The sequence below is a fragment of the Vidua chalybeata genome, chromosome 15 (assembly GCF_026979565.1).
Source record: "Vidua chalybeata isolate OUT-0048 chromosome 15, bVidCha1 merged haplotype, whole genome shotgun sequence".
NCBI lineage: Eukaryota > Metazoa > Chordata > Aves > Passeriformes > Viduidae > Vidua > Vidua chalybeata.
In genome coordinates, this window is record NC_071544.1 from 17954467 (window position 1) to 18094448 (window position 139982).

At 55.9% G+C, this 139982-nt stretch overlaps 2 protein-coding genes and 1 long non-coding RNA gene across 3 annotated transcripts; 2 read left to right on the forward strand and 1 right to left on the reverse strand.

The window, feature by feature from the left end:
* Positions 1-20165: 20165 nt before the first annotated feature.
* On the reverse strand, positions 20166-27812 carry YIPF5 (Yip1 domain family member 5). Its single transcript, XM_053956350.1, has 6 exons — positions 27716-27812; positions 27320-27428; positions 25998-26170; positions 24891-25036; positions 22284-22465; positions 20166-21212 (listed from the first exon to the last, which is right to left on the reverse strand). The coding sequence occupies exons 2-6, from the start codon at positions 27418-27420 to the stop codon at positions 21050-21052; spliced, it is 765 nt and encodes a 254-aa protein (XP_053812325.1). The 5' UTR covers positions 27421-27428; positions 27716-27812; the 3' UTR covers positions 20166-21049.
* Positions 27813-28153: 341 nt separating this feature from the next.
* On the forward strand, positions 28154-34113 carry LOC128795528 (uncharacterized). The gene is made up of 4 exons (XR_008433577.1): positions 28154-32837; positions 32930-33040; positions 33365-33459; positions 33845-34113. It is a non-coding gene; the product is annotated as an uncharacterized LOC128795528 (long non-coding RNA).
* Positions 34114-35589: 1476 nt separating this feature from the next.
* Positions 35590-98511, forward strand: KCTD16 (potassium channel tetramerization domain containing 16). Its single transcript, XM_053956349.1, has 2 exons — positions 35590-36823; positions 96918-98511. The coding sequence occupies exons 1-2, from the start codon at positions 35992-35994 to the stop codon at positions 97367-97369; spliced, it is 1284 nt and encodes a 427-aa protein (XP_053812324.1). The 5' UTR covers positions 35590-35991; the 3' UTR covers positions 97370-98511.
* Positions 98512-139982: the final 41471 nt, after the last annotated feature.

Below are 139982 nucleotides of genomic sequence, written 5' to 3' on the forward strand. Positions count from 1 at the left end.
ATCCCAGCTCTGCTCAGCCCATCCTGGCCGTGCCTCTGTCCCTGCAGCAGCAGCAATAAAATGTAAACCCTGCAGATTTACACCTCCTCCCCAATGTCATTCTGTTAATTGGACCTTACGTCACTGCAGCTAAAATAGTTCTGTGACCAGGCACGTGCATTGCTTCAAAAATAATTATAGAAATGACACAGATTTCCCCCCATTACCTTCCTTACACCCCTGGTGGTTTTAACTCCCTGGCAAAACACACCTCAGAAACCTTACTGAGCTGCTTTGGCAATACCTGGAGTCAGATATCAATCAATCAATCAATCAATCAATCAATCCATCAATCAATCCATCAATCAATCCATCAATCTCTTTCCTCGGGTTCCTATTGGTTTTATTGGACAATTTCTGGCCCCTCTGTCCCAGCTCAGTGCCACCACACTGCCTGTCATTGTCCCCCACCACCAGGACCAGCACTGTTCCCTTTTTTCCCAGTGACAACACATTATCAGTGGCAGCAAGCTTGTTTGGGTTGTTTTATGATTGGATTATACAACCCAAAATTAATTTACATACATTATCCTAAGCCAAAAAGGAAAAATGAAGCAGGATGTCCTCTAGCCAGTTAACAAAGATGATTAATTAAGGAGCAATTGAAGAGTAGAGAAACATCTTTCTGCTAAATATTTTATTCCAGCTGAGATTTTAATCAAGATTCTAAAGAACATCTCTCCACAAGTTGCTGAAAAATTTGCATAGGTAAAACCTACTGAAAATAGTTATTTTTACCTGTCACTAATACAAATATTTTCATTCTTAGCCTTTTCTTTTTTGAAAGGACAAGTTGTGATGTTTGTAAAACTGTTGTGCTGTGCTTTGGAAGCCAAGAAGCCAAATCCCCCTCTAAAAACAGCAGAATAAAAAAAAAACCTGGCCTGCTAAAAGCACAAACAATTCCGGAATCATCCTCAAGCACCAAGAAATTCCCAGGTGAGAAATGCTCCCATTCCACCTGTGAGGCCCAGGAAAACCAGCCCTGCCCGAGCCAGGGCACACTGAGTCCTGCAGAGCTCACACAGCCTCCCACGGGTTTTGGGGCTATTTTTGCAGAAAACTTTGAATTCCCCACAGGTTTTAGACATGAACGTGCAGAATTCCTTCCCCAAGGTTGACTCATGAGCTTTTAGAGGTCCAGTGGCAACACTTTAAAATAATGGCCAGGCCATTATTCATCGCCATGACATTTATTTTAATATCATTAATCACAATGAACTCATTTGGTATTAATGCAGGTGTCACAAGGCCTTTTCTAGAATTCCTCAGGCATTCATTAGGCTGGGCTGTAATTTTTATTATTTTTCTAGAAGTTAATTTAACTGTGCCTGAAAGGTGCTGGACTGGCAGAGCCCGGTTGGGTTCTCTGTTTACCCAGGGAAAAAACCACCAATCACTTCCTGAAGCACAGAGGCTTTTGGCTGGGTTCTGGAGGGACGTGGGGCCAAGAACCATTTCCCTGCCTGGTGCCCAGTGCCCTGCAGTGCCCCAGGCCCACGGGCACCTGCTGGAGCCCAGCACAGCTGCTGGCACCCAGGAGCTCCTGAAGCCACCAGTCCCTTGCAAGAGTCTGTATTAATAACCTTGTCTCCCCGGCAGGCCCGTGTTGCCAAGGAGCTGGGAAGTGGTGCCAAATGCTGCATCTCTGCAGGAAGCTGTAAAATCACAGAATCCCAGGATCCCTGAGGCTGGAAAAGCCCTCCCAGCCCATCCAGTCCCAGCTGTGCCCAATCCCCACCCTGTCCCCAGCCCAGAGCACCGAGTGCCACCTCCAGGGATGGGGATCCAAACCTCCCTGGGCAGTTCCAGTGCCTGACATTCCCTGCCATGAAGCAATTCTTCCTGAAAAATGAGCCTCTCTTCCTCTGGGCTGCTCTTTAAGGAACCGAGGCTGGGATGGTGTCTCAGAGCACACCCAGGGCTCCTCAGAGTCTTTCTCTGAACCAGATAAGCAAAGCAGCTGATCCAGACTCTTCATTCCCTAATCCAAACACTGCCCCGTCCATAAATATTTGTGTTTTAAAAAGCTCCTCGCTTTGCCAGGAGCTCACAGGGAGAAGGAAAACACTCTAGACATTAAAACTACAGTCTGGAAATCCTGAGAGAGAAACCTGCTCCGCAGGGAAATCCTGCTTAAAGGAAGAATGTCCCATTTGGAGCTGGAGCCCTGAAGAGGAGGGTACAGCCAGCTAAAGATGGAAAACTCAGAAACACAGCCGGGGTAGAAGAGAGAAATCAGTGTAAAAGCCACAAAAAGAAACCCCCAGTACTGCTGAAATCTCTTCAGCTAAACTTTAATTCAACAGCCACATACCCCTTGGATGACAGCTCCTGTAGGGTGTAACAAGGAAATAATGTGAATTCTGGCTTCCTTTGCTGCTTTATGGCACATTTCAAGGGAGAGTTTATAACCACCCACATCCTTGAAATTCTCGGATTGTCATAATCTTGGAGAAAGTACCCAAAGCTCCCAGCAGTAGCACATTAAAAGACTGTTTTTCAACTTGAAAAGAATTAAATGTGAGGAGAAAGCAGCAGCCTCCCGACTCCTCTGTGGTGAGAATCTCAATTTTGGCAGCACCCAGAACACTGACATGGGAGCAGGAAGGAGTTCAGCACTCGCTGCTGCTCCTGCAGTTGTGCAATTACTGTTGCACAGCCAGGCCCTGCTTTTACAGCAGGCTCTGCGTTATCTGAGGCAGTTTACAATCAGAATATTTTCAGTTTTATATTCCAAGCCTCTGCAGAAAGAACTTTCCAGTAATACCACGGTGACTAAAAAGCCTACATAATCCTGGAATGAGTCACCCCGAGAGCAGCAGATGATAACACAGGAACCCCGAGTGGTTAAACCACAGCCGGGCTCCACCTGCCCAGCCCAGGAGGAGGAGGAGGAGGAGGAGGAGGAGGATGCTCGGCAGCCAGACATCACTGACAGCTATCAGGGAGTGGGACAGCCTCGCCTCAGGGGTTTTCCTGCCCGCAGCAGTGACAGTCCCTGTCACAGGCACCAGTGCCCGCCGTGTGCGGCAGCTGCAGCCCTGAGCCAGCTGCTCCAGCTGTTCCAGCTGTTCCAGCTGTGCCGGTGCTGCGCCTCGAACTGGGAGCAGCTTCCCCTGGAGCAGCAGACAGCCCTGCCGAGCCCACCCAGGCCGGCCCCGCTGCCAGAGCTCTGCTATTGAATGGAAGGTCATTCAATATGGAAATTTGAATGGAATTTGAAATGGTCATTGAATGGAAATTCTGGGATTCCAACTCCCCTGTGCCAGGCAGACCCCTCAAATTTGAATGGAATTTGAAATGGTCATTGAATGGAAATTCTGGGATTCCAACTCCCCTGTGCCAGGCAGACCCCTCAAATTTGAATGGAATTTGAAATGGTTATTTAATGGAAATTCTGGGATTCCAACTGTGCCAGGCAGACCCCTCAAATCACATCCCTCAGGAGCAATCTGCGGGATTCTGTGCTAATTCCCATTATTCAAGCAGAGTGGCACAGCCATAAGTCCTTACTAGTTTTGTACCCTTCTTTGCTGGGGAATAAAGACGCCAGTTTTTGAAATTGCAGCGAGCTGGCAGAAGAAGTTGAGGCAAACCATCAGGACATAATGGACCCGGCCGTGTCATGGCCCAGGCCCGGCAGGAGAGCCAGAGATGCATTAGGCACCTTTGTGTCTGACATTACAGGAGGCTCACTATTCTCCAGGTGCAAGACTCCCAACACTTTTAAAAAGCTTGTCCTTGAAGAGGTAATGGCTGTGTCAGACAATGAAGTTAAAATAAGAAATGTGAAAGTAATAAAACACTCTCCGTGCGGCAGAGCAAGGTCCCAGCCCTTTCACCCCCTGACATGCCAAGATGTCTCTTTCCCCCAGAAGATAAGCTGAGAGAGATGACTATTCTGAAAATTACATTTTAGCTCCAATGAATCACATTTGCCAGCTTGAAGTCACTCACAGTGAAAGCACTATGTGCCCAAGGACTCCTGATTTCTAGAAATAATGCTTGGAGTGGCTGGGGAAGACCCCGGACTGCAGCGGCCGGAGGGATGCAGGGATGCTATCTACATGTGCCTCCAAATTTCCTCCAAAGACCACGGTCATCCCTTTCTTTTTAATCCTCCAGGGTCTTTAGCAAGGGACATTTGTGCTCATTCTTTTCCCAACCCAGCACAGGGTTATAAATACCCAGAGGTTGTGCTGGGGAGAGAGGGAGAGAGCCCAGGCAGAGGAACACAGGCAAATTGTCTTGGTGCTCTCACATCATTTACCTTCCCACTTTCTCTCCATACTTTGTTTTCTCCTTCTGCTGCCTTCTCCGTGTTCTGCTGGCAATGGTAATTATGGTTTTAAATGCAAGATGAAAGGGATGAGCTGGTTGCGGAAAATCACAGTGCTTTATGTACTCACCAAATTGAATGTTTTCCTTTTCCTGGATGTTCACATGAGCTACTAATTTTATTTTCTTTTAGGTATGGAAGTCGGAGCTTCAGAATAATCACTTGGCTTGTTTATTTGCAGAAGATTTTCTGATTTAATTATTTATAAGAATTATGAATTAAGAATGATGAATAAACATGCGTGACAATTAATGGATTCTTTGTTGAATTCTCCTATGGAACCAGATGGTCTGACTGATGCATGTAAACAGATCATTTATTTCATTTGGAATTCTGAATATTGAATAAGAAATTAGATATTTGCAGTTGAAGACCTTACCAAATGTTTAAGCTAATTCAGAACAGAATTGGGGACTGGGTTGTACATGGAAATCAATCCAGGGCCTCACCAGAATGACCAGAGTTTAACACGAGCTCATCACAACTGCTCAGTGTGCATAGGAGGGAAATATTTGCCTATCTGCACATTTTAATCACCTCATTTTCCATCAGAAGGATTTGTTTTGTCATGGGCTGCTGACCTGATGCACAGACGGTGGTGCTGGTGCCTGGCCCTGGATCCCCGGGGGTTGGGATCGGCGGGAGGTGTCCCCACCCTGGGAGCCAGCCGGGCTCTGAGGCCCCTTCAGCCCGAGCCCCGGGCGGCTCCGAGAGGGCCCAGCCGGGCAGGGACACGGGCAGGGACAGGGGCAGGGGCAGGGACACGGGCAGGGACAGGGCAGGGACAGGGCAGGGACAGGGCAGGGGCAGGGGCAGGGGCAGGGGCAGGGACACGGGCAGGGACAGGGACAGGGGCAGGGGCAGGGGCAGAGCAGGGACAGGGGCAGGGACAGGGGCAGGGGCAGGGACAGGGGCAGGGACAGGGACAGGGGCAGGGACACGGGCAGGGGCAGGGACAGGGACAGGGACAGGGACAGGGACAGGGACACGGGCAGGGGCAGGGGCACGGGCAGGGGCAGGGACAGGGGCAGGGGCAGGGGCAGGGACAGGGACAGGGGCAGGGGCAGGGGCAGGGGCACGGGCAGGGGCAGGGGCAGGGACAGGGGCACGGGCAGGGGCAGGGACAGGGGCAGGGCAGGGGCACGGGCAGGGCAGGGACAGGGACAGGGGCACGGGCAGGGGCAGGGGCACGGGCAGGGACAGGGGCAGGGGCAGGGGCAGGGACAGGGACAGGGGCACGGGCAGGGGCAGGGACAGGGACAGGGACAGGGACAGGGGCAGGGGCAGGGGCAGGGGCACGGGCAGGGGCAGGGGCAGGGCAGGGGCACGGGCAGGGCAGGGACAGGGACAGGGGCACGGGCAGGGGCAGGGACAGGAGCTGGGGCAGGGGCAGGGGCACGGGCAGGGGCAGGGCAGGGACAGGGAAGGGGCAGGGGCACGGCCCAGGGCAGCGCCGAGGGGTGCGGGCCCTTGCCAGCTGCTGCTGTGCTCTGCAGGAGAGGAAAGCGCCCGCTGTGAGAGCCCGGGCTGCGGCGTGACAGCCCGCAGACAGCCCCGGCAGATGGCACGGCCGGGGAAACGGCTCCCTGCCCGCCCCGCTATTGATAATTGATCAGTGATCAGCCGGATCCTGCTCCCTGCCCGCCCCGCTATTGATAATTGATCAGTGATCAGCCGGATCCTGCTCCCTGCCCGCCCCACTATTGATAATTGATCAGGGATCACCCGGGTCCTGCTCCCTGTCTGCCCCACTATTGATAATCGATCAGGGATCAGCTGGATCCTGCTCCACCACTGATCAATAACCAGGAATCACCCGGGTCCTGCTCCCTGCCTCCCTCCGAGCACAGACAGGGAGCTGCGCCGTGCCCTGCAGGGCAGCACCTGCGCTCTAATTAATGGGCCTGGCTGATTGCTCAGATTGTTCTCACGGTGACCCTGCAGGGGATGGAGGCTGGGCCGGAGGGAGGCAGCTCCCGTCCTGTAAAGCTGCTGTGGATCCAGGAGCAGAGGGGCTGAGCCCCTCCCCAGCCCCGGACAGACGGACAGACGGACAGACAGACAGCCAGACAGCCAGACAGCCACTGCCCCTCCGGCCCGGACCCAGCCTGCCCCCGGGGACCCAGCACGGCCCAGCAGAGATCTCCTCCCTTTTCCAGCCGGAAGGTGCAAGTGGCACAAGTAGGGTGAAGTCCCCCTGATGAGGGTCTGTCCTCTGCTGTGCAGATCCCAAAATGTTTCTTTTCGGCCAAGCTTTGCTCCTCACCAAACGAGCTTCATTTGCTCTTCAGCCCCAGCCCGCACTCCTGTGACAGGCAATAACGTTTACCGGCTTCTAAGACAATTATCATGTTTAATTAAGGACTGTTGAGCCTTGAGATGCTCGATGGCAAAGTTTATTCTTTATTATCAGAATAATCAGCCCTTAATGAGGAAAAATGCAAATTACTGCCGACAAATGCATACATGCGAGTCCACCAAGCTTTTTTGGATGTGATTATTTTGCAGTCGTGCTGGGTGAAGCCTCCTCCAGCCCTGCAGCTCACCCACAGCTGTCACCACCAGCCCGGACCTGGGGCCAGCGAGGGCTTTGCCCCGCACAGCAGCAGAAATCTGTGCAGAGCCCGAGGCAGGAGCCAGCCCTGGCAGAGCTGCCCTCGGGGCAAACGTGCTGAGGAGCCAGGGCACAGACGCTCTGTTCCACTCTGCACTGCTCTGAAGCACTTTGGTATCGACTACAACTCGATTTTCCTCGGCAATTACTGCAATGAAAAAGCAAGGGTTTAAAAATGAACTCCCCAGCTATAAAAAAAGTAAAAAAAATCCAATAGTTAAAGTGTCATTAGTGATAGAAATCGCAAAGATTTTCACAGCTTTTAACTACGGATGGAAGAATGACATTTTTATCTCTAATTTTGAGGTTTGGGAGGGCCTGAGGTCCAGCTGGGATGATTGGAGTCAGCAGCACCAGTGGAAATCAGCCCCTATTCAAGCACTGAACAGAGGCTTAAAACAGCAGCATTATTGTTTATTTGACAGCTCATCAGCCTTGGTTTTAAAATTCCAGGAAATTCAGGGCACACACCTGGAAGTCCCTGTTCTGAGCCAGGGAAATCTGCCTTTGTAGGACAGCCTGGGCAGGAAGAATCCAGTGCCTGGTACACAAGTGATCCATGCAAATGGATGTCCTGGAGGCGAAATGATGCTCCCTTTTCCCCCTCCCCACATGCAGCACCTCCAGTTCTATCCCACTCTCATTGCAGGAGAAAGCCCAGGCCCAGGTTTCCTGTGGATTTCTTATGGATTTCCTTTAGCTGTACAACCCAAATGGCACACAGCAGTGACCAAGGGCTGCATGTGCCACCCCAGGGTGGCTGTGCCTGTGCAGGGGCTGTCACCCAAGGACCAGCAGGGCAGGAATGCCCTCAGAGCTGTGCCTCGGGGCACCCAGCAGGATCCCAGGATCCCTGAGGCTGGAAAACAGCTCCAGGACCATCATCACACCCAACCTGTGCCCGATGCCCACCTGTCCCCAGCCCAGAGCAGCGAGTGCCACCTCCAGCCCTTCCTGGGACGCTCCAGGGATGGGGATCCAACCCTCCCTGGGCAGTTCCAGGGCCTGAGCACCCTTTCCATGGGGAAATTCCTGCTGCTATCCACCCTGAGCCTGCCCTGGCCCAGCCTGAGGCCGTTCCCTCTCCTCCTGTCCCTGCCGGCCTTGGAGAAGAGGCCAAGACCCACCTGACTACAGCCTCCTCCTCCTCCTCAGGTTCCTTAATGCAGAACTGGAGAAGCTCAGTTGGGGGGGTTACTTTATCTTTGTTTGTTTTTCATTTCTAACTTTTCCTTCTTGCTTTCTGAAGAGCTTCAGTTCCCTGTGCAGCACAAGCCGTGCCAGGCAGCCCTCGGGGCCGGTGCCTGTCACTGCAGAGCCCCCCTGGCTCCTGGTTCCCTGCTGCCAGAGCAGGCTGAGCTGCAGCCACAGCCGCCAGAGAAACCTCAAAGCTGAGGTGGCTCTGAGATTCAGCAGCACCTCAGCTCCATCTGTTCCCTGACAAACCCTCCCGGAGGGGGAACTCGGTGCCCAGCTCTGCCCTTGGTGCTTCTCTCCAAGCTCCCGCTGCCAGGGGGTCCTAACCTGACCTCAGGGGACTTCTGGGCTTCAGATGGGATCTGGGGCCTCCACGGGGGAAGGGAAACCTCAGCCAGGCTGCTGGGCCCGTGTCAGGTGTGGTGTTGCTGTTGTTTTGGGGTTTTTGGAAGCTGAAGGTACCCAGTGAGCAATGCTGGGGGCTGGAGCAAAGCAGTGCCATTACCAGAATTTAAATGATTAGCTGAGCTCAGGAGATGCAGCCACCTCTAAGTGACTATGAATATTCAGGTAAATATGTTTAGCTGAAATATTGAGTCAACAGCAGACACTACATGCACAAAATGTACTCCTGCCTATTTGTCCTTAATTCCAGCACCGTGCTGGCCAGCGCTGCTGGCAGCTGCACTCTCAGGCAGGCTGGCTTTCCCCTGGCATGCCCGGGGCACTGGAGGTACCAGCTCCACACAGCACCTGAACCTCTATCTCCACAGGGACTACCACTCAAAAGGGGGCCTGGAGCCCAAGGAGAGGAAGAAAGAGCTGGAGGCCTGGTTCTCCTTACAGAGGAGGGGATATTGTTATTACAGATTCTCCTCCCAGACCTCTGGTTTGTGCTGCATGGAATCTGTGCTGCTGCTGTGTGGCCCCAGCTCAGCACAGCCCTGGCTCCTTCCCTGCTCTGATCCCCACAGGAAAGCCTCCCGCTCTGTGCAGAGCCTGCCCTGCCCTGGAGCACATCTCAGCACCCCAGCTCTGCCCCGCTGCTCCTCCGAGGGCAGGCACAGCCCTGCTCTGCCTCTCCCCTTGCAGAGGTGACCCTGTTCTCCTCCTGGTGACCCCTGCTAGCCCAGAGCCTGTCCAGGTGCAGCTGCTGCTCCCTGCTTTGGGAGGAAGGGAGGGTGATGCCTTCTGGATTAGGAAGGGATTCCTGCAAAGCTCCCATTTATTGCTGTACCAATTCCTAGCACAGAAATCCGGGGTTAGGAATACCAGCCTGGAGAATTGTCACAGTCCAGACAAATGGTTAAAAACCAAACAGAAAAGGGCAAACCCAACACCTAAGCACATGCAAACGTCCATTAACGTAAAAGCCAGGATTTTATCCAATAGTCAGTAGGGATTCAGCCAACAAAATGGCCAAGGAAAACACGGAGTGGGTAGGAATGGCTGCAGCTTTCCAAGCACTGCTTTCAGTGCAGTGCACGGGCAATGCTGGGCTGACTGGAGCCTGCTCCTTTCCCTCCCACAGCTGTCAATATACATCTCCTCTCCTTTCTTGCACGTCTGACATCTAATTTAATGCCTATAAAGTGTTCTGGATCCGGCATCATCTCTTCCACTGCACAGGGGCAGAGCCACATCAAACACAGTTCGGTCACAGCCCCGAATCCCAGAGAGAATCCCAGAGCTCCTGCGGGGCTCCCACAGAGCCGCCCCTGCCCCTGGCTAAGGGGCACTCAAACGCCCCACAGGCAGCATTTGGAGTGAAAAACTCCAGTTTCACACTTCTCCTTTCAGCTCAACACCGCAAGCCGGGATAATTCCCCGGGGGAACCACGCTGGCCCTGCCTGAGCTGCCCCAGCGAGCAGCGCTGGGAGCACAGCGGGGTTTGGTGGCCACAGCGCCAGCCCCACCCCGAGGGCTCCCTGCAGGACAGGACACGAGAGGGGGGACTCAGAGATGGGGCACAGCACCCCAGCACCCATCCCCAGCCCCGGGAGAGGGCACAGCACCCATCCCCAGCCCCGGGAGAGGGCACAGCACCCATCCCCAGCCCCGGGAGAGGGCACAGCACCCATCCCCATATCCCCATCCCCGGGGGAGGGCACAGCACCCATCCCCAGCCCCGGGAGAGGGCACAGCACCCATCCACATATCCCCATCCCCGGGGGAGGGCACAGCACCCATCCCCAGCCCCGGGAGAGGGCACAGCACCCATCCACATATCCCCATCCCCGGGGGAGGGCACAGCACCCATCCCCAGCCCCGGAGGAGGGCACAGCACCCATCCCCATCCCCGGGGGAGGGCACAGCACCCATCCCCATCCCCAGGAGAGGGCACAGCACCCATCCCCAGCCCCGGAGGAGGGCACAGCCCACCGCCCCAGCCCCTCCCCGCTTCCCAGGGCCTCCTGCCGGCAGCAGCCTCTCTGCCCCGGCTTTGCCATTTTTCATGCTGCTGCAATATAAACAGCCCCGGCTCTGGGTAAATGTTAGCTCTCACTGACAGCCCCTGCACATATAGATTGCATACAGTTTACTCTGCCTGTTTTGGTTAGAAGGTCACAGGAGTGCTCAAATATTTGGAAGAGGCACGAAATTTATAGCAGCTGAGGAACTGGAGCGCAGCAAACACACACACACCTATTTGTGTGTCTGTACACACAGAGAGGGACGGCTCAGCCTGGGCAGGAATTTGCTCCTGCTGGCAGCAGGAGCCAGGCAGGGAACTCCTGCTCCTTGGCAGCTCCTTCCATCTGTGGCACACAGCGGGCCGATGCACATTTCTATTTACATTATCTTTATTTAATTAAACGCTGCTTTTCGTACACACAGCCCATGCAGCTGACACTCACAGCTCTCCCTCTGTAGCGAGGACAGTTTCCTCTCTGCGGCCCCTTCTCCAGATGTTTGTATTTCAGAGGGTGCAGGACTCCCCCAGCTGTGGGGGTGCCCGGGGTCACCCCAGCCCCGGGGTGGGGAGGGGGCAGCAGCGGGGCCGAGCTGGGCTTGGCAGGGGCAGCAGCAGGAACGGCACCGACCCCAGCGCTCCCCTCCCGGGGCGAGGATGGGAGCCTGTCCTGCCCCGGGAATCCCTCCTGGAATTGGCAGTCCTGGCAATGCCAGACCCAGCCCTGAGCCCTCCCTGCCAGCACTGGCAGCGCCGGGGAAGTTGAGCTGTAATTAAGGAAAGGATTGCAGCCGCGGCTTGGGTTTGACACGAAGCTCTGCTCTCTCCAGTGGTTCCAAGAGCAGCTAAAGTTCACTGCTCCCTGCAAGCCAAAGGCTGGCCCTGGGCAGCCCCTGCCGGTGCTGCAGTGGCAGCAGCCCGGGGTGACCAGCAGGGCAGGGCTGGGTGCCGCTGCTGCTGGAATTCAGAGAGCAGGGTCGGTCTCAGCACAGAACGAGCTGGAAAAGCAGAGGAGACAAAGCTCCTGACCTGGGTGACAAAGGGACAGGAGGGCAGCCAGGGCTGCACATCAGAGCAGGTCATCTCCTGGGTGGACACTCCCTATAATGGCAGAGGATGATTAATTGTTACCCTTTGCCTACACGGCCTCCAGCCCGCAGCCAAGCCCTGCCCCAGCACGTGCAGATCAGAGAATCCCAGGCTGGCTTGGGTGGGAAGGGACCTTAAAGCCCATCCAAGTTGTCCCTGCCATGGCAGGGACATCTCCCACTGCCCCAGGCTGCTCCCAGCCCTGTCCAGCCTGGCCTTGGGCACTGCCAGGGATCCAGGGGCAGCCCCAGCTGCTCTGGGCAGCAGAAACCAAGACATGGAACAGCTTCTGCTGCTCCCCTTGGTCCCAGGCTCCAACAGCAGGGTTTGCTCAGGAAGATTTTTAACTTAACCCAAAGATGAAGTTTTTCCCTCAGATGGAGTTTCAGGACTGGAACATCCAGTCTCTGAGCAGGACCCCCCCATGGACTGAGCTTCTCTGTTCTCTCCTGGCTGCTCAGCCCCAGCCTCGCCAGAGCTGCTGCCCAGGGGTTCTGGAAGCATCCCTGCACTGCCTGACCCTTCCAAGGTGAGTTACAGGCACAGCAAAACTCACACAGAAACTTCAGAATTCTCCATGCAGAAAGCATTTTAAACCCCTCATAATTAAAATAAAATGTGGTCATTTTTATGTACATCATCCTTTTTCTCCTTGGTCTATTTTTAGATCTTGAGTTGCCATAACAACATATTTTACCATATAGCACATCCTGAAAGCAGTCTGGGCTTCCTCGTGGCGTGCAGCAGAGCCCTGACCACTTGCACAGCCTGAGGGGAGGGAGCTCCCCCTCCCCATCCCAGGGCACCCCCAGCACCGAGCCCACCCAGAGCAGGGCCAGGAGCCAGACACAGCTCCAGGGTCCCAGCCAGGCGGGGAACACAGCCAGAGAAGCAGCTCCAGCAGCACCAGCAGCTCTGCCCTGCTGCAGTCACTGCTGCACTGCCCCAGGGAGCCCCTCTCCCACACCCCAGCACCCCAGAACTGCTCTTACCTGCACCCAGTGCCCTCCCTGCAGGCAAAGCGACCCTCGGGGCAACTGCCAGAGCCTGATGGCTGCACTGAGGGACAGGAAAGGGTGCGTGGGGCACGGCCAGGGCAGGGGACACCTGGGGGCAGGGGCACATGGGGCACATTGGGCACACCTGGGGGCAGGGGCACATGGGGGCACCTGTGGTGATGGGCAAATCAAGCACATCGGGCACACCTGTGGGCAGGTGCACATTGGGCACACCTGTGGCATGGGCAGTTGGGCACATTGGGCACACCTGTGGGCAGGGGCACATTGGGCACACCTGTGGCATGGGTACATTGGGCACATTGGGCACACCTGTGGCATGGGCATGTTGGGCACATTGGGCACACCTGTGGCATGGGCAGTTGGGCACATTGGGCACACCTGTGGGCAGGGGCACATTGGGCACATTGGGCACACCCGTGGCATGGGCAGTTGGGCACATTGGGCACACCTGTGGGCAGGGGCAAATCCAGCACATTTGGAACAGCTGTGGGGATGGGGGGCACACGTGACTCATCACATCAACCAAATGATTGTTGTAGGTCCCTTCCAGCTGAAATATTCTGTGCCGTGCCACGCCATGCCATGCCACGCCATGCCATGCCATGCCCCCATGTGCCCAGGCACACCTGCAGCCTCCCTGGCCCCTCTGTCCCCGTGCCCAGCCCAGCAGGCTGGCAGGAGCAGGATGCTCTGTGCTGCCCCTGGGCAGAGCTGGGACAGGCACAGGGGTCCCAGCTGGGCAGGGGGGACAGCAGCAGCAGGCAGGCAGGGAGGGGTCTCTGTGCCATCCTGCCCCAACTCCAGGGCTCACCCCCATGCCCCTGGCCCCTTCAGGATGCAAACCTTGCTGTGGGCAGTGGTGCTGCTGTGGCCCCGCTGAGCCAGGCCTGAGGGGTGACTGAAGGGGGGGGTTGGGTGGGGGCTGCTGCTGCCAGCACCCCTGAGGGTCTCCTTGCAGTTAGTCCTGTTCAGGAGCTCTTCACTGCTTCAAAATGTGTTGGATCTGAGATGCTTTTCTTCTGCTCCAGCAGGACTTGGCTCCCAGGAGCCGCCTGTCACCGAGGGCAGGGGGCTGGGGGTGCTGGGCCCAGCTCAGCCCAGTGATTACTGACCGTGGGCTTCAAACATTTCCAAGTGTTTATTCTCTGCTCTACTCCCCTTTCTGCAAGGAGATTGGCAGAATTCTTTTCAAACCAAACGAGCCAGAGGCAGGGGCAGCAGGTGAAGCCCCCTGGCTGTTCCTGCTGCTGGGATCCCTCAGCCCGTGGGGAAGGACGTGCTCAGACCAGCACAGGGCTGGGGCAAGCACGTTCCGTGTTTGAGCAGCTGAAGGGCTTTAATGAAAACCAGGGGGAAAAGTTTTAAGTATAGAAAACACTATTTTCTCCAAAATTATTTGCTCTGCTTGAAAGCTAATGCTCTGTTTAAAGTCTGGTTTTATATGTCTCTTGGACTTGAGTTGTGGCACATTAATTATGGCCTGAGGCAATGAAGAAGTGTTATTTCTTTACAAAGGAGATGGAGAAATTCAGTTAAAAATAGATTATAAGGCAGTGCTGTCAGGCACAGGCATTTTCCTGCTTCGTTGGATTTCTGTTTTCCATCGACCAAGGAGGAATTTGCTTGCAGAATATAAGGAATTTTTTATATTACTCAGCATAATTAAGTGTAGCTGGTTAAATGGCTGTGGAGGTCACTAGAACAGCCAGTAACTTTTCCCTGCTCAGGGTAGTGGCAGTTGGCCAGGACTCATTATCCTCTCCACCCCTTCCTGGCTTTTTTAGCATGGCTGCAGAGGGATTGGAGCTTCTGTGGGAGGACGAGGAGGAGCTGGGGGCACACACGCCCTGTGCCCCCGGGTGGCACCCCGGGTGGCACCGAGCTGGCTGCAGGCTCTGGGATCAGACCCCGGTGACCCTCTGGGGAGCCAGAGTCATCGCTGGGCTGGCTCAGCAGGCACAGAGCCCGGGCACAGAAAATGCCAACCGTTCCTTCCTTTTCTTTACAAATGAATCCCTGCATCAGTTGTGGAGTCGGGGCATGGGTTGGACTTGATGATCTTGAAGGTCTCTTCCAACCCAGTGATTCTGTGGGTTCCATGGATCGGGGGGAACCTCTGGATAATTCACAGATCAAAGGCAGGGTTTCTGTCGTAGGCTCTGACATATCAAATGTCTCAACCACGTCAGCAGGGAGCACCCAAAAGCAGCCCCAGCTCTGGCTGTGTTTGCTGGGCTGTCCCCAGCCCTGCTGAGCGGGGGCTCTGCCTCGGTGCCCTCCCAGCTCCTGTCCCCCCCTGCGGCTCCCTGGCCCTGCTGCGAGCCTGGCAGCAGGGAACGATTCTGCTGAGAATGGACCAGCGAGGGCAAGGCAGGGCTGCGGGAACAGCTCCTGGGCCAGCTCTGGGACCAGCTCCTGGGCCAGCTCTGGGACCGGCTCCAGGATCAGCTCTGGGACCGGCTCCTGGGCCAGCTCTGGGACTGGCTCCTGGGCCAGCTCCGGGACCGGCTCCTGGGCCAGCTCTGGGACCAGCCCCTGGACCAGCTCCGGGACCGGCTCCTGCCCGGCTCCTGGCCCCGCTGCGGCGCTGGCACCGCGGGCAATGCCCGGACAAGGCCCGCAGCCGGGAGCGGTCGCACCCGCAGCATCCCGCAGCATCCCGCAGCATCCCGCAGCATCCCGCGGCATCCCACGGCATCCCGCGGCATCCCACAGCATCCCGCAGCATCCCGCAGCATCCCACAGCATCCCGCGGCATCCCGCGGCATCCCGCAGCATCCCGCAGCATCCCGCAGCATCCCGCAGCATCCCACAGCATCCCGCGGCATCCCGCGGCCCGGGCGCTCCTGGCCCGCTCCGGCCGGGATGCGCCCATCGGAATGCGCCGGTTGCCATCTAGCGGCACCCAGCGCTGGCCTCGCAGCTCTGTCCCCAGCTTTGGTGGCCCTGGCCGGTCCGTGCCCCCGCAGGGCCGCTCGGAGCTGGCCCCGGAGCCGTGACCCCGCCGCTGCCCCGTCCTCAGCCTGGGCTGCGTTTGCTCCTCCCGCCCTTGGAATGTTCGGGAGGGCAGGATCAGCCAAGGAGCGGCTCTGGAAGGGCTCGGCTCACGGCTGGTGCTGCCTGGCCGGCTGCGGCCGCCCCGGGGCCGGGGATGCTCTGCCCGTGCTCTTTGGCCACCAGCTCAGGGAAAGCCGATGGCCCACACCGTCCGCTGTGTGGCCAGCGTGGCCAGCCCTGCGGGCCCGGCGTGGCCAGGCTCTGCTGCCCGCTGGCCGGGCACTGCTGACCCTGCGGCCCCGGGAGGGCTCCGGCTCCTGCCCGTTCCCCCCAGTGCCCGGGCTGTTCCTGCTCCCGGCCCCGCGGCCCCTCCTGCCCCGCAGGGGTTCCCAGGGGACCGGGGTCACCCCAGCTCCCCTTCTCGGGCACAGGGGGTGCCCCAGCTGGCAGGATGGCTTTAAGGTGGGGAAAGAGCCCGTCTGTAAAGCCTGGGGTGAGTTACACATCTATGGACATCTGCCCTACAGATCTGTGCTCTGGAGAATCCCTCTGGAGATGTGCTGAAGCAAAGCCTGGAACCAGTGAGAAGTATCGAGAACCACAGCAAGAAAAAAGCCGTCAGAAATTGCTGGTTCAGAGAATGATGCAGGTAAATTGCTGATAACAGGATTGTTGAGCAGAGGTAAAGACAACCTGCTGTGCTGGGGTGGTTTTCCCAGCAGACCGGGGCCTGGGCCAGGGTCCTGCTCCGTGACCTCCCAGCAAACATTCCCCTTCTCTGTGCCCCAGTCCTCCCTCTGTCATGCAAAAATTATAACAATAATTAACCAACACCTTTGTGAGCTGCTCTGCAGGGAGAGGGGCTGGGCAGGGGCTGGGCAGGGGCTGGGCAGGGGCTGGCAGCGTTCCTGCACCTCCAGCCCATCCCTGCCCGGCTCGTTCCCCACGGAACGGGCACAGCCCGGCCCCAGCTCCCTGCGGGGCTCCATCCAGCGGGGTCTGGAGGGAAAACGGGGCCATGGCAACCAGGCCAACAGAGCTGGGTGGGATCTAAACACGAGCCCGGCGACGGCAGAAGCACTGAGTTGTTTGGGGGATCACACTGCAGGTTTCCATGGAAAAAGCTCCCTTAGAACAGCCTTCCAGACAGATTACTGGGTAAACTGCAGAGGTTTCGAGCTCCAGCCTGATGGGTTTAATGGGTGTTATCTCGCTGCTGCCAGCACTTTATAGGTCCAAAACTCAGCTTTGCTGCCTTTCCTCCAGTGTCCAGAATTGTGCCTGTGTTTGTTTGAAAACAATGAAGGCCCAAGAAAGGGAGTCCGTGGTTATTCCATCACCTGCTCAGCAGCCCGGGGAGCAGACAGGGAATGTGCAGAGGCAGAAGCAGGGAGAGAGCTGAAGGCAAACCCTGCTGTTCCCCCACAGGAGACTGGCTCTGTGGTCTGGGTGACCCCACAGCTCCCTGTGCTCGCTGAGTTCTCCCCCAGGTGCCAGTCCTGGGGCTTTATTTCCTCCTGGCACCCTCTAGACAAACCCCTGAGTCCTGCAGTGGCTCTGAGGAGTGGGGGGGATGCAATCCCATTCCATCCATCAGCTCCATCCCGGCACGGCCACCCCACCCCACCGGGAATGGGGCTCGTTAGTGGAAGCACTGACTGGGTGGGGAACTAATCCCAGCTAGATGTAGGCAGGAGGATCATCTTCAAATTCAAGCTCTACATTCAGGTCTGAAACAACTCTAAGAATAGATTTGAGGCAGAATCAGGCCTTTTAAGCTCAGTTAAAGCTCAGGCAGAACATGAAGATCATCAGCACACAAGTGAAGATCTCTTGATTGCTGCAAATTTATTCTGAATTAACAGTGGTGGGAAGGAGGGAAGAATTAATCCAATGATCAGTGATTGCACTGATCAATCATTTGTAATTATTGTAATTATTATCTTCTCTTTTGTCAATATGCACACTGGAAACTTAATTCTGATGGCATATTCAGCAATGACAGGGAAATCACCAGGGATGAAGAAGTGAAATGAGGAGAGGCCCATGCAATTAAAAACCAACAAAACCCCCACACAGACTTTGATATTTAAAGCAGATAATTAAATAAATGACTGGAAATAAACTACCCCATGGTGTTAGGATTGTCATCTTGACTGTGCAGACATGTGACTGTATCAATGCATTCTGACTGAAGATGCTGAAATCCCCTCGGAATTATTCCCTGTTATCCAAGGAATGAGGCACAGCAAAGGTTCCCCCCTCCCTGGAGGGATCTCGGGCACTGCAGCATCCCCATCAGGGCTGGAAGGGATCCCTTCCCTGCCAGGGACAGAGGGCAGCTGGGTCGGTGCTGTGAGCACGGGGAATGGCCCTGCTGTTGATGCGGGACACCAGCAGGGAGAGCGGGAGGAGGGAAAGGCTTCCCGAGTCCCGCCGCCGCCCGGCAGCAGCTGTGAGCGCAGCGGCGAGATCGCGGCGCTCGGGTGTTCGCAGCGCACCATTGCACGGACCTGGATCCAGCAGGAGTTTCTGCGTGGAGAAGGTGGCTAAACACCGGCAGGGAGCCTTGGATCCCACCCCTGGAGGTGCCCAAGGAATTCCTGGCCGTGGCACTCGGTGCCCTGCGCTGGGGACAGGGCGGGGGTCCGGCACAGCCGGGACTCGATCCGGGAGGGCTTTTCCCCGGCCGTGCCGGGGTCGGTGCCCGGCTCCGGGAGCACATCGGGAGTCCTGCACGCCCACCCAGCGGAGAGGCTGCAAACAGCAGCGCCCGGCTCCGCAGCAGCGCCGCGACAGCGCCGGGCAGCCCGGGGGGGGGACGCGGGGGGCTCGGGACCGGTGCTCCGGCTTTAACCCGTGTCTGGGCAGCAGCCGGGCTGCGGTGCCAAAGCTCGGGCAGTTCTTTAACTCCCCCAGTCCCTAGAGCCAGGAGCAAAGCTCGGTCGCTGCTGCTGGCAGAACCGGGGCCCCGCGGGAGCAGCAGCAGGCGAGCCCTCCCTGGGCTGGGCCAGCATCGCCCACAGGGCACAGTCCCGGCTCAGCGCCGGCTCCTCCAGCACAGAGAGCCCAGTGGAACGTTCCAGAGCTATCCCTGCAGCCAGGCCTCAGGCTATTCCAGACCCACAGGGGCTGGCAGCACATTAAAAGCACGGGGCTGGCACAGGAATTTGCTGGTACAGGAACAGAACAGAAGCAAAGAGAACCGGGGGCAGCAGCTGCCTCGCAGCACAAGAACCTGAAAGACAGAGCCACTGTCACACCATCAACAGCCTGGGGTGACCACGGACAAGCTGGGAAAGGAAACACAGCTCTTGCAGGGCAGGGCATCGTTTTAAGACTGGGGGGTAACAAAAGTGGGTTTGAAAAGGCAACTCCAGCATTTGTCCCAGTGCTTTAAGCTGAGCAGCACAAGGAGAGCCAAAGCAGGATAAAGTGGTGCTGGCACTGCATCTGAACCCAGGTGAGAAGGGTGGGGGAACAGACTGTGGGGGAAGTTCAGACGTGGAAAGGAAAGTCCTACGAACTGAGAAAGGCAAATGTGGGAGTGCAGAACTGCAGCCTCCAATCCTGACATTCTATGGGACGGGGAGATTGAATCATCTGAAATGTAACTGAAATTGAAGCAAGAACTAGGACAAAACTTCATTACGGGAAATCGATGGGATTGATTTTGGAAAGGCAATAAAGAGTCAAGGCAATCACATTAATTACTGAACCAGAAGTTTGGGATCTTTAAGACAACCACTCTGGACATAACACTGGTTTTTATCAAGTCCTCCATGAAGTCAAGTGTTTGACCTCCTGCTCTCATCTGTTCTCTCTGCTCCCCAGAGACCACTTAGAAATTCAGTTGCAAACTGCTAAAGCCTGTGCAGAGGAAACTCCTGGTCAACCCTCACTGCTGGAGTAGAACGTGCAGCGTCCTCCACTGCTGACTTTGTAAGCATTTAAATCCAAATAAATCCCTTTTCCTATGGTTTCTCCAAACTCAGCAGCTCTATTGCCAGGGCTGAGCTGTTCTTCCTGTGCACTGAAGTTTGCTCATGCTGTGGTGAAAGAAAACATTATTTATAGTATTTTAATACCCAGGTGATCACCCTGGAAGGTACCTATGGAATCACTGCAAGGCTTTAAGAACCTCCCCTCTGGAATGTGCAGGATAAGCTGAATTAGCTGCTCTCAAAGTACAGTATTAGTGTTAGAACCTGGCTTGCTCAAGCAGCTGAGGGAGCTCTTCTATGTCCTAAAACTGTGTTTAATTTGGCTCACTGGCAATCAATGCTATTGATCTGCACAGACACAGGACAGGAGCTCCCTCCTGCTCTTCACTCACTGTAGCAAACACCAAATCCACCCAACGAATTCAATTTTAAATGTGATTTTGTTTCAACATGAAAGTTTCTTTTTTAGTAACTGAACATCAAAAATAAAGGTTAGGAAAATCAAACACCTTTTTCAAAATTTAAGGAAAATTTAATCAATATGCCTTAAATTATTTTACAATAACTACAATACTGACAAGCATAACGTTTTCCAAATGGTGTTTTCCTTGGAAGCACTGTGAGAGAGATTCCTCTTCATCCATCCAGCAGAATGTGCATCATGAGGGAAGGAACCTCTGCCCACATCCTTCAGAAACCCCAGTTAACATAAAGCTACAGACACCCCAATGTGGTCATGTTTTAAGTGTGACAGAATCACAGATCCCTTTCACTTTTAAGCATCTGTTTTCTACTTCGTAATTTAAGTATCTCAAATCCTGAAATACTCTCACAGCAAATGAACAAATAATTGAGACTGGAGAGCTTAGGAAGATATTGGTTAAAATACAGGAAATGCTCTAATTACTTTTGTTCATTTGTGCATTTTTGGTGAGAGGGGTCAGGAAACAGGTTCTTCTTTCCTGCAGATTTATCCAGAGTCCCCCAAATCCACGGCAGCTCCTTTAACTGTTTTGGATAAAAATCTACCAATTTGTAACTGCAACCTTTCCCCCTCCCCTACAAAACAAAACAAAACAAAATGAACAAAAATCACAACCCTCAAATAAACAACCAAAAGTTACTTTTCCTAAATATCTAGGAATGGGAAAGAAATCACAGGAACTTGATAAGCATGAACACGTATTAAAGCTCTGGACTCTCCAGGTCATTGAAAACAGTATTCAAGGTCCTAAAAAAGTGAACACGAGACATTTTCCATTGTTCCAGGTGATTCAAACAGGTCTAAGTTTCATGATAGCAACACGAGACAGTTGTTTGCAGCTGTTTGTGGTCCAAGTCCATGTTCCAAGCTGGGATTTTCCTTTTGGCCCCTGGCGTCCCCCAGAGTCTGTTCAGAAGACGGAGATGAGGGCGAAGACTCCGTAGAGCAACGCGCAGGGATAGGCCACGAGCAGCTGCTGGCCCTCCATGGCTAAGGCAGAGATAAAGATCTTGGAAGCGGAAAAGCTGCACCAGCCAATAATTCCAGCCGTGAGAATAATCCCCATCATGCCCCTGGAAAGGCAGGAAGAACAGAATTCCTGAGAGCCCTGTGTGTATCCACCTGCAGGAGTCACACCTGGACTCATCCAACTCATCCTTGTGCAGGTTCTGGCACGAATTTCAGCATTTGGCATTAAGTGAAATATTCCCACTAAAAGCACTGGGAAAGCTCTGGCACAGGTGCCCAGAGCAGCTGTGGCTGCCCCTGGATCCCTGGCAGTGCCCAAGGCCAGGCTGGACACTGGGGCTGGGAGTGACCTGGGACAGTGGGAGGTGTCCCTGCTGTGGCAGGGGTGGCACTGGGTGGGCTTTTCCAACCCAAACCATTCTGGGATTCTAGAATTTTAGAACAATGTCAGTCAGTTATGCCGGTAGAAAGCCCCCTCAAGATTAACTCTATGCATATGAAAATTTCAAAGCAGTGAGTAGAAGAACTGTGCCAAGCTGTTTCTTTTCAGTCCCTAAATTTGCAGAGCCAAAAGGAATCATTCTCATTTTCTTGTATTTGTAAAATCCTAATTTGTGTCTTCAATAATAATTACTTTCAGACTTTACAGGTGAGACCTGTCAGATTCAGAGCTGGCTGAAAACAAGCCTGAGATTGCTCTTGGAGTCCATATATTCAAAAGCTGTTTAATGACTTAGAGGTAAAGCCAGGATTCACCCCCTTTTCCCCAGTAAATACCTGAAGCCATTGACAATTAATTCTTGCCCTAACTGAAGATTCCCGTCATACTGGAATGTATTTGTAAAATCCTAATTTGTGTCTTCAATAATAATTACTTTCAGACTTTACAGGTGAGACCTGTCAGATTCAGAGCTGGCTGAAAACAAGCCTGAGATTGCTCTTGGAATCTACATATTCAAAAGCTGTTTAATGACTTAGAGGAAAAGCCAGGATTCACCCCCTTTTCCCTCAGTAAATACCTGAAGCCACTGATAATTAATTCTTGCCCTAACTGAAGATTCCCGTCATCCTGGAACGACACAGAGCTCCAGCACCGCACGTGGAATCTCCTCTCAGTGACCTCCCTCCCCATCTGAGGAGGAATGCGTGGCCCAGGGGCGAGAGGCAGCACTTACTGCAGCGAGAAGACGATGGCGAAGGAGGAGAGCAGGATCATGGGCAGCAGGCAGTAGCCCAGCACGCTGGCCACGCAGCCGAAGGACACGCCCGTCATGCTCATCAGGTTCAGCAGGCAGAACATGCCCAGGCAGCCGATGGCGCTGATCCCGTACACGTACCCAAACTGGATCTTGCCAGCCTGCAGCGGGCACAGCACGGGGTCAGCATGGGGTCAGTGTGGGACTGGGGGTCAGGATAGGGGTCAGGATGGAACCAGCACGGGATGGGGTCGGGATGGGGTCAGTGTGGCACTGGGGGTCAGGATAGGGGTCAGGATAGGGGTCAGGATGGAACCAGCACGGGATGGGGTCGAGATGGGGGTCAGCATGGGGTCGGTGTGGGACTGGGGGTCAGGATAGGGGTCAGGATGGGGGTCAGGATGGAACCAGCACAGCACGGGGTCAGCATGGGGTCGATGTGGGATTGGGGGTCAGGATAGGGGTCGGGATGGGGGTCAGGATGGAACCAGCACAGCACGGGGTCAGGATAGGGGTCGGGATGGAACCAGCCCAGCACGGGGTCAGCGTGGGGCCGGCGTGGGATTGGGGGTCAGGATAGGGGTTGGGATACTGGTCAGGATGGAACCAGCAGAGCATGGGGTCAGCATGGGGTCAGGATAGAGGTTGAGATGGGGGTCAGGATGGAACCAGCACAGGATTGGGGTCAGGATGGATCCAGCACAGGATTTGGGTCAGGATGGATCCAGCACAGGATTGGGGTCAGGATGGATCCAACACAAGATAGAGTCAGGACTGGGGTCAGGATGGGGTCAGGATGGATCCAGCACAGGATTGGGGTCAGGATGGATCCAACACAAGATAGAGTCAGGACTAGGGTCAGGATGGGGTCAGGATGGATCCAGCACAGGATTGGGGTCAGGATGGATCCAACACAAGATAGAGTCAGGACTAGGGTCAGGATGGGGTCAGGATGGATCCAGCACAGGATTAGGGTCAGGATGGATCCAGCACAGAACTGGGGTCAGGATGGATCCAGCACAGGATTAGGGTCAGGATGGATCCAGCACAGGACTGGGGTCAGGATGGATCCAGCACAGGATGGGGTCAGGATGGATCCAGCACAGGATGGGGTCAGGATGGATCCAGCACAGGGAGCAGATCTATCCACCCTGGAACACAGCAGGGGTGGACACAGGCACTGTCCCCCAGCCCCAGCTCCCCCACTCCCATCCCACAGGGAGTGTTTCCCCCCCCGAGTCCCAGGACACCTCATGCTCCAGGAGCCTGGAATTCCTCCTGACTCTGTGGATCTTAATGAACAGGTTCTGATCTGATTGTTGCTCTCTGATCCCAGCCCAGGAACTGTTTAGGGTTTAATCAAGGATTTCTCATGCTGACTGATTACTTGCAATAATGATCTTTACAGAACTAGGTGTAAAGACAACAAAACTGTAGTTCAGGAAGTTCTTGACAAAGCCAGAGCTGAAGTCCTTTAATTTGTGGTAGAAGGCACAAAGTTATGGCACAAGGAAAACTACAAAAAAATCCCAGGAACAGCTGAGGCTGAGCTGCCAAGCACTGGGTGTGAACTCTGGATTAGCTGAGGGAGATTTTAAAGAGCCAAACCCAAACTTTGCTTGTTCACAAGCACACGGGAAGTACGTGTGGGTTATGTCCATGGATTCAGGCCATCTCCTGGTTTTCCCAGGCTGAGACTGCTGCTTCCCCTCCAGCACCTGCCCAAGGCACCCCTGCAGGGGCTGTGCAGCTTCCAGGCTGTCCCCTCCAACAACTTCCAAACTGGAAGTGCTTGGAGACCCAGCTCTCCTCCTTCCCCAGCAGCACAGGAAACAATCACACCTGCTGCAACCTCTGTGCCAGGCTCAGCCCACTTCCTTTCACCACATTCCACGGATTTTTTTAAAAAGCACACAGGAGAATTAAATTTTTAGGAAAAGAACACTCAAATGTATCTATTATAAACACGTTCATTAATTTGACTGGCCTACTTTCCATAAATAAAAGTTACTTATTAAAATAGGCTTGAAGGCCCCTTGGTAGCAAAGTGTGTTTTAACTGTCAAAGCAATGTGAAATTTTAGGCAGAAATGACAAGCAGTGCCTGAAGCATTTAAAGCTAAAACAGACTAAAACCCCTGAAGCTTTCAATGCCAAGGAACACTGTTTGCTGTCATCTATGAGCCATTAAAGCACAGTTATTCCAATTAAGCTCAGTTAGAAAAAGTGACCAGGCTCCAGCAGTGCCAGGCCTGTTGAGCAACACAAAGTGTGAACCAGGTTTGCTCCAGAGTGGGCTGACACTGAAGTCCCAGCTGGTGTGACAGAGCTCATCCATCCCAGCAGTGTGAGAGCACCTCTGCCATGCACACACACATTTGTGTGCTGTGCAGGGTGAGCAGCTGGACTCTGATCATCCCGGGGGTCCCTTTCCACTCTCAGGACACTCCATGAAAAGGACGAGCTCTCCTGGCCCCACGCCCAGACCTGCAGGTAACCCTGTGGCACGCTGCCCAGCGCAGCCGTGCCCAGCACAGCCGTGCCCAGCAGCCCGTGGCAGTGCCCAGCAGCCCGTGGCAGTGCTCACCAGCAGCAGGGTGGCCCCAAAGGCCAGGCAGAACACCATGGGCCCGGCCAGGTCCGTCTCGTTCATGATGGTGCCGTCGGCCACCTTCAGGGGGTGCAGCACCGTGAGTGTTTTCTGCCAGATGTGGTCGAAATTGATCCCCAATTCTGCAAGTGAACAGAACACGGATTTCACTTCTTCCCTTCCTGGCTGCCCCACTTGCTCCCCTCTTTGTCCTCCCTGCTTCTCCACTTCCCATCTCCCCCAGATCCGTGGCAGGCCCCAGGGAATTGAGCCCTCCCCTCTTTCCTCCTGCTGCCTCCACACATTCCCAGTCTCAGGGCTGGGAAGTGCCCAGGTGGCTTCTGAAGGACCAGGGAACAGCCCAAGCACAGAATTCTGGGTTCACAGAGGTCCTTTCAGCCCAGCTCCCTGATCCTGTTTTATTTATGTAAATAAAGTAATATTTTATTTAATTCCAGCTCTCTGATCCTGTTTTATTTACGTAAATAAAGTAATATTTAATAAAAAAGCCCAGGGGTGGAAGGTATCATGCCTGGGGACAGGTGACAGGTATGACAGATGCCTTTCTCTCCAGCCTGTAACAGTGACGGTTTATTCAGTTGTTTGGAACTGAAAAATAACAGAAATAAGCTGGAAACTGATCCCAGCAAGCCAGACTTAGCTGAATATCCAGCCTGGCACCCTGCACAGGCTGCACTCCACACAGGCATTTCTGCAGTGTTTAGCATTCCTTGTTAGCAATGAAACATTCCCTTCTAACCACAAACCAACTCACAGCACCTGCAGGCACTTATTTTACAAAGTGGGCAGTTACAATTATTACTTGCAACGTGAGGAATATTGAGTGTTTTGCCACGAAGTCAGGTCTCCCAGTTAACTGATTTAACTGCCACAGAGCAGCTGGTGTGAAGCAAGAAAGCACAAATTTCCAACTGCAGAAGTTCACACAAGAACAAGGATTTCACATGCCAAAAGGTTCAAAAAAATGATCAGTGAGAATTTCAAACGCACTGAGCACTGCCAGCAGCAGGGAATCCACACACTGCTACCAACTTACCCCCAAACTAGGAGGAGTTGTGGATTTAGGCCCCAGCAAAGTTATACCTTCTAGCAGCGGAGGCTCATCCTCAAAGTTGCTCCCATAAAAAGACTGTGCTGAGGCTGGAGTGTAGCCCTGTGTGGGCTGGTAGATCTGCCCCGTGTAGGGCTGCTGCTGCTGCATCATGTCAGGGGGCACAAAGCCAACCTGCTGGGGGTACTCGTAGCCTCCATAGGGCCTGCAAAGCACAACCCCACGTTAGGGCACAGCCACAGTTGCTGTTGAAACACCTCCTGCAAGGCAAAGCTTGTTCCAGTCAGTACGTCACAGCAAACCCTTCCTTCTGGCTTAAAAAGTTCCACGGCATGAGCCCACAGGTCCTCCACAAAAAGCCCCAACCACAGCCACCCTCTGCCCTAAGCACACCTCTTCACATATTCTTGCCACTAATCTACCCCAAGTCTAACCACAGAGATTTCCATAAACCTTTCCAAAATCTTTAGCTATGGGAAGAGAAGGAAAATGCAGAGTCCAGCCCCAGCACAGGGGGCACATTTGCTCAGGTCACAGATGGCACTGACCTGCTCTGTCCCTCTCAGGCATCACACGGAGGGAGCAAAGCCCTCAGCCCAAGGCTGGACATGCACAGGGCTGCCAGGATCCCCCTGCCCCAGGAACACCCAGCACACCTCCCTGCTGCAGCCTGGGAGTCACCAGGACACGGCAGGCTCACTTAGGTGACACTAATTTCTAGTTCCCAAGTGAGTGACTGGAGATGGAGCTGCAGAAGAGCAGTATTTCTACTCCCAAGGACATGCAGATCACTCATATCATTAAGACTGTTCATATAACTTGTCATTCAATTTTCTAACACTTGCTCTGAAATCTATCAGGCAGAGAATTGAACATTGAAACTCCTTCAGATCTCCATTTACAGACAGTGAGTTCAGCTCTCAATCAAACAGAACAACCAGGACTCATTTCCAGAAACCAGCAGCTGGCTGATGTGCCAAACCTTTCCTGGAGACACAGACTGTCCCAGAAGTACCCTAAGGAAGCCTAGAGGAGAGCTGGAGAGGGACTTTGAACAATGGCCTGGAGTGCCAGGACACGGGGAATGCCTGCCCACTGCCAGAGGGCAGGGCTGGATGGGATATTGGGAATTGGGAATCGTTCCCTGGGAGGCTGGGCAGGCCCGGGCACAGCTGTGGCTGCCCCTGGATCCCTGGCAGTGCCCCAGGCCGGGCTGGACAGGGCTGGGAGCAGCCTGGGGCAGCGGGAGGTGTCCCTGCCGTGGCAGGGTGGGACGGGCCAGGATGTGGGGCTCCCGCATCCCGCAGGATGTGAGGCCCCGGGACGCCGAGCCCCGGCAGGGCACACGAGTTACTTGCTGTACGGCCGCCCGCTGTAGTCGTAGGGCTGCGCCTGCTCCTCGATGCTGTAACTGCTCTGGAAGAAGTCGGTGTTGAAGCCGTCGAACCCGGACATCGCCCCCTCTGCAAGAGACCAGCGAGGCGGGTTCCGGCCGCTGCCGAACCGGGTCCGCGCGGCTCTGCCCGCGGCTCTGCCCGCTGCCCCTCCCGCCGCTCGGCCCCGCCGCGGGCCCGGGACCTCGCGCTGCGCCGGCCGCCGCTCGGCCGCGTTCCCCGCTCCCTGCGCCGTCTCTGCCCCGCGCTGCCGGCCGCTCCTCCCCGGGTGCCGCTCCCTCCCGGGGTGCCGCTCCCTCCCCGGGGTGCCGCTCCCTCCCCGGGGTGCCGCTCCCTCCCCGGGGTCCCGGCCCCACCTGCGGCCCCGGCCCGGCCCCGCTCCCGCCGCCGCGGCCCCTGCGACGTGTCACGGCCGCGCCTCCACTTCCGGGACACCGCGCGCCGCTCCGCGCAAGCGCGGGACGGGACGGCCCCGGCCCGGCCCTCCCTCAGCCCGGCCTCGGCCCCGGCTCCGCCTCAGCCCGGCCCTCCCTCGGCCCCGGCTCCGGCTCCGGCTCCGCCTCGGCCCGGCCCCGGCCCTCCCTCAGCCCGGCCTCGGCCCCGGCTCCGCCTCGGCCCGGCCCGGCCCGGCCCGGCCCTCCCTCAGCCCGGCCTCGGCCCCGGCTCCGCCTCGGCCCGGCCCTCCCTCAGCCCGGCCTCGGCCCCGGCTCCGCCTCGGCCCGGCCCCGGCCCTCCCTCAGCCCGGCCTCGGCCCCGGCTCCGCCTCGGCCCGGCCCGGCCCTCCCTCAGCCCCGGCCCGGCCCTCCCTCAGCCCCGGCTCCTCCTCGGCCCTCCCTCAGCCTGGCCCTCCCTCAGCCCCTCCTCAACCCCGGCTCTCCCTCACCCGGCCCTCTCTCAGCCCGGCCCTCCCTCAGTCCCGACTCTCCCTCGGCCTTCCCTCAGCCCCGGCTTTCCCTCAGCCCGGCCATCCCTCAGCCCCTCCTCAACCCGGCCATCCCTCAGCCCGGCCATCCCTCAGCCCGGCCATCCCTCAGCCCGGCTTTCCCTCAGCCCCGGCCATCCCTCAGCCCCGGCCCTTTCTCAGCCCCGGCCCTTTCTCAGCCCGGCCATCCCTCAGCCCCGGCCATCCCTCAGCCCGGCCATCCCTCAGCCCCGGCCATCCCTCAGCCCGGCCATCCCTCAGCCCGGCTTTCCCTCAGCCCGGCCATCCCTCAGCCCGGCCATCCCTCAGCCCCGGCCATCCCTCAGCCCGGCCATCCCTCAGCCCCGGCCATCCCTCAGCCCGGCCATCCCTCAGCCCGGCTTTCCCTCAGCCCGCCTTTCCCTCAGCCCCGGCCCTCTCTCAGCCCCGGCCATCCTTCAGCCCCTCCTCAGCCCGGCTTTCCCTCAGCCCGGCCATCCCTCAGCCCCTCCTCAGCCCGGCCCTCTCTCGAGGCCGGGCTCAGCCACACGGGGTCGGTGTGGCTCCGGTGCAGCGGCTTCGCTCCCTTTCATACGTCCACAAGAAACATTTTCCTGTGGCCGCACGAAAGCAGCTTTGCTAGAGCTGTGAATCTTCTTGTTTTATTACAGCCTGCCTGTTGGCTCACCCCTCCCAAATAAGCTGCAGGACCTGGGAATACGGGGGAACTGAGGAAAACTTGACTGGCACTGCGAACACACTCTCATGTGAAGAGGCTCCTTTTGGGGTCACTCACTGTTTATCAATAGGGCTGGGGAAAAGGATTTTAGCAGCCTTTAGAAGCCTGTTAACTAGAATTTGTTTTTATTAACTCTGTCATGTCCCGGAGTGGAGCACAGGGAGGAGCGACCATGCCTTGCTGGCTTGGGTGGGCTTTGAGGTGGCAGTCAGGGAAAAGCCCGGCTGAGGAAGCGCAGCTGGAACTTCTGAATGAGCTGAGTCAGGACGGCTGCTTTATCCTTGTTTTACCCCTCGCCGAGGGGGTGTGTAGTTCAGAACTACACCAGAACCAGTTTCCATCCCGTGCATTATGGAGCTCTGGCAGCCTCCTGGAGCCGAGCGCCAGCCGTGGGGGCACATGAGATTATGCAGGCCATGTTCCTGGTTTAAATATGTGTATGTTTTTCCTTTGGTTTTTTTTTTGTTTTTTTTTTTTTTTTTTAATTCATTTTGGCTCAGGACGCAGTTACAGTCATATTGTTACAAACTTGTGTATGTAATATTCTGCCGGTGAAATGACTGTATTTAAATTGCAGCCCTGCTCCAAGCCTCACCTGCAAAGCAGATCTGATGGTGTGGAGTCCGTGGCACTGCCGAGAGCAGGCTGTGGGAACTGTGCCACTTTGTAGAGCTGAATGGAGTACAGCGGAGAATTGGAGCCACGGAAAACAGAGATCACTAACTGTGCCGTGAGCTGCTCCGTGCAAATTTACTCTTTAGCAGAATTAGTGTTCGGAGGCTGAGAAGATGCCAGCGTTCATGCAAGACCTGCACGGTGTGCGGGCTGCGTCTGACGGCTGCGGCTCAGTGCCCCTCGGCTGAGCTGTGTGGCTCGCTGCAGCTCACTGGGCAGGGAAATGAGACCCGCACCCCAGGCACTGGGCTGGGTAATTGGGCCCTGCTCTTTGGGGGAAACGCTCTTTGCCGAGAAATCTGTTTGGGTTTGCTTAGATGATTAGAATTTCCTGACGCCTTAGGTCGAGCTTTCACTGAGGAGCTCTCCCTGCACCGGGCATCTGAGCACTGCTGCCGGGAGTCACAGGAGGGACTCCCAGCCCTCCGGGGCAGGGGTGCTCTGACACAGCCCGCGGGTTCAAGGGGAGGGCAGGCACTGCGGCTGCACAGCTGCTCCTTCCCGATGCTTTGGCAAGGGCAGCCCATGGGCTGCCTGGAGCTGCAGCCTGGAGGCACCAAACACCAAACACCAGGCGCCGTCCCTTTGCCGAGGCACCAGCTCCGGCTGCACACAGTGCCAGAATCCCACACTGCTTCGGGGTGGAAAGGACCTTAAAACTCATCCCATCCATAGCCCAGATTGCTCCAGGCCCCACCTGGCCTCGAACACCACCTGGACAGGGAATTTGGATTTGCAAGAGACCTTGAAATGGCTCCAATCTGAGAAAAGTACTCATAAAAGTACTCACTTAGTACATGGGTTACACAGTGCTGGTGTCATGATAATACTACCAGAGCTTTGTTTTAGCTGTAATGTTAAAAAAAACCCCCACACTTTAATTACACCAGTGTTAGTAACAGAATAGTTTGAATCAGACTGAGAATAAAAGTATTATTTAAAGAACTCTGGAGGAATGGGAAGATGAGGAAAGGGGGAGGAGGAAGATGTCTGCTGAAATAGGCCTTCTTGTGGCAGAACTTGAGAGGGAGGAAGGAAGCGCCTTGCTGAGGGGAGGCTGAAAACAGCGATTTTTGTTTGATTTTAATCCTTGCTTGCCCATGTGTCCATGAAGTCTCTGCCTGCCTGCACATGCTGGCTCTCTTGCAGGGTCAGGGCTGTTTGTGTGGCAGATTGCTTTGTTGAACAGTGGCCATGGAATTCCAAAGGAGTTGTCAGCACACATATATCAGCCATTCTCCAGAATGTTCCCTGATGTGCAGTGATGGATATGGAGATCGCTGGAACATGATTCCCTCGCACTGTCAGCTTTTGGAAGGCTCAGACCTTGTGCTGTGCGTGTGCTGTGGGTCTGGTGTTCGCCAGCAGGAGCAAAGGGTTTCTGTGCAGGAGCTGTGACCCCTCTCTGTGTGATACACGATGACAAAAAGAGATGTCATGTCTCCATTTGAGCCTTGCTCTCAGCCTGTGCTCACATCCTGAGCAGCTGGGAAAGCTGCTCTTCCCCTTTGCTTGTTTGGGATGAAAATACATTATGCACTTGAGTTATGAATAAAAGATCAAGGGCAAATCTGTGTAATGCTTTGCTCTGTGAATAAACCCGCCTTCATGGCACTCACGCTCTTTGCTGGAAGATCCTTTCTCAGGGACACTCAGCCATTTAGTGTTGCTTTATGCTTTTTCTTCAAAGTGAAAGATTTGTTAGGGCTTCCCATTCGCACGTACCGCTGGATTTGAGCAGATGAGAATTTCACTGTGTGTAATTCACACTGCTGGATCAGGGGATAATCTCTGATTTAGCTCGGTATCACTTGTTCTTGCCTGGCTTGCCTTGCAGGGAGCTCAGTCTCTGGAGCTGGGCGATGGGAAGGATACACCCCTGCTGGAGAGGTGTCTGGGTGAGGGGGCTGGGACTCGCAGGAGTCGGGGATTGGTTCTCCCAGGCTGAGGCTGGATCGGCAGTCCTGTCTGGGAGCACCAGTGAGGACACGATTCTGCCTCTTGGGGAGACCACTGGCCCTCATGATAGGCTCAGTCCAGACATTTCCTTATTCCCCTGCCATGCCACCATGCTCAGAAACTGCCCTCTTCTCGCTGGCTAGATGGAGTTCTGCCCTGGGAAACATTGCCTGGGCTCAGTACTCAGACACAGCCTGCTGAGAAGTACAGAATGTTACAGGGAACAGGGCTCAAGGACTCTTCATCCATCCTTAGGTGGCACCTTGAAGTTGTTCCTGAATCAAAGTGCAAGCCTGGAACTGGAAGTGCTGTTCTTCTTTCTTCCTTTTTTTATTTTAACTATTGTGTGCAAAGATCACACAGAGCGATGAAAGTTCTCATGTGGCTTTTTAGGTGGAATCTTCTGTCCAAAATCCAACTTGGATGTATTTTTTCCTCAGAATTACTACTTCAGTTTCTTCTACTTTCAATTGCTCCTTCTCCAGGCACCTCAAAGCTCTTGTGTTGTTGCTGATAAACAGTTTCCACATTTCTCACTACGTGTGGGCGACTTGATTCGAATTTCCAGCCTGTGTGTTTCCTCTGGAGATAGGAGGTGATACACACACACACACACACACACACACTGCTACTCCAGCCCAGGTAACGCTGCCCTTCCTTTCTAGCACTCATTGCTGCTGCTTTTCAGACACCTATTTCTAACACCCACCAAATTCTATAAAGTCAGTTGTTCCATGATTTCCTGAAATGCCAATTTAGCACTTTGTCATAAGGAATGACCTCAAACCTGTGAATGATGTCACAGCATTCATGGATTGGCTTCCAGCACAGTTATGCTGGGACTTTTGGAACATAGACTTTGAGCTCAGGCTAAATTTTCCCTTGCCTGTGCTGAGGGTTATGAAGGCATCTGTCAGAAGTGAGAACTGCTTCATCCTCCTCCCTTTGATGGATACTGCTTTTCTCTTCCATCAGAACTGTAGTTGCCCCTTGGTGTGGTCCTGACACACATTTTACATTTAGGTCACCATGTATTTAGCCCAGATTTTAAAGTTTCACTCTCTCAGGCTGCATTTTGATGGATTTGGCTTGTATTTAGCTGAGGAGCATTACGTGATGCTTTTACTCCTGAAGTCATCTCATCAAAGGAACTTGTGTTACAGTGAAATGATTGGAACGTCCCCGTGTGAAGAAATAAAAGCAGGTGCTGAATTGCTTTCATTACTATTTGAAAAGTGCAGTTGCATTTCTAAAGCTGTTGTGATTAAAATTCTATGGTTTTTGTTCTTTTCAAAGGCCAATTCTGATGATAATGTTTCAAAAAGACTTCGAGCTTAGAGCTGTCTGTACTGGCTAATCACAGGGAATCCATGCCTGATGCTCATTAGAGCTTGCCAGGAGTCCCAGGTGTGGATACCTCCTGTCCCCGCTCACTGAGCACCTGCACATCCCACTCGCTGTGGTGTCCCGGCCCCCCAGCAGCACCGGGCTCAGCTCCACCCCCAGCCTCGGGCCTTTGGTTGTTGTCACGGGGACATCACAAACGCCTCCGTGCTGGTTTGAGCACCGCCAGCTCTTACTGGGGACAGGGAATGCATTCTTCAAGCCCTGCCAGTATGGCACCTCTGCCTTTATGAAAATGGATTTTAATTATATTAAAATGGCATATGAACTAGCACGGACAACTGAAATATTTGCAAAAGCTGATGCAATTCTCCCTGCTTTTAACAGGGACAGCACTGTCACTCCCTGAGGCATCTGTCATTCCCTCTGGTCATGCAGGTGTTAAATCCTGTCTGCACCGACTGCACCAGGCTCTCAAAAAGGTAATGAAGACATTTAAGTGAACATGATCTCACATCCCACCTTTACATCCTCTGTGCAGGGGTTATGGAGCACTTGACCTGCACTGCCTCAGCTGCTCTGCTGAGGCACAAGGGCAGGACAGAGGGCTCGGGCTTTTCTGAGGCACAACCACCACACCCTGTAGTGGCACCAGATTCTGCTGCTTTGAAAATAAGGATCCTGAAATGAGAGACAGACTCTGTTCAGGAGTGCAGCAGTTGCTTCAGAATGAATGAATGAAGGTGAAAATCAAGGATTTGATTAACTGTTCAGCTCTCAGATTTAATTTGAAAAGTCTGTAGGTACATAAGTAATGATTTTCTGTCTTAGCCTTGAAAATTATTCTTTTTGGCTCTTTTGTTTTAGATTACGGCCATGTTTTCAGAAGACTCTCACTGAAGTATCTGCAGCCTCAGCTGGTGCTAATACACCAAGGCTGTGGATTCAATTCCCATGTGGATTTACTTAAGAGCTGGGCTCCATGATCCTTGACGCTTCCAACTCAGAATATTCTATCAATCTGCGAACTTAAGTGCAGTCAGCAAAATCTACCCCTGCATGATGACTCCATCACACGGAGACTTCACCCTAAAGCTTTTAGTCAACCTTTGAGTAAAAGGCTTTCTTTTCTCTTATGTTATCATTCCGAGAAGAGTATTTTTGCCCAGAAGCGGTGTGAGCTGGCACGGGGCTGTGCTGCCCCGTTCCCGCGGTGCCCGGCAGTGTGGGGTGCTCCGGGGAGCCGCTCCCGCAGCTCCTCCGCTGGGTTTCGGCTGCCGCCGGGATGCCGGCTCCTCTCTCCGTGCCCGCAGCGCCCGGGCCGAGCAGCGGGGACGGACACGAGGTGGCGGTGCCGGCGCGCCCGCGGCTCTCCCCGTTAGAGACCCACAAGTAAAGCGGGTCCTCCGCACCGCCGGAGCCGCCCCCGGTCCCTCCTCCTCCCTCCCGCGCCCCGCGGCGGGTCCCCTCCCTGCCGGCTCCGGGAGATGAGGAGCGGCGGCAGCGGGAGCGGATCCCGGTGCTGCCCGGCAGCCGCGGCCGCGCGCCCCGGCCGTCCCCGCGCTGCCCGCCCGCATCGCCGGCGGGGACCCCGCGGAGCCGGGACAGGCACGTTGCGGGCGGGCAGGGGACGGGCGCCGCCGGCCGAGGGGACGGAGCGGGAGGGACTGCGCCGCAGCTCGGGCGGTGAGCAGCGGGCGGCAGCGCTGCCCGGCCCCGGCGAAGCGGTGACCGGCGCTGCCCGCGGTGCTGCTGCTGTCCGCGGTGCTGCCGCGCTGCCGGGCGCTGTCCGCGTCCTGCCGTGCCCGGCGCTGCCCGGCGCTGCCCGGCGCTGCCCGGTGCCGGCGCGGGACGCGGCCGCCCATCCCGGCCCGACTCCTTTAAGATGATGCAATCGGCATCGCCCTCCGCGCTGCCGGCCCCGCGCCGCTGAGCGGAGCCCGGAGCGCGCAGCGGGGCGGAGCGGAGCGCGGCGCGGGGCGGCCCCGGCGGTGCCGCCGGTCCCGGCGGGCCATGGGGGAGCCGCCGGCCGCGCTGCCGCCGCGGGAGCCGCCGGAGCCCGGCAGTGCCTAGCGCAGGCTGAGGGCTTTCTGCAAGTCATCGGGGCCGGCAGACGCGCCCCCGCTGCCCTCCCGCTCCCCCAGCCCAGGGCATCCACTCGGGGATTATTTTATTTATTTCTTTATTTATTTGTTTGTTTTAATTATTTTCTTCCGCCGTGCTGCATGTACTGGTTTCCTCATCACCCGCCACGGTTAACTTCCCTGTGACTCGGTTTAACACTCGAGACCTCCGCGGATGATGCTAAGAGCACTTCTGTTGCCTTTGCTGTCCCTTGCTGGATTGGATTCACACTACCCGGACCCTGTGTGCCTGTATGTGTGTTCTGAGTGTCTTGACATTTTGGTTTTCTTTGCAAGAGCTATGCATTAATTGTTACCAAGGTAAGAGTCCCCGTTCTTGTTCCCTCATGTGCATGTCTAATTTAGATGTTTCTTTAAAGTTGAAGTATGCCGTTTCTTTTAAACAGTGAAGTCATATGTAGCCCTTCCATTGATGAATACTTGTGAAATAGAAGTGTAGAACTTGCCAAAAAAAAAGAGACCTATTTAACAGATTTAGCTTGGCTCTGCAAACTGCTCTGCTTTTCTCTGTTGCTGCAGATGTGATGCTTGGAAGAGTAATTTGTGCCTTGTTTTGTTTTCCCTTTTCACAGACCTGTGAATGACCATAGACTTGGCTTGACCTTGATTTTGATGGCTTTGCTGGAAGATCTGATGATGTGATTGCATGTCATGAGGTGATTGCTCTCCAGCCTCCAGCCTCCGTGGCTCAGTGTATAAACCACTTCTGCCACATGGACAATTTTCTTTTAAACAATCCTTTTGGCTACTTTTATTTTCTCGCTTCTCATTTCCGCCTTGTTTCTTCTTAATGTTGGGAGCTTTATTCTACCCTCTGATGTGATTGATAGTCCTGCTTCTCCGTGCTGCTGATTTCCAGTTTAAACTACAATGGCTCTGAGTGGCAACTGCAGGACTTACCTTCCTTCTCGGGAGCAGGGGACGGGGCTGCACTCCTTCCCCGAGGTGGTGGAGCTCAACGTGGGCGGCCAGGTTTACTTCACTCGCCACTCCACCTTGGTTGGCACCCCTCACTCCCTGCTCTGGAAAATGTTCACCCCAAAGAGAGACACAGCCAACGATCTGGCCAAGGACTCCAAGGGAAGATTCTTCATCGACAGAGATGGTTTCCTTTTCCGCTATATTCTGGACTATCTCAGGGACAAGCAAGTGGTTCTGCCCGACCACTTCCCAGAGAAGGGAAGGCTCAAGAGGGAGGCTGAGTACTTCCAGCTCCCGGACTTGGTCAAGCTCCTGACTCCCGACGACAACAAGCAAAGCCCCGACGATTATTGCCACAGCGACTACGAAGAGGTGTCCCAGGGCAGTGACACGAGAATATGCCCCCCCTCGTCGCTCCTACCGCCGGACCGCAAGTGGGGATTCATCACCATCGGCTACCGTGGCTCCTGCACCATTGGCAGGGAGAGCCAAGCAGATGCCAAATTCAGGAGGGTCCCAAGGATTTTGGTTTGTGGAAGGATTTCTTTGGTCAAAGAGGTTTTTGGAGAAAGTTTGAATGAAAGCAGAGACCCGGACAGGGCTCCAGAAAGGTACACCTCCAGGTTTTATCTCAAGTTCAAGCACCTGGAGAGGGCTTTTGACATGTTGTCCGAGTGTGGATTCCACATGGTGGCCTGTAACTCCTCAGTGACGGCTTCCTTCGTCAACCAGTACACAGACGACAAGGTCTGGTCCAGCTACACCGAATATGTCTTCTACCGTAAGTACCAGCTGCGCGGGGGGGGGGGGGAGCGCCGAGCTCCGGCTGCTCCCTGCCGCCGACCGAGCGTTCCCGCAGCGCGGGCAGCGCCGGCTCCCGTGCCCGCCCCGGCTCGGGCTGTCTTCAGAGCCGCGGGGACACCTTTCCGTGCGAGCTGCGGAGGTGAAGCGGGGCTGCGCTCGCCGGGCCGGGCCTGGCTAGGTGGCAGCACAGACTGCCGAAAGCGCCGTGCCCGTGCCCGGAGGACGCGGTGCCTCCGGCGCTGTAAATCAGCGCCCGAGTGCCTAGCACGCTTCCCGGGACGTGTGGGACACAAACCGAGGGTGCGAACACTGCGAAATTCATTACAAAAAAACCTTCGACTGGGATTCACTTTGCAAAGGTAATAGAGGCTTGGTAATCATCAGGCACAGGCAGCCGAGCCATCTGTCAGCAGCCCTGACACGCTTCCACGCAGGGAGGGGAAAACACAATTCCATCCCTCTGGCCGCATTTCAGCGGGGCCCTCCTCTCAGAGGCTGCTGCTGTGCTCTGGAATGAGGGCTCGGAGCAGAGAGGGGCAGGGGCTGGGCCTTGTTACACAACACGCCCGTGGAAAAGCGAGTGTCCTCTCCAGGAGGAGTGTGCCCTGCTTCCCGCAGGACCCACGCTGCTCGCTGCTCGGAGCTGGAGTGCTCAAGGGTTCATTAACTTCAGCGCTGGTACCCAGGGACAGGCTGGTTACCAATGGTAACACCGGGGTAATCTGGATCCACGAGTCTGTACCAGAGAATCATTGCACGTCTGCTGTGCCGAAACATTTGAGAGGTTCGTGAGGCTGTTTGCCTCCATTTTCATTTGAGGAGGATGAAGGGTGGAACAATTGCCCTGTCCATCAGTGTAGCCAGCTGCTGCTTTGGCTGGTGGCCTTGGGGCAGAGGGACAGAGGGGCAGAGGGACAGAGGGACAGAGGGACAGAGGGATAGAGAGACAGAGGGAGAATGCAGAGCTGCCACCCTGGGTGTGGTGCTCACAGTGAGCAGGCTCCTGGCATGCGGAGCTGACAGAAGTTTTTGATGGAGGATGCATCAGGAAGGGAACAGTTTGGGTGTAATTCCGTGGATTCGGTGCCATCTACTCTTGTGTGGGGCTCAACAAGCAGCCCTAATCTGCTTATGCAATGAAGCTTAAGTTAGCATCCTGAAAAGCCATCTGGGTTTTTGACATCTGTAGATTTACTTAAAATTAGTTTTCTAGCTGGATTTCTTAGCAAAATAGTTCTAAGGTCATGGATCCGCTTATATTCCAACAGGGATAGATGATTTGTGTTATTAAGAAGCTTCTGCTTGAAATTACAGTGTCTTGTACAAGTTTTAGGAGGAGACTTGATGTAGGTAAAGGAATGGATTAGAAAAATTGTGCTGGCATTTATATTTAAAATAAGGAAAAAATATAAGTTCTTTATAGGCACAATGATGTCTGCTAATTGAAGAGAGGATGAACATAGGCTTTCCCTGAATTAGCAAAACAGACTCCTAATTTTCATATTTCTCAAACTTTTACCTTAAAGGATTGCTCACTGCTCCCACATCACTACAGCCAGGGTAGGGACCAAGAGGAGAGGCACTGTGTAAATTTTGGAGAATGAAAGTCCATAGCAGGTGTCACAAAATCTTCTCTCATCAGTTAAATCCAGTTGAAGTTCCTGGAAAGATTCCTATCCATTTCAGCAGGCTTTGGATTTGGCTCTGATTGGTTTTGTGGGGTTTTGACACCGATACAGTTTCAGAGGTGGATTTTTCAGAGGGTCCTTGCCCAGGTAAAAGCCAAAGCCGTGGCTGTGGTGCCAAATGACCCTTTCTTGTCCCAACCCGAGTGGTTCGGTTCTGCCCGGTGCTGGTGCTGCTGCCATGGAGCTCTGGCTGCGGATCTTCCCTGGCCCCACACTCAGGGCTGGCTGCAGCTGATGCACCTGACAGCAGGCTCCACAACTCACCTGCAGCAAAGGAACTCCCTCTCCAAACCTCCTGAAATAATTCCATTCCCATTGTCCCAAAGCCATTTCATCTGAAACTTTGAGGACCAATAAAACTGGCATCTGGCTTTGCAGTGGAACATGGCATCTCCTCTGCAGCTGCTGAGCCATAATTATTTCTTTAGATGCTGCCAGCTGTGTCTATGCAAGCAGTAATCCATCAAGCTGCTGTGAGCAGGTTAATGGCCCTGAGCCTGGGAGATGTCCAACACTGCTGGGGAGGCAGAGGCAGAGGTGGTCTTTGCAGGGCTGCTCAGGAACTGCAGTGAAAGGCCTGTTGGAGGGAATCTTCCCAGCTGGAAATGGATGATTAGTTCCAAAGAAGGAAGAATACAGGGAGGAATGGTGTTTCAATACACCAAATACATTGTATGCTCCAAATACCATTGGGAGGGTAAATGCCTGTGGCTGGCACGAAGATAAAGAGCATTTTTCATGTGCAAATCCATCTGAAAGGGGCTGAGATGGACCGGTGGGGGTGTGAGCTGAGCAGCTCTCACACGGGTACAGTGTGTGCTGGCAAAGCACTGCACCATCAATATTGCATGGCCCTTCATCCCTGCGGGCCCATCTCGGTGCTCTTAGGGGTGTGTGAGAGAGAGAGAGCTCCCCGTGGGGGAGGCTTCCCCGAAATGAGCCCTGCAGGGCGAGCCTGGCACTGCCAGCCCCGAGCTGAGGCTGAGGAGAGCCTGGCCAGGTGTGGGGACATCAGGGGCACAGCCAGGCTCCAGCCAGCCCCAAATGGGCCGAGGCACGGCAGGGCTTGAGGCAGGCTGGGATGGGCCAGCGGGGCCACCCCTGGGCAGTTCTGTGGCACACAGCTCCTGCAGGGGTGGCACGGGGGTGGGCACGGGGCACTGCCAGGCTCCTGCTCGCAGGAGGGGAGCGGGGTGAGAGCTGAGGGGCTGCTCATGCATTTCCTTTCCCTCTGGTTTCTCCTACAGCAAAGGCATTTCCTTAAATTTTCTACTGGCTATGGCTGGATTTCTGACCAGAACCATTTTGTGGTTTCTCCCCCACTATTGCTTTAACAATCTTAAAGTAAAACTTCACCTCCAAATGCTCTCATTTTTTAAGAGAGTGAACAGCCTCTGCTTGGGTCTTCATTTCACTTGTTTGCAGCCTTTCTAACGTGATGAACTGAAAGTGTGCACTCGAGCACCTGGTGACGGTGGTGCTGGGGACAGGGGCTGTGACAGCAGCCGGGCTGGCTCAGCCCTCCATAGCCTGGCCCCATCCTGGCCAGCACGGGGAGTGACACCCTGCACGTGGCTGCTGGGACTGCCAGGAGGGCAGAACAGCAGGGTGGGAAGGGACAGGGCCTGAGCTTCTGCCAGCAGCGCCGTGGCACAGCGGGATGTGTGTGCCTGCGCCTGCGGGGCAGCTGGGACCTCAGGGGTACGGCCAGGCATGGCACGGCACGGCACGGCATGGCATGGCATTGTGGCAAGCACATTTCCCTCTCTCTCAGGATTTTTTATTGAGGTGCACAGAGAGAAATGAAAGAGAAAACAATTTCTATTTCTGCTCCTTGTTTTTCTCTTGTGGAATGTGTTTGGAGAATTGTTTACCCTGAGTGAGCGCTTGGTTGGACCATGGTGGATTGTTTGGTCCTGACAGCCAGTCGGATCCACCTGTGTCTGGGCTCTGGAGAGCAGGGTCACAAGTTGTGAGTTAGTTAGATATGATAGTTAGAGAAAGTAGCATGCAATATTTAGTATCCTCTTTTATATAGCATATTAATGTATTATAACATAATTATAATAAAGCAATCATTCAGCCTTCTGAAATGGAGTTAGACATCATCATTCTTCCCATTGGGTTCGCTGACATCTACAACATGGCATGGCATGGCATGGCATGGCATGGCATGGCATGGCATGGCATGGCACGGCACGGCATGGCACGGCATAAAACTGCCTGTCGGCCCCATCTCACGTGGCTGTTGCCCCAGCACCCTGGAGCCCTGCCCCTTCTCTCTCTGAGAAGGGCTGACAGTCAGGAGGGTTGGTGTGATTTGGCCCCTTCACAGCTGCACCCAGGGAGCAGCCCAGGTGTGGTTGCAGATGTGCAGAGGAAATGTGAGACGTTGCTGGTGCCGTGGCTCTGAAAGCCAAAAGTGGATGAGTGATGCTCCCGCAGGCCTGTGCTGGCTCCCTCGCTCCCTGGGGATGCTGGGGCCTCACCTTGCTCTGTGCAGGAGCTGGCCAGCTGTGCCTTGCAGCTGCTGGCAGGAGGCTGATGAGCAGAGGTGTTTGTGAGCTAGGCTTCAGAGCATCCTGGGATAAACAGATGAATCCTCTTGGGTGGGGACGTGCAGGAGGAGGAAGAAGAAATGTCAGGCGATATTCCCCGATGCCTGTCCATTGGACACCGTTCCCTGGGATAATCCTGGTGTCTGTTTTACAAGAGGATCCACTTGGGACTGCTGCAGCCAGCTGGGGCCTGTCACTGTGCATGTGTGACTGAGCTGAAGGATCCCATACTGATGTGCCTACCACTGACTCATAAATTCATTGTGTGGCAGAAATTTGCCTCACAAAACGGAGCAGCCTTTGCACAGTGACACCCACAGCTGTGCTGTCAAACGGGCAAGATATGGGAGAGGAACATCACCCAGTTCTCCTTAAACCAATACTGTCACATGATCCAGGAGCTGCTTCTGTCTGATTTCAAATCAGGGAAGATCAAAATGACCCCAAAGTGAGCAAAATGAAGTCTGATCCAATGAATAATGCAAGCTTCTTCCCCGCTGACAGGAGATGTTTCTGTTTCCAGGTAATTATTGTCATCACTGGTGCCTCTGGTTCCTCTTGCCAAAGCAAACCCTCTCACCAGGATGATCATCTGCAGGTGGTGGGGCTGCAGCCAGCCAGGTCTGTCAGTCTCTTCATGGCTGAAGGACCTTGCTCCAAGCCTTTTTGCTCTCCCAGATTGTCAGGGCAGACTGAAAAACCTGCAGAGTTGTTGGTTCGAGTTATGCCGTAGATGAGAAATGCTGTTACTTATTAGAAACCAGTTGTGTCAAATCTGATTGTCAGATTAGGCCACGAATCTGCTGCTCGGTGAGCGAGCAAAGCAAAACTTGGTGAAAGAGTCGGTTGGATTTAGGGCTCAGAGTTGGTTCTAACAATCCACAGAAAGTGGTGTTGAGGAGGCAGCAAGGATGGCTTTGGCTCCTGGCCTGTCCCTGCCCAGCCCTCACTGACCCTTGGGTGTGACCCTCAGGGACTGCCGTGTTTCTGTCCACATCTGTGCCCCTGCTCCAAGCACCTCGTGGGCATGGGAGCGACCCCCTGTCCCAGCAGCTGCACAGCAGCCAGGCAGGCTCGAGCCTTGTCCCTGTGTCCCTCTGTCCCTGTGTCCCTGTGTCCCTGTGTCCCTCTGTCCCTGTGTCCGTGTGTCCCTGTGTCCATGTGTCCCTGTGTCCCTCTGTCCCTGTGCCCCTCTGTCCCTGTGTCCCCTCTGTCTCTCTGTCTCTCTGTCCCTCTGTCCCTGTGTCCCTGTGTCCCTCTGTCCCTCTGTCCCTCTGTCTCTCTGTCCCTCTGTCCCTGTGTCCCTGTGTCCCTCTGTCCCTCTGTCTCTCTGTCCCTGTGTCCCTGTGTCCCTGTGTCCCTCTATCCCTCTGTCCCTCTGTCCCTCTGTCTCTCTGTCTCTCTGTCCCTGTGTCCCTCTGTCCCTGTGTCCCTCTGTCCCTCTGTCCCTCTGTCCCTGTGTCCCTCTGTCTCTCTGTCCCTCTGTCCCTCTGTCTGTCTCTCTGTCCCTGTGTCCCTCTGTCCCTCTGTCCCTGTGTCCCTGTGTCCCTGTGTCCCTGTGTCCCCTCTGTCCCTGTGTCCCTGTGTCCCTGTGTCCCTCTGTCCCTCTGTCCCTGTGTCCCTCTGTCCCTCTGTCCCTCTGTCCCTGTGTCCCTGTGTCCCCGTGTCCCTGTGTCCCTGTGTCCCTCTGTCCCTTTGTCCCTCTGTCCCTGTGTCCCTGTGTCCCTGTGTCCCTCTGTCCCTCTGTCCCTCTGTCCCTGTGTCCCTGTGTCCCCGTGTCCCTGTGTCCCTGTGTCCCTCTGTCCCTTTGTCCCTCTGTCCCTGTGTCCCTCTGTCCCTGTGTCCCTCTGTCCCTCTGTCCCTCTGTCCCTGTGTCCCTGTGTCCCCGTGTCCCTGTGTCCCTGTGTCCCTCTGTCCCTTTGTCCCTCTGTCCCTGTGTCCCTGTGTCCCTGTGTCCCTCTGTCCCTCTGTCCCTGTGTCCCCGTGTCCCCGTGTCCCTGTGTCCCTGTGTCCCTCTGTCCCTCTGTCCCTCTGTCCCTGTGTCCCTGTGTCCCTGTGTCCCTGTGTCCCTGTGTCCCTCTGTCCCTCTGTCCCTGTGTCCCGTGGCTCTGGGGGAAGGAAGGGGCTCTGTGGGTGAGCAGATCAATCAGCACTGCCTGCAGACGTGCTGAGCGGGCTGTGGCCCGCAGTCTGTGCTTTCCCTCTCCTCCCAAGGTGCCAGGAGGGCAGCGTGCCAGGGGCACTGGGAACACTCCCGTGGGGCCGCTGGGGCCAGGGCCTGGCCGTGGGCACGGCCGTGGGCACATCCCGCTGTCCCCAGAGCTGCCACAGGGCCAGCGGGGGGACGGGAGGCACGGCCTCCCCTGGCACCTGCAGTGCTGCTGCTGCTGCTCCGTGATCCAGAGAAAGAGCGTAATGGCTCACGGATTCACCAAGGAGAGCTGGCATTCGGAGGGGGGCGAAAAACAAGAATCAGTGTGTTTGAAAGCGCAGCCTGGAGCTGGCCGTGTGCCTGGAGCAGCACACGAGGCCCCGCAGCCCCAGCTGGGACAGAGCAGGGTGTGCTGTGCCGGGAGCAGCGGCGTGCCAGGCGGGCTGTGGGCACGGGCAATGCCTGCTCTGCTGGCCCGCATGGCAGTCCTGGCCCCGGGCCCGGGCAGGGGCAGAACGGCTCCTGGCAGCCCCCCTGGGCAGCTCCTTCAGCCTGGCCAGGCCTGGCCTTCTCCAGAGCTTGCTGAAATGTAGCTGCGGGTCTCAGGAAAGCAGAATCAGAGAGAGTGAAGGAGCGTAAATGAGAAAACACAACCCGACATTCGCCGCTCAGTAAATACCAGCAACATATTGTGCACACAGACAAACAGTTCCTTGCAGCAGGTTGAGTTTTTTTCTGTCCAGCCATCCTGGATTTGTGTAATTTTGTAACCACAATATTTTCTCAGTTTCTCCCTTTTTTTTTTTTTCGGCTTTTCAAGTTCAAGGCGAACATACAATAAATACAGAGACACGAGGCAAAATCTAAATTACATCTTTGCACACAGAAAGAAGAACCCTTTTTTCTTTGAGCTTCCTTGCTCAAAATTGTATTTTTTATGAAGGAAGAAAATAGACTAAAGTGCTTTAGGCTTGGTGGAATCACTTCAGTTGTCACCGAGGTGCAATGCTGCCTGAGCTGGCCAGAACCAAGAATCCTGTGGCAGTGATTCCCCTGCTGCTTTCAGATGTACTCAAGTAAATTCTGGAATACACTCAAACATTGCTGCCATTATTGGGCCTCCTAATGCTGCTCCCAGTGCTTGAGGAGCAGAGGAGCTGAAGCTGCAGATCTGCTCAGTGGGGAGGGTGGTGTGGGGATGATCTGGGAGGTGCTGAGCACCTGGAATCCCTCTGGGCTCATCTCTGAGGACTCGGGTGTGCTACAGGAGCCCCGTCCTGGCTCAGTGCAGGAGCCTGGCGTGGTCCCGGGCTCAGGGACCTGACTGAGCCTTCCCAGCCTCTCTGGGCTTCCTCCTCCTTTTAGCAGGGCGTGGAGTGACAGGGCTTCCAACCCAAACCATTCCATGGCTCCACGGCTCTGTGCCTTCTGGAACAAATGTCCCTTGGAGTGATTGTCCCTTGGCTTTATCCCTGCTAGCAGGGGCTGAGTAAATGAAATAGCGAATGCCCAGCAGAGCCCTGCCTGGGCTGTCTCCCTCAGTTTTCCCAAAGTGGCTCGCTAAGTCAGCTGTCTAATGGTGTTTGAAGGAGAGAAGAAGTCCGGAGCTGTTCGGATTGCTTTGCATTTCAGTGGCTGGTCCAAGCTGAGTTGAAATGCCCATAAATGTAAATTGGTCAATTGGAGGCTGACCCTGGTGACCCCTCGCTCTCACTCACTAATGTCCTTCCCATCCAGGAGCTGTTCATACATCTCTTGAGTTACAAATTCCCCTGCACTGCCTCTGACTCTCCTAACGACGTGATTAACGATTTCCAGGAGCTCATTGATTAGCTGTGAGGGCAGCTAAAAAATTCCTCTACCAGAAACAAAGTGAGGAGAACTGCGGCCATCCTGCTTTGCAGTCCACCCTGGAAATCCTGCTGTGCCTTCGGAAAGCGAGTACAACACCCCCAGACACTAAATTCCAAGGAGGAGAACGATCCTGAGCTTTGGGGAGGGCTCCTAGAAGAGTCTGGAGGGAGCAGCAGCCTGAGGGGTGCTCCCACTCTGGATCTGAGCAGGGGCTGCAGCTGGGAACAGAGCCAGCACTGCCCTCCTGGCTTCAGGCTTCGGCCAGGCCCTCAAAGTCAAGTTTAGAGAAAAATCCTCTCTGCATATTTTGGAGGAGACTCATTTCAGGGCTTCAGATTGAATTTCCATCAATCTGAATCAGAGTGTATTTTTACAGTGGAATTAAATCAGGCTGAAATAGAACCCAGTGGAACATGCTGATTTTGACTGAATTTTGCACTTCAAATATTTCCAAAGCCAAAAGCTCCAAGCAAAGCTTGAGTAAGGAAAGACCACACCACCAGAGAGCTTGGGAAGGTGTTTGTGCTCCTGCAGAGGGAATGTCACTGGATTTCCCTCAGCTCAGAGCTTTCACTGGTGTGGGCAAGTCCAGCCCTGGTCCCACGAAGGATCTCAGAGGCTGCTCCCGAGGCAGGGAGGTGAACATGGCTTATTGCAAACCTGCCCTCTGATGCTCCTGTAAAAATGTGATTTTTGACCACCACTTACACTAAATCTACCACCAGGACCCGTGATGGGGCTTTCACAGACAGCTGGAACAGAATTTTCTCCCACAGTGCCATTGCCTCAGAGTGTTGTCACGTGGCAGGAGAGTGTAGAAAACACTGAGGTGCCTCATGAAGATCTCAAACCCCCTTGTTCTAACATGCCAAAGTCCATAAAAAGGAATTTGAGGAGTAACTGCTTGTTCTAAAAGTATGTTGGCTTTGGCTTTCTTTGGTTTTCTCTCCTGACCATCGGTCAGTGCAGGGATCTGGGCCTCAAGGGGCTGCCTGGTGCTTTTTCCTTTGGTTTGATGTTGCAGCATAATTGTGGGGAAAATAAATGACCATTTCCCTCCTGTGGAACTGCAGAGGGAATTCTTTTTCTGAATTAATGGTCCAGTGGCGGTCAGTGGTAGCATCATTTTTATGCATAAATAATGCCATTTATTATATTATTGATGCCTCTTCTTGTAGATGTTTTTTTGGAGTCAGAAGAGCAGCTCTGAGGAGCTCGGGTTAATGGCAGGAGCTGTGCTGAGCCCAGCAGAGCTGCAGCAGCTCCCCCAGTGCAGACTGGCCCAGCATTTGTGCAGCTCTGCCCTGGCAGTGTGTGCTCCCACGGGGGCTGGCTAATTGGAAAGGCTGCCGTGGTGAATCTCTCGTCGTGACACAGGGAATATATTTCATGTGCTTTGCTTAAGTGCAGCTGGGCTTCCTTGGGAGGTCACTGTCGGAAAAATGTTGCTGAAAAGTTCCTGGAAGTTGGGTTCCTCCTGCCTCAGGAGTTTGGCCATGACATGCTGTCACAGAGACCCAGAATCCCGGGATCCCTGAGGCTGGGAAAGCCCTCCCAGAGCCCTGAGTCCCAGCTGTGCCTGTTCCCCACCGTGTCCCCAGCCCAGAGCACCGAGTGCCACCTCCAGCCCTTCCTTGGACGCTCCAGGGATGGGGATCCAAACCTCCCTGGGCAGTTCCAGGGCCTGAGCACCCTTTCCATGGGGAAATTCCTGCTGTTGTCCACCCTGAGCCTGCCCTGGCCCAGCCTGAGGCCGTTCCCTCTCCTCCTGTCCCTGTTCCCTGGGAGCAGAGCCCGACCCCCCCGGCTGTCCCCTCCTGGCAGGAGCTGTGCAGAGCCAGGAGGGCCCCCTGAGCCTCCTTTTCTCCAGGCTCAGCCCCTTCCCAGCTCCCTCAGGAACTCTCCAGCCCCTTCCCAGCTCCGTTCCCTGCCCTGACCATGCCCCAGCCCCTCCAGGGCTCTCCAGAGCTGCCCCAGCCCTGGAGGTGCCCCAGCAGTGCCAGCACAGGGACGGGCACTGCCCTGCCCTGCTTCAAGCCCAGTGCTCTGCCTGACCCCTGCTGCCAGCACTGCACACCATGGCTTTGTCCCAGTCCTGCCATCACCTCTTGAGCCACAGCCTCGAGTGAGAGAGGTTTTGTCCCCAGGGCCTGAGGAGTTCCCTTGGGCACCGTTTAACCCAGCCCACGTGCAGCCCATGGGTGGCTTCGCCCTCCCTGGCACAGCCACAATTACCAGGAGGCAAAACCTCTCCTTTCTAGCTGGGAGAAGAGCAGTTTCCAGGTATTGTTGATTTCATTAATTTGTGAGCATTCAGGAGAACAAACCCTCTGCTCTCTCAAGTCAATGCCCTTGCATTACGTGAGGATTAAATCATTCCCTTCCCTCAGAGCAGAGTCTGCAGACAGAAACCTTCTTTGCCTTCCCTTGCGTAGACAAAGAATATTTAAATAAGAATGCTGATAAAAATGCTTTCACTGGTAAAGACTTGATTAAGGAATCTGCTGTTTAGAGTCCTGTAGGTGAAGGCAGAAGTCAAGAGGTGCCTTTTCATGCAGAGGGATTGAAAAGTTCGTTTAAGTTTGGTGTGTGGGAAGAATTTTCACAACTCAGTGACATCTCCAGGGCTGGGGGAACCCCGGTCCCAGATCTAGTGGAGGTCACTGATGGGGAGGACCAAACCCTGCTCTATCTTATTTCCATTTCTAAATCTCCAAAATCCTTGACTTGTGCCTAGGAAGAATCAGTGCTCGCTTTATACGACTTTTCTGGGTTTGAGAAGCCCGGGTAATCCTTGGTGTGCTGAAACGCGAGGGACTGGAGCTGATCCATTTGAAAGTGTCAATAATTGCCTCCCTCCCCTCCAGCAGCAGCCCACGTGTCCCCGGCAGGCTGCAGCGAGGCAGGTGGCACGTTGGCAGCTCGTGTGGGAGGATGACAGATCTGCCCACCTCTCCCTGAGCATCCCTCAGCCTCTCTGGTCCCTGCAGAGAAGCCGGGGGGCGCGGGGCTGCCTGAGGCTGCTCTGCTCCTGTCACGGGATGGTTCCCATCCCCGTCAGTGCCTGCTGCACGCTCTGCCAGGCCCTGCAGAGTCCCTGCAGGAGCACAGCGCCTCGAGTCTGTGGGTCCAGCAAGCACAGCCTGGGGATCAAAGCGAGCCTGGCTGCGGGCAGCAGAGCCCCGGCTCCCACAGCATCCCTGGCTGGCAGCACAGCAGCCTGGGCTCCAGCTGAACGCTGCTTTTCCTGCTTTTGCTCACGGCTGTGGAACAAACACCATCAGGATTCCAGCCTGGAGCAGAGAAGCTTCAGGGAGACCTGGCCGTGCCCTTCCAGCGCCTGCCCACGGCAGGGGTGGCACTGGGTGGGCTTTCAGGTCCCTTCCAGCCCAGCCCATCCTTGGCTCTGTGACTCTGTGAAACTCAAGCGTGTCTAAAAGCATCCACAGATTTCCTTTGCAAGAAGACAATCAACCCACAGCCAGAGAGGGAAGAGCAAACCCTCCCCCAGACCCTTTGGAAGCAGCCTCTGCTGATGGAAATGCAGCAGAAATCCAGCATTCTCCCGAGGAAAGCTAAAAGCTACATGGCAGACAGTAAATAAATAATTGCAGGGAAACATTGCACATAGATTTCTTGGGGAACAGAACTTAATTAAATTTTGTGAACATGCCTACAGAGTTCCATTGATCAGGAAAAAATGGATATGGGCTACGTCTGTAAGATTTACTTGCTTGGTTGTGTTCAGCCTTTCTTCCCTCCCTCAGCTTCATTCACTTTATATCCTGCAGTGGTGAGGGAGCACATTTCTGGTTTTCCTCTGTGAAGAAATTGATTCTGAGCAGCGCAGGACATGATGTATGGTTTGTAACTCTACAATATTGCTAAGCAAAAAAAAAAAAAAAAATCACTGAAGAAGGCCATGCAGATATTATATTAATTTCCATTTTAAAATGGATTTCTTCCCACTAGGACCAATAAAAAATATGCAAAGACTTTCAACAGCCTCTCTAGTGATGATTAATTAAAAGATGGGATAAATCTTACTTGGCTAATTTAGCAAAGTAGGTTTTTTTAGACACTTCACAGGACATTTTTTTGCCATTGAATCCAAACTTGTAACTGATTTCACAATAGCAGCCGCTCTGGCTCTGGCTGGGATCTCAGCATCTGTGTGGCAGGGAGGTGAGTGTGGCTGGTGCCAGGCAGAGGAGCAGAGGGGCTGGGCAGTCACTGCCACCTCCGTGGCCAGCACAGGGCACAGGGGGTGCCAGGGGCCTGGACCTGCACCATGGCAAGGGCCGAGCTCTGCTGGAAGGGCTGATCCCCCTTTGGAGGGGCTGATCCCTGTCTGGAAGGGCTGATCCCACTCTGGAAGGGCTGATCCCCCTTTGGAGGGGCTGATCCCTGTCTGGAAGGGCTGATCCCCCTTTGGAGGGGCTGATCCCACTCTGGAAGGGCTGATCCCTCCTCTGGAAGGGCTGATCCCCCTTTGGAGGGGCTGATCCCTGTCTGGAAGGGCTGATCCCCCTTTGGAGGGGCTGATCCCACTCTGGAAGGGCTGATCCCCCTTTGGAGGGGCTGATCCCACTCTGGAAGGGCTGATCCCTCCTCTGGAAGGGCTGATCCCACTCTGGAAGGGCTGATCCCCCTTTGGAGGGGCTGATCCCACTCTGGAAGGGCTGATCCCACTCTGGAAGGGCTGATCCCCCTTTGGAGGAGCTGATCCCACTCTGGAAGGGCTAATCCCTGTCTGGAAGGGCTGATCCCACTCTGGAAGGGCTGATCCCCCTTTGGAGGAGCTGATCCCACTCTGGAAGGGCTGATCCCTGTCTGGAAGGGCTGATCACCCTTTGGAAGGGCTGATCCCTCCTCTGGAAGGGCTGATCCCCCTCTGGAAGGGCTGATTCCTGTCTGGAAGGGCTGATTCCTGTCTGGAAGGGCTGATCCCACTCTGGAAGGGCTGATCCCCCTTTGGAGGGGCTGATCCCTGTCTGGAAGGGCTGATCCCCCTTTGGAGGGGCTGATCCCACTCTGGAAGGGCTGATCCCCCTTTGGAGGGGCTGATCCCACTCTGGAAGGGCTGATCCCTCCTCTGGAAGGGCTGATCCCACTCTGGAAGGGCTGATCCCCCTTTGGAGGGGCTGATCCCACTCTGGAAGGGCTGATCCCACTCTGGAAGGGCTGATCCCCCTTTGGAGGAGCTGATCCCACTCTGGAAGGGCTAATCCCTGTCTGGAAGGGCTGATCCCACTCTGGAAGGGCTGATCCCCCTTTGGAGGAGCTGATCCCACTCTGGAAGGGCTGATCCCTGTCTGGAAGGGCTGATCACCCTTTGGAAGGGCTGATCCCCCTCTGGAAGGGCTGATCCCTCCTCTGGAAGGGCTGATCCCACTCTGGAAGGGCTGATTCCTGTCTGGAAGGGCTGATCCCTCCTCTGGAAGGGCTGATCCCCCTTTGGAGGGGCTGATCCCTCCTCTGGAAGGGCTGATCCCTGTCTGGAAGGGCTGATCCCCCTTTGGAGGGGCTGATCCCTCCTCTGGAAGGGCTGATCCCTGTCTGGAAGGGCTGATCCCACTCTGGAAGGGCTGATCCCACTCTGGAAGGGCTGATCCCTCCTCTGGAAGGGCTGATCCCCCTCTGGAAGGGCTGATTCCTGTCTGGAAGGGCTGATCCCCCTCTGGAAGGGCTGACCCCCTTTGGAGGGGCTGATCCCACTCTGGAAGGGCTGATTCCTGTCTGGAAGGGCTGCACATGCTGTTGACTCTGCAGGATGGCAAATGGATGCTGCTGTGGAGAATAAAATACATTCCATGAGCACCCAGAGGATTTTTTTCTGTTCATATTTTACTGTTCAGATGTCCTGCCCAAATTTCCATCGGGGCTGTGGGGGCTCCCAGGGTGCTGCTGGCGGCCTGGGGCTGCTTCCCCCAGCCCGGGGAGGAGAAGCCCCTGGTTTGCTTTGCCTGAGCTGGCTCCAGGCTCCCCTCCCAGCAGAGCCCAGCCCCAGCAGGAGGGTTGGTGGCTGAGGGGGTGCTGTCCTTGCTGCAGGATTGGGAGCTGGCATATTGGTGAGGCATTAAAATTCCAATGGAACAGATGGTGTCAGGATTTTAACTTATGCTTATGAGATGCAGATGGTCTAAGGAGTGAACTTGTTCACCAGTTATTTTTATTTTGAACAGGTTAAGAACAAATTACTCTCTGACTATTGTTGTTACTGCTCTGCTTGTCATTTCTTCTTTCCCTGAGTGTGTTTGTGTCTGTGCACATGTACAAGTCACAGCATCTCTTTTCCATGGAATGACAGACTGAAATAGCCCAATTTCTGCCCGAAACTCCTCTCTCTATATTTTATTTACTGTTCCCATGTGCTCAGCCTAAGCTCCTCTGGAAGAACTGTGCCCAGGACAGCTCGGTCCTGCCCTGGCTCATGAGGGCTGGCACTGGCTCCCAGCCCTTCCCTGACTCCACACCCGAGGCAGGGCTGGCACACCTGGGGCTGAGGATGGCAGGGCAGGCTTCTGCCCTCGGCTGCACTGGAATAACCCCAGGCTGAGCCCACTTTGACACCAGTAAGGATGTGTTTATCTAACACTGCCATGAAACACGAGGCTGTATTTTTGTCATAATTTATAAGCTTGTTTCATTTTTTATAGAAAGAAAAGACATGTAGTGCTACAAATTATTCATGCCCACCTGAATATTTCACACCCACCACGCAGCACTAATTTTCATGTGAAGGCCCCAGTGCTTGGCACAAAGCCCCTGTGGACATTTTCCAGCCTGGTGCCCCTGTCCCGTGCCACATGGCCAGGGAGGGACCCAGGAGCTCCCTTGCAGCCACGTGCCCCCTGTGCCAGCCTGGGTTGTGCTTGGGCTCCGTCTCTGCTGGGGCTGCAGTCGGTGGCACCTCCTGGGAGGGTGAGGAGTGCCATGGCACAGGGAGCTGCTCCTGCAGGTTTGCTGTGTGCAGCTGGGCACGGCGAGCTGCTGCCAGCTGGTGTTGGTGTTTAATTTAGAGCCCAATCCAGAGAGCAGGAGAGTCCCAGAGCTCCCCGCGGTTGAAACAAGCTGGAGGTGTTTGAGATCTGTAGGCTGGGGAAGACAACATTTCCCAGGGCTTGAAGCACTGAGGAAGTGTCTGCCCAGCATTGCTCAGGTGTGACAGTGATCAAGTGCCTGGGCCAGCAACAATACATCTTCTCTGTTGCCAGTGCCTGGTGCATTTCCCGTGTCCACCCTGGAGCACGGCTGCAGGGAAGGCTCCCACGAAGCCCCACAAACATATGGACAGGGCAGAGGCAGCAGTGCAGGTGTGGGCTAATCAGGATCACTTATTCCTCCCTCGTGCCTGCTGCCATTACTCATCCTCTCTCCCGCATGCAAATGTGCAATCACAGATCTCCCTGCTAAAGCCCACGGAGCTCTGGGGGCTCTGTTGCCACCCTTCAAATGCAGCAGCTCTGGGAATGCAGCCCTGAGGGGACAGAGGGGACCCTGATCCCCCCTGGCTCACGGCCCTGCCTTGCCATTTTTACAGGTGGAGATGGGCAGGCCTTTGGAGGGTGCTGGCTGAGAGCTGCAGGGAGGCTCAGGGGTGCCTGCCCACACCTCCAGAGGCTGTGAGATGCCTTGTCCCCGCAGGGCTGGCACGTCCCCTCTTGCTGGGCCAGGCAAGCTGATGGGCTGGGCTTTTGGGATGCCCTGGAGCACACAAATCACCTATTTCTGATAAGGAGCATTTTCCATAATTATCCCGGGTAAGATGACATTGACCGAGAAGGCCGTGCCATAGCCAGAGGTGCTGGAGCTAATTCGGGTTCCCTCGGAGCAGCCGGGCAGGGCAGGGCTGAGGGGCAGGGCTGAGGGGCAGGGCTGAGGGGCAGGGGCTGCCCTGCTCTGGGCAGCTCTGCTGCGCTCAGGCTCAAGCCCACTTAAAAGGCTTTTGCTTTATTTTCCAGTTTTTTTCTTGTTTTTTTCTTTTTTTTATCTTTTTTTTTTTTTGCCTGTGTCCCCAGGGCTGCTGGGGCCTCACACACTGGGCTTGTGTGGGGATGGAGGGGGACAAGGGAAAGATGTCCCAAACTCAGCAGCTGGGTTCATAGAGTCACTGAATGGTTTGGGTTGGAAGGGATCTTAAAGCTTAAAGGCCATGGGCAGGGGCATCTTCCCCTATCCCAGGTGGCTCGAGAGAGCTCTGCAATATTGACTTCTTGCACTTCACACCGTGTTTGAAACCTTGTCTTCAAACCCTGAGCCCCTCTGGGCTGCGGGATGGGAGGGGTCTCCCTGTGCCCCCAGCGCCGATGCCCCATGCCCGGTGGTGTGCCCACTGCCCCGGGCCCTGCAGGGAGCAGGGAGCAGCCTCCCCCTGCTCCTTTTCCTGCAGGGAGCTGCAGCCTCCCCCTGCTCCTTTTCCTGCAGGGTGCAGGGTGCAGCCTCCCCCTGCTCCTTTTCCTGCAGGGTGCAGCCTCCCCCTGCTCCTTTTCCTGCAGGGAGCTGCAGCCTCCCCCTGCTCCTTTTCCTGCAGGGTGCAGGGAGCAGCCTCACCCTGCTCCTTTTCCTGCAGGGTGCTGCAGCCTCCCCCTGCTCCTTTTCCTGCAGGGTGCAGGTTGCAGCCTCCCCCTGCTCCTTTTCCTGCAGGGTGCTGCAGCCTCCCCCTGCTCCTTTTCCTGCAGGGAGCTGCAGCCTCCCCCTGCTCCTTTTCCTGCAGGGAGCAGGGAGCAGCCTCCCCCTGCTCCTTTTCCTGCAGGGTGCAGGGAGCAGCCTCACCCTGCTCCTTTTCCTGCAGGGTGCATGCAGCCTCCCCCTGCTCCTTTTCCTGCAGGGTGCAGGGAGCAGCCTCACCCTGCTCCTTTTCCTGCAGGGAGTGCGGGGGATCCTCCCTGACACAGCCCGTGGGGCTGGGCTGCTCCAGCCCCCCGACCTGGCACAGTCCCTGGGCACACACTGCCCTCCTGCCCGCGCCCTGCCAGCCGTGCCCTGCCGTTCTTGTCCCACCCAGCTCTCCCCACACACCTCTGCATCTCCATCTCCGTGCCTTGGAGTCCAGCCAGGCCTCAAATCAGCGTCCCTACGTCTGCCAAGAAAGCAGAACTGAATCCCAGGTGTCCTCTGTGCTGCTTGGTGACGTGGACCATCACTCTGGGGCCAGGGAGAATCTCCTCTACCCAAATTCCCTGCACCTGACCCTGCCAGGTTTCTCCACTGCAAGGAATACTCATCAGTATGTTTTGGTGAGTCAAGTAAATGGAATAATAAGTGGAATATCAGAGATGCTGGGAAGTGTTTGCTCAGCTGGAGTGACAGCCTCAGTCCCATACTATTTTTTGTTTGCAGTTGCAGCTCTTACAGACCATGGCTATAGGACAGATTAAATATTGTTTGAAAAAGTGATCAGAGATTTTGTTTGCAACTGTGCTGTAGCTCTTCTCCAAATATTGGAAGGATTTTAAATTGGTTTGTATTGATAATGGCACTGCAATGCCTTTCCTTGCTTGTACAGATCATCAGTGGTTTAATGTGCTTATTCCCAAGGGATGCAGTGACTGAAAAGAAGAGATTAAGATAAACCTTAAAGAATGTTTTCTGGGGGAAAATTGTATTTCCTTTGAGCAGGCTTTGTGTAAGGCCTTGGCTTGTATTTGTTAGTGCTGCTGTGAGCAGTGGGCACGGCCAGCACCTGGTGATCCACCTGCCACACTGAGCCCAGTGCAGAGAGAAGGTCCAGGCCAGGGGAATGCCAAGAGCCTTTCCTGAAAGGGGGCTCCCCCCGTGCCCTGTCCCTGGGGCTGGGCTGGTGGGGTGAGCCCCACACTCCTGTGTCCCTGCGCTCCAGCAGGGCCCTGGGGCTGCAGCTCCAACCCAAAGCTTCCCCTCCCAGCTGGGAATGCAAAGGGGAGGCCTGGGCTGGGTGTGCTGCAGTGCCTTGGGCTGTGCCCTGCCCTGCCCTGGGCTCTGTGTGCTGTGCCCTGCCCTGTGCCCTGCCCTGGGCTGTGCCCTGCCCTGAGCTCTGTGTGCCCTGCCCTGCTCTGCCCTGGGCTGGGTGTGCTGCAGTGCCTTGGGCTGGGTGTGCCCTGCTCTGGGCTGGGTGTGCTGTGCCCTGCCCTGTGCCATGCCCTGGGCTGTGTGTGCCCTGCTCTGCCCTGGGCTGGGTGTGCTGCAGTGCCCTGGGCTGGGTGTGCCCTGCCCTGGGCTGTGCCCTGCCCTGGGCTGGGTGTGCTGCAGTGCCTGGGCTCTGTGTGCCCTGCCCTGCCCTGGGCTGGGTGTGCCTTGCCCTGCTCTGCCCTGGGCTGTGCCATGCCCTGGGCTGGGTGTGCCTTGCCCTGCTCTGCCCTGGGCTGTGCCATGCCCTGGTCTATGTGTGCCGTGCCCTTCCCTGGGCTGTGTGCTGCAGTGCTCTCGGTGGCTGGGCTGGCACAGCCAGCTCTGTCCTGCTCCCTGCCAGCCAGCACAGGGACACAGCCACTCCAGACCCATCCACCTGATAAATCCAGAACGACACCGTTTGCCAGAAGCTGTTTGGATGTACAAGGAGTCACGTCTTTACTGAGCTGCTCTGAACACGTCCACCTGGATACAAAGCCTCACACAAGGCAGGCTCCTTCTGCAGGACAGGGACGTGTCCCATATGTCCCCAGAGGAGCCGAGTCCACGTGACGAGCCCTCGCTCGGCCCTTGGAGCTGATGAGGTCCTGAGGAAAAATGGATGAACCTGTGTGTGGCTGCAGGGCCAGGGCTGCTGAGCCCATCATCCACCAGCGGGGCTAAAATCACTTCAGTGAGACCTTTGTTGGGTTTTCAGCCTCCGTGGCTGAAGTCTGGGCTGCTGTGCGTTGCACATCCTGCCAACAATGTGCCACATGACACAGTGACACCTGTGTCACTGGGACCACCCAAAGCCTCCAGAAACAGTTCTGCCTTCTACAGCAAGGGAAGGTCTCCTTGGGTTTGGAAGTGTTGGTTAAATACAGGGTGGCACAAATCTGTCTTGTCACTGTGTTTTCTCCTCCATGCCCTCGGCTTTGGGCAGCTGGATGGGAACAAAGCTCAGCTCAGGCCGGGCTCAGGAACAGCCCAGGAGCTGGCAGTGCCCTGCGGATGTGACACTGGGTTTGTTTACTGCAGTAAAAACACGACAAACCCCCCACATAACCGATATTTCAGCTGATCAGAAATGGTTTATTTGTTGGGTTTTATTGATGCTCTGATCTCTGGTGAGAAAATAATTGGCTTAAGCAGCAGCAGCCTATTCCATCTAAACCCCGTGACAGCTTTGTTCGGTGACAGCAGTAGGTGACCCTGCTCTGAGTAAACAAACAAACACTCTCACTTATGCACCAATTATGTGTCATGGAATGGAAGCTCTGAAGTACCCGCCTTGCTCTGCTCTAATTATTGTGCTGCCTCCCTGCATATGTCTCGTCTGGGTTAATTGCAGTTTTTAAACTTTGGATTGCACTGTGGGATAGGGGCTGGTCAGAGCTCGGTGGGAGGGCAGCCGTGCCTGGCAGCAGCTGGACATGTGGGTATATATTTCAGTATATTTATAGATATTTTCTATATCTACATGTAGCCCTGGCACTGGCTCAGCTGGGCAGAGCATGGTGCTAGTGATGCCAAGGCTGTGGGCTCAGTCCCTGTGTGGGCCATCCACCCCATGGTCCTCGTGGGTCACTTCCAACTCAGAATATTCTGTCATTCTGGGATTTATCAAAGGCTGGGCTTGATGGTCCTTCCAACCTGGCCGGTTCTCTGATTTACCTTACAGCCACCCCTGGGAGCACAGGGCAGGGGGAGCTGTTTTACCCAGGCAGGGGCAGGGAGGGTGCAGAGCCCACCCCAGTCCCTGCACAGCTCCATGGCAGTGCCAGGGCAGGGTGGCAGCAGTGCCAGGGCAGGGTGGCAGCAGTGCCAGGGCAGCGTGGCAGCAGCACCAGGGCAGGGTGGCAGCAGTGCCAGGGCAGGGTGGCAGCAGCGCCAGGGCAGGGTGGCAGCAGTGCCAGCTCCCCCAGGAGGTCACAGCCCCAGTCACTGGGTACAGTGAAGTTATGTGAACTGAACAGGGAAGGACTCATCTTCTAAAAATAAATGGCTTTGTTTCCCCCAGTCATTTATTTTGGATAGATGGCTCAGCCGTGCGTTTGCTCAGCAGCAGGACAGAGCCCCTGCAGGCGCTGCCGGAGCTGATTTCACCCTCCGGGAGCCTTCAGGTACCAACACGTGTGACCTGAGCTGAGCCTGCCTCCGCCTCCGAGGGGCAGCAGCCCTGCCCAGCCTGCAGCCCGGCCCATCCCATTATCCCATCCCATGGATCCCATCCCATGGGTCCCATCCCATGGATCCCATCCCATTATCCCATCCCATGGATCCCATCCCATCCCATCCCATTATCCCATCCCATGGATCCCATCCCATGGATCCCATCCCATTATCCCATCCCATGGATCCCATCCCATCCCATCCCATTATCCCATCCCATGGATCCCATCCCATCCCATCCCATCCCATTATCCCATCCCATCATCCCATCCCATCAATCCCATCCCATCCCATTATCCCATCCCATCCCATCAATCCCATCCCATCCCATCCCATCCCATCCCGTCCCATCATCCCATCCCATTATCCCATCAATCCCATCCCAACCCATCCCATCCCATTATCCCATCCCATCCCATCCCATCCCAGCCCATTATCCCATCCCATCCCATCCCATTATCCCATCCCATCCCATCCCATCCCATTATCCCATCCCATCCCATCCCATTATCCCATCCCATCCCATCCCATTATCCCATCCCATCCCATCCCATCCCATCCCATTATCCCATCCCATTATCCCATCCCATCCCATCCCATCCCAGCCCATTATCCCATCCCATCCCATCCCATGGGTCCCATCCCATCCCATCCCATCCCATCCCATCAATCCCATCCCATCCCGTCCCTCCGCCCTGGGCAGCGCTGCCCAAGGGGCACAGGGGGCTGCCTTGGAGGGGAGGTAGGGCTGGAACTCTGCTCCTGCTTGGAATGGGCACTCCTCTGCTGCGTGGGGTATTTATGCATGGCTTTTTGACCTGGTTTGCTTTCAAGATTAACTGAATTTGAGAGGTTTTTTTTGGTAGAGAGTAGGTCCTGTGCCTGTTTTCGTAATCTGGAGACACACAAGATACATTCCTGTAGTTGTCCTGTGCAGGGCCAGGAGATGGACTTCGATGATCCTTGTGGGTCCCTTCCAACTCAGGATGTTCTGTAAGTTTAGGTTTTATTTCTTTATGATTTTACTATATGATCATCTGAGTTATTCTGCAGATCTAAGACATTTGATGCTCAGATGAGAGCACAAAGAGCAGTGTAGAAATTCCATTTTCTGTTAAGATCATCTGCAGGCACGTGCAACTGCTCCCTGAGAAAGCCCAGGGTAAAGGAGCTGGGGAAGGGAAGCTGCGTGTCCCTCACCTTGCAGGGCAGTGCCAGTGAGCCACTGTCCCCCCGCTGGGCAGCTCCAGCTGAGCCCTGCCGAGCCCCCGGCCTCGAGGGTCTCTGTGCCAAGCCCAGGGTCCCTCAGAGCCCCCTGAGCCATCCCAGCCCCTTCCCAGCTCTCCTCTGAGCCACAGCTGCGGTGAGGCGATTTCTGTTCTCAGCGCAGCCCAGCAAGGCTGGGCTGAGTCACAGCGGCACTTTTGTTAGACTTGTACTTGCACCTCTCATCCCCCCTCCCGTGTGAACGTTCCTCAGATAACACAGCTCGCGTGAAAAGACTTCTTCAAATTCTTTAAGTGCACATTAAAATGCAAATCGGCCTTCTTATTAAAGACTTCTGGAAGTTCTCTGACAACACATTTAAATGCAAATCAGTGAAACGTAGACTCGATATTAAAATCCAAACAATTACTCGATCCACATGCTGAAATTAAAGTGGGAGCACACTGTAGTCTCCAGAAAACCAGTGGCCTCTCCAGCAGCACGCGGGAGGCAGCTCTGGCCGCCCTGGCTCTCGCAGGGGTCACCGAGCTCTCCTGTCCCACACGGGGGTGGCACAGGGTCAGAGCTGTCCCTGTGACACACGGCTCCCCCTGCTGCAGTGCCCAGCTGGCATTTCTGATAAACCAGCTCCTCTCTCTGCCCGCTCTGGATGTCACCCACGTGCAAATCCCTCGGGAGCAGCCAAGGCAGAGCTCTGGGGCTGTGCCCGGGCAGGTGTGGGCTCATCGATATCCAGGAGATAAAGTGGGAGTGTGGGAGGCAGCAGCACAGACCATTAAAATCCCCTTAATAAGTAAGAAGCCGTGGCTGGATTTTGCATTTTCCTCATACGATGCAGTCTGAGGTTAAAGCTGTACCCCCAGCCAAAGTGCTGGTAATTATTTGATGGAGTTTTAGCGGGCATGGGCTGAGGCCAGTTCTAAAAGCTCGGGGTGTCAGGGGAGGCAGCTCAGCCGAGCACATCAGATCTGCTTCGTTTTAAAGTGTGACAATCCATTAGGAACAGGAGGCTTTAACTATCTTTAAATCTGAATGAGGCCCTTTTGCCTTTGCTCTGCAGTGCTCCTGACGCTCCTCAAGAGGAGCAGAAGCTGCTTTTCCACCCCTCTTTGTTCCCTTCTCTGAATTTCTCGGGCTGTTTCTGCTCAGGCTGGCTCTCAGAGGTCAGTGGGTGACGCTCAGGGTGTGAGAGGAGCATTTCTGTGCTGGGGCTTTTCTCCTGCTTCTCTCAGACTTCCCTTTTGGAATGTGGCTGTTTTGTCTGAAAACAGCGTGTCTTACATCCCTGTCCAAAGCTGTCTGGAGGGCAGGGGAGGTGTTGAGGTTCTCCAGGAACATGGGACCGATGCATTTGGGAAAAGCACTGCCTGCAGGGAGGGCCTGGAGGAGCAGCCCCTGGTGACTCTCAGGTTCTTCACAGGGGTTGGAATTATTTGCTTTGTCATCATGAGCAGGCTGAGGGGACAGGGGACACTGCAGGGTCACTCCTCTCACTTGGCCAGATCAGGTTTTATTGCTGGCTGGTGTGTAGCCACACCTGAGGCTTCTCCAAGAGAAAAAGGGGATTCTTTTCTCTCCTGAATTGGAGATCCCACAAACAAGCTTTGCCAACACCAACGTTTTATTTATTTGGGGTGTTTGAGGGATCTGAAGCTCTGCTTTTGTTTGAATCTTTTATGTCATTTCATGTGCTAATCAGGGCTTTTTAACTTGACTCTGTCACTCAAAAGATTCTTGATGATGATGAGCAAAATTAAGCTGTTTCACTGCTGAGTGTGTATCATCAGTGAATTTTAATTTTAAAGGAAAAAGTGAGAATTTTTCCATTTTTAAAAGTATGACTATTTAAAAAAGGACTCATAGTGGTTTTAGTTAATCTTCTAAGTAAAATGGAATCCAAAGTACAAAATGGATCTGGTTGTTTCCTCTCCTCCACATACCATGTATTACATGAAAATAAATGTCGTACCCAAGTAGATGTGAGTGATGCACAAGGACAAGGTGTCCTGTAGCTGGGATCCATCAGTATTTGAAAAATGGAAAGAATGAGAAGTGTTTCAGCTGGTGATACTCGTGGGTTCCTTGTCTCTGCCCCACCCTTGACTGCAAATATTTCAGTCTGATCGAAGATCAGGTCATGAACTGTAAACAAAAATGAATTTTATATGTAAGCAGGCGGAGGCCTTGGGAAAAAGGGGAAGAATCCCAGAATCCCTGAGGCTGGAAAAGCCCTCCCAGGCCAACCAGTCCCAGCTGTGCCCAATCCCCACCCTGTCCCCAGCCCAGAGCACCGAGTGCCACCTCCAGCCCTTCCTGGGACACAGGAGGCTCTGGGAACGTGCTGGGGGAGGCAGGCCCGAGGAGGAGCTGCGGGATGGGGCCCTGGGGCCGGGCTGGGTCCATCCCCACTCCAGGCTTTTGCTCCGATGGGAAGCAGCCAGGCAGAATTCCTGCCCCTTGTCCCCCCAGGGCCGGCGGTGCCGGCTGAGGTTTGGCAGTGACGGGGACGGTCCCTCCTGTCCTGCCCCGGTGGCCCGAGGAGCCCGAGGGCACCGAGCTGCTCCTGTCTCTGTGGCCACCGTCCCTGCAGGGATCTGAGATCCGGGGACTTGTACTGGTGCAGGGCTCTGGCTTTTACAGCTTCAGCAGCGGGGAGGAACCGCCTCTGCCACTGCCTGCGGGCGCTGAAATCCCTGACATGTGCTCCTATTACGGGCTTCAGAAGGCTGCAAAATCCGTGCCTGGGCAATCCCTCAGCACAAAGCACGTTCCTGCAGCCTACGGCGCAAACTAGACTGGAAAACCGCGCTGCTCCTCAGCTACTTGTCCATGGGCTTTGTTGCTAAGTTGGTGCTTTCTCATTCAGAAGGAGACAGAAATGCAAAGTTCCCGTTTTCCGTGGGTGCTCGGATCCGTGCGGAGAACATCTGCTCCCACCGCGAGCGCTTGGCTTAGCTCTGCTCTACTCCCTGCTCGCTCCCCACATTCCGTTCCAGCGCTGGGAACGGGTTTGGACACCGGGAATGGGGCCAATCCCGAGGAAGAGCCCCCTTCTCCCGTTCGGGGAGCTCAGCCATCCCGGCACGGCCGCCCCCGGGAACGGGAGCAGCTCCGGGGGCACCGCACGGGGCCGGGCGCTGCCGCGGGGGCTTAGGGCTCGGTTCCTCTCCCTCCCGGAGGACATTTCCCACGTATTTCTGTGAGCAGCGCTCCCCGGGCTCCCCTCGAAGAGCGGGGCTGGGCCGCGCTCGGCCCTCGCAGCGATGCCCCGAGCATCTCCCGCAGCCGCTGCGGGCTCTGCCTGCCGCCCTCCCTGCTGCGTTCCTCAGTTCCCTTCCTCCCCCCTCCCTGTGGCCCCTCTGTCCCAAAGTCACCTCTCCACGTGCCCGTTCCCCCTCCCCGCTGCCCTGCTCTCCTTTTCCCCTGTGGTGCAGTGAAAGATATTTCCATTTTCCTATTGAATTTCCACTCTCTGCTTGACCCAGCTTAGGAAACTGCTGCCCTTGGGCTGCGCTGGAGATTCCTGGGGGAGGAGAAGCCCCGCACGGAGCGCGCAGGGCCCGGCTCGCTGTGCCCCAGCTCCCCTCTCCCTGCCGCGGTGGGGAAGGCGATCCTCCCGGCAGAAACTCCCGGCCCCCTCCACGTGCCCTGGAAAACACAACCCAAACACATTTTCCTTAATGATCCCGGAGCAGCAGTCAATATCTAACAGTAGCTCTTGCAAGCTGCTTTCTGGGCTCCGAGGAGAATTCCTAAAGAAACTGTTTGTAGGAAATGTATCGGAAAATTAACTTTGTGTTCATCAACACATCGTTAACGGCTTTCTCACTCTAACAATCCAATGTCCCTGATTGTTCCCATCACGGAGAAAGGTGAAGGCTGGCACCAGGCAATCTGTTCTGCCATCATTTGCTCGTGGCAGTGCTGGTCCCGGGGGGCTGCAGGTTCCTGATGGGGGGGAGTGCAGGAAAAGGCATCTGCTGTGTTCCTGAGCCTGTCTACAGCACCGAATCCAAAATCACTATGGGTTGGAAGTGATGAATTTTTTTCTAAATTTGTTTTTACAAGAAACAGGCATCATTCATGATTCCCTATTGCCGTTCTCAGTTTTCCTTGCTTCTCCTTCCCAGTCTCCTCAGCCAGTGCAGCTTTTCATCTCCTCCTGTGTTTTCTGGCATCTCTTCATTATGTGTCAGCCTCCTCTGCTGCATCAAGAACATAATTTTTTATTCTATTTGGTTTTGGGTGCTGGTCCCCAACTGTATGATTTGCTAAAGGAGCCAAAGTTTAGTTTTTCTTTTACTTGCACGGCAGCAGTGTGAGTTCAAACCACCCCCACCACCCCCACCCAGTTTTTTTGAGTCATGAGTGAGCTGCCTTGGAGCCTGCAACTTCTCTCCGTTGCTCCCTAGAGCAGCGACAGGCAGAAGAGTGGGATGACTTGGCTGCTGGTCCCCAGAGCCACCCCCCGAGGGCTGGCAGGGACGAGCCTGCAGCTCCTCCCTCACAGTCCCTGCTCTGGGTGCCAGGATGAGGCCGCCCTTCCCACAAGCTCTCCAGGGGAACAGCCATGGATCCAGCCCTGGAAGTGTCCAAGGCCAGGCTGGAGCAGCCTGGGACAGCAGAGGGTGTCCCTGCCCAGGGACACCCAGGGACACCCAGGGACAGCCCTGCAGGGCTGGGATGGGATGAGTGTCAAGGTCCCTTCCAGCCCAAACCAGGCTGGGATTCCGTGCTAAGCCCATTTCGGGGGAGGGGAAGGAGGTAAAGCAGTTATGGCTGTGAGGGAGAGGAGGCAGAGAAAGGGTTGGCAGGGGGACACTGAGGTGACACCTGGGGCTGTGACCTTTCCCAGGATCTTCTGGCAGTGTGTGATGTCAGGAAGGGGGAACAGCCAAAGAGAAGCATTTAATAATTATGGAGATGGGATTTTGTTTACCAGGAAACAGGAGAGAGGGCGCCTTCAGCCCTTGGGCCAAAGAGCTGGCACGGTGTGGTGCAGCCAGGCATCCCAGCTGGGATGATGCCAAAGCACGGGACTGAGTTATTTGTGTGATCAGGGTGTTGGCCCCAGCGGTGCAGAGGAATGTGTGAGAGGCTGGAAGGACAGAGGGGCAGTGTCCCCAGCCCTGCTGGACAGACCTCCCCAGGCCTGCCAGGGTGCCTGGATTTGGGGCTTGAACTGAAGGAGAGGTGTCTGGAGCTGAAAGATGCATCTGTGAGTCATCAGCACAGAACTGTTAATTAAAGATGTGGTGAGGGATGGAATTACGCAGAAACGAATGAGAAGCAAAGACAAACAAGACAGTTTGGGAGCTGCACAGAAAGCCAAGGAAGCTGTGGGAGAGGAGTCTCCAAACGATGGATTCCAGGAGGGACTTCGTGTCAGCATGTGGAGTTTGGAGGAGAGGAGCTGTCTGAGGCCCTGTGCTGGAGGGTTGCCAGAGGTGCCTCCTCTCCTGTGGGCACAGCGGGGCCAGGAGAGGCTCCAGCAGCGAGTGGTGGCCAGGGCTGGCACTGAGAGCTTGGGGTGGGAGGGAAAGAAAGGACATCTCCCAGCTGAGACTCCCTCTGCCAGCTGCCAGTGACCTTGGAGAAAGCAGGGACAGTGCAGAAGCAGACGGGGGTGGGTGACAGGGACATGGCTCCCCTGACTGGGCTTACTGGTGGCAACGGAGGAGTGGAGCTGTGCTGGGAAAAGAGGTGGCAGGGGAATTCAGGTGGAGGGGCTCAGCCTGGCCATGGAGCTGGTATGGGATACCTGTCCCTGGGCGGGAGCAGGTGCTGCCAGCCTGGTGCTCATTTCCATTTTAACTGCATTTTCCCCCGAGGGAGAACACACCAGGTAATCTCCTGTTTTGCTTATTCTGACATTAAAAAGGGAATAACAATAGGGTAACAAAAAAAAAAAAAAAAAAAAGAGATTAATTTTCAAACAGTAATTGCCTTTCTGTTGATAGCGCTGACAACTCCCAGGCACCTTCCAATGACAGCATTTGTGTCTTCCCTTTGCCTCAGCTCCTGTGGGCTCTGTGCCTGGAACAGGACCTGCAGCATCAGTCACCAGCTCGGAATTTCCCACTGTTCCCCCTGGTCTGTGGGACAGGGGGTGTCCAGGTGGGGAATGTGTTTGGGCTGAAGGAATCTCCAGTCGTAGCAGTGTTGTCTCTGGCTGGAAACAGTGACCACACCAAGGGGTGGTGCTGAGCTGGGCCAGGAGTGCTCTGTCTGGGCTTTATGGAGTTGTTGGACACGTTGGACATCAGGAAGAATTTCTTCCTGGAAAGGGTGGTTGGGCATTGGCAGGGGCTGCCCAGGGAGGTTTGGATCCCCATCCCTGGAGGTGTCCCAGGAAGGGCTGGAGGTGGCACTCAGGGCTCTGGGCTGGGGACAAGGTGGGGATGGGGCCCAGCTGGGACTCGATGGGCTGGGAGGGCTTTTCCAGCCTCGGGGATTCTGTGACTTTTAAGTTCCTTTGTTTCCGAAGGGACAGGGTGGGACGGCACAGCAGGGGCCATCCCCTGTGGCCACCACGGGCCATCCCTGTGCCTGTCCCTCCCCTGAGCCCACATCCCAGGCTGGGGTTACCTGGCCCCCAGAGCAGGTGCTCTGGCCGCTGCAGCTCTGCCCGTGCAGACATTCCCAGCACATTTGCAATCCTATTTCTCCCGATTTCCAGTGGCCTTTCAGTGTTGTCATTTTATGGGCACTGGTACCTTGCTGCTCAGAAGGGAAAAAAGATCTTTATAGGGAAAGCAGAGAGGATGGAGGGTTGGTCTGCATTCACTGACTCCTCTTTATTTCCCTTTTCACCACAAAAAAGAACACGTGAGACGAGCTGGATGACAGGGAATGACGAGCAGAGCCCGAGGCTCCTGCTGCTGCTGCTGCTGCTGAGAGCATTTTGTGGGCAGGGGAGTGGTGGGATCGGGAAGCTGGGGGAAAGAAGCACTGGCACGAGTGGCTCCACGGGCCAACGAAACCTAATGAAAGGTGCCTTTAGGAAGAGCTGGTGCTGTATTTGTGGTCTGCAGTCATTCGCTGCTTTCACCCCGTTTTGATGCAGAGAGGGGTGTGCTTGAATCCCCAGAAGTGTTGATATGGAGTCACCATCCTGCCCGCCCCGCGCGGCGCTGCCCGCGGCTCCGCTGCTCCCGAGGGAGGCGAACAGAGGGGCCGAGGCGCCGGCGGAGCGGGGGAGCCGTGCGGGAGCCGTGCGGGAGCGGGGGAGCTGTGCGGGGTGCGGGAGCGGGGGAGCCGTGCGGGAGCCGTGCGGGGTGCGGGAGCGGGGGAGCCGTGCGGGAGCCGTGCGGGAGCGGGGGAGCCGTGCGGGAGCCGTGCGGGGTGCGGGAGCGGGGGAGCCGTGCGGGAGCGGGGGAGCCGTGCGGGAGCGGTGTGGGAGCGGTGGGAGCGGTGGGAGCAGTGCGGGAGCAATGAAAGCAGTGGAAGCAGTGGGAGCGGGCTGAGGGAGCAGTGCCGGAGCGGTGGGAGCGGTGGGAACGGTGGAACAGGCTGAGGGAGCGGTGGGAGCGGTGCGGGAGTGGTGCGGGAGCGGTGGAACGGGCTGAGGGAGCGGTGGGAGCGGTGGGAGCGGTGGGAGCAGTGCGGGAGCAATAGGAGCGGGCTGAGGGAGCAGTGCCGGAGCGGTGGGAGCGGTGGGAGCGGTGGAACGGGCTGAGGGAGCGGTGGGAGCGGTGCGGGAGCGGTGGGAGCGGTGGGAGCGGTGGGAGCGGTGGCGCTGCGGGGCTCTGGGGCTCCCAGCACCGCTCTGCCTCGCCCGCCCCGCACGCGGCGCTTTCCGTGCCAATTACAGCGGAGATAATGACTTCATTACACAATTCCGTGCTAACTGCTTTGCTCTCCGTCTCGTCCTTGATTGCTCGGGAGCGTTTTGGGGTGAAATAATTGCACGTTCGGGGAAATTGCTTGGAAGCCGGTAATGATTCATTTGCCCACCAATTGGTGCTCCACGCGCGTGATGGGCTGGGAGAGCAGCGGGGCCTGGCCGCGGGGCTGCTCCTTCCTTCCCCAGCGGGTCCCGGCTGTGCTTTGCTGCAGTGACCCCATCCCGGGCCGGGCAGCCCCGGCACTCCTCGGCACTCCCTGCACGTTCCGTGCCCTGCAGCCGGGTGTTTCTGCAATCCGGCTGCCTTGAGGCTTCTAGCTGCTGACTCCATTTATTGGTAGTGATGTGCCAATGATTCTGGTTCTGTGCCTGTCGATAATTGCTTCAGATGATGAGAGTGTAGAGCCATTAAGGTTGGAAATGACCTCCAAGATCACCAAGCCCAACCTTTGACCAGTCATCACCTTGTCAACCAGACCAGAGTATGTCTAGTGTTGAACAAAGTTCAAGAAATTATTTTTAGTGGTTAAAAGTAATTTGAAGTTCATGAATAATATGTAGGTCATCTCAGGACCCATCATTAACCTGTGCTGAAGCCCATTGAAGAATTTAAACTCGGTTTAAATCTCCCATTTCCTGAGCAGAGGTGATGTTTAGGTGTGAGGAGTCTGGCAAATCCTCATCTCCACCCCCCTCTAGGCTCTCCAGCAAGTGCCCAATTATTCTTTCCCACAATTAGGCCCATTCTGAATTTCCTAACTGTGAAATTTAAAAATCCAGTTTCTCATGTCACTTAAAATGATAGTGATGAACGTTTTGTGGATGAAGGAGAGATGTGGCAGGAGAGGCCCGAGGCTCCCTCCTGGCCCTGACACTGCATTCTAAAAGCACAATTGGAGAAGCCACTGTCACTGTGCTTTATATTGAATTTCTGCTTGGATCCTCTAGTTAGCAACCACTGTGAGTTTCCACAACTATCGGTGTAAATTCAGATCTCAGGGAAAATGCCATTGGGATGGAAGCACTGGAGGAAGTTTGGGTACTGATGGGGAAGTGCAGGGGAAGTTTTTGGGGCAGAAGTGCCGATGGGGCCCTGCAGGTGCTTTGGAGGCAGATGCAAAGCTTGTCTCTTCCACAGGTAACTCTGGAATGGGCTATGGACAGGGAATAGTGGCTGTTAGAGACTCGTGCATGTGCTGAAACACAGAATTTTATTTGCTTCCTTTGTACTCCTGAATCCCTTGCTGGGCAAGGTTCCCAAATGCAGGGATGGTAAAATGTCATTTTACCTGGCTGCAGCAATGCCCAGCCCTGCCAGCCCGTGGGAAGGGAGATTCTCTGGAAAACTGCCCCAGACTCTCACTGAACTTTATCTTGTCCTTTGACTTTTGCTCTTTTTCCTTTAAGCCGAGATCAGTGTCAGCTTCTGGGGGGGACAGGAGGGTGACACTTCAACCCTCTCCTGTGCTTTGCAGGAGCTTGGGAAGCCTCAGCTCTGACACAGGAGGCAAGGCTGGGTAACTGCAGTGCTGCGGGGACAGGCTTTGTGATGTGTTCTGTGACAAACAGGAAACAAATCATGATTTGGAAAGGATTTCATTAACCTGAATGAATTTAGTTAAGCGGCATTAAAAGTTTTGCCCAGAGTATTTGCTGTCTTGTTTTTTCATTTCTACGTAAAAAGGTCCCTTGCTGGGTTTGTGCACGTTACCTTGAGGTTCTGATTAACTTCAGTGTTTTCATTAGCTACCTGTAATTAAATATTTATGGTAGAGTACGCCCACGTTCCTGCACAACACTGACAGCAGAGAGGAAATGGGGCTCAGGAGCTGGAGAGGGGCTGGGCTGGGCTTGTCAGCCTCTGGTTCTGCTCCATCCAAGCTCTGTGCTCAGCCTGGGGGCTCTGAGCCCAGAGCAGCTGCGTGGGAAGGGCCCGGCCAGGAACAGCAGAGCTTTCCCTCCATCGGTGCCTCCTCTCGGGCTGTGCACGGCTCATCAGGAGCAGGGAGAATTCACCAGTCCTCCTAAATCACCTTGTCAGTGTTTGTAATTTGGGCTCACAGAACTGGCAGGAATTACTTGTGTGGGAGACCTCGGGGGCTGTCGGAACCCAAGGTGTCTCTCAGACACTCTTGGATGTTCTGGGCCCAGGGCAGAAGCCTCTGAGACCCTGGCAGGCGGCCAGGGACCCCTGTGGTCTTGAGCTTGACCCATGGAACAATTTACCAACCTTGCAGGAAGAACAAGAAATCACAAAAGTTTAGATATTATAGTAGAAGTAGCCACAAAGTGAAAGGTAGAATTTTTGAGTGCTGTACAGGGGGGTTTTAGGCCTTGTACAGGGGGGTCTGAGTTTTGTACATGGGGGTCAGAAGTTCTAAGATGGAGGGATTTGGGCGTGCCCTGTCCTCCTTCTTTCTTCTTCCTATTCTCCATGTTCTTGGTGGTGTTGGCACTCACAGATTGGTTTAGAGTAGAAAGTCACTGTTCAATATAGGTAGTAGACATTGGGGAAAAACTGTAAACACCTAATACGTAATGTGTGATATAAAAGATGGCACCAGCCCCTCGGGGAGGAGAGACGGGAGACAGCCAGAGACGGGGACAGACAGAGTCAGGGACAATGTCAGGGAGTCTGTGTGCCTTGAGATAACATGCAATAAACTGCCTTGAGACCGGACGACTGAAGACTACTGAGTCTTTCTTTGAAGGCACGGGTTGGAGGAGAGACTTTACCACCATCCGGAGTCTCCCCAAGCCGGGGAAGGCTCCGGCATGGGGCCATAAAAATCGGCAGCTTTAGTTAGATTTAATTAGTGACAAAAAGTAGTTTTGTCAGACTCCTTCCTCGCAGGACCCTGGCTGGCAAACCCCCCATGGGCCTTGGGAAGAGACTCCTGGAGCTCAGGCTCCTCACTCAGACTCCACACACGTTTAAAAAGGGGGCATCTTGACAAAAGGAAGGGGAAATGTTCCTCCAGCTGCCCCGGCAGGTTCAGACGGGCCGTGAGGAACATTCCTTCCTGCAGAGGCTGTAAAGCCCTGCACAGCCGCTCAGGGCAGCGCCGAGCAAGCCCCAGAAGTGCAGGTCAGTGAACCAGGGATCCACGGTCACAGAGCTGCTGCCAACCACTCTGCTTCCAACCACTTTGTTTTTATAAGCAAATAATAAAAAGCAGCTGATCTCGGACCAGGCTCACAACCCACTTTTGTCTTGTTGGGTAAAAAGCAGAAAAGGTGGGATCTCTTTCAGGCCAGGCTGTCAGGAGCTATTTCAGCACAGCTTTCCTGTTTACACAAGGAATGTGTTCCAGCTGAAAGCGAGGGAAGCACAGACCATTTGCTGCTGCTCAGCAGCCAGGATGGGGTTAGGGCTGTGGAAATTGGTTTAACTTTATTGACTTCCCCAGAAATGAGCCAATTCTTCTCCGCTGGGAATCTGCTTCCATGGGACTTAACTGATTTTCAAGCTGACATTTTTACTAGGAGTAACATTTAAAGCTCAGATAATACTCAACAAGTAGTTACTTGCTGGTGCCTCCACCATCCTGCCTGGGTAAATAAGGTTACTGTACGTATAGAAAACTGAAAAATAGATAAAAATCTGGATGTTATATTTATAATAAACCAACAGTAAGGTGGGGAAGGTGAGGCTGCCTGAGGAGGGCTGTGATTGGACTGAGCTGCCAGCACATCCTCAGGCCTGGGGGTTGTGTCACTGCCACCTGAAATGAGGTGGATCCAGTTCCCAGGGTTGTGGGATGCCCCTCAAGGCCCCTAAAAACTCAAGTCGATTTGGTGAACTCAAGCACCCAAGAGTTTTCAACCTCCAGCAACAGAACACCTGCATGTCCTGTACCTGTTAAGGTGAGCTGTTAAATATGCATCAATATATAAATATGCTGCACAGGGCACTGCTGCCAGGGCTGCTGTCCTCACCTGCAGCCACAGCTCAGCCTGAGCCTCTGAACACAGCAGGGGGAGGGAGCAAAAGCCCCAGGGAGGGACCAGTGTCAGGTCAGTGCTCGCTGACAGTGTTCAGTCCCTGACTGTAGATACAGTGGAGGTTGTAAAATACTGGCTCTGGCACCAGCAAATTGTTCTTTGAATAATTGTGTTATGTACTTCAATGCCTCTTTGACTGGGAGCAATTTGTGTGAGGAGTTGGCAATGCCCGGTCTTCCAAGGGCATTTTACAGGGAACAGGGCTGTGGATGAGAAAACCCAGCCATGAATTCTGGGGGGAGAAACAGCCTCTTTCAAGGGGGGAAACGTTACAGCTGAGCTAAGGTGAGCCTTGCAATTAAACCCGGATCCACTCAAGTGGTTGGAAATGTCAGGGGTGTGGGAGACTTTGAATCCCTGGCTCTGATAAGATTTTTAACTTCACCATTTTCCTTGAGCTGAGCCACAGGAGCTGGGCAGGGCCTGTGCTGGGTGACCCCATCCTACACAGTGCCCCCCAAGATGACTGTGGTGCCAGACCCTTGGACCTCATGGAAATCCCTGTTTCCCTCATGGAAATCTGTCCTCCCTGCTCATTATTGCCAGGACAGGCAGCCTGGGGTGCCTCCAGCGCTGGTGTTTGCTGTCACTTCAGCATCTTTGAGGTGTCATCCGCAGGAATCACAAACCCAGGCAAACACAGGTGATGTCAGGTATTGTTTTCCCTTTTATTCCTGCTGTATTAAACGCTGCTGCTCTAGAAACAAATGTGTTCTGCACTAATTTGGTTGGGCGCCAGGAGCAGCATCTGCATTTGCATTCTGTGAATTAGAAAGCAATCTGTTGCTAAAGGGGAGCTGGTGTAGTCATTTCTAGCTCAGAGTGCTCCTGAGCTATTTCACCAAAAATACTCTGTGTCTGAGGCTGCTGCTGCCTCCTGTCTTGGATAAAAATGGCCACACAGGTGCTCTCGGAAAAGAATCATTCATAGCTATTTGTGTCACTTACCTCATGTTGCTCCAGAGAAACAACCACCATGCTTCCAAAGAAGACAGATTCATTTTTTTTTTCTATGAAGTTTTTTTTTAGTAAAATTAAATGCTTGGGTTGTTTTACTTTCCTGCTTAGGAAATGGCAAAATTCCAGCTGCAGGAGGGTGAACTGGGGGTGCTGCTGACACACAGCTCCTGCATGGTTACCTGGAAATGCCATGAGCCTTCCCAATCACCTCTGGGATGTGCTCTAGGTGTGATGTTGTACAACAACGTCAAATGGATGAGGTTCTTCTGAGGGGGAGGCTTTGCAGTGAAAGCAAGGCAAGCCTCACAAGCAGTCTTTTCAGGGCTGGGCTGGCCGGGGCTTGGAGCACCCTGGGACAGAGGAAGGTGTCCCTGCCCGTGGCACGGGTGGCACTGGATGTGCTTTACAGTCCCTTCCAGCCCAAAGCAGTGGGATTCTATGGGTCTGTGACCTGCAGGGGCCTGGAGGGACATCCTGCTGTGCCACCTCCCTGCGTCCCCAGGGAGCAGAGCCAGCCCAGCCCCGCGCCCCTACAGCCGGCCAGGTGTAGGGGTTCTATGAGGCTTCTTGGAGATGCCCTGGTGGTGGTGATGCCTTGAAAAGTGCTCGGCCTTTGCTGCCGGGGGCTCGGGACCTGCTGAGTGTCGGCATGTGCTTTGTAAAAGGGGAATGGGAGGCTGGAGCTGCCGGGAGGAGCTGGGCCGTGCTGCCGCAGCGGGGATGGAGCTGCCCCGTGCCGGAGGGACCATCGTGCCCCAAAATGCAGGTGCTGAGAGGAGGCTCTTAGCGCCGTGCCTGCTGCTGCTCTGTCCGCGAATCAAACCCGTGGGCATGAGTTTTCCTGCTGAGCGAGGCTGGCACTCGCAGCCCCGCTGGCCAGGCTGTCTCACACGGCAATTTTGAGCAGCCTTGATTGAAAAAAGCAGTGGAGAGAGCCTGGGAGCTGCTCCGGCTGCTCTGCCCTGACTGCGGGCGTGTTCCTGGGAGCAGCTTTTCCTCCCCCTCTTTCCGATGCAATGAGCAATCCATTGTCACGGGCTGAATTCGGGGACCAAAAGGAGAGGGAACAAAGGCAGCGGTGCCGTGAAAGCCAGCCCGGGGCAATGGGCACCTCTTAGATCGTTCGCTGCTCCTCTGTCCTCTGCTGTATCACAGGATGAAAGCTGTCCGCCTGGGCTCAGGCTGGCAGTGAGAGCGCTCCGCTGGGCTTCCAGCTCTGTTCCTCTGGGCTCCCGGCCCGGCTCAGCCCCGGCCCGGCTCCTCTGGGCTCCCAGCTCTGCTCCGCTGGGCTCCCGGCTCGGCTCCGCTGAGCTCCCAGCCCGGCTCAGCCCCGGCCCGGCTCCTCTGGGCTCCCAACTCTGCTCCGCTGGGCTCCCAGCCCGGCTCCTCTGGGCTCCCAGCGCTGCTCAGCCCCGGCTCTGCTCCGCTGGGCTCCCGGCTCGGCTCGGCCCCGGCTCTGTTCCGCTGGGCCCCGGCTCTGCTCCTCTGGGCTCCCGGCCCGGCTCAGCCCCGGCCCGGCTCCTCTGGGCTCCCAACTCTGCTCCGCTGGGCTCCCAGCTCTGCTCCTCTGGGCTCCCAGCCCGGCCCAGCCCCGGCTCCGCTCCTCTGGGCTCCCAGCGCTGCTCAGCCCCGGCTCTGCTCCGCTGGGCTCCCAACTCTGCTCCTCTGGGCTCCCAGCGCTGCTCAGCCCCGGCTCCGCTCCTCTGGGCTCCCAGCCCGGCCCAGCCCCGGCTCTGCTCCGCTGGGCTCCCAACTCTGCTCCTCTGGGCTCCCAGCGCTGCTCAGCCCCGGCTCTGCTCCTCTGGGCTCCCGGCCCGGCTCGGCCCCGGCTCTGCTCTCGGCCGCTCCGCCGCTGCTCTGGCAGATAAAGCGCTGCATTAGCGGCCCCTGCTTCCCCGGGAGCCGTGGATTAGAGCAGCCGGTCCCCCCTGCGCTGAAACCTCTCCCTCGGAGCCCGCCCGACCTTGGCACAAAGGCAGGGTCAAAGCAAAAAGACCAAAAATCCTCCGCGCGGGGAGATCGCGGGGTGGAGGCAGCGGAGCTGGGAGAGCAGGACAGGGTTCGGCCAGGATGTGCACACGGCGAAGGGAACAGCCCTGCTGGAAAAGATCAAACGGATCGCCGTGCAGAGGGGGTTCGTGTTTCCAGCGCTCCGAGGTCCGTGCTCAGCCCTTCCCCGTGCAAAGTGCAGCTGGCCGGCTTTCCTCGCTCTTCCCGCAGCCCGTGGAAAGGATTTCCACGCTCACAGGGGGAGCTTCGACAGAGCCACTCCGAACAAACCTGGGCCACCAGGCTGCTCCCGGAGCCCCGGCACCCGGCCCACGCTGTCCCGGGATGGGCCGGGAGCGGGGATGCCCTGGGATCGTCCAGGCGATTCTGTTCCCCCTGTGCCGTGCACAGGGAGCAGGGCTGCCGTGGCACCGCCTGTGCTCCCCTCCTGTGCCCTCAGAGGGTGGGCTCAGGCCCCAGGGTGAATTTGGCCCCGGCAGGTTCTGCAGAGGGGCTGTGCAGTCCATCCCGGGACCTTTGGGGGCCGTGCAGAGCTGAGGGAAGGAGTTCAGTAAACTCTGAAGCCTGCTCCAAGTGCTGGGCTCCTTTCCCCATGGAGGAGCAGATCCTGATTTTGATGCCTGTTGTTGTCAGCATCCCTGGAGGTTTTATTTCCTTGGGCTGCTCTCGCTGCAAACGGCGCTGATTTGTTTGGCTGAATCCTTGTCGAGGCGCTTGAGCTAAAAATGAAATGCAAATGTACAGGAGCTATTCCTGTTTTTTCGGCTGTAGAAAGCAGGAATTGGAAAGATAAATTACCATAGTTCCCTTTAAGCACATATTGCTGGGAAGCAAACACTAAAACATCAAAATAAAGCCTTTTTTTTTTTTCTCCTTCCCTCTTTTTAAAGCAAGAATATAATTATGCTCCATGGCTCTCACCAGAGCACAGATCAAAGCCATTAAGGAACTGCTCTTGGCTGTTTTCTGTGCTTCTGGGTGGCACATCCAGAGTTTATGGGGTGCCACCGGCTGTAGCTGGCACTGCAGGGAGCAGCCCTGGCACCTGGGGAGGGCTCTGGGCAATGGGCACCTCTGTCCCGACCACCCCCGGTGTGCTGAGGGCACGAGGAGCAGCAGCAGCCCCCGAGAGGCGTGGGGGTCCTGCCTGAGCCCCTGCCCCTGCTTGCCAGGCCAAAGGCTGGGGCTGGCATAGGCAGGTGCCTCAGGCTGGTGGTAAAGTGGATGCTCCTATCAAGTCACTTGTAGCTTCAGTGTCTGCTTGGCTTGTTCTCAGCTAGGATAAAAATCTCTCTCGAAGCTCAGGAATGCCTAAAACGCAGCTCCCCTGACTCCCACTTTGCAGCAGGACAAATTGGATCCAAACGTGACAGCCTCACTCTGAACTCGGCAATGGGCACCGGCTCATTTTCCCAGCACAGCCAGGAGACTGTGCACAGATAAGACTATCCATCATTTTTAACACGGGCAGGCTTGGAAAAAAAAAAAAAAAAAAAAAAAAAAAAAAAAAAAGACATTTCAAGACTGAAAGCAATTTATATTTCCCCACAGAAATGTTCCCCTATTTTAAAAATACAATAGTTCCTTTCTTGCCTTCCTCCTGCCTGCGTGCTCCTCCTCCAGGGCATGTTCCAGCCCTGGTTTGTTCCTGATTGCAGGGAAAACTCCCAGCTCCTGCTTCCCCACGGGAAAGGAACAGCCCCGAGAGAAAAGGCAGCTCTGGAGAGGAGACGTGAAGAGAAAGGATGAGGAAAGCAGGGAATGATCAAGTGGGGAAGAGACGGTGTCCCTTGCAGGAGGGGCAGCTGCAGCATCACCCAGGTCCCGGCCAGACTCACCTTAAACCTGCCCTTCAGAGAAACTCACCTGTGGCCAGGTGAATGCCACACCACATGAGGCCAAGGCCCAGGCCAGGTCAGGCAGATCGGCAGGGATCCACTTGGATCCATTTTTTTGGTGGAGAGCCCATCCCTGGAGGTGTCCCAGGAAGGGCTGGAGGTGGCACTCGGAGCTCTGGGCTGGGGATGGGGCCCTGCTGGGACTCCATGGGCTGGGAGGGCTTTTCCAGCCTCAGTGATGCTGGGATTCTGTGCCCCACGTGCCACAAAACTGAAAACCACCTTAAACCACCCTCAGTGGGGGCAGGGCTGGCACCTACTCGAGGTGTCTTGGAAGAATGACTCGGGGAGTTGTCGTGGTGACCTCCCCAAAAACTGCACACGGACATTTGTGACACTGCAGAAAAGGAGCCTCTGCATGAGGGGATGGGAATAGATCAGCACTTGGCTTGGGTTAATCCAGAGGTTTGGTTTGGAATAGAAGTTTTCAGAGGAAAAGAACAAAGTCATCCTGAGCAATGCTCTGTCTCATTTGCCTTTTCCCCAGGCTGCCAGAGGGAAACTCTCCATTTATGCCATGGCTGCTATGGGGACCCCAAAAAAGTAGACTTAAAGCCAGAGTTCCCCTGAAATGAACCAGGATATTAATTAAAATCTGTAATTGCAGAGCTCCTGAGCCAGTAATGATAGGATGTGTGAGTGTTTCTCTGTGATTCCTGTTAATCAAGAGGAGAGCCAGAGAAACAATACATTAATCACAAAAGTGAGGATTTCTGAGCACATAATGACTGGTAAGGACCCAACTGCCATTGATTATCCCCGGGAGTTTCACACACCGTGGCCTTTTGTGCCTTTCAGAGTCTGCCTGAAGCGGAAAGCCCACAGATCCTCCCGGTGAGGGCCCTGAGGGAGGGCTGCTGATTTGTCTGCTGTAATTGCAGGGAGTTTTGGTACCGGGAAGGGGCTGAGCTTCCATCTGGGCACCTGCAAATCTTGAATGCCTGCCACTGCCACTGGTTTGCTGAGACAAAAACCTGCCTGCCAGAGAGCCTGGCTGGGAGCAGCCTGACCGTGCCTGATGCAGGTGATGCTGTGTCTGGTCCAGCACAGCCCCCCCAGGGGAGCTGGGCATCGACCACGGGAGCCCTCCCTGCTCCCCTGGGACACTCGGGATGCAGCGCTGCCTGTGGAACTGGGCACAAGAACTGCCTGAGTGCCCGTGGAGCTGCAGCCACAGAGGCTGCCCAGGGCTGGGCACTGCCCTGGGGTGCCCAAGGGACGAGGTCGCAGGGCTGAGCAGGCACTGAGGAAAGGGAAAGCAGCAAGTAACTGCTCTGTAAATCTTTTCAGGGGAAAAGCCATCTCCAGCAGAGCAGCTGGAGAGGAACCCAGTAGAACAAAGCTCAGCTGAAATCCCGCAGTGGGCACTGCCCAGCCAGGCAGGGCCTGGGCAGCTGTGGCCTTTCCTCAGGGCAGTTCCTCCCTCCCAGGGCAGAGCAGCAGAACAAATCCTCTGAGCGGACTCGTAGGAGCTGCTGCTGCCTGTGCAGGGTGGTGGGGCTCTCCTGGGTTCTCTGAGGCTCTCCTGATGCTCTGTTCATTCTCCCATCCCGTTTGTGCCTCTGGTTTGAGATGCATTTGTTGAGCAAGCAGTAAATCTGTCACTCCAGCAAGCGCCTAATTGAGCTACTCAGTCCCGGGAAGTCTTTGTTTCCTTTCAGAAGATAAATAAACACCATCCACCACAGTATTTCTTCCTTGCCTCCTCCATCCATCCATCCCTTTTTCAAACCCAAAACACCCAGCACAGAAAAGCAGAACGTTCTTGTCCTGCCCCCGAGGTCAGTGGGGATGTCAGAGCCAGCAGTGCAGGAGCAGCTGGACAGGGGCTGCTCACTGCAGCTCTGGCCCTGGCCCTGGCCCTGGCCCTGGCCCTGGCCCTGGCCCTGGCTCTCTCCCTGGCTCTGTCTCTCTGTCCCTGTCCCTGTGCCCGTCTCTGCCCGCTCCTCGTGCCCGCGGTGCCGCAGGCTGAGGCTGCAGCTGATGCAGGCTGAGGCTGCAGCTGATGCAGGTGATGCAGCCTGGCTGGGTTCAGCTCCCTGCTCTCTGGAGAAGGCTGTGCAGAGGTGGCAGCTGCCTGCTCTGGAGCAGGAGGGGGCTGCTTCGCCTGGCCCCTGCACTTGGAGGCTGTTTGTGGCCACCTGAGCGTGGCCATCCCCAGCTCCAGCCGGGCCAGGGCCCTCCTGGGTCCCCCACACTGGCCTGACTGGAGACAGATGCTTTTTGTTGTTACAGTCAGTCTCAGTGTCAGACATGGCTCTGCTGAGCTCTAATGCTGCTTTGGGCCTCGACATAAATTGCAGTTTCATCAGTTCCAGGATAAATCACTTAATGGAATGTCCCAGATGCTTTGAAATTAACTTCACATTCTCCTAAAAGAATGTCAGGATCGCAGCTGTGAAGGAGGAGCTCCCACAGTTTACTAGGAAGTTTAACTTCTTTCCTTCCAGCTGGAAGCCCAGCCCGGCTGCCTGGGCTCCTTGGAGAGGGGCTGGGCAGTGAGAGCCGAGAGCGGCGCCCGTGGGAGCGCGGGCGGCGTCCGGCAGCGCGGATCCCAGCGGATCCCAACTCCAGAGCAGCACACGCTGCCGTAGGGGCCGGGACGAACTTCAAGGGTGTTTTTTGCCCTGCTTGAGGGACCCATCTGACCCCTCTGGTTTGAGGGTGGCTGGAATCGCCCGTTCCTGCAGCGTGAGGTCACTGCCCAGCAGTCAGGTTCTGTGGGAAGGGTCCCTGGGGGGTCCTAGAGACACCTCTGGTGGCTGTAATGTGACCCTGGGAGAGGAGAACCTCGCCCCAAGAGAAATTCCCAATGCTGCCAGCCAACTCGTAGTGAAGGAATGAAAATCAGTTAAATAAAGGCTGCTCTGGGGTTTTGGTGTCGCGGGAGCCAGGGGAGCTCCGGGCTGGCTTTGGTTTGGTTTGGATGTGCTGGGGCTGGGCAGTCCATGGCCCCAAAGGGGGACGTGCCCAGGTTTGGGGGCAGCAGGGGGGTCAGGCACAAAGAGCTGGGAACATCCTGCTGTGGGGAGAGCAGGCAGCAGGGCCAGCAGGGCAGTGTTGTAAACACAGGTGAACCTGGGGGGGAGAAATGCTGATGTGTGACTCCAGCTCAGGAGGCTGAGTGATTTCTTTATTATAACTGTGCTATAATACATTAATATACTATTTAAAGAGATACTAAAACTACAAACCTACTTGTTTTAACTGCCGTATCTAACTAACTCACAACTCGTGACCCTCTCTGAGAGTGCAGCCACAGGTGGGTTGGATTGGATTGGATTGGATTGGGTTGGATTGGGTTGGATTGGATTGGATTGGATTGGATTGGATTGGATTGGGTTGGGTTGGATTGGATTGGATTGGATTGGGTTGGGTTGGGTTGGATTGGGTTGGGTTGGATTGGATTGGATTGGATTGGGTTGGATTGGATTGGATTGGATTGGATTGGGTTGGATTGGATTGGGTTGGATTGGATGGGATTTGCCACCAGGCTCAAACAATCCTCACCAGAATCCAACCAAGCAATGACCCCAGGGACACAATTCTCCAAACACATCCCACATGGGAGAAACAAGGAGCAGAAATAGAAATTGTTTTCTCTTTCTTTCCTCTGTGCTGCTCTATGAGAAATCCTGAGAGAGAGAAATGTGCTGCCTCAGGGCAGGGCTTGGCTCCCAGCACCACGTTGCTCCGGTCTGGCCAAACGCTGCCCTTGGCTCTGGAGCCCGTGCTGCTGGAGGCACCCAGGCTGTGCCAGGGGCTCGGGGCGAGGCTGGCAGCGCTGCTGGGAGCTGGCTGCAGCTCAGCTGTGCTCAGCACTCAGTGCACGCTGCACCCAGCCCTGGCTTTGGCCGGGTGAGCTGAGCTTTGCTGAGCTCTCTGGGCTCCTCTGTGAGACATCTCACAGGGCTGCAGCGTCCCGTGGGCTCGTCTTCCAGCGCCGCCTCTGAGCTGACTCTGCTTCTCCCGGGATGCCCACGAGTTCTGGGCTCTCTCAGCTTTTCCCTCGGCTCACCGCCTCCGTGTTTCAAGCAGAGGTTCCCAGATGAGGACTGGGAAGGGAGGGGTGCCCTTTGGGTGCGAGCACTGCTCCCCTCAAGGCCCAGGTGCCACGAGGCGCGTGGTGGGAACGCGCTGCTGGATCTCCGCGCGACACCTGGCCCCATCCAGCCTCGAGCCCCAGCAGCTGAGAGGGGCTGCCCAGGGCCTGGCTGTGCCTCGTGCCCCTGGGACCCTTCCCCGTGCACGGCTAGGGGGTGCTGGGACACAAATGCCTTTTGCTACCCCGGGGTGTGCCTGTTCCGACTGCCACGGCGCCTTCCCGTCACCCTGGGGTGCAGCTGAAGGGTGCCAGGGCTCCTTTGGGCTGGGGGGGCTCCTTTGGGGCTTGTTCAGGGCACGGGGGCTCACTCGGGGCTGGGCAGTGGGTGCTGCTGGCAGCACGTCCCAGCCGGCCCTGCCGGGGTTCCTGCGCGCTCCTCTCCACGTGCTGGGGCTCTTCCATCATTCCCAGTGCTCTCCCAGTGCTCTCCCAGTGCTCTCCCAGCGCTTTCATAACCGTTCCAGCCACGCCATCAATATTTAAAGAGGCTCCAAGTGCTCATTTCCAGAGCTCCCTGCTGCAGGCAGCGGCTCCAGCTGAGTGCAGCCCTGCGTAGGAAACTTCTGGGCTCTCCGCCCTTCCTTTTCCTAGGGATGGATTTGACTTTTGTTATGGATATCCTGAAAGGAGGATACCAGAAAACATACATTAGACCAATAACCATATCATAAATATGTATTTGCACTGGAGCGGGCAAATTTATCTGTGGAATGATTTAAAACAAAATAAATTCACAGGGTAAATTATTCAGTGATTAATATTTGACCAGGCACAGTGTATGCAAAGCTACCTTAATCTGTTTGGAGGCCTGGGTAATGCACAGCCTTGTGCAGGATTTTTACAGCTGTTAAATATTAAGGGCCTCTTGGTCATGTGCACGGGGGCCCCATAAATCATTTTGTCTCCGTAAAGGGGCCTTGAAACACAAGTAAATCACTTTGCTGCTTGGTTTATGGCCCTTGTATGCAGCAAGAGAGATCTAAAAAGGCTTAATGTGTAAATGAGGCTCTGACTCCTGCTTTGGGACCTGTGGTGCTTTCCCCACTGCAGACTCCCTGCGGGAAGCGGGAGCGTGGCCGGGGCAGCACACGCCCAGGGGGAGCAGCTCCCTGGCCTGGCCCATGGGCTGGAGGCTCCTGGGCCCCCCTGCCCTGCCCCAGCCCCCTGGCACCCCCCGGCCACCACGGGGTCACCCAGTGCCAGCTTCCGTGCTGGGAGGATGGGGCAGCCCGGGGCTGCTCTGCCAGAGACAACGTGTCAGCTCAGCTCATCTACTGCTCACCAAAGTGCCACTGAGCCCCAGCCAAACTGCCCCAGACACTGCTAATGCTGCTTTTCATTTCATTGCTGCTTAACACGTAAGAGAAATCTCTTAAACTCAGCGAAATCCATCAGCTGGCAGGACGGAAACTGCCGGAGCCAAGCTGTCACTGTGATATCATAACTAGAGCAAATGGCTTTTGATTTGGTGATGGCAACGAGACAGACCTTTAGCTGTAAATTATTCATGTACAGGACTAATACAGCAAACATTACAGGCCATGCCAAAACACTCCTTGGATATTTGCTGTGCTTGACTGCGCGCAGACGAACGATTCCTTTGTCGTCGGTGAATCCCTGATCTTCAGCTACTGCTTATCACAGCACAAATGCAAGCGCCCATGAAATGAAATTTCACTGTATTAATTAAATATTTTGTGTTACAGATTAATCTCCCACGTTGAGTAAGAGTTTGCTCCATTTTTTGAACGTAGTAGGTTGAATTTGAGAGTGAAATACAATATCCAGCCCCAGCGAGTGGATAAATCCAGCACTCTCCACGAGCCCCCAGACCCCCAGGGCCCGAGGCTCCCTGGTCTCGGGGTCTGTGGTGTTGGGATGACCCCAAGATTGTAAAAGTCTTTTTTCTCCCAGCTCGTGCAGCCAAAGAAGGAGTCTAAAACGTGTAGGATCAGCTTCTCAAGGGTGTTGATTTTCCCTTCTCTAGAACATTCTCTCTCTGCCCTGCTGAGCTCTGTCCAGCAGCTCGGCCATGGCATTCTGCCTGCCCTCAGGGCAGTGTTCACATTTTATACCCAAAACTCCGTGTGCCGTGGTTACAATAACGTGCCAATGTCTGTCATTGGTGTTGGACAGTGTGTCTGTGCCTGAAACCAACAGAAAAGTGTCACCAGCACAGCAGGACATGGAGGGCAAAGAGAGGGAGAAGGAGGCCAGGGCACACCCAAATCCCTCCATCTTGTACTCCCTGAACCCCATTCTAAAAACCCCAAAATTCCACTTTTCACCCTGTGTTAATCCAACTACCACACTGCTCAAACCCTTGTGGCTTGTAATTCCTCACACAGAGCTGGCAGCTTTTTCCACGGGCTAAAATGGAAGCCACAGGTGATTCTGACTTCGTGCCAGGGTCTCTGAGCCCCCTGCCAGGGTCGGGAGCCAGCCAGGGCAGCCAGAGCGGTGTCCCGGACTCCGACACCCTGGGTGCAGAAGGTGCTTCCTCCTGGCACAAAGCTGCTGGCTGCCCCCTCCTCGCAGCCACAGCAGCCCAGGGGCCAGGCCTGGGGACCCCTCTGTGCCCCAGCCTGGCCGTGGGCACCGTGGGCAGGTGCCACGCCAGGTCAGGGTGCCCTGCTCCTCTGCCTGCAGGGCAGAGCTGTGGGGGCAGGAGGTGCCTCTGGCCGGGCTCAGGCTGCCTGGGGGCAGCTGCACAAGGGTGCCAAGCTCTCAGGAAGGTGTGAGCAGGAGCTTTGCTCACTCACTCGGGTGTTGAGCTGAGGCTGAAACATTTACACTCCTCAGACTGTAGCCTGGGCCTTTTGGCTCTGTTCCTCCATCCCACTTCTGTCCTCGCTCGCTGTCCTCTGCCGGCTGGGCCGTGGCTGTGGCCGAGCAGGGATGCTGGGCTGGGGCTGATGCAGCCCTTGGGGGCAGCCCCTGCACCCCCAGGGATTCCCATGGCCGAGCATGTCCCCCCCTGAGGCTCCAGCCTGGTTCTGAGAGCTCCAAGCACAGACTCAGACCTCACAGCTGGTCAATAAATAACAACCATAAAACACGACCATGAGCCTCTTGACCAGCAGGTCACGCGTGCATTGGCAGTGTCATTGATCTTTCCCCAGCAAAGGAGCTGGGCTGCAGCATTTGGTTTTCACCAGATGAAGCTGAAATGAAGCAATAGGTGAGACCTGAGCAGCTGCTCCCTGTGTCAGCACCCGGAATGACTCCCAAAATCCAGCTCCAAACCATTTCCTTATGGCTGGGGGCTGTCTTGAGGAGAGCTGAGGGAGGGCTTTTAGACCATGGGCTGCTGGGCTTTCCAGCCTCCCCCACCAGAGAAAGCCCCTCTGCCCTGCTGGGCTCAGCCTGTCTGTCAGGACACGGGGTGGAAGGACCTGCTTGGGTTCTGTTTCCTTGTGCCACGGAGCTGCCTCATTCCTTAGCGAGCTCCTTCCCTGACCAAATGACTTCCTGCAGCTGATTTGATGGTAAAAGGGCCCAGGAGGGTGCAGGAGGGGAGGGGGAAAGGAAATGTCTGAAGCACTGGGTGTGATTAGAGCAGCTGAACACTCTGCTGCCCCAAACCTGTCTGACCGAGCCAGGGCTGTGCTGCCGAGCCTTGCTGAGCTCAGCTGATTGCCTGGGTGCTGTGGTCTCCACCCGTGAATCCACCTTCTGTAACCCCCTCCCTTTTTAAGTCAAATCCCAGGATCCCTGAGGGTGGCAATGTCCAGCCTGTGCCAGAGCCCAGCCTGTGCCCAGCCCAGAGCACTGAACGCTGCGAAGTGTCCTGGAGACTCAGGCAGCGCTCACTGGGAGCACTGGGAGCACTGGGAGCTGCCCTGGGAGCTGTGGCTCTCACTGGGAGCACTGGGAGCTGCCCTGGGAGCTGTGGCTCTCACTGGGAGCACTGGGAGCTGCACTGGGAGCTGTGGCTCTCACTGGGAGCACTGGGAGCTGTGGATTTCACCGGGAGCACTGGGAGCTGCCCTGGGAGCTGTGGCTCTCACTGGGAGCACTGGGAGCTGCACTGGGAGCTGTGGCTCTCACTGGGAGCTGTGGCTCTCACTGGGAGCACTGGGAGCTGCCCTGGGAGCTGTGGATCTCACTGGGAGCTGCACTGGGAGCTGTGGCTCTCACTGGGAGCACTGGGAGCTGCCCTGGGAGCTGTGGATCTCACTGGGAGCTGTGGATCTCACTGGGAGCTGTGGATCTCACTGGGAGCACTGGGAGCTGCCCTGGGAGCTGTGGATCTCACTGGGAGCACTGGGAGCTGCCCTGGGAGCTGTGGATCTCACTGGGAGCTGTGGATCTCACTGGGAGCTGTGGATCTCACTGGGAGCTGTGGATCTCACCGGGAGCACTGGGAGCTGTGGATCTCACTGGGAGCTGCACTGGGAGCTGTGGCTCTCACTGGGAGCACCGGGAGCTGTGGATCTCACTGGGAGCTGCACTGGGAGCTGTGGCTCTCACTGGGAGCTGCACTGGGAGCTGTGGCTCTCACTGGGAGCTGTGGCTCTCACTGGGAGCTGTGGATCTCACCGGGAGCACCGGGAGCTGTGGGCAGCCCCAGCTCAGCAGTCCCAGAGCAGTGCAGGCTGTGTGAGGGCAGAGCCAGAGCCTGCAGCTCCTGGGCTGCTCCGGGAGCCTTGTCCAGGGAGCAGGAACGCTCACATCCTTTCCAGAGGGATCAGGATCACGTCTGTGCATCGCTGAGAGCTTACTGAAATTTTCAGCATTTCTTCTAGGTCAAAGGACAGTGAGTCCAATTTTTCCATATTTGATGTGTCCCCCTTGCAGTGGGAAAGCCCTTCCTTTGTTATCACTTTGAGTGCCCTTGTGATGCTCGAAGCCTTCCTGGCAATGCAGGCACATACACAGAGGCACTGGACCCACAGTTGTTCAGATTTTCTGTGCTCCTGTGGAGAACTTTGATTGAAACCTCCAATACCCTCATGGACTTCTTGCATCCTCCTTTAAAAATAATAACAAAGAAAATATCGAATGATCTGGTCGATTTGGCAGGAAAAAAGAATATTTTCTGCTGTAACTGCAGGGCAGAGCTGCAGATCAGTTAACCCAAACCAGTTTAGTTTATTTTCCCCAAACGTATCCAATCCAAAAAAATCCACTTATCCTTGGACTCACCTGGGAAAGTCTTCCAGGAGCTGTGTGTGTGCAGGGGGGGCACACGGGGGGTGTGTGTGCAGCTGCTGCAGGGCTGGCACTGCTGCAGGGCTGGATCCCACAGCCAGGACCCCCATCCCCACTCGGTGCCTGCCTCCCCTCGCTTCCCAGGCAGGGATTTATCTGCTCAGGGTGTCCCAGTGCAGCCCTCTGGCCTGGCCACGGGCCCTGAGCCCTGCTGCCCACCGGCAATGTCAGCATCCCGCATTTCCTCGGGCTGCCCCAGCAGCCGTGCCCAGTCCTGCTCCACGTGCTGGGACTGCCCGTCCCCTCCCCACTGTGAATTCACAAACAAGGGGGCACCTTCCCCTCGGCCTGGCTTCTCCTTTTACTCTTTTCAGACCTTGCAGAAGCAGAAGGAGCCGGCTGGGTTTGGGTGATGCTGCACGAGAGGGGAGCTCAGGGAGCTGGGGGCCCTGCCCAGCCCCATGGTGCTGCCCTGCCCCGGCTCAGCACCCTCCTCATCCCCTCAAACCCTCCACAGGAGGGAAAAGCTTCTGATCCTAGAGCATTTAGGATTGCCCAGGCATGGGTAACTTAATTGGTCTTGAAAGCAGTGCTGAGAATGTTTGGAGTAAAGCAGTGTCTGGAGGGTCTCCCACGGCCTGCATTTATTTGATGCAAAAGTGCTTTGCTCAAGATGCTAAATCAGATAAACCAAACCATTCATTTCTGAAAGTTCAATTCACCACTTAGAGGATAGAAAATAAACCAAGCTAAGCCACAGCACCGCTGAACAGCGAGATACGAGGTTTAAGGCAAAGCCCACTGTGCCTGGGAATGTTTCTCACATAAATCAAATTTATCTCTGTAGAGCAGAAGCCTGCTTTATGAGGTTCAGACAGGGAAAAAATAAGAAAACTTCCAGAGAGGGTGTCTTAAATAGCTCATAAAAACCGAGCATGTGCGCCGTGGAAAGGGATATCCGATAGTCCCAGGAGAGTGCCGGCCCCGATGCAGAGCTCAGCCCCACCTGCGCTCCCGAGGAGGGCTCGGAGCGTCCCTCCCCTCCTCCGGCGGCAGCAGCGGCACCTCTGACCCCGATCGTGCTCCAGAGGATCCACAGCCCGTGCCTGCTCTGTCCCCCAGCCCTCCTGGTCCTCTGGCAGGGGCTGGGGCAGGAGCAGGGACAGGGACAGGGACAGGGACAAGGGCTGGGGCAGGGACAGGAGCTGGAGCTGGAGCAGGGACAGGAGCAGGGACAGGGACAGGAGCTGGAGCTGGGGCAGGGACAGGGACAGGGGCAGGGACAGGGACAGGAGAAGGAGCAAGGACAGGAGCTGGGGCAGGGACGGGGGCAGGAGCAGGGACAGGGACAGGGGCAGGGACAGGGGCTGGGACAGGAGCAGGGACAGGAGCAGGAGCAGGGAGAGGAGCAGGAGCAGGGACAGGAGCTGGGGCAGGGACAGGAGCTGGAGCTGGGGCAGGGATGGGGGCAGGGACAGGAGCAGGAGCAGGAGCAGGAGCAGGGACAGGAGCAGGGACAGGGACAGGAGCAGGGACAGGGACAGGAGCAGGGACAGGGACAGGAGCAGGGACAGAAGCAGGAGCAGGGACAGGGACAGGAGCAGGGACAGAAGCAGGAGCAGGGACAGGGGCAGGAGCAGGGACAGGGGCAGGGACAGGAGCAGGGACAGGGACAGGAGCAGGGACAGGGACAGGAGCAGGGACAGAAGCAGGAGCAGGGACAGGGACAGGGACAGGGGCAGGAGCAGGTGCAGGGACAGGAGCAGGGACAGGGGCAGGGACAGAAGAAGGAGCAGGGACAGAAGCAGGAGCAGGGACAGGGGCTGGGGCAGGAGCAGGGCCAGGGGCAGCTGGGCACAGGCAGCCCAGGCAGGGGGACGAGCCGCTGTCCCCATGTCCCTCCTGCTCCGGGCTGGCACCGCTGCCCCACAGCAGGACCCTCTGCTGCCTCTGCCAGAGCACCCCGGGCTCCTCCTCAGGAGGTGACCAGGAAAATGCAGCTGGTTCAGGGCTGTGGGAAGGGCAGCCAGCCAGGCTGTTGGTCAGCGCCTGTGGCCGGGGGAAATGCCACTGGCATCCCAGGGATAAATCAACTGGGAATGCCCTGTGGCACTGCTGGGCCAGCCGTGCCTGTGGAACCACAGAATCCCAGCACGGTTTGGGTTGGAAGGGTCCTTAAATATCAACTTGTTCCCACCCCTGCCCTGGGCAGGGACACCTTCCACTATTCCAGGTTGCTCCAAGCCCCACCCAACCTGGCCCGGGACACTTCCAGGGATGGGGACCCCACCACTTCCCTGGACAGCCTGTTCCAATGCTTACTCAGTCTTTCAGTACAGAAATTCTCCCTAGCAATTCTCCCTGAACCTCCCCTGGGGCACCTTGAGGCCGTTTTCCCTTGTCCCATCCCTCCCTGTCTGGAGAGGAGGCCGATGCTCCCCTCACAACAGCCTCTAGTTAGGAGATCAGTAACGGCTTTATGCAGGAGGGAGGGAAGTAATTTCCAAAGGAATTGTTTCCATAAGCATCTGTTTCAGCTGGGAGTCTCAGCAGAGCCATTTCTGGCTGCTCTGCTGCCCTCGGCCCTGTCCCTGTGCCCGGCCCAGGTGCAGCAGCCGTGGTCCGTGTCCCTGTGTGATAGGGATGTGCATCATGTCCCCGGCCAGAAGCAGCTGTTCCTGCTGGCTCTGCCGCTGCCAGCCAGCCCCGGGGCAGTGCCAGCACGGGGCAGGGCAGAAAGAATAACTCATGGTGGGCTCCTGCAGCCTCTCACCTGTGCAGGTGTGCCCCGTGGTGCTTCACGAGTGCCTTCAGCAGGTCCAGCTGGGAGAGACTCCCCTCCAGGCCCTGGGCTACCACTGGCAGAGTGGGAAGAGCTGGCGTGCTCCCCGTGCCACCCTGCACGTGGCACCCAGCGTGGGCACTGAGCTTTGCCAGCTGGGTGGCTGTGCCAGGAACGGGGGGGGCTGGAGACCCTCCTGGGGGGTTCCTGTCCCAGGAGACAGCCGGGCCTGGCAGTGGATCCTCTGCTCCCTGGGAGGCTGCCCGGCCACGCCGTGAGCTGCCAGGGCGAGCAGCAGGGCTGCGTTCACTCGCCTTGAGCAAGATTTGCTCTGCATTCAACGAATCTCCTCCCACCACCTCCCTTTTTCAGCAGAGTCACTTCAGCCGTGTGCTGTAACAGCTCACTGCCTGCTGTAAAGCTCAATTATTGATTGGTAGCCCTGTTATACAGCTGAATTATTGACTGATAGCATGGTAACCCGCTGCTGGGCCTGTGGGAAGGGACAGGACAGGACAGGGCTGGAAAGGCAGAGGCAGGGAGCTGTAGCCTGAGGAGAAGGGGACTGCAGAGCCCAGCAGGGCTGGCCAAGGAGCCCTGGGAGCAGCTCCTGGGGAGGGTGACTTTTGGGAACAGCACTGGAGCAGAGACAAAGGGACAAGGGGAGGATGCTCCAAGAATAGCAAACCACTTGACACCGAGAGTAAAAGATGAGAGGGAAGAAACTGGAGCGACTGCAGGAACAGAACAGATGAGAGGTGGAAGGGGTGAATCTCTCCACGTGATGGTGGCACGCAGAGGCCACCGCCAGGATCCAAGGAGACACAGATTTATGTATGGTGTAGGTGAGGACCAGTTGGGAAATGAAAGGGAAGAGAGTACGGCATTAAATCATCAGGAGAAACAAGTGAAACTTGGGCCTTTAAAAAGGAGAGCTGGGCTTGTTCCAGCTGTATCCAAAATAAAATGTCATGAAAAGACAGCAGAGCTGCGGCTGGATTGAACACCACCTCTCTCGTTGGCTGCTAGCAGCACCTCCTCAGTTAAGGGCTGGTTATCCCTCAGCCTGGGGATTTCCCTCCGTGCCATGGGGAGCAGCCTGTCAGGCTGGTGCCCGTCCCAGGGTGACAGTGAGTGACAGGCTGGCTGTCCCTGAGCTCCCCCTGCCCCCGGAGCTGTGTCCCTCGGGGGCTGCCTGCACGCACTGCAGCACACCCCAGCCTGTTGCTGAGCACTTATTGAGGTCGTTTGGTTCTCACCTCAGAACAGCTCTGCCGGGATTTGGGGCCGTGGCTGTAAAGCCAAACCAAACTGCTGCCCCCAGCAAGCCCATTCCGGGCAGTGCCTCCCGTCCCCAGCGCTGTCATGGAATCCCAGGGCTTGGCTTGGAAGGGATCTTGGAGAAAACGGAGTTGCAGCTCGTTAAAAGAGAGCGACACCAGAGCTGCTGTCTTGGCCAGTGCGGGAGGTGGAGCCCCAGGAGCTGCCTGGGAGCCCTGGGAGCCCCGGGAGCCCCGGGAGCCCCGGGAGCCCTGGGAGCCCTGGGAGCCCCGGGAGCCCCGGGAGCCCCGGGAGCCCCGGGAGCCCTGGGAGCCCTGGGAGCCCCGGGAGCTGCCTGGGAGCCCCGGGAGCCCCGGGAGCCCTGGGAGCCCTGGGAGCCCTGGGAGCCCCGGGAGCCCTGGGAGCCCCGGGAGCCCCGGGAGCCCCGGGAGCCCTGCTCTCCTGCCCCTGTGAATCCAGGCTGTGGTGCTGGGCTGCTGTGCCACTGCACCTGCCAGGGGGACAGGAGGAAATCAGGAGCTGGGTTCCTGCTCCTCTCTCTCACTCTGTTTCCTGAGAGTTCTCTGCACTGAAGTCATTTGTGGTGGGGGTAAAGGGGAACTTGCAATTTATTCTCCATTATGTTCAGAGTAATGACAAGTCTTAAAATAGCTCTCAATTAGCGATTGATTGCAATTAATTGGAACAACATAGGCTGACATGATAGCTTCAGATCTCCAGAGCATTTTTGAGTTCATGAGCTCTAATTTCCAAAAATTCAAGAATTCTGGCTCCCACATTACCACAACCATCTGTCAGCAGTTTCTCACACAGGTCTTCGAGAAGCGGGAGCAATAAACACTCTGGCTTTGCTAATTAAAGCAGGTGTCCAGAACGGGGCTCATTTAATGCGAACTGGGGGGTCCCATCTAGGCATGGAAATATCCAGGTATTGCCAGAGAGGCTGGGGGCTCCCACCCCTGGGAGTGTCCCCAGCCAGGGCTGGGCTGCTGCTGCCCTCAAAGCTCCTGGGAGCAATTCCAGAACTGGGGCAGCGCCAGGGGAGCTCTGATTATTCAGACTAACGTGGTTGTACCCGTGCTTTAATGAAGGCACGACTGGAGTATCTCTCTTAACAAGAGGTTCAGTCCATGACCCTGCATCCCTTCCCTGCATCGTGCCTTGCTCTGCTGCTGACCAGAGGGCTCCGTGTGCGTCGCTGCAGCTCAGCCTGGCCAGGGCTCCTCCAGAGAGGACAAGGAAACCCTTGCTCCTCAGCCCAGACTGCTTTCTTTCCATCAAACTTCACTCTCAAGGTCCTGAGTGTGAATTGAAAGTAACAGAGAGCAAAAGGAAAGGCTGTGTTAACGTACTGGGTTAATATGGCATTGATGAATCAAAAAAATACTCAGAAAAGTCTTAAATTCGAGGAGGCAAGGCTGGACTGTAGGAGGGAAGATGCAAATAGTGGCAGCTGTGAGTTGTCTGTGCTCCAGACTTACCCGAGCTGGAGCTGTTCGGCAGAACAGAAAGAGCAAATGCTGTGGGCAGAAGAAAGGTTTTCATATCAACCTCACTTTCCCAGGAGAAAATGCACTGAAATGCCTCAGTCCTGGTGGCCAAATATTGTTTCTGTTCACAGTCCTGGGAAAGGGGAGCACCGAGCCCAGCAGCACTGAATTATTCCCCCGGGGACTCCTGCTGTCCTGCAGTGCTGAGACCTCGGCTCTGCCCACATTCCTGGCTCATCTTCCCTGCTCTCCTCCGGGCAGGGTCCTTGCTGAGCCAGCACTGAAAATCCCAGGGAGAACTGGAGGGGAGAGCTCAGCTCTGCTCCTGCTGCAGCCTGGCCAAGGGCTCACGGCAGGGCAGGGCTCACAGCTGGAGCTGGGGGTGCAGCCTGGGGGCTGCAGGGCTCACAGCTGGAGCTGGGGGTGCAGCCTGGGGGCTGCAGGGCTCACAGCTGGAGCTGGGGGTGCAGCCTGGGGGCTGCAGGGCTCACAGCTGGATTTAGGGGTGCAGCCTGGGGGCTGCAGGGCTCACAGCTGGATTTAGGGGTGCAGCCTGGGGGCTGCAGGGCTCACAGCTGGATTTAGGGGTGCAGCCTGGGGGCTGCAGGGCTCACAGCTGGAGCTGGGGGTGCAGCCTGGGGGCTGCAGGGCTCACAGCTGGAGCTGGGGGTGCAGCCTGGGGGCTGCAGGGCTCACAGCTGGATTTAGGGGTGCAGCCTGGGGGCTGCAGGGCTCACAGCTGGATTTAGGGGTGCAGCCTGGGGGCTGCAGGGCTTACAGCTGGATTTAGGGGTGCAGCCTGGGGGCTGCAGGGCTGGCAGGGAAGGCTTGCCTGTGCAGTTATGGCCAGCTCGGGGGCACCAGCAGAGTCCAAGATGCTCCTGGCACAGCCCGGGGGGGGTGAAGTGAGCACGGGAGGAGCTGCCTGGAAGTTCTGGGGTCCCACAGCTCCAGACATGAGCAGCAGCTGCTCCCCACACGGCCTGTGCCTCCATCCTGCTGCTCACGCTCCAGGCTGCTCCCTCCTCTCCACATTTTGACTTCATCACATGTTACTTTGAGAAGATCCCTCTATAAATATTTTGGCTCATTTAATATGCCTTCTGGTATTTTAACACCAGGTCTCTTTTTCTTCACCATTTGGGGAACTTATTTTTATTTTCAAACAAATTTGATACTCTTACAGGAGCTCACTTCCAGATCCAAGTGTTTTAGGGAGGGTTGCAGGAGTGCTGGTGAAATGACAACGTGCTGGGAGGCTCTTGATGGAAGTGTGTGTGCTGCTGGGGACTGCCTGAAAATCACTGTGCACGAGCAAGGCAGACCAGGCAACAATTCTGGGCTTTATACTGGCTTGGCGAGTTCGGAATATTTCAATGGAAAACACTTTGAACTAGAAATTTTAGATTTTAATTAAAATTTCAATTGGATTCAAAACAGATGGCAGCATCCAGGTGTCCCCAGCTGCCCCCAGAAGGGTAAGGAATTGTGTGAGCTTCCTCAGGGGGCTGGAACAGCCCCGGGGGCTGCCTGCTCCCTTCCTGCCTCGGTTCCCTTTCTCCCCAGTTCCCTCCTCTGCCCCGATCCCTCTCCCCCACTCACTGCTGCCTTTGAACATGTGGGAGGGTTCAAACCGATGATGTTACTGCCAGGTCCTCCCCGGCTTTGTCTCTCACTGGAATTTTACTGCAGATTCTTGATCCTCAGAGCAAATAAACCCCGGGGTGCCCGTGCTGCTGCCAGGACAGACCCTGGAGCCCATCAGTGCCTGGAGCTTGTCATCATTCCTCAGTTTACCTGCGTGGTTTTATTTAGACTGGGGCATTTTCTGCTGATAAATCCGGCCCCGTTAACGAGTCAGAATGTATTTATTAAAACACCCATTAGAGCTTGGTCTCCATCAATCCCAACCCCTCGGTTCCCACATGGACACGGACCCAGAGGCGCTGGGCACGCCCCAGGGCCTGCTCTAAATCCAGCTGGCACTGCAGCAGCCCACCGTGAGCCCAGCCCCGGGCAAGCCCAGCTCGGACTGACCCCATGGGCAGTGGCATCTGTCTGAAAGCTCCCACACGTCACTCCCGGGGGCTGAGAGGGGCACAGAGGGTGCACAAGGTGGGAAGCAGGGCGGTGACAGGGCTCCAGTGGCCTGGAGGTGACAGGGAGCTGTCTGGGGTGCCCCAGAGCTGGGGACACCCCTGTCCCCCCCTGGCAGCCCTGCCCACCTGGGCTCGTGGGTAATTAGTGCTCAACCGGGGCTCAGCTGCTGCCATCAGCCCCAGAAGAGGACAGAAAGGGAGGAGGAGGCAGCAAAAACCAGAGGAGAGGTGAAAGTCATGGGGCAGGAAGGAGAAGAGGAGCGTGAAACAGAAATAAATCAAACCAGCCACAAAGCCCTAAAGCAGAAGAAGCAGGGAAGGGAATAAAAGGTAAGAGGACAACATAAATGGACCAGAGTGGATTGAGAACAGTAGGAAAATGGCTCAAGTGATGATCACAGGCAGGGAGATGGGTACAGCCACACACGTGGAGGTAAATGAGCATCTGGATACAGAAAATATCCCTGTCTGCCTCAAAAACGGGCACCAGATGTATCTGAGCGGTTGCCTGGGGACATTGTCCTTCCCAGCCGTGACACCATCCCCAGCCTGCCCACAAACCTCGGGAGAAAGGGCTGTGCAAGCTGCAGAAACTGAATAAAAGGAACATTATTGTGAGGAGGAGCCTGTGAGGGCAGAGCTGAGGGAGAGCTCAGTCCCCATCCCAGTGAGCGCCCTCCCAGAGCTGCGACTTTCAGCCCAAATTCAAGAGGAGTAAAAACGAAAATGTTGAGTTTTCCAGGAGAGTGGAAATTTGCAACGTTTGTTCTGAAATGTGCCAACACTGCCTTGGGGCACTCTTAGACCCCTGCGAGGGTTTCTGCAGCCCCGCTGCCGTTGGGGTGGCACTGCCAGCTGGGGAGCAGAGGGATGGGATGGGATGGGATGGGATGGGATGGGATGGGATGGGATGGATGGGATGGGATGGGATGGGATGGGATGGGATGGGATGGGATTGGATGGGGGCCCTGCCTGTACCCCAGAACTGTCTGTGCTGGGCTGTTCACCCCGGGCTCAGCATCTCCCAATTCAAACCCTGATCAGCTCCTGGCTGAGCTGGGGGAGGGTCCCCGGGCCATCTCTCACCGTGAAAACTCTTCACTGGCTGTTGTCAGTCGTGGTTTCCATCCCAGCTCCTCGCTCCTCCCCAGTTTTCTCACAGCATCCGTCCTCCTGCCCAGGGATTTCCCGTTCCCTCCTTGCAGCCTGCTTGTTGGGAGAGAGGGAGAGGAGAAGGGGGAAACTGGGTGGCTGCTGGCTTGTGTGTCAATTATACATCAGAGGCACTGCTGCTGCTTCAGAAGCTTCTAATAATAATTATTATAATTAGGGCACTGGGAGAGAAATGTGCTGAGATCAGGGAGGAAAGCAGGAAAGCCAGGCCAGAATTAATTAGCCGCTTTTATCTAAGAATCTCAAAGCATTTAGACATTAATTAACGCGTGCTGTGGTGAAGTCAGCCGATGCTCCTTTGCTGCCGTTGTGGTGCCGGGCTCGGGCTCAGCCCCTCCGTGCCCAGCCCGCGGTGCTGCTGCTGCTGCAGGCGCTCCCGCAGCGCTGCGGGGCACGGAGACGGCTCTTGGATCCCTGCGGCCTGTGTGCCACCCTGAGAGCTCCGAGGAGCCCGGCCCGGGCAGGTGTGTGCCACTGCAGCCGTGCCTGGCCCGGGCAGGTGTGTGCCACTGCAGCCCGGCCCGGGCAGGTGTGTGCCACTGCAGCCGTGCCCAGCCCAGCCCGGGCAGGTGTGTGCCACTGCAGCCCGGCCCGGGCAGGTGTGTGCCACTGCAGCATTGCCCAGCCCAGCCCGGGCAGGTGTGTGCCACTGCAGCCCGGCCCGGGCAGGTGTGTGCCACTGCAGCATTGCCCAGCCCGGCCCGGGCAGGTGTGTGCCACTGCAGCCGTGCCCAGCCCAGCCCGGAGCTGCCCGGCCCTGGCACACTGAGCACCCCAGTGGGGAGCAGAGGCTCCCGCTGCCCCAGCCCAGCTCCCCCTGTGGCACTGAGACTGGCCCCGGGGCTCCAACAAAACTGTTTATTGCGGCAAAGTCCTTTCTGTCTCCTGGCTTACCCGTGCTGTGCCCATTGTTGGTGAATATTCATTAAGTGAAATTAGCATCTAACAGGTCTTAATTGACTTATAAACGCCTTGTTCCGTGGTAATGAAGTCTCTGCTGTAGCTGTGCCTGACGGCAGCTGGTGGGTCCCTCTGCCCCAGCTGCCACCTCGGCTCCATCCCTTCTCCTGCCCCACCCCTGGCAGCGCTCAAAGCCGGCTTGGAGAAACCTGGGCCCGTGGGAGATGTCCCGTGCCCGTGGGAGATGTCCCATGCCCGTGGGAGGTGTCCCGGTCCGTGGGAGATGTCCCGTGCCCGTGGGAGGTGTCCGTGCCCGTGGGAGGTGTCCCGGCCCGTGGGAGATGTCCCGTGCCCGTGGGAGATGTCCCGACCCGTGGCAGGGGGCCTGCAATGACACGAACATCCCCCCCAGTCCAAACCATCCTGGGACCGTGTGACAGCCTTTGAGCCCCAGCTGGGACAAGGGTGTCCGTGGCCTGAGCACTGTGCGCAGCTTTGCAGAGCTCCACTGTGATCCCAGCAGTGCCCCGGGCCCCTGCAGGGTGGGTCTGGGGTCGGGTGAGCGGTTTGGGTGCTCGAGGCACAGTTTGAGCTTTGCTCCTGGGCTGGAACAAAGCCCTCTGGCTTTCAGCGCTGTCCCACTGCCGTGGGATGTGGGTACCAGCTGCAAAAAGGAGCTGTAATCCACAGAGCTCCTGGAAGTGTTCTCAGAGCACGTGGGTCAGGGTTTTACAGGGCTCAGTTCATAATGTCTTTGTCCAAGCCTAGAAATGGATACAGAATTTCACTTTAGCCATTATTGACTGTTTTCAGACAAGACACAGGGCAGCTTTGAAGTGAGTCTGTAAATTAGAGCAGCCCTGCAGCTCCCAGACTGAGAGACTCCTTCATCATTGACAAGGAGGAGGAGGGAGGAGATGAGGAGGCTTGCTGACTTCTGGCTTCTGCCCGTTCCTGTAAATTGTGTGCACTGTGTTCCTGGCTGGGTAAGGATGGAGACACGGGAGGCAGGGCAGTGCCAGTCGGGCTCCCAGTGCCCACAGCCCCTTCCCCAGGCTCTGCTCCCCGGCCGCAGGGGCTCTGAAGTGGCACCAACATCTGTTTCTCTTTTTCTTTCCTTTTCCCCATTTTTCGATGGGGGTCTGCAGGGGTGGGCAGAGCAGAAAAAGCGACCTCAGTCCATGGTGTGAGGAAATTTCCCCATTGGCCCCACAGGAGCTGCGGTGCAGCTGTGACCTGTCACCGCGTGTCCCTGTCACCACTGCCAGCCCAGGGCAGAGCTGCAGCTCCAGCCAGCCCGTCCCCGTTCTCTGCGGCTCCCCCGGCCCCTGTCCCGCTGTCAGGGACCCTCAGGCCCGGCTGTGGCCCTGGGGACAGGCCGTGGCTCCCTGTCACGGTCAGAGCGGGGGCTGCAAAGCCGGGTGGTGCCTCCCGTGCTCGGGGGATGTCCGGGCTGCGAGAGCCGGGAGGGGCCGCTCCCCGTCGGGGGGGGACGGATGCTCCCCGGTGCCCGCTGTGTCCGTGCTGGCTGCGCTGCCGTGGGCACGGAGCCGCTGTTCCCGGTGCCAGCTCTCCCCTCGGTCACGGATTGCTGCGGCTGGGCAGGGCTCCAGCTGGAGAACAGCTCCTCAGCCCTGCGCCGCAGGACCGGGAACCGTCCCCGGCCCGGCCTTCCCGGGCTGGGCGCTGCACGTGAAGGAGCCGCGGTCCCCAGAGGCTGCTCTGGGTGCGCCCAGGCCTCGTGTGTGGGGAGGCAGGATTGGGGTGTGGGGGGCGAGGGGGGTGTTGGTGTGTGATGCCCCCCAGGATGGAGGCTGACAGTGCTGGCTGCCCCAGCTGGCTCTGCCGTGGAGCCTCGGAGAAGAAACGGTGTCTGGAGAAGTGTGGGGTGTCTGGAGAAGTGCGGGGTGTCTGGAGAAGTGCAGGGTGTCTGGAGAAGTGCGGGGTGCCTGGAGAAGTGTGGGGTGCCTGGAGAAGTGCGGGGTGCCTGGAGAAGTGCGGGGTGTCTGGAGAAGTGTGGGGTGTCTGGAGAAGTGCGGGGTGTCTGGAGAAGTGCAGGGTGCCTGGAGAAGTGCGGGGTGTCTGGAGAAGTGTGGGGTGTCTGGAGAAGTGCGGGGTGTCTGGAGAAGTGCAGGGTGCCTGGAGAAGTGCGGGGTGTCTGGAGAAGTGTGGGGTGTCTGGAGAAGTGCGGGGTGTCTGGAGAAGTGCAGGGTGCCTGGAGAAGTGCGGGGTGTCTGGAGAAGTGTGGGGTGTCTGGAGAAGTGTGGGGTGTCTGGAGAAGTGTGAGGTGCCTGGAGAAGCCAGGGGGCTCCGGCCGTGGTTGCTCAGTCGGACACTCCCTGAGGATCTCTGAGAACCTCCCTGAGGATCTCTGCAGAGGTTTCAGCCCAGCTGGATGCTGAGCAGCACACAGGGGTGGATGAGGAGCTCCAGGGGTGCTGGGATCTGCCGCCGTTGGCTCCCGGGGGAGCTTTGCCGGCGCTTTGTGGTGATGTCCGGGGAAGGTCCGTGGGGGTTCCTGTGGCCCTGGCTGCCCTCTTGCCCCGAAGGGGGGCTCAGCAGCCTGTCCTGGGGTGTGCGGGGGTCTGGAGCTGCCGTAACCCCGGGCTCTCTGTCCCCCTGCAGGTGAGCCCTCCCGCTGGTCCTCGTCCCACTGCGACTGCTGCTGCAAGAACGGCAAGGGCGACAAGGAGGGCGAGAGCGGCACGTCCTGCAACGAGCTGTCCACGTCGAGCTGCGACAGCCAGTCCGAGGCCAGCTCCCCCCAGGAGACCGTCATCTGCGGGCCCGTCACACGCCAGCCCAACATTCAGACTCTGGACCGGCCGGCCAAGAAGGGCCCGGTGCAGCTGCTGCAGCAGTCCGAGATCCGCAGGAAGAGCGACCTGCTCCGGACTCTCACCTCCGGCTCCCGCGAGTCCAACTCCAGCAAGAAAAAAGCAGTGAAGGAGAAGCTCTCCATTGAGGAAGAGCTGGAAAAATGTATCCAGGATTTCCTCAAAATCAAAATCCCAGACAGGTTTCCCGAGAGGAAACACCCCTGGCAATCCGAACTGCTGCGGAAGTACCACCTTTAGGCTTCGGGCGGGCAGAGCACACGACCTCGTTACGTTAGAGCCAGATCCTAAGTGGCACAAAAGTAATTCCCAATAATAACTATTTGTTAGGTCGCCAAAAACCAAAATCCATCTCTAGTACTGCCTAATTTGCCTATTTCACCTTAACATTTCTAGTGGTAGGGGAACGATATTTTTGCAGTCCTGGAAGCACAATGACAAACGCTTTTGTTTGTAAACTTGGAGTCTTACACAAGCTGAAAACCTTAAGGGCGCAGCCAGGCCCACCCCGAGGGACGCTCGTGTGGCCCCGGAGCAGGCAGGGCGGGGTGGTGAGGGCTCCGTGCCCTCTGCACCCTGCTCGGAGCACGCGTGGCTGGAGGGAGGAGCACAGCACAAAGCCCCAGCTCTGCCCCGGCAGTTGAAGCATGTGTATTTATATATGTGCATATATATATGTGTGTATATATATCTCTGTGTATATATATATATGTATATATATATCAATATATATTGCTTACAGATTTTCTGGCTCTCTCCTTATAACTGCACTTTCTCAGAAAAGAGCATTTTTTTTTCAGTCTGTGGATGTCCCGTTTCTTCCCCAGGCCTTCGAGGGCTGAACCGTAGAAATCCATCCCCCCTGTCTCTCTCCTGCTCCCCCTGCCAGTCCTTCCCATCCCCGGGGCACTGGAAATGTGTCCCAGTGGAGACCAGGGTGCAGTCCCCGGCTTTGTGTCACCATCAGCAGAGTATCCCGTTTGTTTGGGGTGCTCTTGTCCCTCCCGTGTTCCCCGAGGCTCTCGGCTGTTCAAGGTGTGCTGGACCCCGCTGGAAGCCGCAGGGATGGCTCCGGGCTGTGTGGGGATGCTGGGGGGGGATGCAGGTGCCAGGTGTGTGTGCCAGGAGCGGCTGTCCCAGCTGGCAGGGACAGCGGGCACCGCGGCCCCTCTGCCCCAGGGGTCGCCCAGCCCAGCCCGGGGCTCTGAGCCGTCGCTGCAGGAGGAGCGGGGCTGTGCCGGGAGAAAACCCAGCCCGGAGGAGCTCCCTGCGGGCCCTCCCGCGGGTGCCAGCCGTGCCAGCTCCGTGTGGCACTGCAGCAAAGCACGCCCTGTGCCCGTGTCCCCCGGAGCCGCTCCTGCACTGCCCCGAGCCCGGGGAAGGGCACGGGGGTCGGGCCAGGGGAGGGGGCACGGACCGGCCAGAGAGGGGCCGGGGCTCGGCACAGGCGTGGGGACAGCCAGGGCTGGGCTGGGGGCTCGGGCTGCTGGGCACTGGAGAGGGACAGGACGCTCCAGTGCTCCCGCTGGGGCAGCCACAGCTGGGAGCACACCGGCTGGGGGATTTGGGATCAATCCTTCGTTTTCTAAAGGCACAGGAGGAAGATTTTACATAGATATATATATATATATGAATACGAAACTGTGGGCAGTGCTGGTAACTCAGAACGCTCGGATTCCGGCTCAGTGAGGGTCCTGCAGGTTCCAGGGCTCCCCCTCCTGAAGTGCAGGCGCTGCCGTGGGAGCTGCTCTCCTGCCTGCGCAGTGCTGCCTGTGCTCCTGGTGCAGCTCCAGCCAGGAGCAGCCTCGGTGCCTGCGGGGCTCCATCGCCCCGGGCTGGGCGGGGGTGGCAGCGAGCCCTGAGGTTCCCCAGGGGGCCCCAGCTGTGTTTGGGGTCGGGTGCACCTTACAGCAGCTGAAAAAGGAAGCAATACTTGTCCAGAGGGGTCGATGGGCAGGAGCTGGCTGCAGGGAGGGGAGCCCTCCCAGCAATACCCAGGGCTGGGTGCGCGCTGGGGTCACCGCTGGGCTGTTGGGGTGGAGGAGGAGCCGTCCCTGCCGAGCTGTCCCCGCTGTCCGTGCCGCAGGAGGGGCTCTGCCTGGGAAACGCTCGCTGAAGAGACTCGGCCCTGCTGGGACCGTGCTGTAGGGCCAGCTGGGGGCTTGGGACATTCCCTCCCGCTGGAATTCAGGCTCTTGTGCCACCCTCTGCTCGCAGGCTCAAAAGGCACATCTTCCCACGGAAATCAATGTTTTGTACGAGCTCCACAGATTCGGCCCTGCTTAGTTATTTCATGGTTAGTTTCTAGCATTTTTCTCTCCCTACTCAACGTGTCCTGCACCTTTGTCCCCCTAGACCCCTGCCCCCTTGCTCGGGCACCAAGCAGGAGCTGGGGAGCAGATAGTGCTCTCCTCTGGATTTCAGCAGGGCACGGGCTTCAGGACAGGTCACCTTTGTTCCTTGGCAGGAGGCTGCAGCTAAAACCTCGTGCTGGCACTCCAGATGTTCCCCTGTCTCTTTTGAATATCCCAGCTCTCTGGGCTGCAAGCTGCGTGTGCAGGGAGGAGGAGCAGGGTTGGGGGTGAGTGTGTTCCAGGGACACGGGGCTGCTCCGTGATTAATCACTGGGGGAAAATTAGACCAAATGAAATGCGCCCAAGTGGGCTTGATTTATGTGGCCTTCAAGTCTCCAGTTTGAGATGAAATGGTTATTGCTCTCCAGTGCTGCAGAAATAAAGGTCTTAAACTTCAGTAATCACAGGCAGGCCCAGCCTGCAGGGAAGCCCAGCCTGGGCTGGGGCTGGGGCTGGGGCAGGGCAGTGCCAGGCCTGGGGCTCTGCCAGGGTGTTTGTGTGGGTTCTGCTGCCTCTGGCGTGAGCCCATGGACAGCTGTTTTATGAGTGGTTTGTGCAGCGCTGGGGCTGTGCTGGCAGGTTTTGTGCTGCTCAGAGGGACTGGGGGGCTGCAGGTGGAACACAGGGGCCCCGGGCAGTGCTGGGGGCTCTCACACCCCTGGAGGGGTCGGCAGCTCTGCCCTGCACCCCCCGGTGCTGCCCAGAGCTCCCCTCCTCTCTCCCTCCTCACTTGCTGCTCTGTCTGCACCACCAGGGCCCCGCAGCAGCCCTGCACCTTTGGGGCACCCCCCTGTGCCCCCCCTGGAGCAGGGCTGGGGGCACCTGCAGTGCTGCAGGGCAGCCCTGGGAGGCTGAGACGGAGCAGGGCAATTGAAAAGGCTGCTCGTGATGGGCCCGTAGCTCAGGGCTGCGTGGTGCTGGGCCAGGAAGGAGCACCCAAACCTGCTGCAGGCACCAGGATGGCGGCAGGAGGCTGCCCCCGCTCCCATGAACCCTGGAGGTCCCTTCCCAGCGTTAGTGCCATGCACACAGGGATGCACAGCTGCACGGGCGTCCCTGCAGGGGTGGGGACAGACCCACCCGGGTGACAGGCAGTGCCCTGCATCCCTGCAGGGATGGGGACAGACCCACCCGGGTGACAGGCAGTGCCCTGGGCAGGGGCTGGTGCCTCTCTGGCAGGGCTGCTCCCCCCGTGTGGGACGTGGCACCGGTCCCTGTGCCAGGGCAGGACAGCCCTGCAGCGGGTGGGCGCTGCAGTGGCACCGCAGAGCCAGGGGCCACCTCAGCACTGGCCAGGGCTCGCAGGTCCGGCCCCTTCCTCCCCGCGGGGCTTTCCCTGGGCCGCGCAGGGAATGGGGCCGGGAGGTGCAGCACGGGGCAGGCAGGAAACTGGAGCAGAGATTGCCTGAGAGAGAGAGCTGGGCTCGGGCTGTAAAACATCTTCTACTCAAACTCGGCTTGGTTTCGGTGAGAGAGCCCATGTGTCTCCCCAGGACAGCTCTGTAGCAAGCCAAAATTAAACTCCACTCGTGGGGTACTTTATTCTTTCTAAAACATCTGGGGAGAAAGCTGGGCTTTGAGCTGCTTTCCACCAGTAACAAAGAACAAGTTCTGTTGCAACGAATCTGAGAACTGCCCTAGGCTGCAGTGGGCCTGAGGCTCAGCTGCCAGCAGCAGAATTCCCGGGTTCCAGGGACTTGGTCACCCGAGACCCCTGAGCAGGACTCAGAGCACTCGGGGGACACACAGAGGACGTGTCATTTCCACTGACCCGTGGGGACCAAACGCTTTGCTTTCCTCCCTAAACCTGCACGCAGAGCACAGAGGCTTCACAGCGCTCTGGAGAACGTTTGGGGGTGAAGTTGGTGAGCCCATTTGTTAATTTTATTTGCACGTTGTGGGCTGAAGGAGAAGACAGGGTTGGGATTTCCTGGCAATGGCCATCACGTGCCCGAGTCCCTCAGCCGTGTCCCTCCCTGCCCTCCCAGCCCTGGCAAGGCTGGAGGAATTTCCCAGCCCCCTCCCCTCCCCAAGCCCCCCACCACTGCGAGCACAGGCTTGACTTTCAGAGTACTTTATGCATAAGGCCCCATGTGTATCATGGTACAAAATAATTGTCCAGTCTTATGGATAGTTTATGCCCCAACGGGGTTTTGTAGATTAATAGTAAAAGAGCAAAAAAAAAAAAAAAAAAAAAAAAAAAAGAAAAAGCACTTTTAAATTATTTATATTATAAAAAGACATTCTTTATTTTTCTTGGCATTGATGTCACTTAGCTAAAAAAAATCCGTTTATAAATAGGATATTGCAGATTTTGAACTATAGCAATGCTCAAGCAAACAGGAGTTCAGAGTTCCACAGAGAAAAGGACCGAGGTGAAGCAGGAGGGTGGCAGGGCCCAGCTGGCTCCAGGGCTGCCGTTGGAGCGGGGAGATGATGTCCCTGTGTCCCTTGGGGCCGTGCTGAGGTGCTGCCAGTGCAATATTTCCCAGCCCACCCGGGGTGCAGAGGGGCTTTGGTGCCCTTGGGATCTCTCGGGGCCTTGCTTACGTTACATTTTCGGACCTCATTCAGCACTAAATGACTTCGCCGAGGCTGAGTCAGTCTGTTGCACATTGATGTAGATTAAGTGGCACCCACTGAATTACCTCTCGACTTTCCAACGTGGTTCACTTGTACATAAGTGTAATGTCAAACTGTTTACAGGTTCTTTTGTGCGTACTTGTGGAAAAAAAAAAAAAAAAGAGTTTTAACTACAAATTTAAAGGAATCGATTTTACTGGAAGGTGTTTGAAAAAATGAATGTGCTTAATACAGTATAGACATCCTTGCTAATGGTCTCACCTGAATGCATGTATCCGTGTTGTCAGTCCCACCAGTGAGGTTATTGGCAATATTCTGCAGTCTGTGAATAGCAAATATGCATAAACTACTGTGACTCTGACAAATATAACTCGGTAACTGTTTCTACTGTGGTATGTGAAAAAAATCCTGTAGCTTTTAGCCTGCTGTATTTCCCTGGTGCAAAGAGCACCAGGAAAGAGAGACATCTGGGAGAAATGAAGTCACAGCTGTGCCCTGAGCAGGGTGGTGAGGGCCCCCGCCGGGTGGCCGTGCTACAAGTGCTAAAAATGCCATTTTCAGAGGCTGGCAGGTGGAAGGGAAGGTGCTGCTGCTGCCTGAAATCACTGCTGGAGCAGAGCTGGCCCCGGGCTGGGGCTGGGGCTGGGGCTGGGGCTGGGGCTGGGGCTGGGGAAGGCAGAGCCTGGGGCAGGGGCTGTGGGACCCTGCATGGGGGAGCTCAGCCGTGCTCTGGGGGTGCTGGGGCTCAGAGCTGTAGCCAGCTGGTGTTTGCCACTCCAGTTCAGCACTGAGTGCTCCGTACTGGTGTTTCCACTCCAGTTCAGCAGTGAGTGCTCTGTACTGGTGTTTCCACTCCAGTTCAGCAGTGAGTGCTCCGTACTGGTGTTTCCACTCCAGTTCAGCACTGGGTGCTCTGTACTGGTGTTTCCACTCCAGTTCAGCACTGGGTGCTCTGTACTGGTGTTTGCCACTCCAGTTCAGCACTGAGTGCTCTGTACTGGTGTTTGCACTCCAGTTCAGCACTGGGTGCTCTGTACTGGTGTTTCCACTCCAGTTCAGCACTGGGTGCTCTGTACTGGTGTTTGCCACTCCAGTTCAGCACTGAGTGCTCTGTACTGGTGTTTCCACTCCAGTTCAGCACTGGGTGCTCTGTACTGGTGTTTCCACTCCAGTTCAGCACTGGGTGCTCTGTACTGGTGTTTCCACTCCAGCTCGCAGTGAGTGCACACAGGGAGGGCACAGGCCAGAATAAAGGCGTTGGTAGCCCTCAGCTGTCACACACACTCACAGAAGTGCACCCATGGATCCATCCAGGCTTTCTTGCTCACGGGGGTTCAGCACTGGCTCATGTCACCGCTTCCCTCCTGCTGGCTGGGCGTTATCTCCCCCCAAGGCAGTGGGGCTCTCCCCAGTTTATTTCTGGCTTGGTTATTAGTCTTTTTAATCTGCAGTACTTGGCCGTGCTCTGGAGGAAGCCCTTTGCAATGGCCCCTTCCTGGGAGAAGGTGAAAGCTCCATCTCTGCAGCATTTGCCCAGCGTGGTGCTTCCCCAGGCCGGGCTGTGGGTGCTGCAATCATGGGAGGTTTGGGAGCTGTGTCCCTCCGTGGTGAGGGGATGCTCGCTGAGCTCCCCTGTGGCACCAGCCCGCTGCTGGCAGTGCCACAAGCCAGGTGGTGCCAGGATTCTGAGCCAGGTGGTGCCAGGATTCTGAGCCAGGTTGTGCCAGGATTCTGAGCCAGGTGATGCCAGGATTCCGAGCCAGGTGGTGCCAGGATTCCGAGCCAGGTTGTGCCAGGATTCTGAGCCAGGTGATGCCAGGATTCCGAGCCAGGTGATGCCAGGATTCCGAGCCAGGTGGTGCCAGGATTCTGAGCCAGGTTGTGCCAGGATTCTGAGCCAGGTGGTGCCAGGATTCTGAGCCAGGTGATGCCAGGATTCCAAGCCAGGTGATGCCAGGTTTCTGTCCTGGCACAGCCCCTGCAGAGCCCTGCCCTGTGCCTCGGGGCCAGCACCTGCAGGGGGGCCCTGTGCCCCCGAAGTGCCCTGCCAGCTCTGGGACAAGCTTCTCCCCATTAAGCTCCCCTGTCTGGAGCCCAGGGGCTGGGACAGTGCAGGGGGAGCAGAGGGGACCCTTCTGCTGCTGCTCCTGGGCACAGCGGGGCTCAGCCCTGCTCCCTCTGCCCCGGCTGGGTCTCAGCTCCATCTCTCCAGCCAGCCAGGTGCCACGGGAGCAGAACACGCCGGGGCTGCTGTGGTCCCTGGCTGGTGGCAGCTCTTCTCCCGGCCAGGACACCCCTCAGTCCTGAGCAGCGCTCACCTCCGTGGCTGCCCACTGGCATTCCGGAGCAGGACGATGATTTTGGTTATTCTGAGCACTTCTGAGCACTGCCTTGTCTGCTTTTCATGTCAGGGCAGATGTGAAAGAGCAGTGGGTGTTGAGGTAGAACACCTGCACAATAATTACTGAGGATGTAATTACCTCCCCCCCGCAGCACGGGGTGATGCGCATGGAGAGGAGGAGAGATTCCCTTTGATACCAGGTGATACCAGAAAATGATTTTAATCTGCCTTACAACTATATAATTAAGAGAGCTTATATATAGAAATATCTATCTATGTCCCCACAAGTGTATTTCTGGCTGGGAGCAGGGTGGGCAGCGCCAGGCCTGGGCTGGCCCTGCTCCCTGCCCGCTGCTGCCACCAGGGCGAGTGGCTGGGACCAAGAGACAAACTCCAAGCTCGTCCAGAGCCTTTCCAGAGGAGAGGGCCCCCTCTCCCAGGGACAAACCCTTCCCCACAAATGCTGAGCTGCCCCAGCACCTGACACCTGGGACGAGGTGTGCCCGTGACCCTGCAGGGCACGGAAGTGAGGGGTGACCCTGCAGGGCATGGTGAGGGGTCAGGGGTGACCCTGCAGGGCACAGAAGTGAGGGGTGACCCTGCAGGGCATGGTGAGGGGTCAGGGGTGACCCTGCAGGGCACAGAAGTGAGGGGTGACCCTGCAGGTCATGGTCAGGGGTGAGGGGTGACCCTGCAGGTCATGGTCAGGGGCGAGGGGTGACCCTGCAGGGCACAGAAGTGAGGGGTGACCCTGCAGGTCACAGGGGTGAGGGGTGACCCTGCAGGTCATGGTCAGGGGTGACCCTGCAGGTCATGGTCAGGGGTGACCCTGCAGGTCACAGGGGCGAGGGGTGCAGGTCACGGTGGGCTTGCCAGGGCGGGACTGAACTCTTGCCGTGCCCCAAACCCGAGCACGGGAGGATCTGGGCGGCTCCCTGGGGCAGGAGGGGCGGAGGCTGGGGTGCAGAGCATCCTCCAGCCGCCCCCGCCGGGCCGGGGCAGGGCTGGGGGCAAACCTGCGGCAGGGAGCGGGGCCGGGCCGGGCTGGGGCTGGGCTGGGGCCGGGCTCGGGGGCACAGGACACCCCCTGCTCGCCCCGGTTCTCTGCCGGGGCTGCCCGGCCCCGCTCCGTGCCCGGGGCTCCGGAGGGAGAGCTCTGTAAATACAGCAGGTTAAAAACTGGCGCGCTATCTGCGAGTCTGTATTTAATGCAGATGTTTCCCATGTTTTGTAGTATTGTTTTATTGATAAATAAAAATCAGCCAAAGACAAAACCGGCCTTCGGCGTGGTCTGTGTGAGCGGGACCCGCGGCTCGTGGGCACTTACAGAGCCCGGCCCTGGCACACTGGGAATCCTCCCAAGCACACACCGTGGAAATGGAAGTGGAGGGGAGGAGAAAACGGGCCCTGAGCTCCGCGGGAAGAGGAGCCCCGAGCTTTGCCACCGTCCCGGGCGTGCCCCGCACTGCCCCGCACTGGGTGTGACACGGTCACCCGGCAGGGCTGGGATGGCACAAACACCACTAATGGCTCCAAAACAATCCCAAAACGGTCGGGGTTTTTAAAGCACAGCAAGAAAAGCAAAGCTTGCAGCAATTAAACGGCATCTTAATGAGCTGCCTCCCAAAAAAAAAAGAGCTTGAGAAAAATGGGTTCATCAGAGACTCGTTAAAAAAACTCACTAAAACCATTAATACTATAAACATCCTCTCCGTGGCATAAATTTTGCATCTTTCCAGATGTGTTTTTATTATTATGCCCACTTTATGGGAGGAGAAAACAAGGCACAGCTCTTTGGGTTATTTTGTCCCAGGGATGCCAGCAAGCAGCAGCCAGGAGGGACAAAAGCCACCTCCTCTTACCAAACTCCTGGGCAGGTGTGCCCGTGCCACACCAGGCTGCCACATCCAAACCCTTTAGCAAATTTTATTTGGTTTTTACCAGAGGAAACGATTCCTGGTTTTGGGGAATGGGGACTGAAGGGGGAAGTGGTGCCTGTGACCCTGTGAGTGGCCACTTGCCCCTGAAATAGCGCTGGGGGAGCAGACGGAATTTGGACAGACTCTGCTTGGGATTTCACCCCTTGAGCTGCCTGGGGGGGTTTGCAGCAGCTCCCAGCTTTGGGCAGTGCCCAGCACTCCGTGCTGGTTGAGCAGCTGCGTTTGCTGAGCTCTGGAACAGAGCGAGACGGGGCCGTCCCTGCTCCCCTCCCACATCCCAGAGCCGGCCACAGCCCCAGCACGGGGACCCCAGCTGGGAGATGGGGCTGTCGGGAGGGGCGATGCTGGAATTGGGGGTGCAGGGAGGGAGCGGGGCTGGGAGAGCCCCTGGGCTGTGCTGCCCTGGCAGCCGGGGACAAGGGGACACTGCCACCCCCCCCAGCCCCGGGGTCGTTCCAGCCCAGCCCTCACCCCAGCGCCCGCCCCCGTTCCCTGTCACGGGCTGATGTCAGCCACAGACAGAGCGCCAGCAGGGCCAGGACAGTGCCAGGACAGTGCTGGGACAGTGCCAGGACAGGGCCAGGACAGTGCCGGGACAGGGCCAGGACAGGGCCAGGACAGTGCCAGGACAGTGCCAGGACAATACCAGGACAATACCAGGACAGTGCCAGGACAGCGCCAGGACAGGGCCAGGACAGGGCCAGGACAGTGCCAGGACAGTGCCAGGACAATACCAGGACAATACCAGGACAGTGCCAGGACAGCGCCAGGACAGCGCCAGGACAGGGCCAGGACAGGGCCAGGACAGTGCCGGGACAGGGCCAGGACAGGGCCAGGACAGTGCCAGGACAGTGCCAGGACAGGGCCAGGACAGTGCCAGGACAGCGCCAGGGCAGGGCCAGGACAGGGCCAGGACAGGGCCAGGACAGTGCCAGGACAGTGCCAGGACAATACCAGGACAATACCAGGACAGTGCCAGGACAGCGCCAGGACAGCGCCAGGACAGGGCCAGGACAGGGCCAGGACAGTGCCGGGACAGGGCCAGGACAGGGCCAGGACAGTGCCAGGACAGTGCCAGGACAGGGCCAGGACAGTGCCAGGACAGCGCCAGGGCAGGGCCAGGACAGGGCCAGGACAGGGCCAGGACAGGGCCAGGACAGGGCCAGGACAGTGCTGGGACAGGGCCAGGACAGTGCTGGGACAGGGCCAGGACAGCGCTGGGACAGGGCCAGGACAGCGCCAGGACAGTGCTGGGACAGTGCCAGGACAGGGCCAGGACAGTGCCAGGACAGGGCCAGGACAGTGCCAGGACAATACCAGGACAATACCAGGACAGTGCTGGGACAGGGCCAGGACAGTGCCAGGACAGGGCCAGGACAGGGCCAGGACAGGGCCAGGACAGTGCCAGGACAGTGCTGGGACAGGGCCGGGACAGTGCCAGGACAGCACCAGGACAGCACCAGGACAGGGCCAGGACAGTGCTGGGACAGTGCCGGGACAGTGCTGGGACAGTGCAGGGACAGGGCCAGGACAGTGCCAGGACAGGGCCAGGACAGGGCCAGGACAGGGCCAGGACAGGGCCAGGACAGTGCCAGCACAGTGCCAGGACAGTGCCAGGACAGGGGCTGCCCGTGGCCGAGGGTCTCTGTGCTGCTGGCACCAGCCATGCCCTTGGACCTCCAGGAGAAATCCAGAGCTCCCCTCTCCATCGGTCCCAGGCGTTCGCCCTGAGCTCCGTCCTGCTCTGGCCCAGCTGGACCCCTGGGAGCCAAAACGGGAGCTCTGCTTTCTCTGTGGGCTTGCCTCTGCTATCGAAGTTGCTCTTAAGCTACCTTATTTTTTTAAAAAAGCCAATAAAAGCATCTAATATGTGCAATTTTAACATAATGTGTTGGGAATAGTAGTTCAGTGCTATTACCAGTGCTAAAATCAATGGCTCTACTCATGGAGCTGTAAGCTTTTATTTTCATCATTAGGCCAAGAGAACAAGTCTGTATATATCTATATCTATATCATCTATATCATATCTATATCTATATCTATATCTATATCATCTATATCAGTCTGTATCTCTATCTCTATCACCATCTATATCATCTATATTTATATCTATATGTATCATTATTAATATGAAATAGAATAACATAAAATTTAATCCTGTAAAATATTGATAATTATTCATTAGAACCATTGCACCTGACCCCTCCTCCTGCTGACCAGGAGACACTCCCTGCCTCACGGGGAGCCCTGGGAGCAGCCCTGGAGCGTTGCTGGGGTTGCTCTTTAGGTTTCTGACATCACTGGGCCCAAGCATAATGAAAAAATTGTGCTTTTTTTGAATTTCTGTTGGGATAGATCCCTCAGCTCTGAAGACCCTCCTGTCTCTGTGGTACCTGCACCTCCAGAGCCCCTGAAGGTCTGAAGTTAATAAAGGACAAGGCATTCTATCTGGATGCTGAGCCCAGCTTCAATAAATGAAACAGGATTTTCTGCTTTGGCTGGGCTCTTCACCCCGTGTTTTGTCCCTCCATCCCCACTGGAGTGCCCTGGGTTGCAGGCTCCTTGCTCCCCTGCAGCCAGGGCTCAGGCCAGGGCAGGGCAGCAGCCAAAGCTGGGGACTCCTCCCAGCCCTGCCCTGTGCCCTGGAACAGGAGCCAGGCTGTTCCCTCCAGGAGAGATGTTCCCTCCAGGAGAGAGGCTGTTCCCTCCAGGAGAGATGTTCCCTCCAGCAGTGAGGATGTTCCCTCCAGGAGAGATGTTCCCTCCAGGAGAGAGGCTGTTCCCTTCCAGGAGCGAGGCTGTTCCCTCCAGGAGAGATGTTCCCTCCAGGAGAGATGTTCCCTCCAGGAGAGAGGCTGTTCCCTCCAGGAGAGAGGCTGTTCCCTCCAGGAGAGATGTTCCCTCCAGGAGAGAGGCTGTTCCCTCCAGGAGCCAGGCTGTTCCCTCCAGGAGAGAGGCTGTTCCCTCCAGGAGAGATGTTCCCTCCAGGAGAGATGTTCCCTCCAGGAGCCAGGCTGTTCCCTCCAGGAGCGAGGCTGTTCCCTCCAGGAGAGAAGATGTTCCCTCCAGAGCTGCCTGATGGGAACACAAATGTTATTTTCTTTTCAGAAATGCCCTACCACGGTATTTCAGTTCTTCCTAGGAGGACAAAGCCGCTGAGCTCTCTCTTCCAGGAAGGGCACATTTCCATCCTGCAGCTGTGTTTTAGCACTGTTATGAGTGATCTCCTCCTGGTTAAACCCGCAAAGATGTCCCAAACCATGGGTTTAAATTATAGCAAAAAATTCCCTGAACTCCTTAAAGTTAATGACGGTCTTCATTTTCATTTGCCACATATTCCTCTCCCATAATAGCCATGTGCTAAATCTTCATGAGATTTTTTTATAGTTTCACTGAAGGAATATTTGCATAATTATTAGCGCATAATCTGCTTTAATGGGCCCGCTGATTTTACTGCTACAGAGAAATGCACGTGGTGTCAAATGTAAGCACACGAAGGCCTGGGCAGTGCTGGGGAGGGCTGGGTGTGCTGCAGAGCAGTGCCCAGGGACAGTGTCCCCTGCTGTGGGACAGCAAAACGCCCTGGCCCTGGGGCAGCCAAAGGGAAACTGCTGTGTTGTACACACAGGTGAACCCGGTGGGGAGAAACGCTGATTTGTGACTCCAGCTCAGGAGGCTGAATGATTTCTTTATTATAACTATGCTGTAATACATTAATATACTATTTAATGGAGATACTAAAACTACAAACCTACTTTTCTAACTGCCGTATCTAACTACCAACAACTCGTGACCCTCTCTGAGAGTGCAGCCACAGGTGGGTTGGATTGGATTGGATTGGATTGGGTTGGATTGGATTGGATTGGATTGGATTGGATTGGGTTGGATTGGATTGGGTTGGATTGGGTTGGATTGGGTTGGGTTGGGTTGGATTGGGTTGGATTGGATTGGGTTGAATTGGACTGGATGGGATTGGATTGGATTGGATTGGGTTGGGTTGGATTGGATTGGATTGGATTAGGTTGGATTGGGTTGGGTTGGATTGGATTGGATTGGATTGGATTGGATTGGGTTGGATTGGATTGGGTTGGGTTGGGTTGGATTGGGTTGGGTTGGGTTGGATTGGATTGGATTGGATTGGATTGGATTGGATTGGGTTGGGTTGGGTTGGATTGGGTTGGATTGGATTGGGTTGGGTTGGGTTGGATTGGGTTGGATTGGATGGGATTGGATTGGACTGGATGGGATTGGATTGGGTTGGATTGGATTGGGTTGGATTGGATTGGATTGGATTGGATTGGATTGGGTTGGATTGGATTGGATTGGATTGGGTTGGATTGGATTGGATTGGATTGGGTTGGATTGGATTGGATTGGATTGGGTTGGGTTGGGTTGGATTGGATTGGGTTGGATTGGATTGGATTGGGTTGGATTGGGTTGGATTGGATTGGGTTGGATTGGATTGGATTGGATTGGATTGGGTTGGATTGGATTGGGTTGGATTGGGTTGGATTGGATTGGATTGGGTTGGATTGGATTGGATTGGATTGGGTTGGATTGGATTGGATTGGATTGGATTGGGTTGGACTGGAATGGATTGGGTTGGATTGGATTGGGTTGGATTGGGTTGGATTTGCCACCAGCCCCAAACAATCCTCACCAGAATCCAACCAAGCAATGACCCCAGGTAAACAATTCTCCAAACACATCCCACATGGGAAAAACAAGGAGCAGAAATAGAAATTTTCTCTTTCTTTCCTCTGTGCTGCTCTATGAAATCCTGAGATAAAGAGAAATGTGCTGCCACACTGCTGCATCCCTCACTGTGCCTCAGAACCACCAAACCCCAGCCTGCTCTGGGGGACAGACCCTAAATCCCACCCAGTGCCACCCCTGCCATGGCAGGGACACCTCCCCCTGCCCCAGGTGCTCCCAGCCTGTCCAGCCTGGCCCTGGGCACTGCCAGGGATCCAGGGGCAGCCCCAGCTGCTCTGGCACCTGTGCCAGGGCCTTGCACCCTGCCAGGCAGGCACAGCCCCCGAAATCCCTGCTCCAGGGGCCTGGCAGGAGGAGCAGCGGGCTCAGCACCCTGGGGCTGGGGGCTCTGGCTCCTGCTCACGCCCCATTTGGAAACTTCCCCTGCACTGACGTGGGGATGTATAAAAAGGACCTGGTGAAGTAAGAGGAGTGAGGTGTGGGGAGGGTGTGATGACAGCAGCTATATAAGGAGGCAGCACAGAATTCTTGAGGGAAAGCATCAAACTTCTGCTATTTTCCAACCAGATCATACCCTCGCTATGAAATGTCATTCCTAGAATTTTTTTAGACTGTTCTAATAGATACTGATAAATGTTCTTCTCCTCAGGGCTTGTCAGGAGCAGCCGTGATTGATACTATCTTCAGAAGGAGACAAAAATGTTCTGTGCAGGATCTGCCACTGTGGCAGATCTCAAAAACAATGGTCTGAACTGAGCAGTACAGAGCACTTCCAAAATATTTTAAATTCCTACAACAGCAATTCAGTTTTGAATCCTACTTCCTTCGGAAAGCCACAGTAAAGGTGTTTTCTAAATCTGGGAGAATAATAAGAAAAGAAAAGCATCTCAAAATCTGTAGGCAACAGCATAGCCTGAGTAGAGTCTGGGGCAAGCTGCATTTTCTGCACTGTTCCTGAAAATGCCAATATTCAATTGATCTTTTTAAATAAAATATTAACATGTTTTAATGGAGGGATTCTGGAGGCTGGGCTCTCCCAGATCCCAGCTCAAGCCCAAAATTAAGCTCTTAATGTCTTAATAAGGCAGAGAGTTGAGTGTACAATGACCTGTTCTTTAAGTGATATATTAAATTAACTTTCCTTATGTATTTTCAGATGGAAGTTAAATATTTTCACATAGTTCTAGACCGCAAAAGACCATCAAAAGGGATTAGATGAGATTCTTTCTCTATGAAATGAGAAATCTGGGGCCGTGTGTGCAGCAGAGCCCACCCCACACCCGCTCCCTGCCCTGCCCTTCTCTCCTGTGAAATTCCCACAGAATTCCATCAGGATCCCCTCCCTGGTGGGCACGTGGCTTGGCAGAGGCCACAGGAATTGGGAGCCTCCTCCCGGTGTTTGTCACATCCCCGTGCTGCCCCGGGGGTCTCAGCTTTCTGAGGGCAGCGTCACAGATTTGTTCTTCCATAAAAGCTGAAAAAAACCCTTAATTGTTCTCCCATCATCCAGGCAACAACAGGAGACGTTTGAGATTTTTATTGCTGTGAACAGAACCTGTCAAAATACCGAGACTGAGTGTTGCTGTCTCATCCCCAGGCTGGGCATCCTGTAACCCTGGAGCCTCTGCAGAGCTCTGATGGTTCTTCCTTTCCTTGTGGTGGCTGAAGAACCCTGGGGCTGCAGCTGCACTGATGGTTCCCGCAGCCTTGTGCCCCACAGTGCCTGTGCTCCAGGGATTTGTCACCTGGAGCAGGGATGGGACTCCTCCCTCTGACACAGGCTCAGAGTTTACATCCCCAAAATGAAGATTTAAAGATCACACAGGAATCTGAGGCTGTGTTTGGCCTCATCTGCAGGGGGCAATTTTTATAATCACTGGTTGTTAATTTATAGTCCCTGGTTATTAATTCTTACATGTAGGACACAGGGAGTGGCTTCCCACTGCCAGGGGCAGGGCTGGATGGGATTTGGGAAGGAATTGTTCCCTGTGAGGGTGGGCAGGCCCTGGCACAGGGTGCCCAGAGCAGCTGTGGCTGCCCCTGGATCCCTGGCAGTGCCCAAGGCCACTTGGAGCAGCGTGGGGCAGGGGGAGGTGTCCCTGCCGTGGCAGGGGTGGCTCTGGGTGGGCTTTGAGGTCCTTCCAACCCGAACCACCCTGGGATTCTGGGCATTTGGTATCAAGCTGTGCTCAGTGCAGCAGGCTTCCTTTACTGGGACTGGGGCGTTTCCTCAGGGCTTCCAGCAAAATCTGTGGAAGAGAAAACTCCCCCCTCCACAAGGGAGCCTGGCCTGCAGCTGGAGAGCCTTGGCTGCTGGGCTCTGCCTGCCTGTGAGGCCAGCCTGGAGCAGAGCAGGATCCTCAGGGAAGCTCAGGAGTGTCCGTGGAACTCCCCTCCACCGTCGGCTGTGGAACTCTCAGCCCTTTTGTCTCTTTGACAGACACATGATCAGCGTCCTCCTTTGTAAGGGATGCAGCTGGAAGAGATTAGGAAATAACTTCTGGATAAATAGATTTATTGGTGCAATTTGGTTTTACATGGCCAGAATGGAGTGTTTATAAAATATTTATGGAGTTTTCCTTTGCAGTGATGGAACAAGAACCAGTTTAACAATGTGTGGGCCTTCATTAGTGCTGCTCCACAGTCAGGTTTGCTCTGTCTCCTCTTGTCACTTCATTAAGCTGGCCCTCATGATAGATCGGCCCAAATCACTAATTAATAATTACCTCTTCTGGATAAAATCAGATGCCTTGAGTTGGCACTACTGGCCATGAATTTAAGATGATGCATAAACCTGTGTGCATTTCTCTGCTCCGTATTTAAGTCATCCCGCTATTCATCCAAAACCTCATCAGAACAGATAATAAAGCACTTCATGAACAGATGTGCCACTTATTCATCCAGCTCTATCATGATAATGACGAAAATTTAATCTGGAGTGTCTATGGAAGATGATCTGAAAGACAGATTGGTGTGAATAATAAAGGCCCTGCAGAAGAAGTGAAGGCTGCCTGGCGAGGGGCTCATTAACGCCCCGAGCACGAGCACAGCACCAGCACGGCTTTGGCAGCACCCAGCAGAGCCAGAACCAGCTCCCCCCGGGCTGCGCCCCTCCAGGAGCCTCTTTCTGCAGATGGAAACGCTCCCAATTGCTTTGCCTTTAAAGAAGTATAAAAGGTAATTGCTCTTACAGCTGTGAGCAACATCTGACGCTGCAAAACGCTGAAAGCACATGGAAGAGAACTTGGAGAGTCCAGATACATCCAGGGTGAGGAGGATAACATGAATATTTAGCCAAAACGTGAAAAAATGCAGAGACAAGTAGAAATTTGTGAGGCAAACTTGCTCTGAAGAGCCATTTACCCCTCGTTATCCAGATATACATTTATTTCTCTGCCTCCTCATACAGGTTCTTATTGATCCTTGTCAATGGAAAACATCAGGAGTGTGGTACAGGAGGGAGCCACACTGGAGGTGAATATTTGCAACTGGAGCTGCACAGCTCTGTAAATTCTGTTAACAGTCAAAAAGATCATTCAATCCCCAAGGTGCCTTTGCAGAACAAAAAGCCTCTCACTCAGCGCTGGGGAGATGGCCTGCACTGACAGCTGCCATCCTGTTACTGCCACAGCAGGAAAAGCACAAACCCTGCAGGGTGAGCACTCCAGAAAACCAACAGCCTGCAGGGAGGAGGGGGTGGAATAGAACACCGTCCTGGTTCCCGTGGAGTGGCACTGATGCCAGCCTGCCCCTGTCCCCTCTGTGCCCAGAGCAGGGAGACACCCCCTGAACGTCCCCAGCCAACAGAGCCAGAGTTATTCCCTCTCAAAAATGACCCAGAGGGGAACCAGCCTCATGACAGTGAATCTTTCCCTTAACAGCTTGTCAGCAAAGTCCTGCTTTTCACACCAGAAATACTGCCAGCCTCCCTCTGCATCTGTCACAGCAGCAGCAGCAGCAAAGCCACAAATCTGGGTTAAAGAGACGGGAAAGAAGAGGGGTTTGAGGGGCCACTGTGGGAACTGGGGCTGTTTGGGGCCAGGGCCTTGGCCTGAGCCAGCAGAGGGAGGGGAAGGCTCTGGCTCCTTCCCTGTGGGGCTGCAGGACCTGGGATCCACCAGGGCACGGCTCCTTCACTCTCTGCTGCTCCCTCGCCCAGTTTGGGCCAAATCCCAGGTTGTGGCTTCGCTTCAGTTTTCCCATTGCTTTTCCTGGAAGTGGGGTTTGTTTCCTTCCCCGAGCCCTTCTGCTGAGGCAGCCCCCAGAGGCAGCAGTCAGAGTTTGCTGGACACCCCCAGGAGCCGTGCAGGTCACTCGGCCAGGAAAGGACCTCGGAACTCCTGCCCTGCCTCCTCCAGTCCCTGCCTGGAGGTGCTGGAAGTCACCTTCTGACAAGAGAGATCACAGAGGGGCTCGAGGGGCTCCGAAGCCAAGAGAGAAAGCAGGTCCCCAGGCAGGAGCAGCTGGGCTGCCTGTCCTTGCCCCAGGTGGAGAACAGCGTCCCCAGGCAGGAGCCTCCCGCTCGCCTTTGCTGGGGATGTGAACAGCCAGCAGCAGATTTTAGTTTCCTTGGTGATCACTGTCAGATCTGAAACACAAAGCTGAAATGGAAATAGGAATGTATCAGAACTAATTATATGCATTCATGTTAATTATACACCTTCTCTCGCAGCCTTTCATGGAGGTGATTTTAGTGCTGGGTCTCAGCTTCTCAAGGACGGGCATGAACTGGTCAGAAGGATGAGCATTTAATCTTCCACTGGTAGAGCAGACATTTTAATACTGAAGATTGTTTTATTCTTAGGGTACCTTTGATACAGGATATGCATCTTCCCAAGGACAAATAATTACTGCAACAGCCTGGAGCAATTTGTCAGGAGAATGACCCTGAGAGTAGTTAAAGTTCATAAGGTACAACATGAGTCACCATTACAAAATAACAGAACTATTTCTCTCAATGACAAGAGGTGAAAATTCAACAGCAAAGGGAGGTGAAATATTAGGACCCCAACCAAATGAGGGATGAGTAGATGAGGGATTACAGTCGGTGCTCATTTGGGAAGCAAATGTGAGACGATGTGCTTTGAGTGCTTGAGAGAAAATTTGGTATCTTTGGTAACACAGCTATAAAGGAAGAACCTCCAAATAGTTTTCATTTCTTACGGTAGTCATGGAACTCAAAAAGGCAATGAATAATGAGTGAGTAATCCCAGGAAGCATTTAAGGACTCCACATTCCTGGTGCTGCTGGCTGAGGGGTCAGCGCTGGTCCAGCAGGACACAGGGACAGCAGGACACGGGGACAGCAGGACACAGGGACAGCAGGACATGGGGACAGCAGGACACGGGGACAGCAGGACATGGGGACAGCAGGACACACAGACAGCAGGACACACAGACAGCAGGACACGGGGACAGCAGGACACAGGGAGAGCAGGACATGGGGACAGCAGGACACGGGGACAGCAGGACACAGGGAGAGCAGGACACACAGACAGCAGGACATGGGGACAGCAGGACACAGGGAGAGCAGGACATGGGGACAGCAGGACACAGGGAGAACAGGACACAGGGAGAGCAGGACATGGGGACAGCAGGACATGGGGACAGCAGGACACGGGGACAGCAGGACATGGGGACAGCAGGACACGGGGACAGCAGGTCACAGGGACAGCAGGACACACAGAGAGCAGGACATGGGGACAGCAGGACATGGGGACAGCAGGACACACAGAGAGCAGGACACGGGGACAGCAGGACACAGGGACAGCAGGACATGGGGACAGCAGGACACAGGGACAGCAGGACACGGGGACAGCAGGACACGGGGACAGCAGGACATGGGGACAGCAGGACACAGGGAGAACAGGACACAGGGACAGCAGGACATGGGGACAGCAGGACACAGGGAGAACAGGACATGGGGACAGCAGGACACAGGGAGAACAGGACACAGGGACAGCAGGACATGGGGACAGCAGGACACAGGGACAGCAGGACACACAGAGAGCAGGACATGGGAAAAGCAGGACACAGGGACAGCAGGACATGGGGACAGCAGGACACAGGGACAGCAGGACATGGGGACAGCAGGACATGGGGACAGCAGGACACACGGACAGCAGGACATGAAGGACACACAGACAGCAGGACATACAGACAGCAGGACATGACACACAGACAGCAGGACATGAAGGACACACGGACAGCAGGACATGAAGGACACAGGGACAGCAGGACATGAAGGACACAGGGACAGCAGGACACACGGACAGCAGGACACGGGAGAGCCTGGCGCTGCAGAGGAGCTGCAGGAGGGGGTGGCAGTGCCGGGGCTCCAGGGCTGTGCTCCCCCCTGGAGCAGCTCCGTGCTGCCCAGCACTGCGACAGCCCCTGGGGGGCTCAGGGCCTGTCCCGGGCTGGGCCCCCCCAGCCCCTCCTGCAGGGCAGGGCAGGGCAGGGCAGGGCAGGGCAGAGCTGGGCAGGGCAGAGCTGGCAGAGCAGGGCAGGGCAGAGCTGGCAGTGCAGGGCAGGGCAGGGCAGAGCTGGCAGTGCAGGGCAGAGCAGAACAGGGCAGTGCAGTGCAGGGCAGAGCAGAACAGGGCAGTGCAGGGCAGGGCAGGGCAGAGCTGGGCAGGGCAGGGCAGGGCAGGGCAGGGCAGAGCTGGGCAGGGCAGTGCAGGGCAGGGCAGGGCAGAGCTGGGCAGGGCAGGGCAGGGCAGGGCAGAGCTGGGCAGGGCAGGGCAGGGCAGGGCAGGGCAGAGCTGGGCAGGGCAGGGCAGGGCAGGGCAGGGCAGAGCTGGGCAGGGCAGGGCAGGGCAGGGCAGGGCAGAGCTGGGCAGGGCAGGGCAGGGCAGGGCAGGGCAGAGCTGGGCAGGGCAGGGCAGGGCAGGGCAGGGCAGAGCTGGGCAGGGCAGGGCAGGGCAGAGCAGAACAGGGCAGTGCAGGGCAGGGCAGGGCAGAGCTGGCAGGGCAGGGCAGGGCAGGGCAGGGCAGGGCAGGGCAGAGCTGGGCAGGGCAGGGCAGGGCAGAGCTGGCAGGGCAGGGCAGGGCAGGGCAGGGCAGGGCAGAGCTGGCAGGGCAGGGCAGGGCAGGGCAGGGCAGGGCAGGGCACAGCTGGCAGAGCAGGGCCACAGGCAGCACTGCCACTGCTGCACCAGGCTCTGATGGATTGCACACAATCGGAAATATTACAGCAGAGTGTATTTCATCCAGACAGGAAACTTTAAGCAGGACACAACAGACATTTTTCTTACAATATTAACAATTTACCATCTGAACTTTATCTTCTCCTTGGATAATAACCACCAGCCATGGGGTAAAAGAACAATTGATTTAAGATCTCAATCAAAGGAAAGCATTCCTCTTATCTGGATAGCCAAGCAACGGAGCAACAGTCAGCTGGGGTTGGTGTACATTTGTCAGTCCATTAAAAGCACAGGCTCCCGATCTATAGAAGGGCTTAAGACGTTTGTGGAAATGACTCTTGCAAAAATCTTTAGTGGTTAAGTGCCTGCCATCTAAACCTTCCTTTGATTTCCACAACGTTTACTCAAAAAGACAAGGGAAAAAAATGACACCCCCTGTACTCAGACTTTCTTCCCTTTCTCCACATGCTTGTCCTTGATGATCAAATTACTCTGTGATTTAATTGCTGCACTGACAAGGAGCAGTCTGATGCACAGGGGACTCCCCCAGAACCACTGAGGTTGGAAAAGACCCCCAAGGCCATCGAGCCCCAGCTCTGCCAGGCCCCCACCTTGTCCCCAGCCCAGAGCTCTGAGTGCCACCTCCGGCCCTTCCTTGGGCACCTCCAGGGATGGGCAGTGTCGCCCTGGTTATCAAGAGTTTTCTAAAGCCTTCTGAGTTTACATTCTTGTAGAGAACTTTCCCACACAACTTTCTGTAAACAACCTATTGTTTTGCATTCTTTCATAGAGGCGGAGAAATTTGATGTACAGGTAGTTTGTCCAGTGTCCTTGGAGAGGTGGCACGTTCACCCTCCAACCCACTGGCACCTTTTGAGAACTATAAAAGATTGGAGTCAGAAAAAATAAATGAGTCTCTTCATCGTGACCAAGGCTGTGGTGCATCGTTTTTCCTTGTGTCATTTGGTGACAGGGCAGTGCTGCTCTTTCACCACTCACCTCGGAATTATCACGGCTCTAGGCCGGCAGTTCTGAGAGCAAGCATTATTCCAGATGTTTCAGCACGGCAGCCCCTGTGCCACGATCAGCACAGATGTGCCAGCAGCAGCAGCAGCAGCCCGTGGTGCCCCGGAGCACCCCCGCCCTGGCAGGTGTCCCAGCAGCCCAGGGAGGCGGTGCAGGCTGTGTTTCTGTGTCCCAGGGTGTGCCAGGGCGGCTCAGGCCTGAGCTCAGGCTGCAGCATGGCAGCACGGCTGCCTGCCAAGGAGCTTGCTGCCCTCTCCGTGCTGGGAAGAGCCTGCCTGGCTGGCTGTGCCCACACAGGCAGGGCTGGAGGGAGCTGGGGCTGCCCTGGGATCCCCCACAGCAAATGCCCTCCCCGAGGAGAGACCCTGCCTGCTGCAGGACGGGGCAGCTGGGGAGAAAGGAGAAAGAACGCCCAAAGAGAACATTCTGGAATGTCTGATCTGAGCTGCTGCAGCACCAGGAGGACAAGGATGGGCTGAGAGTCTGGAAGAGCAAACCATGTACAGAGCCCCTGCTCCCTTCAGCACAATCCTCCCGAGGAGAAGCCAGTGCCCCTCCAAGAGGCAAAAAGCCAGGCTGGCCCCGAGCCCGGGCACAGCAGACACCCCAAATGTGGCCAGGGGACCCCCTGCTGCCCATCCCCCTGGAATTCCCCCTAGCTCAGAGCAATAAAAAATATTGAATCAAGATGGATTGGAAATCTTTTTACTCCAGCAATCTCCAGCAGGATGATTTCCCTCTGGCTCTCAATATCCTGCATCCATGTGATGATTCCTAGCATACAAAGAACGAAAAGAAAAGTCACATAAAAAAATACCCGAGCTCCGTGGAGTCTAAATCCCCGACGAATTGTGCATTATCAATCAGGCAAAACAATTAACTGAATGATTAAATCTAAAATTATTCCAGAACCAAAGGGACCTTGGTCCAATGTAGGAGAGTCAAAATAGGGTTTAGTGCCAGGTTGGCTCAATTCCTTCATTCACTTGCACTCCCTTCTCTTGACTTTCCATGAAGAATTGTCCCTTGGCCCAAAGGGTTCCTTTCCTGGCAAGTGCAGCCCCTGAGCTCTCCCCATCAGCAGCAGTTCCTCCTGCCTGCTGCTTTGAGGGAAGCCTTTAAGCAGGAGGCTGCTGTGGGAAGCCTCACTCTCCAGGATCGACAGATTTTTCCTGTTTTCATAACAAAAGTTCTGCCCGGCTGGTCCGAGTATCCTTGGCACGTCGTTCCCTGCTGTAATTCCTCCACCTAATTATTTAGCTGCCAGAGCAATCATCTGCAAACCACTGTTCTGCAAGCTCTGTTATTGTCCCTCCACGTGCTGGCACCTGGCTGAGCAGAAGGCAGCCTGGCATGGGGCAAGCTGCAGCCACACCTGTGTGACACTCAAATCCTACTGCCACAAAATCATAAACCAGAAAAGGTCTCAAAGCACGCCCAAGCCAAGCCACTGTCACACACCCGTGCTGCTCCCTGAGCCTCTCAGTGGGTGCTCCTTCACATTCCTGTCCATCTGTCCTGGCTGTCACACTCCCAGCGTCCTGTCACTGACCTGGCCATGGAAAGCAGCCCGTGCTCCCATTCCGTGTGTCCCAGAGCTCCAGGGTGGCAGCAGCTCCCACCTGTCCCCTGTCCTGCAGCACATCCTGCTCCCACCTGTCCTGCAGCACATCCTGCTCCCACCTGTCCTGCAGCACGCCCCTCTGCTCACAGGGCTGCTGGGGGGACTTTGGCCCTGTGCCTCGAGAGGTCAGGGGACACCTCACAGCGTTCCTTTGGCCTCCGAGCCTGCCAACAGGAGAAAAGCAACCGAAATACCTGGGTCCTTGGACTTCCCTGGAAAAGGGTCACGGGGCCAAGACTCAGCTGGCTTTCCTGCCTCCTGCTAAATGCTCACCTGGGTTATTGCAGTTACCCATGGTTCCTCACGGAATTGGTGTGAATTGATGTGCAAAGCCATTGCAATGTTCCCTTTTCATTGTCCTGTGTCCTTGTGCCCACCCAGCCCACCTGGGACACGGCCTGTGACACGGCCTGGGACACGGCCTGGGACACGGCCTGGGACACGGCCTGGGACATAAAGTGCTCCACACGCAGCACGTGCAGGAGCAGCCCACGCTGTGGGCTGGGAGGATTTACAAGCATTCACAGAGCCCCTGGTTCCAATGCTCTGGAGCAGCAGAGGCTGAGCCTGCGTGGTGACAGAGCTGTGACAATCTCCCCTGAGTGCTTTCCTGCTCCTCTGCAGGAGTGCAGGGGCTTCTCCGTTAATTGGCTCTCTGGGGTAACAGCAGAGCTCATTAATCACGGGCTGAGGGAGGCACAGCTCCGTGGATCCGTGGCTGTGCCCCCCATCCTCACCTGAGCAGGAGCAGGGCTCGGGGCAGCCGCTGAGGAGGGGTCCCAGGAAGGGGTGCAGACCCTCCTGCACCTGCAGGAGCCTTTGGGGAAGCTGCATCACGTGAACGAAGCAGAACTGGCAGCACATTGCTGTACAGCCAGGACCCTCCCAGGCCCAGGGGAGTGCAGCAGATACTGCATTTCTCAGCATCAGTACAGAATTTACTGCTCCCCCGCAGCCCTGAGCTCAGAGCTCTTCCCAAACGCCGCTCTCTGGAACAGACAAGGCACAGTTTGGGTTCTGCTGCATTCCCAGGCCGTGCACTCTGCCCTGCCCACCCAAAACTCAGTGCTGGGCAGCGAGCTGCTGCTCTGCTCCTGGCCTGCAGCCTTCCCTCCCGCGGGGAGTCCGGCTGGGCTCTGCCATGGATTCAGCTGGGACGGCCCGAGCAGCCCCTGCCCCCTCCAGAGCCCCCCAGCCCCCCCAGCCCCGCGGCTGGGCAGGCACCATCTCCCCCAGCACAGCTCTGCACACTGGGCCCGGGTGCTCGTAAACACCGATGGCACAGCTCAGCGGCTTAAAATACAAGGGGAGGAAGTAGAGAATGGCCACAAAACATTTACTGTCAAACAAGCTCAAAGTGCTTTTATAACTGTTACTCACGTCATGAGATACTGCTGAGACACGGTGATAAACACTCCCAGCCATAAAAACGTTATGTATTTGCTTTCTAAGTCACCTCCAAGTATTCCTGTGCAGAAAACTTTTTGATAAGGTCATTGCACTGAGCTGTGGGAGCTCCTGCACCCCCCGAGCACCACCCAGGGCTCTGGTGGGACGGTTGGACTCCACGATCTTAGAGGTCTTTTCCAACCTTAAGGAGCTCATGATATGAGCAGGGTCGCATGAAGAGCCTTGCCAAGGTCACCAGGACAGGCTGACAGGGTGGAAGCATTCCCTGCTCCAGAGGAAACCCAGACTTGCTGGACCCAGTTGCTGAGTGACAGCCTGGCATTGGTTAATATTCTATGGACTCCCTGCTTATCCTCCTTCCCCTCTCTCCATCCCTGTTTTTCAGCAGGGGCCACACGGACCAGGACAGCTTAATGTGGTGGGTTTGGTATTTCAGGGCTTCAATCTGTTACAGGGACACTCTGGGACCAAAATCCAGATGTTCTCAGTCTCACCTTTCCCTTTTTGTTCCTGCCTTCCCATCTCAGCCAGATGGACCTCAGCTCCTCATCCCTTCAAGCTGTGGGCAATGAGCCAAAGGGGAACTTCCTTTTTTCTTCCATCAGCAATTTTCTACAGTAAATAAGAAAAGAAAATGGAAAACCTTGTAGGAAGTCCCAGGCTGCTGAGGCTGTTTAAATGGGTTCAGAGCTCAGGCATGAGACAGATTAATCACAAACCAGACACGTTGAGCCAGCACAGGAGATGACATTTGAGGGCTCGTGCAGGGATGAAGGATTACCTGAGGGACGGGGCTGGGAAACGAGGAAACCTCAGCATGAACCGCCGGCTACAGGAGGGTCGGGATGTGACAGCACTGAGGCTATTCAACAAATAAAAAAGGATCTTCCTTGCACGAGCACCGTGATCTGGTTCTGACGTGCCTGCAGGGAGCTGCGGGTGATGGATTGGATCGTTTGCACCCCTGCTCCGAGAAGGGAAGCGCTGCTGTTGCTGCCTGACCGACGAGCGGGGTGTCAGCCCTCGGGAGGAGCTGCGGTGGGGCAGCAGGGGGTGACGAGCAGAGGCCTTGAAGGAGAAGCAAAGCAGGCGACAAGGAGCCCCCGAGGCACAGGACGGACCCATCCCCTCCCTTGGGTTAACGCCCCAAAACCGCCCTGCTGGGAGCGTGCCCCTCGTGTACCCAAAGCAGCTCCGGGAGCAGGCGGGAGCAGCGCTGCCGGGGATAACGAGGGTACCGGGCATAACGGGGCCTCTGCAGGCGGCGTTCCCGCTCCAGAGTGGTCCCTCTGCTCACGGCCCTTTCCCGAAAAACGCGCAGCTGCTTTGAGCGCCGGGAGAGCTCTTAGAACCCCAGCCCTGGGGAGAGCCCAGGGCCCTCCGCTGCCCCAGAGCCTGCCGGGGCTGCAGGGAGAGCCAGAGGGAGAAGGGAAGGAGGGCAGGGCTGCGGCTCAGCCCCGCTGCCCGGGATGCTGCGGCTGAGCCCCCTTCCCCGGGGATGCTGCGGCTGAGCCCCCTTCCCCGGGATGCTGTGGCTCAGCCCCTTCCCCGGGATGCTGCGGCTGAGCCCCCTTCCCGGGGATGCTGTGATTCGGCCCCTTCCCCGGGATGCTGCGGCTCAGCCCCCTTCCCCGGGGATGCTGCGGCTGAGCCCCCTTCCCCGGGATGCTGCGGCTCAGCCCCCTTCCCGGGGATGCTGCGGCTGAGCCCCCTTCCCCGGGGATGCTGTGGCTGAGCCCCCTTCCCCGGGGATGCTGCGGCTGAGCCCCGCTGCCCGGGGATGCTGTGGCTGAGCCCCCTTCCTGGGGATGCTGTGATTCGGCCCCTCTTCCCCGGGATGCTGCGGCTCAGCCCCTTCCCCGGGATGCTGTGATTCGGCCCCTCTTCCCCGGGATGCTGTGATTCGGCCCCTCTTCCCGGGATGCTGTGATTCGGCCCCGCTTTCCCCGGGATGCTGTGATTCGGCCCCTCTTCCCCGGGATGCTGTGATTCGGCCCCTCTTCCCGAGATGCTGTGATTCGGCCCCTCTTCCCCGGGATGCTGTGATTCGGCCCCTCTTCCCGGGATGCTGTGATTCGGCCCCGCTTTCCCCGGGATGCTGTGATTCGGCCCCTCTTCCCGGGATGCTGTGATTCGGCCCCTCTTCCCCGAGATGCTGTGATTCGGCCCCTCTTCCCCGGGATGCTGTGATTCGGCCCCTCTTCCCGGGATGCTGTGATTCGGCCCCGCTTTCCCCGGGATGCTGTGATTCGGCCCCTCTTCCCGGGATGCTGTGATTCGGCCCCTCTTCCCCGGGATGCTGTGATTCGGCCCCTCTTCCCGGGATGCTGTGATTCGGCCCCGCTTTCCCCGGGATGCTGTGATTCGGCCCCTCTTCCCGGGATGCTGTGATTCGGCCCCTCTTCCCGGGATGCTGTGATTCGGCCCCTCTTCCCCGGGATGCTGTGATTCGGCCCCTCTTCCCGGGATGCTGTGATTCGGCCCCTCTTCCCGGGATGCTGTGATTCGGCCCCTCTTCCCGGGATGCTGTGATTCGGCCCCTCTTCCCGGGATGCTGTGATTCGGCCCCTCTTCCCCGGGATGCTGCGGCTCCTCCCCAGCTCCACTCACGCCCGATGTCCGGCCGTGTGTCCCCGGAGAGCTTCTGCCCCAAGGATTGGCTCTCTGGGAGCTGTCACCCAGAGCACCCAACAGCTGCTTCCCTCACGCTCTGCTTCTGGGGACATTCATTAGCCGTGGAAAAGCACAAGGAGGGGTTCGCTCCCCCCAGAGCCAGGCAGGTTCCCAACCCTGCCTGGTAATGGGTGTTTCCTGTGGAAACCAGCTGGCCGTGGGGTTTGATCTGGTGCTGAAAATCTGGAGTGGCCTTAAATAACCCTGAATAGCCTTAATTAACCTTAAATAACCTTCAAAAACTGGGGAGTCTCGGGCACGAGGTCCTGCTGCCTTCTCAGGGAAACGCCACCATGCTCTGGAAGGATCCAGAAAGATCCAGGGAGGGTCAGCTTCTCAGAGGCAAATACCCGGAATTCTGACCCCAAAAGGGGAGGTTTCCTCTTGTGTGTCTTCCCAAAACCCTTCCAATAAATCCCTGACTCTCTTGGTCTCTCAGCATCACTAACTGGTTCTGCCATTGATTTACTGCTCAATTCCTGAGCAGTTTGAAGAGTTTTCCCCCAGCCTAAACACTACTTATTTGAAGTAGAAATTGAATCTGATGGGAAAGATTCTTTTAATTTGCAAAACCAAGGAAGGTTAAAAGGGACAGAGCAAAAACAACCTCCAAAAACAACCTCCTCGCACCTGGCAGTTTTGGGCACAGCAATGGTACAAGAGCAGTCCTGTGCTGATTTAAGGAAAAGAAAACAGACCCAGAGCCACCTCCCCGAGCCCACAGAGGGCTGTGAGGGGACTCCCAAAGGTCAGGAGCGTGCATTTGTCCATGGCAGAGAAACCCCTGTCAGTCACAAACTCTGTGCTCCCTCACCAACAACTCCAAGGCAGAGACTCATTTTAGAGCGTAAAGAAAGATGATGTTTGTAAAGATTGTTCTGTGCAGAATAATTCTAATTATTCTAATAGGATTATTATCTATTACTGTTGTCTGTTAAGTTATCTATTAATAACAGATTATTCTAAAAGGAGAACAGAAATAAAAGGATGACAAAGAAAATTCAGCTTGCCTCCAGGCACCAGGCAAGTGTTCCCTGCACTGCCAGAGGGAAGTGGAAAAGCTTTCTGATGCTGGTGCTTCAGCACAGCTTTTCACCTGTTAGGCCCAGCTCAGGGCAGGGCTCTGACCGTCACAGCATTTCACTGAACCTTAAAGCCAGACACATTTCCAGGCAAACAACCTGCAAATCCCCCAGCCCAGGGGAACACGAGGCAGGAGGCACGAGGAGGGTCTGTGCCAGGGAGGGCACGAGGCAGCTCTGGGCAGGGCAGGGGGAGCAGCTCTCAGGATCAGGGATGGTGTGAGGGCTGCTCCCACCCAAACCTGCCCCAGGAGCTGCTCCTAGACCAAACTTCCCCCAGGAGCTGCTCCCACCCAAACCTGCCCCGGGAGCTGCTCCCACCCAAACCTGCCCTGGGAGCTGCTCCCACCCCAAACCTGCCCCGGGAGCTGCTCCCACCCAAACCTGTGCCTGGGAGCTGCTCTCACCCCAAACCTGCCCCGGGAGCTGCTCCCACCCAAACCTGTGCCTGGGAGCTGCTCCCACCCCAAACCTGTGCCTGGGAGCTGCTCCCACCCCAAACCTACCCTGGGAGCTGCTTCCACCCCAAACCTGTGCCTGGGAGCTGCTCCCACCCCAACCTGCCCCGGGAACTGCTCCCACCCCATCCCTGCTCCTCTGCCCCAGCCCCTCACCCCCAGCGGGTCCCATGGCGGGGTCCCCCCATGCCCTGTGCCCCCCGTGCACCCCCGTGGCAGCAGCACCGTGTCAGCTGTCACCACCCAGCGGGCTGGAACTGGGTTAGATTCAATCTGGTGGAGCAGATTTTGGTCACCTCACAAACAACAACACCCCCCCCCTTTCCCTCACAGCCCTCCCACACACACATCTGCCACGCTCAGACTGGAAAATCAGATCACTTTTCCACTCTGCTGGCAGGAGCCAGCCCATCGCTCAGGAGAACAAGCGTGCTTTGAACAGATTAACCCCTTCAGCAGAGCAGCCGGGGCAGGGGGAGGGGGCTGGGGCCCCGCCGGGTCTGTCCTGCAGGGGCTCAGCAGAGGGGAGGGGGGCTGCTGGCACAGTGAAACAGCAAAGAGAGCACAGCAGGCACTTCCCTGGGCACAGGGGGACAGAGCCACCGCCCCGGCTGGGCCAAGGGGGCTCCGGGAGGGGCTGGCTCACAGCTGGGAGGAGACGGGCAGAGCCTTCCACTCAGAGAGAAGAACCATCGGCTCCCCGTGTGTGGGTTTGTGGGATATCTAGTGGCAAAGAGATGAAAGATCTTCCAGAGAGCTGCAAACATGAATTATTCCCGTGCTCAAGTGCTGCTTTCTGTGCCGCTCAGAAACCAAAGGCTGCAGCACTCCCTCACAAACAGCCTGGCTTTGGCGAGTCCGTGGGGCTGGCAGCGAGGCCCGGGGACCCTGCACTCGAATGTCCTGCCACGTGCAAGAGGAGAAGCTTTTCTCGGGGAGAAGCTGCTCCATGCAGCCCCCAACACTGCTGGGCTGAACCGGCACCGAGGAGCATTTCCAGAGGGACAGCGTGCCCTCACCAAAGCTAAAGCTATTCCAGTATTTCATTCCACTTCCAGTAATTAATTCATTCATTACCTCCAGTATTAATTTCCAGCCAGAGGAAAACCCCAGAGCAGGGAATCTGACCTCTGACCTTCTCTGTTGGACGCCACCGCGAAGCATCGTGTGCGCTCCTGGTTCTGAGCCTTGCAGGGACAGGGACGGGGCCGGTGCCTCCCCCCGCACAGCCGAGCTGCCGGCGGGCACAGACACGTTCAGGGCTCGGAAATGCCACCCCTGGGCACGTCTGTGTGCCCGTGCTGGCTGTGCCCCGTGCAGCCCGCCCGGAGCAGCTCCTGCAGGAGCCAGCCGTGCCTCGGGCCACCCTGCCCGGCTCCAGCCCCGCCGTCGCTTCTGGGCTCTGGGTGAACGTAGAGCTCTGGAAAAGGGATGGGCAGGGCCGGGGGCAGTGAGGATGGGGCGGTGGCCGGTCACAGCCCCAGTGACCGGTCACAGCCCCGGGGTGGCTATGAGCAGCCCCAGGTGCCCAGTCACAGCCCCGGGGTGCGGGTCACAGCCCAGGGGTGCCCGGTCACAGCCCCGGGGTGGCTATGAGCAGCCCCAGTGACCAGTCACAGGCCCGGAGTGCCCGGTCATAGCCCCAGTGACCAGTCACAGCCCCAGGGTGTCTGGTCACAGCCCCAGTGACCAGTCATAGCCCCAGTGACCAGTCACAGCCCCAGTGACCAGTCACAGCCCCGGGGTGCCCGGTCACAGCCCCGGGGTGCCCGTGAGCAGCCCCAGGCGTGAGCAGGAGCGGATCGATCCCTGCCCCTCACAGATCCACCACCATCCGTGCATTATTCAGCAGAGCCTCTGCTGCCTTTCCATTTAATCTATGTGAAAATTGGATTTATGGCGCAGGAGTAAGAGCTATCTGAACATGGCCCATAAAACTGGAAGAATCATATTTTTCTCTTCAGCAAGCAACTTTTAACAGCTCTGCTGGGTGCTTATTTGCAGTCACCAGGCAAAAATTTTCTCTCTGCTGTTTACGACCCTTTTACTCATTCCTGAGGCGGAGGGGGGTGCTTGGAGCGCGGTGCCGGCGTGCTGCCGCTGCCGGGTGCGGCTGGCTCCGGGGACTCTCTGCTGTGCGCTCCTGGCTGCACTAATGTCCCCATTAGTCCTGATTGCCTCGGCGGGGGGCGGCTGCGCCAGCCCAGAGCCCCGGCAATCCTCCCGCAGCCTCTGAGATTCCCTTCGGAGCGCTCCCCTCCGCTTCTGCAAGATAGCAGCCCGACTTTGAAGCGATTTCCGTCTCTGTCGTTGTCACTGCTTTGTGCAATGTCGGATATTTGTTCTGGGGCTGCCTTTGTGCTGGGTCCTGGAGCGGGAGCAGCGGGGGCACCGAAAGGCAGGAGCCACGAGCTGCCAGGGCCGCCCCAAGCTGCTGCGAGCAACGACTGAAACAAAAATATATATGTGGGAATATATATATATATTAATATATATGTGGGATATACACACACACATATATAGATAAAAAATATATATGTGTATATATGTATATATATATGTATGTGGGAATATATATATGTGTGTATATATATACATGTATACATATATATAAAAAAATATATATGTATATATATGTACACATATAAATATATATACACGTATACATACATATAAGCATATATATATACTATACACATATAAGCATATATATATACTATACATACATATATATATATATATATATATATATATATATATATACAGATATACACATACACACACACACACACACACACATATATATATATATATATATATATATATATATATATATATATATATATAAAATATAAAATATCCCAGTGAGAGAATGGCTGGGGACCAAAGGGGTTTAACAGTCACAAAGCATGCTGGAAGGGCAATTAAAAAAAAAAAAAAGTTTTTTAAAAAATTAAGTTAAAATTGGATACTGGCCTAAAATGCTCATCAGTCCTGGTGGTTATTCCTACATTCTGGAAGGCCGAGCTGAAATGAGTGGAGACTTCCTGGTGAAATTTCACACGATTCCTGTTTGTGGGCAGGGTGAAATAACGAAGAGATTTGGTTAGTCGGTTGTTTCTCTGCGACACAATGGAGAAATTGGAACGGAAAAGTGGAAATGGGGAGCAAAAGGTCCTTCGGAGGGCTGTGGCCCCCGGAGAGAAGAGTGGCTTTGGAAAAGGGAGTTTGAGCCCTGCCAAGCCCTGCACGAGCCCGTCCCAGCCCCGTGCCCGGCTGCTGTGCTGGGCAGCCCCAGGACAGAACACCCGGCAAGGAAAGGAAACCCGGGCTGGCCCGGGCGGGCAGGAGCTGCGCCTCGCGGAGCCCCGCGGGGCCCTCCCAACTCAGATACCCCGATTTTCCACTCTGGGGTATCCGGGAGAGCCCGGGGATGATCAGAGAGGCCGAGAGGAGGCTCCCGCTGCTGCTGACCCCAGGACAGCCGAGCTCCCTGCAAGCAGCGCCGCCAGCCCAGGCTGGGATTCCCCTCCCGGCTCCGCTGCACTGCCCGAGCAGTGGAACGCCAGGCAGACCCCAGCCTGCCGCGCTCCCCTCGCTCGGCTCAAACACCGCTGCCACTGCTCACCCCCAAAGGGAGAGCGGGAGCAGGGCAGGAAAAGAAACGAGCACAAAGGGAAGTGCAGCAGGAAAAGCCTGCAAACAGCTGCAAACAGCTGCGAACAGCTGCAAACAGCTGCAAATACCTGCAAACAAACAGCTGCAAACAGCTGCAAACAGCTGCAAACAAACACCTGCAAACAGCTGCAAACAGATGCAAACAAACACCTGCAAACAGCTGCAAACAGCTGCAAATACCTGCAAACAAACACCTGCAAACAGCTGCAAACAGCTGCAAACAAACACCTGCAAACAGCTGCAAATACCTTCAAACAGCTGCAAATAGCTGCAAAAAAACCCCTTCAAACAGCTGCAAATACCTGCAAACAGCTGCAAACAGCTGCAAATACCTGCAAACAAACACCTGCAAACAGCTGCAAACAGCTGCAAACAAACACCTGCAAACAGCTGCAAATACCTTCAAACAGCTGCAAATAGCTGCAAAAAAACCCCTTCAAACAGCTGCAAATACCTGCAAACAGCTGCAAATACCTGCAAACAAACAGCTGCAAATACCTGCAAACAGCTGCAAATACCTGCAAATACCTGCAAACAAACAGCTGCAAACAGCTGCAAACAGCTGCAAATACCTGCAAACAAACACCTGCAAACAGCTGCAAACAGCTGCAAATACCTGCAAACAAACACCTGCAAACAACTGCAAACAGCTGCAAACACCTGCAAATACCTGCAAACAAACACTGCAAACAGCTGCAAACAAACACTGCAAACAGCTGCAAACACCTGCAAACAGCTGCAAACAAACAGCTGCAAACAGCTGCAAACAAACACTGCAAACCCCGCCGGGCACACACCGAGCACGGCCCCCACCCTCAGTTCACAGGGACCCAAGGGCTGCTCAGCCCCGAGCCCGAGCAGCTCCACCAAATCACCCCAAAAATCCCCCTCTGCTGGGAGCCTGGCATGGGATAATGGGATGGGATGGGATGGGATGGGATGGGATGGGATGGGATGGGATGGGATGGGATGGGATGGGATGGGATGGGATGGGATGGGATGGCACAGCACGGCATGGCACGAGGAGCTGACGAGGTCCCGAGGTCCCAGGAGAGGAAAGGCTGTTCCTGCCTGGAGCTCCCGGGCTGCGGAGCCACTGTTTTTGTGCTTTGGATGCAGATAAGGAGGGCATCGAATTTGAATGTTATGCTAATAAGAACATCTGTGTACTTAAATCAGCACCGAGCAGCTGGTACATTTAAAACAGCCCTCAGCATGTCTAAACACTCTGTAAATACAGAGTTAATATCTCCCGAGATCAATTCATCATTAATAAGTTATAAAACCAGGATTTGATGCACACTGAAATAAAAATAGCCTATTCTTTGCTCAGCCCTGGGGGTGTGAGGAACAGACAGAGCTGCTCAGACCGAGGGCTCAGGGCTGGCCTCTGCAGAGGGGCACTGGTCACCAGGCTGGACAGGGCTTGGAGCAGCCAGCTCTGGTGGGAGCTGGCCCTGCCCATGGCAGGGGGAACAGGATGAGCTCTGAGGTCCCTTCCAGCCCGAACCCGTCTGGGATTGACTCTGCACAGACACCTCTAAAATTGTCCAACATCTGCCTTTTCTGAGCCTGCCCAGTGTTACTAAACACCCTACAAGGACCTGCATGTCCCCAAAAGACTCCTGAGAGCATCTGAACTTAGTTTGAACACTTTAGAATGCCACCTACTAAGTTGTAAAAATTAAAGCTGGTGGCTCTGATGAAATGAGCCCCTTTTCCTCTGTTGTGAGCAGGCATTGGACATATATACTCTGTACTTCACTCCGTAAGCCTCCTGGATCCACAGACAGAGCCTGCTTCATTAAATGTGTGTTTTATGCATGCTGTAAGCTCAGGGGATCTGTGTAGCTCCAGGTAGCAGCCAGGGTGTGCAGGTGGCATTTTGATCGATGCTGCGTGCAGCTGTAAAACCAAGATACTCCTCTGCACAGAGGGGTTGTTTTCTCCTTCCTGCTCCTCTCTTCCTGGAACACTTTTATCTCCCTCCAGTAATTGCCAGCAACACTCACAAGCAGTGACTCCACGAGTGAACCGTGTCAGCCACGTTTCCCTGCACAGCTCTGGCTCCCACGGGGTCCCACCCCAGGGATGAGCATCCTGTCACAGCCACGGCTCTCACTGGTGTCCTCGTCCCACGGGGCTCGGGCCACACCAGAGGGGTCTGGAAAGGGCTCTGGGGAGGGGACTGTGCTTTATTTATGATGTTTGTTACAGTCCTCAGCCGTGACCTGCTCCACGAGCCAAACACACACGAGAATTGGTCATTTTGTCCAGATTCACCCTGTCTGGAGCAGGGGAAGTGACACACAGGGTGCATCACATCATTAAGGTGGCTCCTGATCCAAAGCAGCCTCAGGTGAGAAACCTCAGACCAGGACTGAAATACCCAGAGCAGGTGCAGCAAAATGCCAGCCCTGCCCTGCTCCACTGCCTGGGGTGAGTGTGAGTGTGAGTGTGAGCGTGAGTGTGAGCTGTGCCTGCTCAGCTGTAGTGCTGAAGGTCGGCAGCACAAAGGGTCTGTATCAGGGCCCTATAAACCAAACATCACTGGGGATACAGAGCTTTGCACTCACTGCAGCACGTGAGTGACACCAGCACCACAGGGGCTCCTGCAGCTGCGGGAGCCATCCTGGGCCATCTCCTTTGGGCACCTGCTGGCATTCATTTTTGGAGAGTCTGGTCCTGCCAGCTGGCTCCGGGGAGCATTGGGGGTTTGCTTCCCTGGTTATCCCTTCCCAGGGGCCTCGTTGGGATTACAAATAATTGAAGTTTCTGGGCTAGTTTGTTCCTTCATATCCTTGTGTTGAAGGTGAAAACTGTGTTAAATTTCATGTGGGAAACGCTGTGCTGAGAACTCCTGGCTTTTCCCTGGAAGGGACCCTCTCCCTTGCCCCGGTGCCTGCAGCTCACCCAGAGGGCAGAGAACAGCTTCTGCCTCTGAGCTGTGCTCCCCCAGCCCTTCCCCTGGCACCTCCCTTCCAACACACAAGACCTTCCTTTGCTTTTCCTGTGTTCTGGAGGGGTTTTCCCTTCTGGTTTTCCTAGATAAGTGACAAAGATAAGATAATAAATAATTTTCTAGATTGGAAAAGTAGAGCAGAGGCTTTGACAGTGTAAATGTTCTCTGGAGAGGTTTCTCTGAGCCCTACAGAAGGCGAGCACGGCGCTGAACTCAAAGAGAAAAGGTTTGCAGCAGAGCCCTGGACAGGAGGGGAAGTGGGCTCAGGGCACAGAGCAGCTGCAATTCCCAAAGCAGGAATTCCCAAAGCGCAGGTCCCAGCACTGCTGCGGGGAAGGCACGAGGCTCCGAGCCCCCCAGAGCCCCTCCCCGGGGCAGGGCTGGGCTCCAGCCCGGCTGCTCCTGCCTCTCCCTCCTGTGCAGGAGCGCCGTGTCCCTGCGGGAAGGAGCCGCGTCCTGGCCTCGCAGCACTGCTGGAAGAGCAGGAATTCCCCAGCAGGCCGGAGGGAAGGCTGGCAAAGCAGCCTTTCCCAGAGCTGGGACAGTGCCAATAACCGTGAGCACGGCGCTTGTTTTTTCCAAGCAATCCAAGCAATATGAATGGCATTTTCCTGGCCAGAAGCGAGCAACATTTCTTGATGTATTGGAATGCCATAAACGGAACATTTGTCATAAAGTGCATTTAACATTTACTCTCTCTCCTGCTCTAGCACTGCTAAACTGCCAATAACTCCCCCTCTTCACACCCAATTTCTGCTGGGGATTTGAAAGTTTCTGCAACATTAGGAGAGACTTTACCTTGACAGCAGATGGGAGGGAGTCCAAACCCCCCAAACAGTAACCTTGTCCTTATCCCTTCTGTCCATGGGATATTTCTGGACTGCCTGGCAGCAGTGTCTGGATGAACTGGTGTCCACACTCCTGGAGCAGGTCCAGGCTGGCCAAGACAAGGGATGGCAGCTGCTGTGACTGAGGCACCATCTGTACTGGCAAGAAAAGAGTTAATCCAAAATCACACCCTGGCCTTCACAGTGGTTCGGCCTGACTGAAAGTCTTGACCCAAATAATAATGAAAATCCACTAAAAATATCTCTAATTCTTGTGAGGTATAAAAAGAATCCCAGTATATAAAAGCATAAAACTTTTGGTAAAATAAACCAAAAAAAGAGAATGGCTGATAACGTTCTGGTGAGATAACCATCATTTTAACCGAGCTTAGTGCAGTTTTTCAAAATCCTTTAAGTACTTACTGGTGTGTTGACCATGAGAAAATGGTTTTATGCAGAATTCCTGGCCATTTGGTCACTTGTGGCCCTCCCCAGCAGCTGGCCATGGCTCAGGACGCCGCAGCCAGCTGCCAGCCCCCAGCCACGCAGAGGCCAAAGCCTGGGACAGGGAACCCGGGGAGGAAACCAAGCCAGGACAGCTGTGAATGACAGGGTAAATCCAGCCCTTCTCGAGGAGCCTGCCCCGGGAAGAGCCGCGCAGGAGCCGGGCAGGGCTCGTCCTGCCGGGGGGAACGGGGCTGAGCAGCAGCCCAGCGCCCCAGTGACAGAGAAACAGCGCCAAAACCACCTTGTTCCCACGCAGAACACTCTGCCAGATCCCCCTGTGCCGTTTTCTGGGCCTGCCAGCTGTTCCTGCTCCCGAGGAGTTCTGTGCTCTGCCCAGTGCAGCTCACGCCGCTCCTGCTTCTGCACTGGGGCTCCTGGCCCCGGGGAGAAACACTGCCTGGTGTCCCTGTGCCACTGCCTGGTGTCCCTGTGGCACTGCCTGGTGTGCCCTGTGCCACTGCCTGGTGTCCCTGTGCCACTGCCTGGTGTCCCTGTGCCACTGCCTGGTGTCCCCTGTGCCACTGCCTGGTGTCCCCTGTGCCACTGCCTGGTGTCCCTGTGGCACTGCCTGGTGTCCCTGTGCCACTGCCTGGTGTCCCCTGTGCCACTGCCTGGTGTCCCTGTGCCACTGCCTGGTGTCCCCTGTGCCACTGCCTGGTGTGCCCTGTGCCACTTCCCTGTGTCCCCTGTGGCACTGCCTGGTGTGCCCTGTGCCACTGCCTGGTGTCCCTGTGGCACTGCCCTGTGTCCCCTGTGCACTGCCTGGTGTCCCTATGCCACTGCCTGGTGTGCCCTGTGCCACTGCCTGGTGTCCCTGTGGCACTGCCTGGTGTGCCCTGTGGCACTGCCTGGTGTCCCTGTGCCACTGCCTGGTGTCCCTGTGGCACTGCCCTGTGTCCCCTGTGCCACTGCCTGGTGTCCCCTGTGCTCCTGCTCCTGCCTGGTGTCCCCTGTGCACTGCCCTGTGTCGCCTGTGCTCGTGCTCCTGCCCGGTGTCCCCTGTGGCACTGCCCTGTGTCCCCAGTGCCACTGCCTGGTGTCCCCTCTGGCACTGCCCTGTGTCCCCAGTGCCACTGCCTGGTGTCCCCTCTGGCACTGCCCTGTGTCCCCTGTGCTCGTGCTCCTGCCCGGTGTCCCCTGTGCCACTGTCCTGTGTCCCCTGTGCTCGTGCTCGTGCTCCTGCCCGGTGTCCCCTGTGCCACTGTCCTGTGTCCCCTGTGCCACTGCCCGGTGGAAAGGCTCATTGCCCCGTGTATTATCCGGTGCAAGGAGATGGAAATGCCCTGCCAGGCTCACCCACACCACATCCTCTCACAGAACAGAAAATGGGTTCCCAGAGCTCCGTGCCAGGAACTGAGTGATGCCAGTGCAGACCCAAGCCATGCCCAGCCCCTGGGCACCACATTCTATAGCACAGGGTGTCCTGCACAGCTCCAGGGTGTCCTGCACAAACCCCAGGGATTTCCCTGCACAGCCCCAGAAATGTCCCTGCACAGCCCCAGAAATGTCCCTGCACAAACCCCAGGATGTCCCTGCACAAACCCCAGGGTGTCCCTGCACAAACTCCAGGATTTCCCTGCACAGCCCCAGGATTTCCCTGCACAAACCCTCCGATCCCCAGCCTGCCTCTCACAGCCCAGCGTGCCCCAGCCCAGCCTCTCCCAGAGAGGTCGAATGGCACTGCCAGGATAACTCTGTCCTGTAGGACTCACAAGGGCCCAGCCTGGGGACAGCCCAGCCCTGCCTCCACCCAGGAACCCTCACTCCCGTCCCTGACAAAGCCACTGCACTTTTAAGGTTCTCCAGATTTAACTCAGTCTCGTTCCTGGGGGCTGGCAGGAGAGGAGAGAAATAAAGAAATCAATCTCTCAATGAGAGACAGGCTGGAACCAGCGCCAGAACCCAAATTCTGGGAAGGGAGCCTTTCAATATTGATTAGGGAGGCGTGTTTTTGTCAGATGTTTACAAGCCTGGTTTCCCAGCAGTGCCTCCAGCAGGCTCAGGCCTTTCCCAGGTGCAGAGCTGTCTCCAGAAGCATCCCAGAGGAATTCCATCCCCCTGTGCAGTGAGAACACCCTGCACACCCAGGGCTGGCCGAGCAGAGCTGCCCAGAGCCCGTGGGGAGCCTTTCGGGGCTCTGCTCCCCCTCTGTGCACTTTGGGTTCCCTCCCTCCCAGCACACCTGAGCTGCTCACACAGCTGAGGGTGACGGGGGGCACAGGTGGCAGCTGGTGGCAGCCACGGACACGTGCAGGCTGGGAAAGCCCTCTGAGAGCCACGAGTGCCACCATCCCCGCATGCCAGGGCCACCACTGCCGCGTCCCCGAGGGCCACAGCCCTGCCCTGGGCAGCCCTGTGGGGGAGGAATGCCATTTCCACAGGAATGGGGCTCCCGGAGCATTTCCAAGAGCACGTCAGATGAATCCCTTTAAGGGTGAATGCACGGGTCAGGCCTCAGCAGCGTGACCAAAGGTGCAACAATTGCTTCCCTCCCTTCCACTCCTGCCAGCCACTTACCCAATTCACTTGCAGCAGCACTGGATATAACTTAAAATACTCTGCTGTTTATTTAATCAGTATCTTCAATGCCCAGTTCAATTTTTAATCTTCACAATTACTGAATCAGGCAGTTCAGGCTCACAAAAATTAATTTTTCCCTCCAATCTTAGTTGTATCTCTGAGAGGCTGCTTGCAGCCTTAATTAAAATCTATACACCAAAAGTGCCATTTCCCCACTAACAGCAACATCAGTGTAAATAAAATCAGTAGAAGCCCCTACCTTTCAGCACCTCATTGATTGTTTTATTCAAGACAATTTAAGAATCCTTTAATTCCCCAGCAGCTGGGAATGACAGTGGAATAAACCCCTGTGAGCAGGGGCTGGTCCCTTCCAGCCCGGGCTCCTCTGTCTGGCTCTAGAAGCAAATCCCCAACGTTGCACGTTTCAGGCAAACCAACCTGAGAGAGGCAGGATCAATAGCTAAATAAGAGACAGGTCAGCTCATTACTTCTAATATTTTACTCATTGACAAAAGGTATTGACTTCCATTGATGTTCTACAATATGTGTTTAAAGAGCAGATGATGCTTTACAGAAATATTTGGAGTGCACTAAGAAAAAGAACAATTACCCCCATGACAGAAAATCTATTTTTGTTTGCCATCATTTTTCATTAGGAGGAGCATTCACAGCAAAAAAATGATGCATCAAGAGGCAGAGGTCCTTTCTGAGCTCCCAATTTGTGTACTTAGAGAGCAGCTCGAGGGAATTTAATTGCAGAGACTGGATTTCTGCAGATTTATCGATCGCCTTTATGGGATTTAATCTGAAGCTACGTCTGTGCTACAGAATTCACAACCAGATAGAGACCATCACTTTCTGCTGGGTGTTACAGACTTTTGAAAAAACCCGCAAAGTGCTTTTCTGTTTCTTTTGCGTTTCCCAGGCTTTCCTTCCCAAATGCATGCGGCGGTGCTGATCACAATCCAGCCACACAAACGGCACCGTTTAAGCAGCAGTGCCCCGTGCTTCAGTCGGGGAGCTGCAGCAGAGACCCAGCTGCACTGCAGCCCCCTGGGACCCTGGCTGAGCCATTCCTCCCTGAAGGCACTCAGCCTTTCAAAGGAGGGCTTAGGACTCGACCCACGTTTTCAAATTAATTCAGAGAGGTTTTAAAAACCTCTACAATGCTTTGAGTGCCTGATTTTTTATAGTCACTGGTTATTAACCCTTACATGTAGGACAAGGGAATGGCTTCCCCCTGCCAGAGGGCTGTGGCATTCACATCCTCTGGACAGAGACACAATTCTGTCTCTCGGGAGAAGCACAGAGGGAAGAAGAGAAAACAATCTTTATCTCTGCCCCTCTGTTTTCCCCATGTGGAATGTGGTGTGGAGATTGTTCACCTGCAGGGATTGCTGGGCTGGATTCTGGTGAAGGTTGTTTGGGCTCAGTGCCCAGTGGGGTCCAGCTGTGTCGGGCTCTCAGCAGAGTCACAGTTTGAGTTAGGTAAGTAAGAAGTGAGTATGTAGAATGGGACAGCATCTCTTTAAATAGTATATTAATGGAATAGAGTATAGTTTAAATAAAGCTGTCCTTCAGCCTTCTGATCTGCAGCAGACATCAGCATTTCTCCCCTGAGCTCACCACACAGGGGGCAGGGCTGGATGGGACACTGGGAATTGGGAATTGTTCCCTGGCAGGGTGGGCAGGCCCTGGCACAGCTGGGGCTGCCCCTGGATCCCTGGCAGTGCCCAAGGCCAGGCTGGACAGGGCTGGGAGCAGCCTGGGGCAGCGGGAGGTGTCCCTGCCATGGCAGGGGTGGCACCAAACGATTGCTGGAGTTCCTCACCCCCTGCAGCCCTTCCACGCCAGACCACCCCAGAGCAGCCTGTTCCATGAGGGATTTCCTGCAGCCACTCAGGAAAACCATGAAGTCACTCCAGGAAATCACCACTGGGATGACTGAAGGATTTACTGGGAGCTCCCTCTGCACAGCTAGGGCCTGGCTCACATTTGGTGTGTGCTGAGGGCCCTCAGCCACTGAAATCAAAATTCCAGCTGAATCCCTCATTTCCCACGGCAATCTTAAGTCAGTCCATTTCATTACAAATGGTTTTTTAAGTGTCATCTTCCAAACAGATATTTTCATTTAAAAAAGGAAAGGAAAGAAAGACTTAAATTCACATGTTAACCGAAAAAGAAATAAAATATTTTCTCCAATGTGTCTTATGATTTCTTTTCATTCATAACACTGAAATTGGAGTTTCAGTGCTTATCAAAACAGCTTCTAAGTGCTGACTTGGAAGAAAAATTCCCTTTGTAAACTGAGTCAGTGAAGACCCAATATTCAGAGTATAAATCAGTACAGGGGGTGCCATTGGTATAATGGTCTTATTTGCTTGGTAGAGGAAAGACAAAACATAAGGAGAAAGAGAATTATCAGAGCACTGGTCTTTTTTAAGGCAGAAATTTTTATCCTACATTTTTTCCCTCCCCAGAAAAATGAAGTGAAACCAGTCCATAGCAGTAATTAAATCCTATTTCTTCCATTTCTTTTCCAACAGTTGTGCTCTACAAATGGAGCTTGCCTTTGTTTTGTCATGTCCTCATAGATTCCAGAGGAAATTTAATAATTTTCTTCTATCCTGAGTGACTCAGTGGTGCAAAATAGATGTTAAACAAGGAAAGAACAATTTATTTATCTGTTCTTGTGCTCCGTTTGCTTTCATTTGCATGTCAGCTGTTTGGCTAAATGGTGGGATGGGGAGGACGTGAGCACTGCTCTCGCCTTGTTCTGCTGATGTAATGACAATGGGAGGATTATTTCTTAATTTTCAATGTGGTAAGTGGGTAATTATTGTCCAATTAGACTTGCTATTAACCTCTCTGCATCTCATTTTGCCATCCATAAAACCAGAATAACAGCACTTCCCACTCTCTGGATTCTGCGGAGATTTATTGGTTAATGCACGGAGAGCACCATGGAAATGAAAAGCTCTGAGCATTGCTGAGGGCAGGTCATT

What these genes read in the sequence shown, in the direction of transcription:
- YIPF5 (XM_053956350.1), bottom strand. Translation starts at nt 27,420, where the DNA reads ATGTCCGGGTTCGACGGCTTCAACACCGACTTCTTCCAGAGCAGTTAC. An exon ending in AGCGGGCGGCCGTACAGCAA is followed by an intron (nt 26,171 to 27,319) that starts GTAACTCGTGTG and finishes TGTGCTTTGCAG; the next exon opens with GCCCTATGGAGGCTACGAGT. An exon ending in TGAGCCTCCGCTGCTAGAAG is followed by an intron (nt 25,037 to 25,997) that starts GTATAACTTTGC and finishes GTTCACTTGCAG; the next exon opens with AATTGGGGATCAATTTCGAC.
- KCTD16 (XM_053956349.1), top strand. Translation starts at nt 35,992, where the DNA reads ATGGCTCTGAGTGGCAACTGCAGGACTTACCTTCCTTCTCGGGAGCAG. An exon ending in CACCGAATATGTCTTCTACC is followed by an intron (nt 36,824 to 96,917) that starts GTAAGTACCAGC and finishes GTCCCCCTGCAG; the next exon opens with GTGAGCCCTCCCGCTGGTCC.